Source organism: Tribolium castaneum, chromosome 9 (genome assembly GCF_031307605.1).
Source record: "Tribolium castaneum strain GA2 chromosome 9, icTriCast1.1, whole genome shotgun sequence".
Lineage (NCBI taxonomy): Eukaryota > Metazoa > Arthropoda > Insecta > Coleoptera > Tenebrionidae > Tribolium > Tribolium castaneum.
Window position 1 is genome coordinate 3643902 of NC_087402.1, and position 123005 is coordinate 3766906.

The window sequence follows — 123005 nt, forward strand, 5'->3', positions numbered from 1 at the left end:
ACAAACGGTAGCCAACGTGGAAGCGAAACACAGGTACGTCCATTTTATTGTTGTGTCGTATTTATTTATTTCACAAACCAATAATTTCATAAAACTTAAATGCAATAAAAATCTTTAAATGCGGTGTTGAAAAGTGATATTTTGAGTGACACATTTTAAATACAGAAACTATAAATAAAATAAAACACTCAAATAATTTACTGCCACGTAATTTTGTCTTTAATTTCAATGAATGAAAGTGGCTTGCTCAAAATTTAATGCAAAGAAACATTTTTTTTGGTTTATTTTTTATTATTATAATTTTTTATGCTACAAACGGTAGCCAACGTGGAAGCGAAACACAGGTACGTCCATTTTATTGTTGTGTCGTATTTATTTATTTATTTCACAAACCAATAATTTCATAAAATTTAATTGCAATTACAATGTCGTATACACCGGCTCTAAATACGGTGTTGAAAAGTCATAGTTTGAGTGACTCATTTTAAATACAGAAACTATAAATAAAATAAAACACTCAAATAATTTACTGCCACGTAATTTTGTCTTTAATTTCAATGAATGAAAGTGGCTTGCTCAAAATTTAATGCAAAGAAACATTTTTTTTGGTTTCTTTTTTATTATTATTATTTTTTTATGCTACAAACGGTAGCCAACGTGGAAGCGAAACACAGGTACGTCCATTTTATTGTTGTGTCGTATTTATTTATTTATTTCACAAACCAATAATTTCATAAAATTTAATTGCAATTACAATGTCGTATACACCGGCTCTAAATACGGTGTTGAAAAGTCATAGTTTGAGTGACTCATTTTAAATACAGAAACTATAAATAAAATAAAACACTCAAATAATTTACTGCCACGTAATTTTGTCTTTAATTTCAATGAATGAAAGTGGCTTGCTCAAAATTTAATGCAAAGAAACATTTTTTTTGGTTTATTTTTTATTATTATAATTTTTTATGCTACAAACGGTAGCCAACGTGGAAGCGAAACACAGGTACGTCCATTTTATTGTTGTGTCGTATTTATTTATTTATTTCACAAACCAATAATTTCATAAAATTTAATTGCAATTACAATGTCGTATACACCGGCTCTAAATACGGTGTTGAAAAGTCATAGTTTGAGTGACTCATTTTAAATACAGAAACTATAAATAAAATAAAACACTCAAATAATTTACTGCCACGTAATTTTGTCTTTAATTTCAATGAATGAAAGTGGCTTGCTCAAAATTTAATGCAAAGAAACATTTTTTTTTGGTTTCTTTTTTATTATTATTATTTTTTTATGCTACAAACGGTAGCCAACGTGGAAGCGAAACACAGGTACGTCCATTTTATTGTTGTGTCGTATTTATTTATTTCACAAACCAATAATTTCATAAAACTTAAATGCAATAAAAATCTTTAAATGCGGTGTTGAAAAGTGATATTTTGAGTGACACATTTTAAATACAGAAACTATAAATAAAATAAAACACTCAAATAATTTACTGCCACGTAATTTTGTCTTTAATTTCAATGAATGAAAGTGGCTTGCTCAAAATTTAATGCAAAGAAACATTTTTTTTGGTTTATTTTTTATTATTATAATTTTTTATGCTACAAACGGTAGCCAACGTGGAAGCGAAACACAGGTACGTCCATTTTATTGTTGTGTCGTATTTATTTATTTATTTCACAAACCAATAATTTCATAAAATTTAATTGCAATTACAATGTCGTATACACCGGCTCTAAATACGGTGTTGAAAAGTCATAGTTTGAGTGACTCATTTTAAATACAGAAACTATAAATAAAATAAAACACTCAAATAATTTACTGCCACGTAATTTTGTCTTTAATTTCAATGAATGAAAGTGGCTTGCTCAAAATTTAATGCAAAGAAACATTTTTTTTTGGTTTCTTTTTTATTATTATTATTTTTTTATGCTACAAACGGTAGCCAACGTGGAAGCGAAACACAGGTACGTCCATTTTATTGTTGTGTCGTATTTATTTATTTCACAAACCAATAATTTCATAAAACTTAAATGCAATAAAAATCTTTAAATGCGGTGTTGAAAAGTGATATTTTGAGTGACACATTTTAAATACAGAAACTATAAATAAAATAAAACACTCAAATAATTTACTGCCACGTAATTTTGTCTTTAATTTCAATGAATGAAAGTGGCTTGCTCAAAATTTAATGCAAAGAAACATTTTTTTTGGTTTATTTTTTATTATTATAATTTTTTATGCTACAAACGGTAGCCAACGTGGAAGCGAAACACAGGTACGTCCATTTTATTGTTGTGTCGTATTTATTTATTTATTTCACAAACCAATAATTTCATAAAATTTAATTGCAATTACAATGTCGTATACACCGGCTCTAAATACGGTGTTGAAAAGTCAGTTTGAGTGACTCATTTTAAATTCAGTAACTATTAATAAAATCAAACACTCAAACAATTTATTGCCACGTAATAATTTTGTCTTTAATTTCAATGAATGAAAGTGGCTTGCTCAAAATTTAATGCAAAGAAACATTTTTTTTTGGTTTCTTTTTTATTATTATTATTTTTTTATGCTACAAACGGTAGCCAACGTGGAAGCGAAACACAGGTACGTCCATTTTATTGTTGTGTCGTATTTATTTATTTATTTCACAAACCAATAATTTCATAAAATTTAATTGCAATTACAATGTCGTATACACCGGCTCTAAATACGGTGTTGAAAAGTCATAGTTTGAGTGACTCATTTTAAATTCAGTAACTATTAATAAAATAAAACACTCAAACAATTTATTGCCACGTAATAATTTTGTCTTTAATTTCAATGAATGAAAGTGGCTTGCTCAAAATTTAATGCAAAGAAACATTTTTTTTTGGTTTATTTTTTATTATTATAATTTTTTATGCTACAAACGGTAGCCAACGTGGAAGCGAAACACAGGTACGTCCATTTTATTGTTGTGTCGTATTTATTTATTTATTTCACAAACCAATAATTTCATAAAATTTAATTGCAATTACAATGTCGTATACACCGGCTCTAAATACGGTGTTGAAAAGTCAGTTTGAGTGACTCATTTTAAATTCAGTAACTATTAATAAAATAAAACACTCAAACAATTTATTGCCACGTAATAATTTTGTCTTTAATTTCAATGAATGAAAGTGGCTTGCTCAAAATTTAATGCAAAGAAACATTTTTTTTTGGGTTCTTTTTTATTATTATTTTTTATGCTACAAACGGTAGCCAACGTGGAAGCGAAACACAGGTACGTCCATTTTATTGTTGTGTCGTATTTATTTATTTCACAAACCAATAATTTCATAAAACTTAAATGCAATAAAAATCTTTAAATGCGGTGTTGAAAAGTGATATTTTGAGTGACACATTTTAAATACAGAAACTATAAATAAAATAAAACACTCAAATAATTTACTGCCACGTAATTTTGTCTTTAATTTCAATGAATGAAAGTGGCTTGCTCAAAATTTAATGCAAAGAAACATTTTTTTTGGTTTATTTTTTATTATTATAATTTTTTATGCTACAAACGGTAGCCAACGTGGAAGCGAAACACAGGTACGTCCATTTTATTGTTGTGTCGTATTTATTTATTTATTTCACAAACCAATAATTTCATAAAATTTAATTGCAATTACAATGTCGTATACACCGGCTCTAAATACGGTGTTGAAAAGTCATAGTTTGAGTGACTCATTTTAAATACAGAAACTATAAATAAAATAAAACACTCAAATAATTTACTGCCACGTAATTTTGTCTTTAATTTCAATGAATGAAAGTGGCTTGCTCAAAATTTAATGCAAAGAAACATTTTTTTTTGGTTTCTTTTTTATTATTATTATTTTTTTATGCTACAAACGGTAGCCAACGTGGAAGCGAAACACAGGTACGTCCATTTTATTGTTGTGTCGTATTTATTTATTTCACAAACCAATAATTTCATAAAACTTAAATGCAATAAAAATCTTTAAATGCGGTGTTGAAAAGTGATATTTTGAGTGACACATTTTAAATACAGAAACTATAAATAAAATAAAACACTCAAATAATTTACTGCCACGTAATTTTGTCTTTAATTTCAATGAATGAAAGTGGCTTGCTCAAAATTTAATGCAAAGAAACATTTTTTTTGGTTTATTTTTTATTATTATAATTTTTTATGCTACAAACGGTAGCCAACGTGGAAGCGAAACACAGGTACGTCCATTTTATTGTTGTGTCGTATTTATTTATTTATTTCACAAACCAATAATTTCATAAAATTTAATTGCAATTACAATGTCGTATACACCGGCTCTAAATACGGTGTTGAAAAGTCAGTTTGAGTGACTCATTTTAAATTCAGTAACTATTAATAAAATCAAACACTCAAACAATTTATTGCCACGTAATAATTTTGTCTTTAATTTCAATGAATGAAAGTGGCTTGCTCAAAATTTAATGCAAAGAAACATTTTTTTTTGGTTTATTTTTTATTATTATAATTTTTTATGCTACAAACGGTAGCCAACGTGGAAGCGAAACACAGGTACGTCCATTTTATTGTTGTGTCGTATTTATTTATTTATTTCACAAACCAATAATTTCATAAAATTTAATTGCAATTACAATGTCGTATACACCGGCTCTAAATACGGTGTTGAAAAGTCAGTTTGAGTGACTCATTTTAAATTCAGTAACTATTAATAAAATCAAACACTCAAACAATTTATTGCCACGTAATAATTTTGTCTTTAATTTCAATGAATGAAAGTGGCTTGCTCAAAATTTAATGCAAAGAAACATTTTTTTTGGTTTATTTTTTATTATTATAATTTTTTATGCTACAAACGGTAGCCAACGTGGAAGCGAACCACAGGTACGTCCATTTTATTGTTGTGTCGTATTTATTTATTTATTTCACAAACCAATAATTTCATAAAATTTAATTGCAATTACAATGTCGTATACACCGGCTCTAAATACGGTGTTGAAAAGTCATAGTTTGAGTGACTCATTTTAAATTCAGTAACTATTAATAAAATCAAACACTCAAACAATTTATTGCCACGTAATAATTTTGTCTTTAATTTCAATGAATGAAAGTGGCTTGCTCAAAATTTAATGCAAAGAAACATTTTTTTTGGTTTCTTTTTTATTATTATTATTTTTTATGCTACAAACGGTAGCCAACGTGGAAGCGAAACACAGGTACGTCCATTTTATTGTTGTGTCGTATTTATTTATTTATTTCACAAACCAATAATTTCAAACGTATTGTGAATTTTTTATTATGTTTAATATTGACAAACGTTGCTTGTTGTAACTTTCATGCAAATAAAGATTTTTATTGGTGTTGTTTTAATTTTTTAAATGTCTTGCTACAAACAGTAGCCAACGCAGAAGCCATATGAAGGTAGGTGCATTTTTTTGCGTTTTATCTTGTGATGTGTTGATTTAATAGCTTGTGTGCCATATATTATACCGTATTGTGTATCCTTTATTCTGTATAATATTTATTAAAGTCGCTTGTTGTAACTTTCCTACAAATTAATTTTTTTGTTGGTTGTGTTTTTAATTTATTTTTTCGGTTTTGCTACAAATGGTAGCAAATGCAGTACAAAAGGTAAGAGCCAAGTGAAAAAGCTTTGATTTTTGTGTACTATTTTTTCATTTCACAAATCAATAATTCCTTTATTTCCTTCATTTGAAATAATCATTGTTTACCTCATCCTTATATCCTTTTTTCCTGGCAAGAATGCTCTAAACCTCCACGTGGTTCTTGCTGGACAAATTAGTTATTAGCTAATTTGACCAATTAGAGCAATCCTTAAATATAATAAGTATTCTTGATTGTTTTTTACAGCCTTTAAATTATGTCGCTTGTTGTAATTTTCATGCAAATAAAGATTTTTTAATGGTGTTGTTTTTAATTTCTTTTTATTGTTTTGCTACAAACAGTAGCCAACGTGGAAGCCATAAAGGTAGGTGCATTTTTTCCCTTCAATTTATCTGTGGTATTGAATTTCTTATAGTTTGAGTGCCACATATTATGTTGTATTGTGTGTTTTTTATTTTGTATAATATTGATAACATGTAACTTTTATGCAAATAAAGATTTTTTAATGGTGTTGTTTTTAATTTCTTTTTATTGTTTTGCTACAAATAGTAGCCAACGCAGAAGCCATAAAGGTAGGTGCATTTTATTTTTGTCACGTATTTTTTTTATTTCCAATAATTACCAATAATTCTTTTATTTCCCTCATTTTCTAATAATCATTGTTTACCTCATCCTTATATCCTTTTTTCCTGGCAAGAATGCTCTAAACCTCCACGTGGTTCTTGCTGGACAAGTTAGTTATTAATTTGACTAATTAGAGCAATCCTTAAATACGATTTTTTTTTAAATTCGTTAAGATCCTAAGGGTCGTTTGTCCGAACATGATTTTCATACAGTCGAAGGCCCTATTAGAGGGCTTGATTTCCTACAAAAATAAAGAAAATTGCAGTATATAAAAGGGATGAAAAAAAATAAAGTTTTCGAAATAGGAGAATTTTAAAGAATCTTTAAAAATTCATTAAGGTCTCAAGGGGTGTTTGTCCGAACATGATTTTTTTACAGTCGAAGGCGCAATCAGAGGGCTTAATCTCTTGCAAAAATAAAGAAAATTGCGGGATATAAAAGGGGTGAAAAAAAAATAAAGCTTGCAAAATAGAAAAATCTTAAAGAATCTTAAAAAATTCATAAGGTCCCAAAGGGTGTTTGTTCGAACATGATTTTTTCACAATCGAAGGCCCTATCGAAGGGCTTAATCTCCTGCAAAAATAAAGAAAATTGCAGGATTTAAAGAGTGTGAAAAAAATCGGTTTGCAATGCTTGAATATGAAAATAAAAAATTCAGAAATTAAATGCAGTCAAGTTTAATTTTTAATAGAATCACATTACAATGGTCAAAAGATGATTTACGATTATTTTGATAATTTTCTTGGTGCAAGCTCCATGCGCGCAGAGATTGTCTGGTCGACTGTAATGTTCATAGTGGCGGCACCATTTTTGGTGCTATTTTCACCGATATGTCATCGTGACGAACTGTCATCGAAGTGACAACAAAAAACTAGAAAGTTGGTTATTAAACCAAATCCCCTTAATTTAACTCACGTTTCGTGCAAATAATTTAATAATCAAAGTGGGTGACTAGCAATGGAGTGCCCCAATCAGTAATTTCCCCACTTTGTTGACTTCAACATAACCCTACTTTCGCCATGTCTGTGCCCAACTTGACCAACAACCTAATCCAGCCACAGAACATCGTAATCAACCAAGTGCCCATCCCTCACACCATCATGACGAACGTCAATGCAAACAACGGAATTCCGCTCACTGCCCTATCGCACGCCCCTGCTTCAGTCGACCAGTCAAGCGACATGAAGCCTGGCATAGTCGTGGAGACGATCCCCATGGCGGGGGCAAGCCTCGTCGGCGTCCAGACCATGCAAACCCCAATCAAGACCATCCAGGGTTCGGACCATGCCCAAATCTTGACAAAACAGCGACTCCAAGACCTGGTGCGCGACACCGACTCCACTCTCAACCTCGAGGACGAGGTCGAGGAAATTATTCTGAACTACGTGGACGAGTTTGTGGACCGGTGCCTCAACGGGGCCGCCCTCATTGCGAAAAACCGGCGCGTCAACACGATCGAAGTCAAGGATGTTCAGCAGTTTTTGAATAGGAATTACAATATGTGGACCCCCGGGTTCGGAACGGACGAGCTGAGGCCGTACAAGAGGAGTCTGACGACGGAGGCGCACAAGCAGCGCCTGGCGTTGATCAGAAAGACGTTGAAGAAATATTAAGATTGTTTATTTTTTTTTTGTAAATAAAAGACGGTTCACAGTCAGAATATTTATTGCTATATTTAACCAATAGTATAATACAAATAGTAAAAATACAGCCCGTGAAATTCTCGCACTCCTTACGCTAATTACGTTCGCCATTTCCTTGGGAAAAAGGATTTCTTGAGATTGTTCCCAAAAACCATTGCTGTTGCCCCATAAACACTAACAAATATAAAATTTATGTAACCGCAACGTAATATAAATGTTATATTACGCAAAACAAGTTTTATTGTGTTTGATGGAACCACAGCTTCCTTAGTTTTTGCCACGTTAGACACAACGGGTGAAGGGACACTTCGTTCATTGGCCAAGGAAGCTGCGGATGGAACATTCCGTTCTTACAATAACCGTCAAATATTCAAAAAAATCACCCCTTAGAGAGTTATAACAATTACAATATTTTTTATGAATCCTGGTCATATTCAGGATGTGTCGCAATAACTACATCTAACAATATTCACTTTAACATTATTACATTATATGTGCATGAGTTAAAATATCGTGCCCTGGCCCCATTACTGCTTGCCCAGCTTGTGTTTGCAAGGGTTGGGGTCGGGGTAGGCCTCCCTTGGAGGTATGAAGCTCAGCATCATAATGTGCCGTACGTAGGCCCTCGATGACCGGAAGTTGGTATCGGTACCATGAAGCCGGTCCAACACACCCAACACCCCGAAACAATTGTTGAATCTATAGAAAAAAAAAATATTTTGGGTTTTGGTCAATTGGACTAATTACTTCATGTGGTGGAAATCATGGGCTTCCGGTGATGGGAAGAACGGTAGGTGGTACCCAGAGTGGGCATTTAGCGTCGATAGGAGGGCTAAAGTGAACCATAACCACGCCGTGGCCACGTGAGACCCCATAATAAAAACCCCCAAAAATGGGGGAATCAAATTGGAGAAGAGATGCTCAATCGGGTGGCTGTAAATTGCAGTGACGGCAATAGGGGCTGTCCATTCGTGGTGTTGCTTGTGGATGATTTTGTAGAGGGAGCGGTGGTGGAGGAGTCTGCAAAATTGAGTTACGTGGGGGTTTTCGGGAGGAGTTATTGTACCTGTGGGAGTAATAAAAGGCTGCTTCTTCGACTAGAATGTGCACCGCCAATTCGTACAAAACCCAATGGAAAGTGGGCAGCTCGCGCAATGGGGGGAACCCCCGCCAGGACATGATCCAATACATGAGGATCGTGGAGGGCAAGCCGACTATGATTTGATTGAAAATCACGCACCAAATGACCTAAACTCAATCAATTATTAAAAAAAAAAAATAGTGAAAATCTTACATGGAGCAGTTTTTTATTGTCGACGGGTTCGTTCGTCCCCGGCTGGATTTTGTACCGTCGGAGGGCCGCCGGTTTGTTTGTCATATCTAAAATCGTGTAAATCCCCCCAAACAGCCAATACACCCCAAAGGTCAAGACCGTTGTCCCATAAACCCATAAACTGAAGGGATCCTCGCCCACCGTATCCAAGAACTTGTCCCATTGGGCCTGCCAGAAGTCGCCCGACGCCCCCCAGAATCTCTGGCAGTGCCTTTAAAAAACCAAAGTTTCGATAGTTTTACTAAAATTCGTATAATATACCAAGTGATTGAATTTCTCGCCGCTGCGAAACAAATCAGCGCCGAACTTATAACAATTAAGACGCTCCGTAAGGAGGAGAGGATCGATGGGTTTTGCTGGGCGCTATTTTGGGCCGCCGCTCCAGGGCCGGACTTGCGAGTCGGGGTGAGCTCGCCACTCGAAGACGACGACTCATCTTCATAATCGCCCAACATTTTCAAGTCTGCAAAAAATTCAGATAAACACGTCAATAACCGGTCGGATTATGCAAAAATCGCGGACTTTGAACGTTGTCATTTTGACAACAATTTTCAAAAATTGGCTACGACGCACGTCCCAGTTTGCAAAACAATCCGCAACGTACGTTTAATTCTCCAGGTTTTCCTTTTCCTGTGCCGTTTTTGAGCGCTTTTGTCGTACATTTTCACACCCGATGTGACCACTTTATTGTTTCACTAATTATTAAAGATAACACTCGATGAATAGCAATTTATATGTAAAACATTGCCAAGATAAGGAAATCGAGAAATACCGATGAGAAAGTTCCACTCTTGTTGCGCTGAGTGCTCGCTCAGCGACTGGTTTTCAAGAGTGGTCAACTTTTGCTGAGTTACTGTTACTCGTATGAATGTGTGAATAATAAACAAACAACGAACAAAATTGTTACGTATTAAAAGGAGCGGACTCGCTAATGACAAAATTGGGCCCGCATCGCGCGGGGGACCTCTGGGGGGAGGACAGCGCGCGAAAGGGCATACTTTGAATTTTTACATTTGGCGCCAAAAAGGGTCACGTGACACGGCTATTTTTACTTTATTTATTATTTTTGTTAAAAATTAAAGTAATTGCAACAGATAAAAATATTGATACATATCTTTATTACACAATATATCATTGTGAAATTGTTTATGCTGGTGAGTGGTGATAATAAAACAAAAAACATGAATAACCATCGCTTTTGTGTTTTTTTTGTTTCTTGATGAACTCTGGACTAATGACCGCATAATTATAACTTCTTTTTCGATATAACCTCCCATTAAAAACGCAGTTTGGAAGATAATATCAAAAAATGATGGAAAACAGCAAACATCATCTATTTTAATAATTACAAATGCAAAATATAACACGGTGACCTTTTACATTTCGATTGGTGTCCCCGTATTTACCCACAAATCAATTATCTACAGATTGGTATCTTGTTATCTTTACAAGAAAATAAGAGTCAAGATAATAAGATAATCAGACTCGTGCTTATTATCTTTTTAAACAAACACAAATCTAGAGGCCTTTGTCTCGCAAAATGTCAACAAAAAAATTGAACATCAATCCATTGTATGATTGATTTGCCATGCGAAAAAGCAAAAAATCCACATGACAGTCATCAGGACGTGCATACAATCAATCAATCCAACAATTTACTTACATTATGACAAAAAATACTTAAACAGAATTAACAAATACGCAAAAATCCACTTTTGATAATCATTATATCAATAATACATCCGAGAGACAAACCAAATTTGCAAATGGCGCGTCATCTGGCGGAAGCTTGGTGGCACTAGTGCAAATTTCCAATCGCGGGAATGCTTTTTGTGGAAGTAATCATATTAAAACTAATAGTTACTCAGCCACACTTTGCGTCTTTTCTCAAATAAAAAGGTATCAATTAATTGCATGCTTAAAAATGGTAATGGAAATGTCACGTTGAAGTTGGGCATGCTTTAGGTTATGTGGTTTATTTACTAAAATTAAACCATGGGTAGACCAAGAAAAACCGCACGACAGCGGTTCAAGGCGCCGGCTGGGAGCAAATGGCCTCCTACGTTCAAGCTGGGGTGGTTTACAGCCGGTAAAATTTGTCTGGAGGAGGTGGCAATCAACGACGTTGTTTTGAGGGTGCCCCTGAAGGTCCACACTGGTCGAGAACCGAAGAGAAAGCGGGGGCGGCGGCCGCTGCTTGGGAAACGTACAGAAAAAAGTGCTACAAAGTCGATTGTTAAAAGAGATACTCAAAGACCGCGCGAAAGAGCTATAAAGGTGCTCCGGAAACGAAGGCGGCGACCCCTGCTTAAGAAACGCCTAGTACAAAGTGTTGGACGAAGAAGGCGGCCAAAGCAGGTTCAGGAATTTCCTGTTAATGGAAAGAAAGATCTCATAGTCAGCGAAGTTGGTATTCTTGACTGGAAGCAGCAACCTGTGGGTTTAAGGCGTTTGGTGACGAATCTCAAGTCTAGTGAAAGGAGAAATAGTGAGTCTGTGTTTCGAAACGGGGAAAGACGAACGTATTTGCCAGCGGTTAAAAAACTGGGCAGTGCAAAGTTGAAAAATGTGGAGTTTAGTTTTAGTGAACTGGCTCATAGTTTGGATCAAATTAAGTTTCCGTCGTTTGATTGGAAAGTCTCAATGATTAGCAATCGCGACGTCCAGACTGAGCTTAGATTTTACAATACAGTGAAACCAAAAAGTGTTAGTTTTTCCCAACAAAACCTCGACTTTAAGATTGCAATAGATAAAGTACCCGTTGCGTTACTAGGCTGCCCTGAAACTGTTGAATCTCAAAGAGATATCGAAATTTTATTAGAAATCGTTAATAGATTAGGCCTACATGACTGCATGGTTGCAAAGATGTGATTTTATTTAATTTCTTACTTTTATATTTCGAATTTTGGTTGCGAGTTTTTCCCTTACCATATTTTTATAACCAACATTAAAAAAAATAAGTTCCGACTAGTTTTTGTTTCAATAATGTCACCCAAGTGTCATGTCATGTACGTCACTTCTTAGCCTAATCCCGCCAACCCTCATTTTAGGTCTAACAATTTTTTCCTACTACTCGTACGTCCTCCACTTTTGCGTCCACATCATAGACAGTGTAATCAAAAAAACAAGTTACCTCTTCGTCTATCACGTGACTATCCTCATGTTCCTGTGGTCTTTCCTTGCAACGGCGCTCAAAAAACACCACTCGATCCCAGACGAGTACCGCCTGAGTCTGTCCGAACATTCCCGACTTCTCAACTACACCGAAGACGAAGCTAACGCTATTTTGAAAAAGTTGGTGCGCTTGCGCAATCTAGAACTGTACACTTGTGGCCCCCACGGCCGACCTCGTTACTGCAAGACTTGTATGCTTATCAAGCCCGACAGAGCCCATCATTGTACAAATTGCCAGAGATGTATTCTCAAGATGGACCATCATTGCCCATGGGTGGATAACTGTATTGGGTTTAGTAATTACAAACAGTTCATTTTGATGCTGTTTTACACAACTCTATGGTGCGCTTTTTATGCTGGAACCGTGGCTGAATACATTATAGATCTCTGGAAAGACATTCACACAAATGTCAGCAAGCTCATTGTCGGAATCGGGTGAGTTGAGGTTTTTGGGTCACGCGTGGCAACGCCGCGTGACGTAAAGTGTCTAAAATTCGGCCTTTGATTGGGTTGTGGATGTGACGCGACGTTGTCACGTGTAATATTTCTCATCGATTTGTAGATTTTTATGTGCGGCATTTTTGGGGATGGTGATTTTGTTCTTGTTTGTTTATCACTTGAAGTTAGTTTTTAAAAACGAGACTACGCTTGAAGCGCTACGTGATACAACATACTATCAAGACAATACGACTTTTGACTTGGGTCAATGGTCGAATTTTACGGAAGTTTTCGGCGATAATGTGTGTTGTTGGTTGTTTCCGGTGACAAGTGGGAAAGGAAATGGTTACGAGTTTCGGGTGAACAGCCTGATTTAAAGAAGTGGCGGTGATGCTTTAAATTTTATTCACATTTAAACAATAATAAAATCGTAAAACCCACGGATACAGCTCGATATTTGACATGGGAAATATGGAAACCTATCTATATAACTATAATAGTAATTATAATAAAATCCTTTATATAACATCTCATATAATATTGTGAAAAGAAAAACACTTGAATGAAACCTTAGAAATGATACAATCAATCAATTTATTCGTGAATGGAAGTTTTGTTACATTAATGTCGGGTACCAGAAAACAGTTTCGTAACTATCTGATAACAAAATGTGTTCAAACTTTACTTGCTAAACATACAACCATTTGATGATAAAAATAATGCGAATCATTTTTGAGACAAAAAAGCCGAGTGCGTGAACCCGAACCAAAAAAAATTACACTCGGCACCCTGTTATCGGGATAAGAACTCTTTAAATGGCATCAATGTCGACGTCATCCTCTCCATCATCTTCGACACGTTCCGTCTTATTGTTTGTAGTGGATGTCGGTTTCAATGGAACGACTTGAGCTCGGTCGTTGTATTCAATTTCGACATCATCATCACTTTCTTCTTCGCTTTCGGACTCTTCCGTTTCGGCTTCCTTCAACCACTTGACAAACGGCGCGGCCTTATCATGAATCTCCTGACTGACTTCCTTTGACACATACTTCTTCGACACCTTCTCCGCCCATGCGATAATCGTAGCTTCGCTCAAAACATCCAAATCGTAGAGCGTTTTGAGCAAAACCGGTACCTTATTGAGCAAAGTATCGCGATGCAAGGCAATCACTTGCTCGAACCCTCCCATTAAATATCTCTGTGCCTTTTTATCATCATGGCAGAAACGCAAAAGCAACAACCTATAATCGGACAACTGGTTTTTCATATTCTGATCGAAGAGAACCTCGGCCAAGACCAGAGGGGCCTTAGTCTTGATTTCCAAACGATCGGCTTCATTGTACAACTCCTTATACACCTGTGGGTTGTCTAACTGACCAGCGTCGCGCTTCGACTTGACCAACTCGTAGAAAATATCCATTCGGTCCTTTTCGCTCTTTTCTAAATCATCATTGATGGTCATATTTTTTGCACCTTCGGTCAAATCCTGCATTCGGGCGCGAACGGCTTCTTCCGACACGTCAGCTTGCCATTCGTGTGCGTCGTCATCATCGCCGTTCTGCCAAACGTTTCAATTTCAAACTGTTTAGTCTGCGGTCCGCGTCACTTACCTTGGAATTTTCATTAACTGATGCCTCCAAGCTTTCGTTTTGATCGTCGACTTGACTGGTGTCTCCATTGGTGTCTCCGTTGGCGCGTTTGCTCCTCTTTGATCTCTTACCTTCAGTCAATGACGAGCCCTGAACGGCAGGATTTAAATTTGGCGGATTTTTCAAAATAAAAGTGACCAATTTATGGTTGGATTCTAGCGGGCCGTGGTAGCCACATGCCTTGCAACCTTGAGAAATGGTGCTGCGTTTGGTGGAGACAAGCAGCTCGGTTTCAGGGTTCTCACATTCGGGACACAAAACGAATCTATTTTTTTTATTTTTTGAATTAAAGATATTTTTTCGAGTTTGGTTTACTTACTTCCGGATGAAGCCATCGAGTAGGTCTTGTAGTTTGCCCGCATCGTGCGATCCATTGACGATAAATCTTTCGTTTTTGAAATCGAATTGAGTCTGAGCGCCCAACTCGCAGCCAAAGTACTTCGTCGGATAGGTGGGGGGTCGGCCTAGGGCCTTGGCCACTTCGGCCATATTAACAATGACCGTTTTGATGCCGTTACCTTTGCCCTCCACTTTGGCCATCAGCCGGGGCATCTTGTAGCGATAAAAGACATCGCTGACGCTGCGATTGACGTTGACGCTGCCCATGGTTGTGGTGCCAGTGGCGTACCAACGACGATTTTAATGTCAATGGTTGCGGTGATTTTATTATTTTGATTACTGGTGGTGAAAGAATTTTTGCTGCTGTTTTTCGCAATTCGGACGTCAGTCACGTTTCTCTGAAGGGCTGGAGTTTCCGATGCCTATTTGTCGATGAAAATTTTGTCGTCCTATAACAGGTGGGCTCACGTCGCTGCGAAGTCATACACCTCGCTGGCTCGGGCCCTAAACTCCCAACTATGCTTTTGGTTAATAATGTCTCTGGAAGAAACAATTCGTGTTAATTTCACTCATGCAACGAGATTCAGAATAAGCAACTTCGTTATCAATCTTGTTTTACGCTTAATGATATAAAATAAACCGAAATTGCTAAATTAATCGGCCATGCCGTGCTGAATTTTAAGCCATAAATTTCAAAGATACATAAAAAATTCCATTAAAAAACGTAAAATCATTGTAAATGGTAAATATTAACAGCGTTATCTTTTTGCTTTTAAAATATTTCTATTTAATTTTAGCTATAAAGTTGTAACTCAGAATAAAATGGCCCTAAAAAAACATTTTTAGATCCGACACCGTTAAAGATAGCGACACGGCCTTAATCCCGTACAACTGTTTCTTTACACTTTTTTATTCTCAGCGTTTTGAAGAATTTTTTCCACCGCACTAAATTTTTTGTCTCGTTTCGCCTTCTAGTTTTAGTTCCCCGTAAGTGCATAAAAGCAAAAAAAACGTACTTAGTAAATCTGCAATATTCTGTTTTCCAACTGCATTAAGGGTAAAATCAGCATACGTACGAGAAATTTGACAATCGGCTTGAATTTTTGTACCTAATTTCGTGCGCAACTTAATCGTTTTATGCAAATGTTGTTATCTAACCGGCGTTAGCGTGCTTTCGAGTGAATAAAACGGCACAAATTGTGTAATAAAACTCACATTATGGGGCAGAGCGGCAGCGAACCCGTCAGCAAATTCATGAATTTTTTTCTAAATGACACTGGGTCACTTTAAAAACAGTTAACAAGGAAATAAATCGAGAGACGTGGTGACGTCACGCGCCGGCGCATCCCTATCCCGGAGCCCCGGCTCCGGAAAGGCCCCCATCTTACCTTTAACGCAAAATTCGCATCGAATCTGCCTGTTTTCCGGTTACCATATGGTCTGTTTGTAATCACAACTTGCGGTAATAAACTGGTTGCGTGACCATTGAAAATGCGACAAAACCGTCCGTTTCGTGATAATTAAGTACCATAATAGGTCGGTGGTACATCGAGACGATGAAAAATTTCGAACGGAACTACATTTGACGAAAATTTTTTGACATGTGCCAGACCATCATTGCCTACTTAACTTACGGGTCTCACCATCGTGGAAAGGCGACAGCATGGGCATGGGGGAGGCCGTTTGCCCCTCGGTCGTGGCTTGGAGAGCAGTTATGTTGAGGTTTTTCAGGGCGCGCACCGAGACTGAGGCCACGTAAGCGTCGCGGCGCGAATCGATGTCGTCGAACCGGCGCAATGCCACGGCCATATCGATCACCACAATGCGACACGATTATTTTTATAGCGCACGCCACTGCTCGCCCGGAAAATTACAAACCCCGCAAACACGCCTCCACTGGTTTATTTGAACAGACCGCGCAGTCACGTGACACCAGCGCTGCCTTCGTACAAAAAAAAATAAAAAGCGTGCTCGATTGTTTATGGAAATTGGATGTTACGTCATGCTTTTACTGCAAAAATCGAACTGATAACGCTATCACCTACCTTTGTGGCTTACTAAAGTCATATAAAATGGTAGCGCCCTTCTGGACGATGACTCCCACAGAAGCAAAAACTAAAGAAAAAGGTCCGTTCAAGGGTCGATCAAGGAAAGTGTCCGGCTGGAGTTTGCTGCAAAAACACCGAGTTTGATTTATTTTTAGGCAGAAAAAATAAGCAAAAAGTATGCATGTAACGTGATCTCACCTTTTATTTGTAGCACCTTCCACGGACCATCTATGACCGAATTAACGCTCAAACAATTAGACGACACGTCAGACAAAGTACTAAACTAATTAAAATGCCAGTTTGAAGGCACAATTGGGGGAAAAACCAACAACACAGCTAAATTGCTGCTACTTTACTGAATCGCCATATGCAGATAGTCGCCTGACTTTTCGACGAACTCACAGGTGCGCACCCGCAACCGGACAAAACTTAAATCCCTAAATTGACACGAAAAAATCGGCTAAAACGGGCTTTGCCCTCTAAATTTGTCCACAGTCGTTTCGGCAAAGTGTTTAATTAATTACTGGGGTGTGTTTTGCAAGCCAGAACCCTGATTTGTGTTACTTTAACCCGGCTTAGTGGCACCCGGTAGGTGGCGCCCCTGATTTGGCAATCATCTGTCACTCTTCTAACACTGAGAGAAAAAGGAATGAGAAGAGAGTTATCAAAAGCGCAGCCATTAATGTCAGAAGAAAGTGATTGCAGTGTCAAAAATAGCCCAATTTGAGTGTTTTAACGCTTGGCTGCCAAATAAAGGTGAGTAAGCGTCCCCCCGATCGTTTGGGGGCACAGTTCAAGTGTCGGTGTCCTTCCTTCCGTTGGTCAATTTTTGTGATTTATTTATGTCGCAGGTTACGCTATGGTCTACTGATTGCCATAGCAGGTGAGCAGTGCATTCCCGTGGCATGGATGATAGCAACACGTAAGTATTTTTCAATCGTCACGCTTGGCAAAGTAACGAGGAAGCGCCCCTGTAAAAATCGGGCGTGAGTCACGGCTCGGAGTGTACGCCCCCGCCGTCACACGTGTATTGGTTTCCGATCGAAAGGGGTGCAAATTTCTGATGGGGTTCGTCGGGCTATGGGGCGCAGGCGCGGCGTCGCGACGCAGTACGTTTGATGCACCGACGTCAGTTTTCGCGTTTTTACCGAAAGTGGCACACCCTTTTTCGAGCTATGGGGTGGAAAGGGAAGGCGGCGTGATGTTCTAGGGGGCCTTATTATTGATTGCGGGGGTGATCGTTGACCAAAAATATATTTTTGCATTGTCTCATATTCCGTCTTGTGATAACGCCTTGCACTTTTACAATAATCAAAAATATAAATAAGGTTTTTGTATAGACGCTCAATTTAAACGATCGTGAGGTGATGAACGAGGTGCTCATTGGAATTAAGAGGACGCATTCGAAAAAACATGTCTAAAACGATCAACGCGTATAGGATGTAAGTTGGTTTTGTTTTCAGTTCAAGCTTTTGTGTTCTTGTGGCGGTCTTGCTTGCCTTTCGTTTGTGCTACTTGAAATCCGGCGTTTTTTCTACAAATTTCTAACCTAATTGTGGCATAATTCCGCCGCCACTTCCTTGAAGTTGTCGTTTATTTCCAGTAAGAAAATTGAAAGTTTGGGAAAAATGACGGCGATGTCGCAGGAAGAGATCGTCTCAGCTGTGCGAACGGTGGCTCAGGGGTTGGAGGCGCTCCGCTCAGAGCACGCCGGCATCCTCCATGGCCTCCACGAAGCCCCCGATCCGGTGGCCAATGAACGCGCCGGTCTGGTGCAACAAAGTGCAGAAATGATCGAATTGGGACTGGGAGAAGCGCAAGTATGTTCTATTTTTCTTTCTAATCAGATAAAATCGTCGGTGTGTGAGAGACGAAAGGGGCACCCGATTGCATCGATCGGGGAGCACCGATGACTCATACTAAGGCGAGTGGGGAGGGAAGGAAAAGGAAGGAGAGTGTCGAAGCCAATTGATGACTTTCTAAAATTGGATTTAATTTATTTTGTCGCGGTTCTATTATTTTCGACGGGATTTCAGATGCCAATCGATTATAATTGGAGGATTAAGATAAGAGATTGGGTTGTAATAAACCATGAAATGATTGTTTGTTTGTTTTGAATGAGAGATAAAAAAGAAATGGCGGCCTAATTCCGGGTTTAATTTGTTTTATTTGAAAAAAAAAATAAATAAATAATTAAAAATTGTGAAAGTCGTACTTGGATTACGAGTTGTAGAAACTAACAATTATTTAACTGTAACAAACCATGCAATTTAAAAGTTAAATGGTAAATTTGACCTAGAACTTGAAGTTTTCTTCTATAATTACAGATAAAAATACCTGATTAAAACTGAAAAAAATCTTCTTATAAGTCAGTTTATACCGGTCTTGAGTAAATTACATATGATATTATTTCACAACCTACCCAAAAATTATATTGTCATTAGATTGTGTACCCACGATTTTAATTAAAAAATTTAAAAAATAATTATTGAGACCAAAGTACAATATTCAGTTTTATTGTTGATTGTTCATAAAAATCTCATTTGCTTGTAATAACGTCATCACTGTCATTACATGCATAAGAATAATAAGTTTGGTGATGAGTTTATTCATGAATTTGCTTCAATAATATTCACAATACTTCCAAGTGTCTTAAATATCTTTTGAATGATACTTTTGAAGGTGACGAAACAACAATTATTATTGTTAAATCATTATACTTTTACCATATTTCTTAACAAAAATTGGGTGTTTACAAATTAAAATCTGTATCAATTAGACTTTCTTTCTGCTCATCGAGCTTTAAATCTCGTGGGATGATTATTGATGATGTTTATTGCGGTTTTTATGTCCTCACCCTATCCTTTTGTTTTTCTATTTCCACGTTTTTTATTCAAACGTTGTTTTTCGTTCTTGGTTTCCAGGAAAAACAAGTTTTTATGGCTTTGGTTATAGGGCTGTAAAAAACTTGGTGCCTCAAGTATGTTCGATATTTTTTGTATAACATGATGGCCTGTTTCGGTAAATAATTGTTAAATTAACACTAAAAAGTTCTTCGTTTGGCAGCCTGTAATCAAATTAATTTAAGCCGATCGTAAAATTGAGATAATTTCATCGTCTTATTGTAGCAAGTGTCATAAAAATAATTCGCTTTTGTTTGTTAATTTACTTATTAAACTGAATTTTTTCTTTCTGACATAATTAACTCCTGCTGATGCCTGATTTTAAAAATGAAACCACTGACCACAAAAATACAATAATTATAGTCTCTTGTAACGAAAAAAAGTCGCGTGTTCGAACTGTCCTTGGACAAGTCTCCTCACTGATTTTTTAAATTGTTACTCAAAATCAATGAAAGTAATTAAATTTGTGAATTTAAACACCGTGAAAGGGATTTTGCTTCCAGGGAAACGCATTAATTGGTAGAAATGTCGCATTTTAAGGCAAGTAAATTTCTCCTTCAGGTGATAATGGCCTTGGCCAACCACCTCCAATTAATCGAGGCCGAAAAACAAAAACTGCGAACTCAAGTGCGTCGCTTATGCCAAGAAAACGCATGGTTAAGAGACGAATTGGCCTCCACCCAACAAAGACTCCAAGCAAGCGAACAGACCGTGGCCCAATTAGAAGAAGAAAAACGTCATTTGGAATTTATGAGCTCCGTTAGTAAATACGATCAGGACGTCAACGACGACAACACTAGCGAGCACTCACGAAGCGAAAAACCAGATCCGGTCGTCGATCTTTTCCCAGACGATGATAACGAGGATCGAAATAGTAGGTTTACGAAATTGTAAAGGGTGGAAAAAAATGACAATCTTTTGTGTTCTTTTAAAGATATGTCACCAACGCCACCCAATCAATTGCAACTTTCACAACAAGTGAATGCCGGATATGAAATTCCGGCACGACTTCGCACGCTGCATAACTTGGTGATTCAATACGCCTCTCAAGGACGGTACGAAGTGGCTGTGCCGTTATGCAAGCAGGCACTGGAGGATTTGGAAAAAACAAGCGGACATGACCATCCAGACGTCGCCACGATGCTGAATATCCTAGCTTTGGTCTATCGGGATCAAAATAAGTACAAAGAGGCGGCGAATTTGTTAAACGATGCTTTGGCAATTCGCGAGAAAACTTTGGGGGAGAACCATCCGGCCGTCGCTGCCACTCTTAACAATTTGGCTGTTTTGTACGGGAAAAGGGGCAAGTACAAGGAGGCCGAGCCTCTGTGCAAACGCGCCTTAGACATACGAGAGAAAGTGCTAGGGCGCGACCATCCCGACGTCGCCAAACAGCTGAACAACCTCGCTTTGCTCTGCCAGAATCAGGTAAAGGAAACTTTGCATAACGCACGATAAATCATGTTTGAACGACTTGTCCAAAAAAAAAAGCTTTGATCAATTTATTTTATGTTGGTCATAGGGCAAATACGAGGAGGTGGAGAAGTATTACCAGCGCGCGCTGGAGATTTACGAGAAGCGGCTGGGCCCCGACGACCCCAACGTCAGCAAAACAATGAACAATCTGGCTTCTTGCTATTTGAAGCAGGGCAAGTACAAAGAAGCCGAAGTCCTATACAAGCAAATCCTGAACCGGGCACACGAGCGCGAGTTCGGAACAATCGATGGTGAGCGCAAATCTTAATTCTAGCGGGCATTCCTCCAGTATTTGTACAGTTATCTGAATATAATAATCTTGCATGAATAGTCGTTTTATTGCGTTTTCCTGAATCCTTTGTTTGTTGTCAGGTGATAACAAACCGATTTGGCAAGTGGCGGAGGAACGCGAAGAGAATAAAGCCAAGAACAGGGAGAACGCTCCATATGGGGAGTATGGTGGGTGGCATAAGGCGGCCAAAGTTGATTCGCCAACGGTGACGACCACTTTGAAAAATCTAGGGGCGCTGTACCGCAGACAGGGGAAGTACGAAGCTGCGGAAACTTTGGAGGATTGTGCGTTGCGAAGCAGGAAAGAGGTGCGTATATTCGGGGGTTGAGTCATGAGGGGATTTACCGGTTTTTCTTTGTTTATGCTGCAGCATGTGCAACAAGTAAGTGCTTAGATTTTGCCACTGCTTGCTTTTCGTTTTCAAAAAATTCCAAGGCAAGTGCAGAAATTACCAACAAATTAAAATGCATTAAACATTTATTATGTTCAACGGAATTTTGTACACATCGCTTGTCCGTAATCTAAAAATAAATACGACACGGGAAATTGTTATTATATCAAATGTTTTCGTTGTGATTATTCCATATTTTTAGATACCTTTGACAATTTTGCCTAAATAAAATTACATCATTTTGTTTTTTTTTTATTATTAATTATCATTACGTTAGACAAATCGTCAAATTGCGGTGTTGTTACGTAAATTATTGTAATTAATTAATAATTACACGCTCTTGTAGTTTAATGGCTTTTCTATGTTATTAAAAATGTATTTTTTTAACAACTGGATGCAAGAAATGTCGAAAAATTGTTTCAATATCTTGGCAAGGAAATAAGACGTACTTAATCGAATACGGCTTTTTAAGCTGGGCTTTTAGGCGAAGGAATTGGCTTTTTGTTAATTTTTCGTTGTCCACGATAATGTCTTGGAATTGTTTTGATGATGGTGATTTTTGGGGGTTGCCCCGACTGATTTCGTGTGTTAGCAGGCTTTGGACATCGTGAAACACTCCAAAGTGGCCAACATCCTTGGCGATATGGACCGCCGTAAGGCTGGGAGCGTAAAAGACAAAACCTCGCGTCGTGGTTCCCGGGAATCGCTTGACATGTCGTACGACGGTGAGGAGGTAGGTATAATAGAGCACTCAGATTAAGTCCGTTCGAACCGAATCGCTTGTTTAACCGTTCGCTTTGTCCGCTTAAGGTAAGTCGTGTCCGAAGCTTCTCATCACTTTTAGTTGGCGTGTATACACCACTTATCAACTCCATGATAAAAGTCGGTTTTCTAAATTGAATGTGCCGCGAACGTAGTTGTAGTGTAATCAACAGCTCTGACATGTGTTGTTGTTTTTGGCAGCCAAACACTGCAAGGACCCCCGACATGGAAAAGGGCGGATTGAAAACGAAACTGTTTAACGCCCTGGGCATTAATTCACCCGTCAACAAGCCGCCTAGCTCCTAAACATCTCCGATACATTTTAAGCTTTGCCGAAATTTTAAATAACATTCCACCGATTTATCTAAGCCTTTTCTAGAGTTATTACCGTGCATGGCGCAGTGTCTAGGCAAGTACAAGCTTAAAATGTCAAACTTACTGTAGATAAATAACTTAAAATGAAATGAAAAAGTATTTAATTATTAATTGATAGTATTATTTTATTCTTTTTTGTTACGCATTATTTTTTAATTGTAACGAAAGTGATAAAAGTGGGTGGTCTTATTGTACACGACGCTTCCTCAGGTACTAATGCACTGGGTTGACGATTTTTAATTGCAAAATCCGCCTAATAAATACGTAAAGCATTTTTTGTCTTCCCTTCACGTTCCTGATTTTCGGATCTTCCAGAATTTGTCAATTATTACGTTAGTGAATCTCTTTTTGTGAAATTCTTTTTTGTATAATTTTGCACATAGTTTATTGTACTATAAAACGAGCTAAATTGTGTTAATTTAATTGAATTCTAGTGTTTGTTAACATTGTTTATAAAATAAATTCATATGTTTATCGACCGGAATAGTCTTTATTTACCCCACCACTAACGCATGTTCCAATTATGTTCTTATTTAATGGAGTTGATAAAGCTTGGCACTAATTTGTTTCGCTGGTGCTTTTGTTGTCGCTTTTTACCCTTAGTTCCTCGTTTTTCCTTCACTTTTATTGAGTTAATTCTTTTGCACTGTAAATGTGAGTCTAGTGGCGACACCAACGGTCCGAATCGCTGGGATTGGTCAAATCCTTGAGCAGATCCATCACTTCTTTGACCAAAATATTGACCTCGGATGTAAGTATGGCCCTGTTTGAGTCTAATCATTTCGCAGCTAACTGGGAATAACTATTACATGTAACAATTTTTTTGCAGAGCGACTCGAAACGGAATAAACCGCTGTGAAGGCCGCTTTTCAACATGTAACATCATTATTAACACTTTTGCTTCAGAATATTAGGCTCGCATGAAGTGTTAATAAACCACTTTCCGTGCATGTGCAATAACCGAAACATTCCATAATCAAATTAAGACTTTCCGTTCATTATCACTAGTTGTAGGGTTTATTGTCGGGTGATTTGCTAAGCTATTTTTACTGTGCTTTTGCTACACATGTAATGTGACAAATGACCAATAAATAATCAATAACTGTTTAATCCTTTATTTAAATAAAAAATATCACAAACAAAATTTGGCTGCTTAAAGCGGAGTCGTTGATAATACTGATAAGGTGTAAATACACCCAGCGCACCCTAAAAGTAGGGTCACAATTGACACCAAAGGATAATCGTCGAGGTCCCCCACAGGGACAAGCAACTCGACTTCATCAAACAAAGCCTGATAACTGACATTTCTCCAACTGCACAAAACCCCATTACTTATATCACAGGGGGCTTTAATTTCGCTTTGGGGGCTCAACGCCAAAACGCTTGGTTTATTCACAATAACTTTGCCATAGCCCCCTGAAATTTGCGCCCGCTGGTACCGCAAATGAAACGGGACGTTTAGAGACACTCTTTCTGCAAAAGGGGGCACGTAAATGTAAGTAATGTGCCCCTTGGATAAATGAGCAGGTGCCTCAACATCCACATCGCCGACTATAAGCACCGACAAGTGGCCCAAACGATTCAAATCGGCGATTTGATCCGGATTTAAGTACATTTCGGGCCCCACATCGAGTCGAATTGCTAGTTTGCACTGAAGGGAGGTGGGGCCCCGCTCAAGGAGCCACTTGAGCTCCCGGTGGAAGCCCTCATTATCGATCTTTTGGGTTAGAGAGACGTTCAGGCTTTGGCAAGGGGAGTCTTTTGATGAATTTGGGCTGATTAGTAGTAAAATAATGAGCTGAAATGACAGGGGTTAACACGGAAGGGAGGTTAGGACGTGTTACCATTTGAAACGGCCTTGGAGCCAATGCGAACTGCTTTAAATGCATAATAACTGGGTTTTTTAAATGTCAGTCACTTCATTATCATAGTTCTGGAAATTTGGGGCCAGTTATTCAATTGTATTGAAATTTCGAGTTGACATTGACATTTGGCACGTTCGACACTTGCTCACAAATGAATTAAAAATATCGAGAAATTATTGCTAAAATTGATGCCAGAATCCGGATTTGGGCCTTAGTTAGCCGGATAAGTCACTTTTGCATCGAAATTTTGCCTGAAAGTATCAAAAATCGTGATTAAAAGTGTGGCGGTAACGTAGATTTCTGTAATTTTGACAGTGACAGTTCCCAACTGACGTGTATCGTGCTTGTGAGATTTTTGAATAATGTTGGACTTATTTACTATTTTTAGTAAAGGAGGCATTGTTTTGTGGTGCTTCCAAAGCACGAGTCAAGCGTTTACATCCTCGGTAAACGCTTTGATCCGCAATGTGATCCTCCAGGTAACCAAAACCGTCTCCCTCGACATATGCTAAGTGCCCCCCTTGCAGGAACGTACAGGGGTCCACAATTTCGACCACGACGGTCTGACCCTCCAATACAAACTAGACAACGAGTTCGATTTAGTTTTCGTTGTCGCGTATCAAAAAATCCTGCAGCTGTCGTACGTGGACAAGTTTTTAAACGACGTCCATTTGGAGTTTAGGGATAAGTACAAAAATGACCTCGCGGATGGAAGATATTTCCAGGAGTTTGATTTCGTGGATAGGTTTAACGCGACGCTACAGGCGGCCGAGCAATGGGGCAAAACCCAAGCCAAGGCCCCTAAAGCTATGCGTACTTTTGAGCAGTCGAATAAGTCGAAAAAAACCGTAGCTTCTATGATTGAGCGGAAGGGAGAGGAGAAAAAACAGAAGAAAAAAGAAGTCAATTTCAGCGAGGAACCCCCGAAAACGCCGCCCTCGCCCAAAGAAAATAACCACGTGATTGAGGAGGACGTAATTGCGGCTAACAGGGCCAAGTTCGCACAAAAAATGAACAAGAAGAAAAGCGAACCAAAGTAATTATAATTTTATTAAATGACCATTTTCCACAATTTGTTGTTTGTAGAAAGAGTCCGAAACCCGCCGCCGAAAAAGCGGGTAAGAAACCCAGAATTTGGGATTTGGGGGGCACTAACAAAGATCTGGAAACTCTGGAACGGACAACTGATAAACCGGAAGACATCAAAAGCCACTTTACGCCAGACACTGAAGTAAAATTCAATTAAAATTTGGTTTCATTTGATTTGATTTTTCTGTTAGATTGTAGGGAAAATGAAGGGCGTAATTAAAGATCTAGAAGTGGAGTCCTCTTCGGACGAGGAATACGAAGAAGAGGAGGCCCCAAGTCAACAAACCAAGCCCGCATCCAGAGGCGGCATGTTCTCAATTTTCAAGGGTCTTGTTGGCTCTAAAAACCTGACCGCTGCGGACATGCAGCCGGCCCTGGACAAAATGAAAGACCACTTAATCGCAAAGAACGTTGCTGCTGACATTGCCATCAAACTCTGCGAATCCGTGGCTTTAAAACTCGAAGGTAAAGTCTTGGGTACTTTTGAAAGTGTCGCCTCCACGGTCAAATCCACCCTGACGGAATCACTGGTCCAGATTTTGAGTCCGAAACGTCGTGTCGACATCCTTCGGGATTGTATGGAAGCCCAACGTTCGGGACGTCCGTACGTCATGACTTTCTGTGGCGTAAACGGCGTCGGAAAGTCCACGAATTTGGCAAAAATATGCTTCTGGCTTATTGAGAATAATATGAGAGTGCTGATCGCAGCTTGTGATACGTTCCGTGCCGGAGCAGTTGAACAATTGCGCACGCATATGCGACATTTGAACGCTCTGCATCCACCGGAACGGCACGGAGGACGTCAGATGGTCCAGTTGTATGAAAAAGGGTACGGGAAGGATGCGGCAGGGATTGCCATGGAGGCGATCAAGTATGCCACGGATTCGAGATTTGATGTTGTTTTGATTGATACGGCGGGGCGTATGCAGGATAATGAGCCCCTGATGAGGGCTCTAACTAAGTTGATTAAGGTTAATGAGCCCGATCTTGTTTTGTTCGTGGGGGAAGCACTGGTTGGGAATGAAGCTGTGGACCAACTTGTCAAATTTAACCAAGCTCTGGCCGATTACTCGTCGAGTAGTAACCCGCATATCATCGACGGGATTGTCTTGACGAAATTCGACACTATCGACGATAAGGTCAGTCGAATTTTTTTTTTGATTATTTCATTTGCGACTTTGAAATTAAGTTGATTTTGTTGCAACTTAATTTCAGTCACAGGCCACTTGCGTGGATGTTTGCGGGGTGAAAAAAAATCCAGCGAAACGTAAAAAATGCATTTATTTCAGGTTGGGGCTGCCATTTCCATGACTTACATAACGGGCCAGCCGATCGTGTTCGTGGGCACCGGCCAGACATACACCGACCTTAAAGCATTGAACGCAAAGGCCGTCGTACATTCTCTTATGAAATAAGCCTCTTCCGCAAAACGCAATTGTAAATAATTTACCTGAAACTGTATATTTATTTAATAACGGAGGTTTAACACAGATTTTGTAATTCTAAGGTGAAAAGTGAATAAATTTTTGTCTGTTGAATTACTTTTTTATGTACAAGAGGAAAGAACTACTCAACTATTGACTCCTTTTGAGCGCTTTTCTGATTGTCGTCCAGTCTTCCATGATATCCTGAGGTTTAAGCATGTAGACGATGTATGGCCCTGACACCGTAACGGCCTTCCGCCGCGATCGGGACCGAGACCGCGACCCCCATTCGCCCCCTTCACCCCACGTGATCTCACTATTGTGTCTATCTTCCTCCAACTTCCGAATCGTGTCCATCAACTCACTGTAATAGTAGTCCCAAGCGAGTTTTTTCTCACTTTCGAGGTTTTGTAACGCGGCTTGTTCCTCCGCCTCGAAGTGATTATTAATATTATTGAGCCGTAACTGTCTCAAAATCCCCGCAACTTCCGTCCGAATCCTCATATTCTCCTGGAGCTCCTGCAGGGGCCCCAAATAATCCGGCGACCGGCCGGCCTTCACCTCAGCCAACTGGTGCTCCACCTACAACCACACGTCTCACCCTCTGTCCCCCAAAAAAGTCTTTTAGGTCTTGGACCAAATTTATGGCTAGACCAAAAAGATACGCCAGGGGGCTCACCTGAGCCATCCGCTCTTTAAATAGCTGCTCCCGCAAGTGTCCGAATTGGTTTTCAAGGTCTTGGACGTGCTGGAGCAGTTCGTTGCGTCTGTTTTCGCATTCGCCTTCGTCCATTTCGGACGAATCGTCCGAATCGGCCTCATCTTCGCTCGAATCGCGCCCTGCGTCATTTTCGCGGCTTGTGTTGGAGTGGTCGGACTCCGCCCCCGAAACGTTGCCATCGCTCACGTCGCCGCCGCCCCCGTTGTTCTGCAGCTTCATGGGTGGCATTTTTGCCACTTGAACACGGGTTTTAACTCACAATGCGAAAATAGCGTCACACAAACAAACACAAAAAGTGAGGTTACGCTCCAGAAAATTAAGTGACGTTACTAAAGGCGGGTTTAGATGGCTGATTACGAAATTAAGGTTGCATCACACGTGTGTCCGTAATATTGGTTGCATAACATCTCGTATTTTGAAATCGTTTACATTTTATTTTATTATTTTTATTTTAAAATCGTTTTATTTTATTATTGCAATCCTTGCTTTAAAATTTTCCCTGTGGGAGACCTAGGAATTGCTTGAACAAACTCGACCCTTTTCAGTCTTTTATACTTTGAAACTTTCTTGGCGACAAAATTCTTTAATTCTTTCTCCGAAACCGGCGATTTGGCCACAACGAAAGCCTTGGGTGCTTCCCCTGAAACACTATCCGGGATTCCCACAACTGCACAATCCACCACTAGGGGATGTTGCTTCAAAACCTCCTCCAGCTCAGTCGGTGCCACTTGAAACCCTTTTACTTTAATAATGTCTTTCAAACGTCCGATGATAAAAAAATGCTGGTGCTCATCGTAATAAGCTAAATCGCCAGTTCGGAGCCAGCCGTCGATGAAAACACTTTTGGTGGCATCGGGGTTGTTGTGGTAGCCTTTGGTCACATGAGGGCCCTTGAGGATGAGTTCTCCTGCTTGGTTTTGTGGAAGACCTTGCATTGTTGAGCCGTCTTTTGGGATTATTTTGACTTGGCTGTTGGGGAGTACAAGGCCGCTGCCACCAATTTTAACACCATTTTCGAGAAACGAAGTTTGGATTATGGCAGCAGCGGAAGTTTCGGTCATGCCGTAGCCTTCCAAAAATTTTACTTTATTGTTGGTTTTTGTGCGGAGTTGGTGGATGGTTGCTGGGGCTAAGGGCGCGGCTGCTGAGGTTATCAAATAGAGTGGAAGCAAATCTTCGGTTGTAATGTTTGGATGTTGGCCAAGTAATTGTACTAGAAATAAAAATTTGTAAAAACTAGGCCACAAATTGTCTTAAAGAGATACCAATAGGAGGTACGCCAAAAATTACGTCGGCTTGCCGTTTTTTCAATATTCTGACTAAATGATTTGGTGAAAATTTTGGCATTGCTATGACTGTAGCACCTCGTAAAAATGTGTATAAAAGAGTGACTACAAGACCGTAAATGTGGCAAAATGGCAAATAACCAGGAATTTTTAAAGGTTCTAGAAAAATTGAACAAAAAAAAATAAAATAAAAAAATTGTTAGTTTTGTTTTCTACCTTGAGGTATTAAGGTAAATTCGGGTGACGCTAGTTGCATTAGATTCGTTATGATACTAGAATGGGTCAGTTCGACCCCTTTAGGAAGACCAGTGGTTCCGCTAGAATACGGAAGAAAAGCAATTTCGTCGGCTCCCACCTTTTCAATAAAGTTACCACCTTGTTTTGACACAATTTCTTGAAAATTAATACCACTGGTACCACTCTAAAAAGATTTCTTTTGGTTTAAATTTATCGTATAACGTATTTACTCTGGTTCCAAGTGCTACAATTGGAATGGAAGTGGTCTCGCGTACCAGTGGTACCAGCTCAGCTAAGGTAAAAACAAGCTTGGATTTAGAGTTTATCAACTGTCTTCTAATTTCGTCTAAAATATTTTTTGCATTATGTGGGAGCTAATATTTAGGAAGTTTTACCCGACGTGTATTGGGCATTGACTGTTGTTACCCTAAAACCGCCCTGCAGAGCTCCTAACACAATTATCGGGTATTCTGCAACGTTGGGTAACACTATTCCTATAGTATCTTGCCTTGTCAATTTAAAGACATCTCGAAGGGAGTGAGCTACTGATAAACTTTTTTTAAAAAGTTGTTCGTAAGTGTAACTTTTTCCAGATTCGAAACACGTCTAAAATTGAATGTTTTTTGACGAAAAGTAATTTTTATCATCTATATTTTACTTACAATTGCCGTTCGATTAGGCCATTTATCTAAATTTTGCCAAATAAATTCTGGTATATTCAGATTGGGAATGTTAATTGGTTTGGCTTTTGAAGTGACCACATTGTCTACGTGATTACAAAACCTTCTGAGTGGTAGTTTGAGTTGTAAACAAAACATGTTCAAGATTTGTCATTGTGACATAAACACATGGTTCATTACAATAAAACAACAAAACGTTTGGAAGAAATTTATTTTAAATTAAATTAAATAAGACAGACTAGACGCGTGTGTTCCACAAATCTCTCTTTTAGAAAAGCAGAAAATAACTCTTAAATTTTGGTAATTGGTTGTCTTGAAGTAAACACTCTGCCTACATTTTTTTCAACTCGCGCCTCAAAATCTTCCCAGAGGGGTTTTTCGGTATCGCCCCCACAAAAACCACGCCCCCCTTCAACTGTTTATGCTTTGCTACTTTACTAGCGACGAACTCCTCCAAATGTCTCGCTTTCACTTCTTGCCCTGACTTAGCCACAACGAAAGCTTTAGGGACTTCCCCTAAAACTGGATCAGCTACGCCTACAACCCCCACATCCTCAACACTCGGATGTTCCCTTAAAATGGCCTCGAGTTCGGCCGGCGCTACTTGAAATCCCTTCACTTTGATCAACTCTTTCAATCTATCAGTGATGAAAAAATGATTGTCATCGTCGTAATGGGCGATGTCTCCGGTTCGGAGCCACCCATCTTCCAGGAAAATGTCCTGGTTGGCTTGGGGGTTGTTGTAATACCCGGGCATCACTTGGGGGCCTTTGACTATGAGTTCTCCCGACTTGTTCGGGGGGAGATTTTCGGGAGGGGAGTCAATTGGGATGATTCGGGCTTCAGTGTTGGGGACCAAAAAACCACTGCCCCCGATTTTAACTCCATTAGGAAGACTCTCGCTTTGGATTATGGTGACAGGGCCGGTTTCGGTCATACCATAACCCTGAATCAGAGACACTTTATTGTCGGTTTTGGCCCGAAAACGCTCGACGTCGGAGCCCCCTAAGGGAGCAGCTCCCGACATTATTGTGCGAGTGTTCAATAGATCGTCTTTGGTTATATTTGGGTGATTTATGGCCATTATTACTGGAATTTCAACTTATAAGTCAAAAACCCTAAAATTATAATCGGGGAATTACCGACTAGAGGCACGGCAAATATAACGTCATTCTTGTAATTTTTCAAAAGTTTGACAAAATTGTCGGATGAGAATTTAGGGATTGTCACTAGTTTAGCCCCCTGAAGGAGAGTTTCAAGCAACACGACAACAAGCCCGTAAATGTGGAAAAAAGGCAAAAAAGCCGGGATTACGTCCTGACCTAAAAAACTTCATAACTCTGGTCAAACAAAAATGAACAATTACGTTCATCCCCATAACTTCGTATAAGGGCAAATTCTGGTGAACAAATCTGGGATAAGTTGGCCACAATGTTATAGTGACTCAACTGTACTCCTTTGGGTAACCCAGTGGTGCCACTCGAATAAGGCAAAAAAATGATATCATCGCAGTTAATATCAGTGACTGGTTGGCAACCCTCTCCTGAGGAAATTTCGTGGAAACTGATGGCGCCACTAGAGACACTTCTCTAGAATCCAAGTTTCCGTAAAATCGCCAATTTTTGTAAAACACTTACATCATTAGCAATTTCCACCACCGGTAAATTCGTCGCTTGACGCACCAATGGGAGCAGCTCACGTGACGTAAAAACTAGCCGTGATTGGGAGTCACTCAACTGTCTCCTAAGCTCTTCTGCAATAACAACGTGACAAATGGGAAGCTACGATTGGGTGATTTACCCGATGTGTAGTTGGGGTTGCAGGTTGTTACCCTCAAACCGGCCTGAATCGCCCCTAAGAGAACAATAGGGTATTCAGGCGTGTTGGGTAAAACAACCCCGACCGTGTCCCGTCTATTGAATTTTAAGGAATTTTTCAAAAAATTGGTAATTGAGAGACTTTTTTTGTAGATTTGGTGGTAAGTGTAGCTACGTTGTGTTTCGAAACAAACCTACAGTGAATTAAGGGATGGCTGCGGTTTACTTTGATTGAGTACTCACTGTTGCGGTTTTATCGGGCCATTTTTCCAAGTTTTGCCATAAATATTCATGAAGGGTGGTTTTTGGTATTTGGATTTCTTTGCCTATTGATTTAATTAGACTGTCTGAAGCGAAGCGTCTCAGTGTTTGTTTTAGCGGATGTAAATATCGTGAAAGTATCATTGTGACTGGTCTACAGTGTACTATAAAATTGTTATCTTTGTTGTTCTTTAACTGCTCTGATAATGTGGTGTATTATCTGGTAGAACCATGACTGTCACTTAATGATAATTACAGTTTTATTGTAAGTGAAAATTTCCATTTAATTGGATTAAATATGGATTAAGTGGCCTTCGACTTTGCTTAATTCAGTGTCGTACCTTGGTCGCGAGCGTGATTTTCTTTTCAGAAAAACGCCTTTAAATATGAATTTATGATTAAAGTGTTGATGTTCTGTCATTTTTATTAAAAGCCGTCCTCTTGTTTCGAAATAATGAGCGCGTTGCATGTCGCCCCTTCCGTTTAAAAACACACATTACAAACAGAAATAATTTATTATTTTCTAAACATTTCACATTAGGCTCGATCTAGCTGTAAATAAATAGAAAACTTAACCGAACCGTCCTATACCCAGACCCTATTCATATACAAAATATGTACAATATGAACAATTTGGCGCTTTTTATACAGTCTATGTACACGGTGTGTCGGCCCGATTACCGGCAGATTCTGTCGTCTTCCTCTGCGGCACAGTGCAGGTGAGACGGGACGAGGAACAGGCGGCCGTTGTTGCACACACACACTTGGAAAATTTGGTTTTTGTTGGGGGCGGGCTTGGAGGTGGGGATGGCGGTGGGCAGCATCGGCATAAGGATCGAGCTGGCGTCCAGGTGGATGGAGCCCACCTCCGATTTGAACGAGATGTCGTTCAAGGACACGATCTTCATTTTGCCGCCGCGGGACTCCATGTGCACCCCCTGGGGGCCGTGGATCTCCAGCGAGCGGGTCGGCGACTCCAAGCTACAAAACATTATTTCCATCAGAATTAAAAAGTGCGAGTACCGACAAGCATATTTAGTAAAATATTTGCGGGACGTGCCGTGTCCACGTCCGCCGGTTTTAACTTTATTTAAAATTTAAAAACTTTTAAATGTAGTTTTCAGCGTAAATTCGTTTGAATCGAGTTTGTAACTCATTTTGTCACCCGTCGGACTTGGTAAAAAATTAATCCTAGGAATAGCGAACTCAAAAGATATCTATTCGCGCGCCGTTTTTAATTAAACCCGATGTCAAATAAATGAGTAATATTTTGAACTGTGGCGTTGCGCCTCCTTTCCGTGTAACAGATTGTATCATTCGCCGTAAAATTTCTAAGAAAGCTGAATTAATATGCACGGGAGTTTGAGTGAGCAGATGGCGTCTTAATTATTAGTTATAGCGTCGAGGATATCATAAAAGTTAACCGGAAGAGAGGCTCCCTGCCTCATAAAAGTTAACCAACCGCAAGTCGTTGCCGGGCTCGGCCCGCACCAGCGTCGTCTGCACCGAGCCGCTGAAAGAGGCGCCCCCTTCGCCCGTCACCCGCAGACTTTCCGCCCCCACGACCACTTCGCGCGGGTCCGCCGCAAACAGCACCACTCCTCGGTCGTCCATCACCTTGAAGGTGCTCGTCAGGCACTCGAAGCGGTCGTCCCCTGCAACAAAACAACAACACTAGTTTACAGCGTTTTTTACCAACAGAAAAAAAATTGGAACGTCAAGTTTTTAAATATTCATTATAAAGTATCAGTATTTGACAATTAAGCAAAGTATTTGTGAATAACCGGTTTTTAAAATACTTGCTGTTTCGAGCACTCCGGCCGTCGTGCTCGAAAAGTCGCGCGAAAAAACCTCAATATCCACTTAAATTCACCTAGGAATATCATGTTGCTGAGCAGTCCGTTCTTGCTCCTGGACGCCAGCGTCAGGTTTCTGCTCGACTCGACAATTATCGGCTGTCCGGTCCTGGATTTGATGCTGCTGGCGATCAGAGTGTCCAAGACGAAAGCTTTGCCCTCGAGTCGTAATCCTCCGCTTACGATTTTGAGTTGACCCATGCCTTCCTGAAATAGCATTACGAGCAATTAAATTATGTCAGACGGGCGCATCCACCATATTCCGGCTAATAAAGCTCGAGTCAAGTTTGGCGAGGTCTCTCGTCGGGTCATTCGACGAATTAAATTGCAATTTACCCAAACATTTTCACGTTTCATATGAAAAGTGTCAACTTTCTTCCGCAAAACGATGAATAGATGAATTGAATGATATTCGATGCTGCAAATATTGGAATTCTGATTCTATTATCCCGACTTCAAAGAGGCGACGCCGACGGTTTATTATTCATAATCTGATTACGAGTCCGCGAACGCCGGCGACACCACATTCTTCGCACAGCAAAACATAAGCCCAATGAATTCGAGTGATTTTCAAGTCAAATACGAGTAAATTCTTTTTTTATTTTTGGAGAATCGGAAACTAGATTCTAAATATTTTGTTTTTTGTTGTGGCGTTTGGGTATCGGTTTCGTGCTTTGTTATGATTTTTTGGAGCCTCTTTCGTATTCATTGTTGTGTTTGGTGTAGCATCTTGTGATTAAAGCTCCCATTCAGTTTTCGAACGGTGGCAATATGCAAATTGAAATGTCGCGGGGATTTACCGGTCTAAGTTCGTGCTCCGCTTTGTGTTCTGTCCGATTTTCTTTTTTGCTTCCCCCGACTGCGCCGTAATTTTATTTCGATAGATTTGATCTCGTTAGCACAGCATTAATTAAAATCGCACACAATAACCCGGAGCACTTATCTTTTATAAAAAGCTATTTTTTGCCGCCCCGATTGTGGAAAAACCAACAAGTAAACGAATAACATTATATTCTGTATCAAAGAGAATCCGAAACAACTGTTGCATCTCAATTAAAGAAGTTTTAATTACGAAAATTTAAAAAGCCGGAGACTTTCTGTTTTATATTTAACATCCTTATCTCGAGACCTCAGGACATAATTACCAACTGGAATTTTACTGAACATCTCAAGGAGTCATTATCGCGAGCATTTTATTCCCAACTAAGGAAAAAGATTTTTTCAAATTAATTCTAGGACCGGATAGACGGAAACGTGCTCCCGTCACGGAACACTTGCCTGGTTTCAAGGGGTCGAGCATCCTTCAGCGTAATGCCAGACAAGGGCCCCGGAACACCAACAAAAATTAGAACAAATAACAGCGCCTTGTTGCAAATAGCAAAGAAAATAGCAAGTACTAAGTATTAAAAAAAATTGAAATGCACTGAGATGGCAACTTTATTTTAATTAAAAGTTACAAACAAATACTCGTACACTGAAAAAGTTTATCGAAACTAACTTAAAAACAAAAAATTGTTTTGATTTACGTTGTCTAGTTAACACAAAACAACTATTACATTACTAACCCGGCGCATCCACCATTTTTGAAACAACCAATTTTCGAGCCAGGTCATTATTTTTTTTCGATTGTAAATTACATTTGATTTCCAACATTTTCCTTCAATATTTTTTGGTTTTAGGCTGAAAATTTGTTATTTTCTTGGCTTAAATATTAATGATGGGTAAGTGAAATTTTGCTGGGCATATTAAGTGTGTGATTGGCAAAGTTGTGCGTTTTTGTGCTCACCGAGGAGAATTCCATAACTTTGAGGACCCACAGCGTGAGGGCCAAATTGACAATCACCATCACGAGCAGCACAAGGATGAGGATATAAAGACATCGCTTCCTCCATCCATAAATTCCAATCCTGAAGTTATATCTGGCTCGGAAGCCGTCGTTGGGGTCCGAAGGGTGCGCCCCCGCGTCGGGTTGTGGCGCCGCTTCACTTGTCTTCATTCTGGAAACCAGTTAAAGTGTCAACGATGGCCGAATTTATCGCTGCACCACGTGCATTATTAAGAAAACAATAACATGCAGAATGACGCCGTCAGGAATATGATGCGGCGGTGCCCCATCACTATCCGTCTTCCTCCGGGAAAATGGGGTATTAATCATGCTGTCTCTGTCGCCTCGGCTCGGTTACTCGACTCCACCGGGAAATGCCAAATTTACCATCTCGCACCGGCGATATTTCAAAGTCCGAAACACTTTCGTACGGAGACGCGCTCACCTAGACTCGGCCGTGGAAATGCACGGCCCGAAACGAATATTTATCGGAGCAAGGGGGCACATACGAATTTTTTTTGTTCTGATTTTGGTCAACAAACACTACATATAAACAAGGAATAAATAAAATGTAGTTTTAAAGACGTAAAACAATAAAATAATAACAATAATACAAGTCTTTTGTCTTTTCCCTCTCTAAACAATACAAAACTAAACATAAACTATAAAATATTTACCTAAAAATATCTAAAAGTAGATTAAATACAAAGAGAAAATCTTTCAATGTAAAAGAAAAAAGTAGCATTCTTAGCGAGTTAGAAAGAAAGTAAAAAATAATAACGTTATAAAAATAATTATACAAAAATGAAAAAACGAAACAGCAAGAGCACAGTGACTAAAGTAATAAATTTTTCAAAGCATTTTTTCTACTGATTACTTTATGGTAAAACAAAATTTTAAATATTTCGACTAGTTAACACAAAACAAACAAAAATAATAATAACCTGGCGCATCCACCATTTTTGCACCGGTGTGTTTTTTAAGAAATAGATTAATATTCAAAGCAATTCACTGTAGATATATTTTTTTTGTTTTAACTTCTTTTTCGGAAGTAACTAACATATGATTGCCAACATATGTCGGATTTTGATTAACAAACATCAAAGATATTAAACATCAAAGATCAAGAAAAAACCAAAATGTAGACTTTTAGACGTAAAATAATAATAACATTAATAAAAGCCTTTATTAAAAAACAAATGTGAGGAGGCCAAGTCTAGCAACTGCTTTTCAACTTAACGTCTCTCAAAACAATACAAAACAAAACATAAACTATGAAATATAAACTTAAAAATAACTAAAACTTAAATATTAATAAATAAAGAATTATAAGATTTTTTAAAGTAATATGAAAAGAAAAAAGTATTCTTAGTAATATAGAAGCAAAGTAAAAAATAATAATAGAAATAATAATACAAAAATAAAATACAAAACAGCAAACAATTGCTAAAGTAATAAATATTTCAAAGCATTTTATCTACTGATTACTTTATGGTAAAACAAAGCTTTATCGTCTAGACGGTCTAGATTTCAAGCGCAATATGTTCACAACCATTGTAGTTTGTTTTTTTTTGACATTTGTTTCATTGTTTTTTTTACGTTTATTTTTGTAAACGACGATAAAATTCGCTATTATCTTCTGAAGCGTTTTAGCTCTCGCTCTTGAAGATAAAATTAAATTTTATATAAATAACTATTATTGAATTGAATGCTTTTATTAGCTGTGTTTAACAACCTCTTCGGTCAAATTCAGAAGGAGCTCTTAACTGTTATAATTTGTTAAAAAAACACACTTTAAAGCATAATGAGGTCACTAAGTTAAGAACAAATGTGACAACAGTATATTAAATAAATGTTTCGGTTAGTTAACACAAAAATATTAAAAACAAAAATTCCCAATAATCTAGTAATTATTTTTATTAATGCAGTCTAGCTGCTAGAATTATTATTTTGCACTAACCCGGCGCATCCACCATTTTTGCACATTTTTTTTTTTAAGAGATAGAACAATATTCGAAGCAAAGCACTGTAAATATATTTTTTTATTTTAACTTCTTTGTTGAATTTCTTCTGCTTAAGCCACTTAATCTATAAATTCTACAGTGGAAAACAAATAATTTATATAAATAACTATTATTGAAGGGTTTTACAAATGTTTTTATTAGCTGTGTTTAACAACCTCTTCGGTCAAATTCAGAAGGAACTCTTAACTGTTATAATTTGTTAAAAAAATACATTTTAAAGCATAATGAGATCGTTAAGTTAAGAACAAATGTGACAACAGTATATTAAATAAATGTTTCGGTTAGTTAACACAAAATATACAAAAATATTGAAATATTCCCAATAATCTAGTGATTATTTTTATTAATGCAGTCTTGCTGCTAGGATTATTATTTTGCACTAACCCGGCGCATCCACCATTTTTGCACTATATATATTTTTTTAAAAGAGATAGAACAATATTCGAAGCAAAGCACTGTAAATATATTTTTTTATTTTAACTTCTTTGTAGAATTTCTCCTGCTTAAGCCACTTAATCTATAAATTCTACAGAAGAAAACAAATAATTTATATAAATAACTATTATTGAAGGGTTTTACAAATGTTTTTATTAGCTGTGTTTAACAACCTCTACGGTCAAATTCAGAAGGAACTCTTAACTGTTATGATTTGTTAAAAAAATACATTTTAAAGCATAATGAGGTCGCTAAGTAAATGTGACAACAGTATATTAAATAAATGTTTCGGTTAGTTAACACAAAATATACAAAAATATTAAAAAATTCCCAATAATCTAGTGATTATTTTTATTAATGCAGTCTCGCTGCTAGGATTATTATTTTGCACTAACCCGGCGCTTCCACCATTTTTGCACTTTTTTTTTAAAGAGATAGAACAATATTCGAAGCAAAGCACTGTAAATATATTTTTATATTTTAACTTCTTTGTAGAATTTCTCCTGCTTAAGCCACTTAATCTATAAATTCTACAGTAGAAAACAAATAATTTATATAAATAACTATTATTGAAGGGTTTTACAAATGTTTTTATTAGCTGTGTTTAACAACCTCTTCGGTCAATTTCAGAAGGAACTCTTAACTGTTATAATTTGTTAAAAAAATACATTTTAAAGCATAATGAGGTCGTTAAGTTAAGAACAAATGTGACAACAGTATATTAAATAAATGTTTCGGTTAGTTAACACAAAATATACAAAAATATTAAAAAATTCCCAATAATCTAGTGATTATTTTTATTAATGCAGTCTCGCTGCTAGGATTATTATTTTGTACTAACCCGGCGCATCCACCATTTTTGCACTACTATTTTTTTAAGAAATAGTGCAATATTCGAAGCAAAACACTATAAATATATTTTTTCATTTTAACTTCTTTGTAGAATTTTTCCTGTTTAAGCCACTTAATCTATAAATTCTACACTAGAAAACAAATAAGTTATAAAATCAAAAAAAAAAAAACTATAAATTCTAAAAAGTTTAAAATATGTTCACGTTTAACAACGTAACTCAAAGGTAGTGGTTATGATATTACTGTCCAAATAACACTGGTCTGTGACTAAAAATAATAAAAATAAATAAATTTTAACAGCGCTTTTTTTGTAGTTTTTTATTTTTCTATTTTTCCTTAAAATTTTAACCAACAAAAATGTGTACTCTTCTGACTATTTGCCGTTGTATCGTCTCGTATCTATGTGTAGTAAATAATATTTTTTTCTGAAATCTTTCTTCATGTTCCTAATATTATCGATAAAGAAATCTAAGTCAGAGTCTTGAAAGCACGTGTCGCAAAGTTCGGACCTTATAAGAAGAAATAAAACGCAGAATGCAATTTATTCAAAAAAAAAACACATACATTTTTTTCACCAAAAAATGGATGTACAAAAAATTTTAGTAAACTAAAAAAATTCAAAAACTTTTAATTTACAAAATTATCACATTTTTAATAAACTTGATACTGCACTAGTTATTCTTTTCGTAAAGTGAACAGTTCTCGCAAAAAACGTTCGTTTTCTCAGTGGGTTAATAGTAATGGTTGAGGAGCTCCTGTTGTCCAGTCCGGTCCTGTGCGTGAACCATACGGTTATTCATAGATATCAGGGAAAATGGTTAAAACTCGCTCAAGTTTGAGCACTTTTGAGGAGAAATGTGGATCGAGTGTTTTGTTTATTTTCTCAAGCGAGTTATTCATTGATATGAAACAGCGTGCATGCTGTCGGGAAGTTCTAACGAGTGTTAGCCGTCAATCACGCTAATAATAACTAATAGATTCTGACGTGTATTCATTAGCGATGTGGAAGTTGCGAGACACCGCACAACAAGTTGTAAACAGTTCATCCGTATCTGCACAACCCCAGCCTCAGCACTCGCGGTCATTGATTTACGCCGCTTGTTCATTTTTCGCTCGCGATCCGGTCCAAACTTATAAATCCCTTGAAGTTCCTCCGGATAATTTAGTGTCTATTTTATAACATCATTACGGCGCTACGTTCCGTGGACGTGATAAAGCAGAGGAATTTATCGCAGGTTAAGTGAAATATGAGCGGGATGGGGGCGCTAGGTCCGGACACTTGACACGGGACTAATAGTGGGTACACACGGCCTGTTTGTCACGCCGCCCCCTGTCAGCGGGGATCAGCGTTCCGAAAAATTACGTACTCGCCGCCAGCCACAGGTGGCCCCCGAAGGTCAATATTTAACCGGCGGCCACTCCGGGGAAATCTGGCGATCAGACGACGCCTTTTTGAATTTTTGACGACGCTCAAACAGGAACCAATTAGAACGCCGGACGGGAGACGCGGCCTGCTAAAGGCCGGAAGGAAACACCTAGACCGACAAGCCAAAACGGCGAAAGCCAGGAAGCAAGTGTCACACGAGTAATTATACACAAACGAGGGTCGGCGCCTAATGGCAGGTCAAAAAGACGCAAATTCTTAGCGGGCTGCACGACGTGCACACATTAAAGCGTTTTCAGGGGTTTTAAGCAAGAAAACACAAATTGCTACAGTTTTTTAAATTAATTTTGATCATGCCGTATGACAAAAAATCGAATTGAATGATTTTTTTTTGTGTTTCAAAGCTGTTAAAGCTACTTTGTCAATTTTTGGACTTTTAATTTTTGAAAATACTCTAGTTGTAGATTAAATATTTTTTTGATTTTTAACAATTTTTGTATTTTATAAAAGTTTTGTATAAGCCTTGGTTTTAAAAGTTTAAATATTTACATCAGCTTTTTAGTTTTTTGTTTCCCCATATTTCGTATTCATTTCTATTTTTTTTTTTGGCTTCACTGTCTTATAATTTTAGTTTTCCACTTTTTTAATGTCCTTGGTTTGCAGTTCTATATTTTTTCACTTTTTCATTCTTCTAGTTACTTTCGATCTTACTATTCTTTAGTTTTGTAGCTTTTCGGTCTCTTACTGTACTGGTTTTTTATTCTGAATTTAATGTTTTAATTTATTTAAGTTTTCCTTTTTCAGTTTTATAGTTTTTTCTTTGACCTTAAAAACAATTGTTAACATTTCTTTTCTAATGAATGAGGGTTATTGGGACAATAGCTGATTTTGTTCTGTCATTTGATTGGCGAAAATTCTGGAACGCTCTCCGGCACTTTTGTAGTTGTGTGTATGAAGCTCTGAAATATTTAATTTTTATTTGTTTCTTGCTGAAGCTGGAACGGCCAGACGTGTGCAATTCGCGTTTGGCCTTTGCATCGTTCCATTCTCCAGATTAAATTAAACGTCGAATTTTATTTACTGATTATAGTAAAATAAAATTTTAAATATTTCGACACAAAACAAACAAAAATAATAATAACCTGGCGCATCCACCATTTTTGCATCGGTGTGTTTATTAAGAAATAGATTAATATTCGAAGCAAGTCACTGTAGATATTTGTTTTGTTTTACCTTCTTTTTCAGAAGTAACGTACATATGATTTCCAACATATGTCAAATTTTGATTAACAAACATCAAACATATTAAACAACAAAGATCAAGAAAAAAGCAAAATGTAGATTTTTAGACGTAAAATAATGAAATAACAACATTAATAGAAGCCTTTATTATAGAAAAAAATGTGAGGAGGCTAAGTCTACCTACTGCTTTTCAACTTAACGTCTCTCAAAACAATACAAAATAAAAACTATGAAATATAAACCTAAAAATAACTAAAACTTGAAAAAATCTTACAAAATATAAATAAAATATTATATCATTTTTAAGGTAATATAAAAAGAAAAAAGTTTTCTTAGTAATATAGAATCAAAGTAAAAAATAATAATACAAAAATAATATTTTTTTCAAATATTTTTTCACTTTTTCATTCTTCTAGTTACTTTCGGTCTTACTATTCTTTAGTTTTGTAGCTTTTCGGTCTCTTACTGTATTGGTTTTTTATTCTGAATTTTATCTTTTAATTTATTAAAGTTTTTCTTTTTCAGTTTTATAGTTTTTTCTTTTCTTCAAAATTACCAAATTTCAATACCTAATTTCTGTTTTTTTTAAACCTTTTTGACCTTAAAAACAATTTTTAACTTTTCTTTTCTAATGAATGAGGGTTATTGGGGCAATAGCTGATTTTGTTCTTTCATTTAATTGGCGAAAAATCTGGAACGCTCTCCGGCACTTTTGTAGTTGTGTGTATGAAGCTCTGAAATATTTAATTTTTATTTGTTTCTTGCTGAAGCTGAAACGGCCAGACGTGTGCAATTCGCGTTTGGCCTTTGCATCGTTCCATTCTCCAGATTAAATTAAACGTCGAATTTTATTTACTGATTATGGTAAAACCAAATTTTAAATATTTTGACACAAAACAAAAAAAAATAATAATAACCTGGCGCATCCACCATTTTTGCATCGGTGTGTTTATTAAGAAATAGATTAATATTCGAAGCAAGTCACTGTAGATATTTTTTTTTGTTTTAAATTCTTTTTCAGAAGTAACGTACATATAATTTCCAACATATGTCGAATTCTGATTGACAAACATCAAACATATTAAACAACAAAGATCAAGAAAAAAACACAATGTAGATTTTTAGACGTAAAATAATAAAGTAATAACATTAATAGAAGCCTTTATTAAAGAAAAAAATGTGAGGAGGCTAAGTCTAGCTACTGCTTTTCAACTTAACGTCTCTCAAAACAATACAAAACAAAAACTATGAAATATAAACCTAAAAATAACTAAAACTTGAAAAAATCTTACAAAAAATAAATAAAATATTATATAATTTTTTAAGGTAATATAAAAAGAAAAAAGTGTTCTTAGTAATATAGAAGCAAAGTAAAAAATAATAATACAAAAATAATATTTTTTTCAAATATTTTTTCACTTTTTCATTCTTCTAGTTACTTTCGGTCTTACTATTCTTTAGTTTTGTAGCTTTTCGGTCTCTTACTGTACTGGTTTGTTATTTTGAATTTAATCTTTTAATTTATTAAAGTTTTTCTTTTTCAGTTTTATAGTTTTTTCTTTTCTCCAAAATTACCAGATTTCAATACTTAATTTCTGTTTTTTTTAAACCTTTTTGACCTTAAAAACAATTTTTAACTTTTCTTTTCTAATGAATGAGGGCTATTGAGGCAATAGCTGATTTTGTTCTTTCATTTGATTGGCGAAAAATCTGGAACGCTCTCGGGCACTTTTGTAGTTGTGTGTATGGAGCTCTGAAATATTTAATTTTTATTTGTTTCTTGCTGAAGCTGGAACGGCCAGACGTGTGCAATTCGCGTTTGGCCTTTGCATCGTTCCATTCTCCAGATTAAATTAAACGTCGAATTTTATTTACTGATTATGGTAAAACAAAATTTTAAATATTTTGACACAAAACAAACAAAAATAATAATAACCTGGCGCATCCACCATTTTTGCACCAGTGTGTTTATTAAGAAATAGATTAATATTCGAAGCAAGTCACTGTAGATATTTGTTTTGTTTTAACTTCTTTTTCAGAAGTAACTTACATATGATTTCCAACATATCTCGAATTTTGATTAACAAACATCAAACATACTCGTATTAAACAACAAAGATCAAGAAAAAAGCAAAATGTAGATTTTTAGACGTAAAATAATGAAATAACAACATTAATAGAAGCCTTTATTATAGAAAAAAATGTGAGGAGGCTAAGTCTAGCTACTGCTTTTCAACTTAACGTCTCTCAAAACAATACAAAATAAAAACTATGAAATATAAACCTAAAAATAACTAAAACTTGAAAAAATCTTACAAAAAATAAATAAAATATTATATAATTTTTTAAGGTAATATAAAAAGAAAAAAGTTTTCTTAGTAATATAGAAGCAAAGTAAAAAATAATAATACAAAAATAATATTTTTTTCAAATATTTTTTCACTTTTTCATTCTTCTAGTTACTTTCGGTCTTACTATTCTTTAGTTTTGTAGCTTTTCGGTCTCTTACTGTACTGGTTTTTTATTCTGAATTTAATCTTTTAATTTATTAAAGTTTTTCTTTTTTAGTTTTATAGTTTTTTTCTTTTCTCCAAAATTACGATATTTCAATACCTAATTTCTGTTTTTTTTTAATCCTTTTTGACCTTAAAAACAATTTTTAACTTTTCTTTTCTAATGAATGAGGGTTTTTGGGGCAATAGCTGATTTTGTTCTTTCATTTGTTTGGCGAAAAATCTGGAACGCTCTCCGGCACCTTTGTAGTTGTGTGTATGAAGCTCTGAAATATTTAATTTTTATTTGTTTCTTGCTGAAGCTGGAACGGCCAGACGTGTGCAATTCGCGTTTGGCCTTTGCATCGTTCTATTCTCCAGATTAAATTAAACGTCGAATTCGTCGTCGTCTATTGAATTAAAAACAAACTAGCAACTGCTTTCCAACAACATATCCCGAATAATTCCAATCATCCCTTTGTGATGGCGCAAATATTGTTTGAAATAACATAAAACGTCGACGCAAATCAATTGTTTTAAACCAATAACAAATTCATTATCCAGGGCGTGCAAATTTATTTTGCCGTTCCTCGGAGCCGCTCGTCTGAATTTTTTATAAGTCCTTTCGCCGCACGACTCAATAATGTCATTTCTTTTTTCTCCGTTTCGATTTCTAGCACTCAGCATGTATGTCGACGTTAATTTAATAAAATCCAAAGGAATTTTTAAATTTATTGCAACCGCAAAGTGGCTTTCGTCTCGAATTCATTAAAAATTCGGTCGTTCGGTTTGAGGTACGGCAAATTTAAATAACTCTAAGTAAATACGGAGGGATGCCGCACTTACGGACGTGTTTACAGGAGGGATTACACAACGTTTCGGACAAATGAGACTGATGGAGTTGCGGCCGGTTTCGTTTGCTCAAATCGGACGAGGAAATTACTACTGAATTTCGAGGAAAAGTGGCTGCGGTCTCGTTCACTAACACAACTAACGATTTTACGAATTTAAGGCGATTTACTCCCGTTTTTCTCTTTAACAGAAATTCGCAAATTACGAGACGCTCATGATTATTACTTCGCAATTAAGTCAGCCGAATTTAATTGAATTAATTTGTTTCGTCTTGGTGGTTCCTAATGTATTTGCCCGCCGATTCTCTCGTGCACAAGTGAAATAAAATTGGAAATAATTTGCTGAATTATAAATAGACAACAAGGGACTTTGGAGACGGCTCGCAGGTAAAAACTTCCCTAGCCTTACAAGCCCAGGCTGAAAAATATATGACACACCGAAAGGACTTGTTAAGCACAACTGAACACAATACAACTAAAAGGTGTTGCCTTCAAAATTTTAAATTGGTTAAGTAGGATTTTTGGATCGTTAATAGCTCTCAAGAAACATTTTAACAATTGTGATACTGCAACTAAAATGTACATAAAGCCGGTTTACTTTCATAAAAACCATGTCCTAGTGTAAGTTCTTTATATCTGGCCTGTGTAAGTCGGTCTTTAAACGAGCGCTATTGTTTCTAGTAATATCTAGTGAGAAATTTGTCAGAATTGACAGTGTCCACAAATATAGAAACTCGAAATTTTTTAAAATCTGTTAATTATTCACTTAAATTAAATCTGTGAAGTTATGAAACTGGTCCAAAAACACGGTATTAGGACTTTGTTTTAATAAAAATTTAAAGTTCGCGTGGAGGGAGAAAAGTTTCCCCGTCCATGGTATTGCGTTAAAATTTTTTGAACTTGGAATTTTGAGCGCTGATAGGTGAAAAACGTTTAGCAGGAGTTAGATAAAGGACAAGTATGGTAGGTAAAAAAAGGAAAATGGAAAATTACCGAGAATTTTTTTTTACTGTTATCTCCAATGTTCTTTTCAAAACGCCTCGGCAAAGTTGCTCGATTTTTGCGTGGCACTTTATAATTGCCTGTTTTACATAAACATTTAGTGTTGCTTGCTTCTTTATAGACTTTTGGCTGCTTATTTTTAAGATTTCAGTGTGACATTACAATTTTCCTTTCTGCGCTTGTGCCAAGTGTCAAATTTTGACAATTAATTAGTACTGCCAATCGGTATACTAAAAAAACTAGGCATGGCGTACCAACCTAACAACTTCACAGCTGTGAAAATACAGTACATGAAGGCTATTTTCAACTTTTAAGAATTATAAGAATGGTTTTTTGCAATTGAAATTGCTGTTAAGCCTGTAAATTGGTCCAATTCGATTAAAAAATGATGCTGATTTTTTCGATTTTGGCTTTGTGGCGGTGAAGTTCTTTGCGTTTGTGCCCCACCTTGGCGTTAATCCGTCATTGGTTTGATTATGACCGTGTCAGTCATAATCCGGCGTTTAATTGCTGCCGCTCCAAGACGAGTAATCTAGGCGATTACAGCCCGCTTTCTCCGCCGCCCCCACGCGTGCCGAAAGCAAATCAAGCCAAAACTGTAGGTGTCGCCGGGGGCGGCAGCCCGCGGGGGGCCTTTGCCATTACGGAAACTGTGTAAAACAACCACTTTACATCCATCGGATACTCCGCACAGACACGAACATGAATATTTCAGTGTAATAGCTCTCACTTCGAATGGCATTTTTCTCCTTTTGTAAATATTGATTCGCAAATACTCGCCGAGGCATGTCTCCGCTTTAATCCCTGCTCCGAGTGCTTGTTTTTCCTTTTGTCGCCGCCAACATACACGGAAATGACACCAGTGGCGACTAACAACGTCGGGGGTGGGATAATGTGTTGATCGGCGCTAAACATCGCTCGAAAAAATTCGTAATTCGGGTTTTTTCCAAGCACCTCGAGCGTCTTTAATTTCCTGATATTACTTTTTGAAATATTACTTATTTTAAAGGATCGGCTCTTTCGATTCCCATCAGACTTGTCAAAAGGCATTATTTGTTTGTTCTTTGTATTTAGAACTTTGGGTCTTATTTCTCTCGGGAAATGTGCCCTCAAAAATGTGGCAAAAAAGAAAAAGAGCTCTTTTCTCATCTCCAAAAGCCCCCGGTCCCAATTTAATAAAACCGCACTCAATAAATAAATAAATCAACCATCAAACACACCCCCACCGCTCGTGACAGCGATTTTTATTTTCCACTCACCTAGCGCCGGTATCTGCGTTATTATTGGAATTTCTGTGATTGCTCCGCGTCTGAAACAAACAAATTGTTATCACAATATTAGAGAAAACGAGATTTACCCCTCAATTAGCACGATGACAACGGTCATGACAACTTTTTCGGCATCATATGAGCACGACAGCTGTCATCGTGCTCAAAAATTCAATTTGTTTTGATGCAATCAAACTTTCAACGGAAGGATTACAGCCGACGAAGGTAGCGCAGCGACTTAATTAATTTTCGATGATTTTCGCCAAAAAATACAATTTTTCGCTTTGTCTCCCATCGATTGTGATACACCCAATATAAAATAAAAATATTACAAGCGGCTTTTAGCACAAATCGGATAACTAAAAAGTACTTGAAAGTCGGCAAAGTGTAGTCTCAACTTTGAAGAATTAGAAGCTCGCCGAGCGGATCGCTGATTTTTTCCATTGGCCTTATACTTAATTTACCGACTTTGTTCGAGGACGACCCCAGCCATTGTCAAAAAAACATCTACGTTTAACAATATTAAAACTTTATTTTAGTTTTTTTGCATTATTTTATTTTGTTTACACCCGTGTTTGGAAGGTTCAGGTCTTAAATCTGATCAAGTCTCGGCGTGGGGTAGGCGTGAAAAGTGGTAAAAACTTCCCCTGTTTGGCGAAATCGGCTTGCGTCTCGCATTTGCACATTTCCGAGTCCTTTATTTTTAGTTCGGTGTTTAATCAGGGCAACACTTTGTATACTCCAGTCTCCGTTTGTTTTCCTTGGCCTCGATGCCACCGATCGATTAAATAATTATTTATCCAAAGCGCGGCAGACGCAAAAAAGCCCACCGAAAAATTGCCTCGAGAAGCGAACCTGCGACCGTCATAATTTAATATGAAACACTTCCAAATTGGCCATTAGCGGTCATTGTGTGTCTATACCGTCAAGAGTGCGCGACACATACGTTACAATTACTGTTGTCAACGTCAGTTTGAAATTTAAATTGAGCATTTGTGTTGTAGCTTTGTTTTTGTGGGGCTTTTTGCGCACATATCTGTTTTAAAATTAAACGGCTCCAACTTCCCGCCCCTGGGAAGTCGGCGTGTTGTTTGACAAAACCTTTGTCGGTTAATTGCGTTTGGTTTTGAATTCATATCGACTTTTTCGGGCTCGTTTTTCGGGATAAACCTCATTACTCTACCTAAAACAATACAGCTAGCTCTCTTAAGAACACTCGAGGAGGCCGCATCTCGGCTAATTTGGGCACTTCTCATCTGTGTTGTCTTTAACACAACGCAAATACCGAACGCTGTATTTCAACGAGAGTGCTAATACAGCTCCTTAACACCACCAGAAATAATAACAGCTGCGTTTAGGGCGTTTTTCTGAAATGTGCGATGGCTTGTTTGGAAGTTCTTTGGCCGAATGGACTATAAAGTTTACAGCACGGCGAGGGATAATAAAGGCAACTATCGTATGAAGCTTGTTGTGCCCGTTTATGGAGCTTATTGCAATTCCTCGGAATTAAAGTTCATAATTGTTGGATGTAATGCACTACCTAAAGCGGAAATGAGAGATTTTCTAATTACAGCCCACAAAAAGTTTACTTTGCTCAAATGACCAAACCTTATTTAAAACATAAATTTAATTCATTTAACGAAAAACATTTTTTACGTGAGTTGAACGCGAAAAATTGTTTGTCAGATTTTGCCGATGAGGAAGCTGGGGATCCTTGAAATGCACACAAAATCAAAAATCCGAGCAAACAAAACATGTAGCATTCGCACGAAACAAAAACAAACAGTTAAAAATAGAAAACTGGATCCCAAGTGGGGTCGCCACTTCACATCTAAATTCAAAACTGGTGTTTTTTCACGCGAACCTAATTAATCCCAAAACTTAATCAACGAGGTCGGGATAATGAGCAAAATTAAAAAAATCGTCACGTGTGCCTCTCATCGATCGCGGAAGCGATCCACCATAAAGGCGCGAAGAGAGTCGTAAAAAGGGAAAATAAACAGAAATATGAGTCGGAATGCATAAAATTGGACCACTTACAGTCTATAAATATCCGGCAGCAGACAGACATTGCATCGTCGAGATTTGAGTGTTTGTTTATGGAACGCGTGTTACACCCACGAAACAATTGACTTTGTTTGAAAAAATCGGGAGGACCGAAAAGTGGAACGGTTGGAGGACAACTCGTGGATTTTCCGCCGAAACTTGGATATAAATAATTTTCGGGAGCGCAGAGGAGGGATTCCATGAATGGTGCGTCAAAAATGACCGGACTTCATTCTCGCAATATTTCTAGCTTTGGTGCTAGTTCTTGTATTTAAATTAAATAATATGTTATAGTTTATAATTTATTACGTCAGGATTATAGGATAATTAAACGATGATTTTTTCAACAGGACCTTTTAATTTCACTTTACTCTACAAAAGCCAGTTACAGACTAACTTATTTTCTAAGAATCCAGACATTCGGCATTCATCTTTTTGTTATTTCCTTATTTTGTAGGGCGCAATTATCTTTCATATTTTTTTAAGTAAGTAGCATGAGAACGCTTAATATGAAGCTTAGACACAAAAAAAAACAATAAAAAACAATCGTCCATTATAAAATAAGCCCAGAACAATAAAAGAACATTGAAAAATAAAACATTATTCATAACAAAAAAAATATTTGATTGCATTTTTTGTGAGTTTTTTTTACTTTATTTTTCATTTTTTTTATAATTACCAGTTGCTATCAAAAACAAAAATGTCAGTTTTCATGAAAAAAATTAAAATATTGTCATTTCTCAAAAAATGACTCATAAATTTTGAAATAATATCAAAATACAGTATGTATTTATAAAAACAAAACCTACCTGTACGAAGATTTTTTTCAAAAATGAGACTACAAAATATGAAATACGTGCGTTACTTTAAACTCAGTCCGTATTAACGTCAGTTTTAAATAGAATTTTTAGAAATTTCTTTCAGTTTTCATTTTATGCACGTTTTTATGATACCCTATTGACGACATTTTGGTTCAAGATTATGCTCTAACTTCAAAGATATTGTTTTTAAACAAGTCTTTTTAAGTATATTTTGGTTTTTTCCCAAAAATGTCGCGGAAACTGGCTAAAAAAACACATCGAAATTGATGTTATCTCAGATTGATTTTGTCGATTTTGCCTGATTTAAGTTATTTTTGAGCGATTTTTCTTTACAAATAAGCCAACAGCCACGAAATTTGATCGAAGATGATGTCTTTTTTAATTTTTCACGCTAAAAAAATTAATATCAGCGTACTCGAACATTCAAGGGTTTCCAAAAATAAAATAAATGTTTTTCCAAAAAATAACTGTAACTTTTTATATTTGCGTGTATACATTGTAGGCAGACCTGGTAAAATTTTATGAAGCACGCTGTATTTTTCAATGTAACACACTTGAACAGAACTACTTCAAAACAAAAAAAAGATCAACACTTTTGGAAATTTTGAAAGTTTGTTACTCAGAATTCTGGTAATTCTGGTAATTCTGGTAATCTTTGTACCCATAATAATCCAGATTCAAAATTCGTAATTCTGTAAAGTAAAAAAATAAAAACGTTTTTTGTGTACAGAGTGCTTCTGAAAAAATCTAAAGTTTTAATCATTCCTCGTCTGAGTTTCTATTTTAAAAACTTCAATTTTTGAAATTTGAAGTTAAAACGTTTGTGGATTCTCAAATTTTTAGGACTACCTACTACAAGAAATCTCAATATTTCTCAAATGCCTACCTTTTAGCAAATTTTAAAACAGATACTTTTCTAGAAATTTGACTGAATTCCGTCCAAAACTGTAGAGTAAAGTGAAATTAAAAGGTCCTGTTGAGAAAATCATCGTTTAATTATTTTATAATCCTGACGTAATAAATTATAAACTATAACAAATAGATTAATAAGGTTTGGGGGTGTTTAATTTTTCCGGCGATTGGTTAATTGGTCCGGAAGCGATCGTCGAGGTATCGTGTTTGCCTTCTTGTTTAAGTTCTTGGTCGAATTTGTAAGGGCTTCCGCAACAGGTGGTTCTCCCGACTACTTTTTATACGACTCGAGTGTGTGCTTTCAGCATACGTTGTCGCGTTCCGATGAAAATCGCCGTGGAATCTTGGCGCCGTTTCGGCTAATTAGATGTCGTGTGCGGGCGCTTTATTGTCACATTTTATGCGACGTTTGTATCGATTACAAGTGCGAGAGGGCCCAGGAATGCAGCAGGTATTATTTACCTGGCGTTTTTAATGCAGTAGCTAGAGCAATTCCCCATCTATGCATACTAATTATAGAACAAAGGTAGAACGAGCTTTTGTACAACATTATTACATCAAACACGTATTGATCTAATTATCCTTGCCGTACCAACCGCTATAATAATGCATCGACTTTGTATTGGGTTGAAAAGTGCTTCAAAGGAACCAAGGAAAAGGCGGACTTTCAACGGAAAAACGATAAGGAGGGTCGATAATGAATGACTGATATAAGGCCATCCAGATACGGGGTTTTACAATTAGGGGATAACTGATTTCGCTGAAAGGAGGAGCTTTTGGTTTAGACTATTTCAACGACCACTCCAAGAAATCAAAGTGAAACTTATTGGAATAATACTATTGTGATGCTAGTGCCATAAAGCCATAATCACGAGAGCTTTTAATGAAATGAGATATCAAGTATATTAAACGCTCTGTATGACTATAACAATAGTTAAATTGTTACTATGCAGCATGTAGATGGTTAATTTATAGCGAAAAAAAAAATAATAAAAATAATTTGTTTTTTCTCCATAAAACATGCATTATGGTGTGCATTGTAATGATAATACATTTACTAAAAGTAGGGTATGATGAGCTAAAACATTTTTTTGTGATACAGTATATGCAGTATAAAACTTTAAAATACAGCTTATTAAAATCTAATTTACAATAAAAGATCTATGCCGGTGACCACTAAAAAATAAATACACAAGTTGAGTCACAAAATGACCATTTAATATTACTTTTGCCTCTCTTAAAAGTTACTTACAACTACTGAAAAGATTGTAGTACATTAGTACATTAAATGTGCAAAACGCAAAAAAGTCATAAATAAAAAAATATTTTTTGTCTGTAATTTTTGTGAAATAATGTTTTTCTATGTACGAATGCGTGTATGCGTTAGGTACATGTTTTATCAAATTTTAATAATTATGGTACGATACCACAAACGTCGAATACAATGAAATCTCTCAACAACGGACACCGAAGAGGAATTGAGTGTCCGTTGTAGAGAGATGTCCACTAATAGGAGATGGAAATTTTAATATAGGTTTTGTTACGTTTCTACAAAAAATGTCCGTTGTGAAGAAGTGTCCGTTATTTAAAGGTGTCTATTAAGGGAGGTTTCACTGTATAACAAAATTCGAAAAAATATACAAATAGATCCACTGCAATATTTATGAATATCATTAATGTCTTGGACAACATATTGTTGTAGAAGTATTTTCTGTGAGCTACAAAGTCTAAATTGTCCAAATTATCTTCTAAGTTAGCTCAAAAATTGTCTGAAAAAAATTGTTCGTCAACAAGAAGTACTCCAAATATTACACTCAACACTACTTCCAACAATAAAACAAAAATGCCAACCAACGAACAGCAATTATTTTGGTTTAAACCAACATTTTTTAGGTTTCTTGCTACTTAAAATTCGGACTTTATTTCTTAGAAGATGACTTTATGAATTATTTAAAAAATGAATAACTGGATAGAGTTTGTGTCTGGTCTTAGCAATCGAAATTCCAGTCATGTATAAGAAATGAGTGATATGTTCAACAATGCTATCTGAATTATGTAATAAATTTGTTGACAAATTTGGAATATCATGTTTAATACAAATAAATTTGGCAGCGAGTTAATTTTAGTTGTTCTCGTCATTAATTATTCGTGTAAACATTCTGAAACATTGATTTAAATTTTTGCGATGAGCGTAGTAATAATGTTGGTGTTCTTTACTGTTGGCTTAAACCCGCTAATTAATTAATAAAGTATTCGCGTATGTGAAATCGTAATTTAATTAGGATTTAGTCTGCAGCTTGTTCATCTTGCTCAATTGCAATTCCACTAATTGATATTTGTCCCATCAAACGCGTCCGCAGCGATCATGTTCGTCGAAGCTTTGTCAGTAAATTGGTAGCGGACTCGATTTATATCCGAGAGGAAGTAGTAAAAACATGTTTATATGAGTGTAACAGATTCATTTAACGCTTGGAATGATTACGGCGCCATAACAATCGGGTGAATTTTTCACGCTAGCGTGAAACTTTTCCTGTTAGCTGCGGGATTAACAGCTCTGATTATCAGCGGCTATAATGGGGTTAAGGTTTGCGAAAGAACAGAGGAAAAAAGCGGGATTAGGCCCGGAAAGTCGGAGTTATTAGCCAATACCGTCCGGTCTCGGCCTATAACTTAATCTGCGGAATCTCCGGACGACAGTTATTGGGATGGGAGGGCCGCGGGACATAAAGTAGAAATAATAGAGACCGGTAGATGGATGAAGTCACGATAACGTGATTAAAGACACGACCACTTTATTAACCTGGCCACTGAATTATCGCGCCGCACCTGTTTCGATTTTCCTGTAAATAAGACGACGATTAGGCGAATCCTCGGCTCGTAAATCGGAGCGTTCGCCTGTTTACGGCCGGTGAGGGATAACCGATTAGCGAATTTCCGGAGAGATAAATTTTAAATATGGGGAAGGCGGTTAATAACAGAAAAAGACGGGTCGCTAGGGACGCATCGGAGTTCTGCAGGTAGACGGGCTTCATTATTTTATTAATTCCAGCGAGTTTGAGCGCTCGACATGATAGTGTACTAAATGAAATTATGACACTTTCACAGAACACTCGTAAAGTTTTTAATTATAATGGGGTTTCAGGCGGCGCTAGACCGGCGCATCCGCCAAATTTGCGACATAAACGACAATTTCCAACCAAATACGTCAAACTTTCTGCAAAGGTTCTGGACGCATTTTTGTTGTTCTTTTCGTGTAATTGGATTAAGTTTCATGTGAGCCATAAATCACCGGCTGTTGTTATTTCATTTTCTTCGTGGCCTAAATCACGATAAGCGCGATTGGAGTGATTATGCAGAAGGCATTTATTACTTTATTATGACGCATAATGTCCCGATCTCCCGCCTCCTCCAATCAAACACTCCCACGTGTTAGTCCTGTAAAATTAGATAAAGAATGTTATTTGGTTAATAGTGCGGCTAGAGCGGCGCTCCTAACTTCCGCCCTCCGGCCCCGTGTTGTAATTTTCCCTTCCACTTTGAGCACGAGAGAGGCTGACGCGTCCACGTGTTTCTCCCATCATCAGAGTTACGATTCCGGGCGCCCCTCGCTCAAATATTGAATTTTTATGAGCGTCGTTATAAATATGGATCGGCAAACAAACAGTTTATTGGTATCGGATTTTGGCAAAAAGAGCCGCCAAATTGACCAATTTCGCGTCGATTAAAGTCGAATCAGTACAAGCGGCGAGAAAACGGTCTCTATACATCATCCGGCGCTTAACTGATATGCAAATGCTGCGGCTGTCATAAAGGCACAAAGCTCGGAGCGACATTAAATATGACTGGAAGCATAATACGTTGCAGATAATCGGAATGAAGAGTTTACAAATCATGGCTCCGCTAAAGCAAACGTCGGAAAAGCGAGACGAGATCGAAATAATGTCGAAGTCATGACGTTGTGCATGTGCGATCTTATCGAATTCAAACTCCCGGATTACTCCGGTTTAAACCACCTCGGCGCGATTAGCATACTTGTCCAATTGAATTCGTTAGTGAGACGAAAAAAGCGGGATATTTTAATCAGCTGCAAGCGTTTCGCGAAATTAGGCTTACGTCCGCTGCCATTATTCCGGAGGATCCGGCTTAGCGGCGCAGCTTAACTGCAGTTGGATAAACAAAGCGTGCGCACACCACACACGGAGACAATGGCTCGGTCCGTTTGCATTTGCTCGCACATAATAATCGAATCAGAGGAACACACGGAGCTTAGGAAAACTCCGGACAAGAAGCGAGCGCTAAGCCGCCGGTGACCGGATTCGAGCACAATGCATAAACAAGTAGCTTAAAGGCGAGCCTTGCGGCTGCTAAAGTGAATCGGGACGCGATTTGTGGCTGATTGACGCAGGATCACAGCCAATTGCCGGACGCAGGTGGATTCCGACGGAGGGACAGCGTCTAGGGACGTTTCACATTGTGCAACACGCGGTACGATAAATAAACATAAACAGACAAGAGGCGCTTGGATAAATATTGCCAATAGCAGGATTGAACAATTGGTTCAAGGGAACCACAATTATTTTAGCAAACTCTAACAAAATACCAAGATACAGTTTTGTGCCTATTTACATTTTACGAAAGCGCTGAAGGGTCACACACAAAAATCTTTTTAGACTAAATTGCCAGATACTAAGTCGGAATTGCCAGTTAGTAAGTCGGAATTGCCAGATACTAAGTTGGAATTGCCAGTTACTAAGTCGGAATTGCCAGATATTAAGTCGGAATTGCCAGTTAGTAAGTCGCAAAATTGCGCATTAGCTAATACATCATACAGATCGGAGAAGTAGTAAAGATAGCAAGGGTACCTACATGCTAGCATATATACAATTATAGCGGACCTGTTGAATATTGCTAATTTATACTGGCTGTTTCGCTAAAACTCCGCATTAGAAGTGTTGGAAATTCTGATAATTATTTATTTGAAAATTAGTATTCAACTATCATCGGTTAGGTCCTGCGCATTTATTTTCATGATGACGACGCTTCCGGTTGTTCCGGAAATCGGAATAATTAACTTTTTGTATTATGTGTGTGAAGTACTGTTCAGCAAAATAAACTCTTTACCATATAATAATACAGAAGATCTAAGCACTCTAATAATGCCTTGATATAAATGTTTTTAAATTGAGCATAGGAGTACCTAATGTGTTATGTAATATTCAGTAAAATAAAAACCTCGATGTATATGTCTTACTAATCAATAAATGACAAGTTTTCTTCAAGATTTTGTTATAGTACTTTCCGTGAAAATAAAATAAATTATATACAAGTTAAAATTACGATTGTTATAGCAGCGGCGCAATATATTAATACACAGGGTGTTAGGAAATGGCTATTTTGTACATGAGTGTGTTATGATCAGACGAGTTAAATACTCTTATGTCATTTTCTCAAAAAGTGTACACTTTCTTCAAGAATTTTTATTTACCCACCTGTTGAGAGTCATTGACTTAATAACTGGCAATTCCGACTTAGTATCTAGCAATTGCGACTTATTAACTGGCAATTCCAACTTAGTAATTGGCAATTCCGACTTAGTATCTGGCAATTCCGACTTAGTACTTGGCAATTCCGACTTAGTATCTAGCAATTGCGACTTATTAACTGGCAATTTCGACTTAGTAATTGGCAATTTCGACTTAGTATCTGGCAATTCCAACTTAGTAACTGGCAATTCCGACTTAGTATCTAGCAATTGCGACTTATTAACTGGCAATTCCGAATTAGTAATTGGCAATTCCGATTTAGTATCTGGCAATTCCGGCTTAGTAACTGGCAATTCCGACTTAGTATCTAGCAATTGCGACTTATTAACTGGCAATTCCGACTTAGTATCTGGCAATTCCGACTTTCTAACTGGCAATTCCGACTTTCTAACTGGCAATTCCGACTTAATAACTGGCAATTCCGACTTAGTATCTAGCAATTGCGACTTATTAACTGGCAATTCCAACTTAGTAATTGGCATTTCCGACTTAGTATCTGGCAATTTCGACTTACTAACTGGCAATTCCGACTTAGTAATTGGCAATTCCGACTTAGTATCTAGCAATTGCGACTTATTAACTGGCAATTCCGACTTAGTAATTGGCAATTTCGACTTAGTATCTGGCAATTCCGACTTAGTAACTGGCAATTCCGACTTAGTATCTAGCAATTGCGACTTATTAACTGGCAATTCCAACTTAGTAATTGGCAAATCCGACTTAGTATCTGGCAATTCCGGCTTAGTAACTGGCAATTCCGACTTAGTATCTAGCAATTGCGACTTATTAACTGGCAATTCTCACTTAGTAATTGGCAATTTCGACTTAGTATCTGGCAATTCCGACTTAGTATCTAGCAATTGCGACTTATTAACTGGCAATTCCGACTTAGTAATTGGCAATTTCGACTTAGTATCTGGCAATTCCGACTTATTATCTAGCAATTGCGACTTATTAACTGGCAATTCCGACTTAGTATCTGGCAATTTAGTCTAAAAAGATTTTTGTGTGTGACCCTTCAGCGCTTTCGTACTTTCGTAACATTTTCATCTTATTTTTGCGTTGGAAAAGTTGCTGATTGCATGCGACTTGGTTGAAAATTGATTCTTCCCCTAGTTAGCAAGTTGGGATAAAACGCTCCGTTGTGTTGTGTCTGAATATGCAGCCGCAAGAGTGCGGTTTGGAAAGGAAAACGCGTATCTAATTAGATCGTGTCGTTTGATCAAATGTGTCGCTTTAGGGTGTTCTGTCGTTGAAAGGGCGTCAAGAAACAGTTTGAAGTCGTCGCTGCAGCCTCATATTCCCTCGCTGGCGTCGCATTCGTCCCGCCACACAACCAACTTAACAATGTATCACAAACTTGGCTAGTTTATAGCTTCCTTGAATTATTTGACATGTGCGAAATAAACCGCTCGCGGTCGCGCATATATCACAACAAGTCAGAGCGTTTAGATTAAGTTTTCCGATTTAGAAGGCGAAGCTTTCAAATCGAGCTGATTGATTCGCATACGTGCCACGCGTTATACGTGTTCGGGGAAAATTCCGGGGCATTTAATTGCAGAAGCCTTAAAGCTAGTGCGAAAAAGAATGATGATTTTGACTCGAATCTTAACCTAATTAATTGTGGATTGGGCTCCGTGTGTTCTCTTCAACGCGGCGCTACTTAAAGCCAGTCCTCGAGTCTCTAATTTAGTGCACAAACGGCCTTAGCAATCTGCATACATATGGAAGCCGGGAAGAAACCGCAGACATTAGCCTGAATTGAAAATCACCGTTAATGAGGATCGTCCAAGTTTTTCTTCTTAATTTAGTTCGGCAGTTTCGCTGTGAAATTGTCTGATGTCTAATTCAACTTCAAAGATACAACGTTAAAAGCAGAAGGAACGTCGAACCGTTCCCGGGAATTAAGAAAACAGACTTGCCACTCGAGATGACTTCAATGGGCCTTTGCCTAGATAAACTTTGATACAAACCGCTGCCTTATCGATTCAAAACAGTAATTTCCAAAATATTGCGAATTTTATTTTGACTCGATTGGAGGAAATCATGACAAAGTGCCGCAGTGCGGAAGTTGGTCTCCACGTGTCGGACGATTAGCGAAATAACACCACTCGCTTTAATTCCCTCTTCTTTGCACATTTCTTGGGTGCGTGTTACTGCTGTCCAAATTGGCCGCGCTTTGCTCTTGCTGTGGCAAATTTTAATGGGACTAGAACCCTTACGACTCTCCGCATACAAGCCAAGAGTCACTCAACCAACCCCGGAATACTAACACGAAAGGAAAACTACAGCACCAACGAGATTTTACTCGATTCTCTTCGATAACAAACTCCAGCCGGTTCCCAAAAAATCGGACTGGTTTAAAATTGAATATATCAGAAGCCGTTTCAGTCTCGGAAGTTATTTAATTGTTTTAAATTGGACAATTATTAGAAAAATAGGTACATAATAAAGATGTAAAAATCATTTGTTATAAAAAATCGGTAATTAAATGTGTCGATGTTTTAATTTGTCGTCCGTCGGGCTGCGCTGATATTTTTGACGTAGTTATTAATTAGGCGTTTTCATTAAAACGGCGACTATTAAGTGTGGAAATTGTTGGTGTAATAAGTTAAGCAATTAAATGAAGAGTCTCTGAAGTTTGTGAAAGGCTGGAAAGTAGTATTTTAGTGTTGGATGGAACGTGGTGTTTTTGCGGTTTGGAAATGAAACAGCGTTGTAGCGTTGAAACGAAACAAAAGTGTGAGTTAAGTTTGATTCGCATCGGACGTATAAATAATGGAGGTCTTTTGAAATTTGTAAAGTAGACGTCTGAGTTGCTTAATAAGTTATTAAGTTAACATTGACAAGTTGCAGGCAGAAACTTAAGAAATCAATTAAATTGAGGGGTCTCGAGTTGAAACATGAGAAGTTTAAGCTTGTAGTCTGCGTAATAAAATATTTAAATCAGGAAAATGAGATAAACAGAGTGAAGCGGAGGGCGTCGCTTGCCATTCCTTGGCCGACTTCTTAAACATTTGTTATGAGTGCACTTTAATTCGAGTAAAATCCTGAAGACCGGGTAATAACACTAAAACCTTCATTAAATAAGCATAATAAGAACGCCGGGATATAATAATCTCAGTAAAGAAAGAACGTGTTTATGCGTCCCGCTTTAATTTCGTTTATTCGCGGCGCCCGAGTCGACCTCCTCAATTAATTAAAAACGCCGCAATAAACATCGGCTCCTGAGGGAGCGCCCGGATTGACCGGCGCGCGACTCCCTCGTTATCCCATTAGGACTAAGATCCTGCGGCGGAAACTCTCGGCGTGAGCAAGGATATCATCAAAAATTGAAAAGAAACAAGAACGGATTGGGTCGCCCCACATGACTCTCCAGATCGTTGGGATTCAGGACCAGGTCGTCACGTCGGACGCAGTTCCTGCACCTTCAGGACTTGCTACAAGCGAACCGTGTCCCTCACGCCCGCGTGATATACGTTTCATCCAGGAGTGGATTCGATTATGTACTCTTATCGCGACCGACCATCGACATAAACTTACATCCAGCACAAAAACACCCGCATTCAATCGCTACTTCCTACTCATTTTCCTAACATTATTTATTCGGCTATTTAGGGAATATGTCGATCGGAAAAATTGACTCCGTGTCAATCAAAACAGACGCAGATAAGCGCGTTAATGCCTAATCGATAATCTACGCCAGGAGTGATTAGTTTTGCCTAATCGCTGCCTCATATCTACACGAGCATCGGATTACTTTACCGCCATTGCTTCAAATAAAGACGTTAAAAATAAACGCATTACGTATTTTCTATAATAGGAACTTCGTGGCGGAAGGCACTAAAAATACAACAATAAAACCATGAGATTAATGCAACGAGCGCACTTGCTAATGATTATTTAGCTATCAAGGGAATCAAGTAATCTCTTACAGGAACCAGGACCAGACGATTTTTTTCCGACATTTTTACAAACAATTCTATTTTGTTTCTCCTGAATCGCTTTTATTATAATTTTTAAACTTTGATAAGAAGCAATATGATTTGATTAAATTTTATCGTTTCGTTAAAGTGTTACCACAAAGTGGGCGTAAAAGTAGTAGATGAGTTTGTTATTATAAATTATTTTTTTATTACTTTGCGTTAGCTCTACAGTGGTCAGTGAAGGGTTGGAATAATTATTGGGTGATTTCCTTGGGGGTGTTCGGGGATGCCTCAGGCGAGTGGTTGCCCGTGGGTCGGGAGTTAAGTGCGAGTGGAATAATCAATTGGAATGTGGGGTATTGTGGTCCGATATTATAATATAGCCGGCATATGTCACGTTTATTCCGTCACATAAAGCTTGTGACGTACGAGTCATATCGGCCATCAATACACAACAATGACGTAAATTCCGGCAGTAAAAACAAATAAATAAAGGCGCCACCGTCTAACCAAACATTTTTATTAACACAGTTCGAGATCGGTAAACCGCGTTTTATATTCAATTACAGAAAGCTTCCGACATAAAAATGATATAACGTGGACGTGTATAAAAATAACAAACAGAAAACTATATGAATCGGATGGCCGTAAATTCGCGTCGAATTTCCCTCTGTTTGCGGCACGCTCGCTCTAACCTAATAACCCAGCCCTGATCGGTCTTGTTATAACTAAACTAGCGTAAATATTGGTTTTCACAAACGTGCGCCACGATAAAAGTGACGTATGTTAGGATTGTAATCGTATTGACTCGGCTGCCGCAATTGTTTTTTACCATATATATGAAAAATTCGGACCGGTAATAACTTGTTCCTATATTTAATTTAAAACGGAACACACATTTAATTAAATTTGAGGGAAAACGCAGGATGGCTGAGACGTGAATCACATTTTAGATCAGGTGGAATTCGCGCATCGATTTACCATTTTCCACTTGATACTAGTTTAGAACGTATTTAAATTTGCCAAGAACATTTATGAACATCGAGTTTTGATTTATCGACCAAATGTGATCTTTTACACTTAAATTTCAAGATATATCGCCTTTTTACTACGCCTTTATTGTAATTATGCCACCTGAGCAAACTACACCTCAATTTATTGTTATTGGAGCTAATGAATTTTGCACCTTGTTTGCTCATCACGTGCATCAACAATAATCGACAAAAATTTAATGCATTTTGCACACAAAGCACACACATGCGGACCATCCATTCGCCTATAAGTTCAAATTGCAACCGCATTTAGACGCAACTTTTCCCGCGTTTTTCAGCACACTGCTTACACAATTTGGTCGCCAGTTATAATCCTGACTGGTTTTGAAATAATAAGTAAAACTTTTAGACCATAATTCAGAAATAAAATTAACTAGACGCCCTCTGGTGATGACTTTTGAACTATGTCGAAAACAGTAAAAATTCCACATTTAACTGACATTTAATGAATCGTTCAACAATTTTGCGTGTATAGTGTTAATTACTTACATTAGAAAGAATCACTTTAAAAGTACGTGGTGGTAAATACTAGCTTTGACTTTGATTCTGTGGTTTTTCATGGTATAAAGTGTTTATTTTTGGAACTTGAAAGTGAATAAAATGTTAAAAAATAGTAATTTTTGTATTAAGTGCGCGAAATGAGTGTTTTTTTAATGGCGCCTGAGAATGTTATTTTAGTCGAGACCGCCAGGTCGAGACCTAAAAGACATTCGAAGGCGCCATTAAAACATGAATTTCGCCACGAAATACAAACAACGTTTTTTCTACAGCCTCCAGATGAAGAAAAAAGTAACAGAAATTAGTTGGAACAAAATGGTCTGATAAATCGAGTTGCTTGCATGGTTACGATGATAAATAAAAGTGATAGTTGCGAAAAATTTGTCACAATAGGTATTTTTGTTGAAGAAGTGTGATGGATTTTAGCAGCGAAAACGAAATAGATGCAATTGCAAGCGCGGCAGTGTCGAATCTTTTGCCTGCTAAATCAAGACCGCAGTACGAAAAAACGTATCTTCAGTTTCGGCAGTGGTGTTCTATGAAAAAGATTGATCAAGTAACGGAAAATGTTTTGTTGGCGTATTTGGAAGAAAAGTCTACCACCTTAAAGCCACCAACACTCTGGGCCCTTTATGCGATGTTGAAAGCCACCTTAAACGTTAAAGAGAATATCGATACACGTAAGTTTCCGAAGTTAGTGCCCTACCTGAAAAGCAAAAGCGTAGGTTACAGAAGCAAGAAGTCGCAAATTTTAGACAAAGAAGACATTAGCAAGTTTATTAATGAAGCAGATGACAAGATATATTTACTGATGAAGGTAAACTTATCATATTAGTGTAATACAAATCAAAACAACTCGTTTTATTTATAGACTGTGCTAATTTTGGGTATATCGGGAGCCCTTCGACGTGAAGAATTAGTTAAAATGAAGCTAACTGACATAGAAGATAAACAGTCTGTCTTAATTGTGAAGGTGCCTGATACAAAAACCCACTGCGAACGAATATTTACTGTTTCAAATTTAGAAAATATAGAAATTGTCAGAAAATATAGAGCTTTGCGGCCTCCACGGGCGACTAGTGACCGTTTATTTTTAAAGTATACCAACGGAAAATGTGTGAATCAAAATGTTGGAATTAACAAAATCGGAGAGATACCAAGTTTGATTGCAAAGTGGCTTAACAAAGACGAACCTAAAAAATATACTGGTCACTGCTTCAGAAGAAGCTCTGCCACTCTTTTGGCGAATGCTGGAGGTGATCTAATTTCAATTAAACGTCATGGGGGCTGGAGAAGCAGCACAGTGGCAGAAAGTTACATCGAGGACTCTTTGAATAATAAAATTGAAATTGCCAATAAAATTCAACCTTCTTCCTCCACAGAAGAAAACAAAATCACTCAACCTTCTACATCGGCTTCTTTTAATGGCGAAAATAACTTTCATTTACAAGCGTCTTCACTCAGGCCTCTGGGGATAAACGGGGGCACGTTTTCGTCATGCACATTTAATTTTCATATGTCAAAGTAAATATCTATTATTATTGTTTTGTAATATTGTTCTGTATAATTATAAAACCTTTAAAACTACCTCTCATTATCGATCCGTCTCTTCATTTCGGTTGCTGTTGATGTCTTTTCGTGTTACTAAAATTGTAACAGAAATAAGTTGGAACAAAATGATCTGAAAAATCGAGTTGCCTGCACAGTTAAAAAATATTATTTTTTCACTGTGAAACCGTGAAAAAATAATATTTTTTCACAGTGAAAAAACGTCAAACTTCGCGCATAGGTAACCATGCATAAATGTCACGATTTTTTGACGGCTGTAGAAAAATTTAAATTTTGATTACAAAGTGTTAATCAAACCCTTGTCTAATTAAAGACCATAAGTAATGGATCACAACGAACACATGTTGGGCTCAAGAAACCAATAAATTAGTGAAGTGTATGAATTTTAGGTTAGAATTTTTCCACTGAAATATTCATGAAATGTTTCGGTAAATCTACAAAACTACAATAAAGATTAACAACTCCTGATACATTTAAACGTAAATTATGCCAAAAGGTAGGCTTTTCAATGTCTTTGTAATAATTTTCCAATAAAGAAAGTGAACCAAACAGTCATTCGTTATTCGTGTTTTTCTCGTCATCTCTAATTTGTCAACATTCGTTTCTTGCACCAAAGATACAATTGTCATTCCGCATAGACAATGTAATAATTTTGAAGCCTCAAAATTGGTACAACGCTCAAAATATCCGAATAAAAATTTTCTCGCCATTTATGGTTACTGTTTTCGACCTAGTCCGGTGGCGCCCCCAACGGTAATTTTACTTCCGAATTATAATTTTATGAATACATACGCTTTTTGAAGTTTTTTATTTTTTTTACATTATTGTTACACACTTACTTGTATTTGCAATAGCTAGTTGTATATTAAAAAAAAAAGAAAAAACAGGAAAAAGCTTTAATACCATAATAAACAGTAACAAACAAAAAATTACAATTGTTCAATTTTGGTGGATGCGCCGGGTTAGAAAAATACTGCGAGCTATTACTATCATTGCACTAATAATACAGCAATGTGTAGGTACCAGCTTAGCAAAAAATCATAAAACTAGTTTGTTAATTAAAATGGGAGCTCTGAACATTTTATTAAAGAGTAGAAAACAGCCACCGATGCCATTTGTTATGTAATTTTGTAAAAAATTGATTGCCACATTGAAAAAGGCTGAACAAGCACAAACTCGTTTAAAAACTAGTGAACCAATTCAAATGTCCGTTAATCCGCTGTGTGAAATAAATGTTGTAAACAGGGGATTAGCGGTTTAAGTCTTGATTAGGTCCGTTCGGTGTGAAAAATCCTCTGTAAATTTCATTAAGTCTCTTGGTGTGTCTGTTACGTGCCCTGGCTCGGTCCTTTCGGGCATCTGTTGTCTATTAATGTAGAGTGTTGGTGGTAAATTGAAAGGGACATTCTGGTGCATAATTCACTGTGTATTCCTGTGTTGGTAGAGTGCAAATGCATTGAGGTCGATGACAAAACCCAAGGACATTTATGAAATATGAAATGACATTTGAATACGTAAAGTTGTTATATTTGCGACATTACAATTCAAAGTGAGACGAATAACATTTCGGGACGAATCCATTAATCAAAGGGCGCGTATCGAAGTGACTTTAAATGGCAAAGAGGAACGTTTTTAGCATAAAGATCAATCAAACCCGCATTAATACCGGGTCAAAGTCGGGCGATTCTTCTTATTACCGCGTAATATTAGTGAAAAATCGTCGGGATCCGCTCACAAGGGGAACGTTTCGAGCGTAAAACTCAATTTGTGACGTATTGTTCGGTGACAACTTTATAAACACGCTTAAAGCCATATCTGCGAGGGAAAAACCGGGCCCAATTAGTACTGTATCATTAAACATGCGCGAGTCGCTCTCTCGAATAATTACGGACGTATTGTGTGGTAAAAAGTTAACCGGAGGAAGTGACGGAGATTACGGTTTTGAGACCCGGCAGTAGTTTGATGCGGAATAATCCCGGATCACCAACTTGAATGAAGTCCGCCACGGATACGCTCCCCACCGCAAAAAGGACGTTAATTGTGTTATTTCGGTGCATTCGCCGGCTTTATAACGCACAGTCACGAAACTAGCGCTAATTGCCGGATAAAGCGGCCTAGAGGCCACCTGGGAACACGACCAAGATCGCAAATATTTTTGTTGTTTCATCGTTAGATAATTTCACTGCTCCTGGAGCACGGAAACTGAATCAAGCCGTCACCGACCGAGAGTAATAACACGAGTCAAGTGCGGAATTAATCACAGTGGATAATAATCGCCCCCGCATATTTAAACAAAATCCGTGATGGATTAGATATTCCGCGCTGGAGAGGCTGCGGTTTCGCCGCCTTCCGCTAATCCGATCCGATTCACGCAGTTATTGGAAATCAACAAAAGGGGAAAAAGTCGATTGCATTTGTAACCTGTCACATAACTATAAATTTTCGGTCACTTAACCTATTGCATCGCTCTTCGGAGAGATATGGACTAATCCATTTGCGGTGTTCTCGCAGATAATGCCCCGATTACTTATCGCTTGATTTAGCGCCACCCCCGATTACACACTCTCGATATAACAATTATTGTATTTATTACGTCACATAAACAAAACTGCTGCCAGTTGAACGATACGATCATGCCTCATCAATATGGAAGAATCGTAAAATCCGGATCTGGATATGCGTAAATAACGGGCCGGCGGACGTTTCCGCTCAAAAGTGACAGCTCCAATAAAGCGCCAAATATACTTTCGGTTTTTGTGGCGTGCTTTGAGAAATGCTACAGCGGACGTGATATACACGAACGATACAATACCTAAGTGGCTTTAAATAAATTCGATCGAACAGACTCCAATTTGCAATAACAATAATAATGCATTTATCAGAAACCTAGTGGCAAAAGTTATCACAAATTGCGCCAAAATGCCGAAAACCCAATCAGCGTTTTGACCCCAAAAAATTAATAAATGTACAGAAAAACCTCTCAACAACGGACACCGGTGAAGAGTCTTTAATTGTCCGTTGTGGAGAGATGTCTACTAATAATTTCAAGCACTATTCAATAAACTGCCCACTAAACATAATCAAATTTAAACAGCAGCAAAAATATTACATTTTTTAAATTTTTTTTCGGGACTAAACGTGATACTTTAACCCCTGTTTACAGGAGTTAAAGTGGGTCATTTATTTTCTACGGAATAGGAGATTCAGTTTATATTTATTGTGGTTCTAAGACAAGTTTTTCCTTAACTTTTTACCACCTATTTTCAATTTTTGCACTCATGAATATTTAATTGTAAATTTCGAAATAAAATATTGTCTCCATTTTTACAAAGCCTTTGAAACAAATGTTCGTTCTTTGAACCACCACTTTTTTGGTCTGTCTGTTGTAAGAAATTAGTTTATATAACATTATATAACTTCGCTGACGACACAAACATATTAATTTGGGGTGAAAATATGACAGATACAATGAAAGAAGCAAAGATATGCATGAATAAGGTAATAAACTGGACTAAAGAAAATAAATTAGTGTTAAATTTTGAAAAAACTTACGGCATTCATTTTGCAATATGTAATCACAAGAATACAGAGAAACCGAATAAAATTGTAATATCATCTAAAGAAATTGAATTAATAGAGAAAACTAATTTTCTGGGAATATGCATTAACCATAAGTTAAGCTGGACTAATCATATGGATAATTTATTAAAAAAATTAAACTCAGTACATTTTACAATACGTGTTTTAAAAAATACATTAACATTGAACAACTAAGAATAATATACTTTGCAAATTTTCAATCATTATTAAGCTACGGTATAATATTTTGGGGGCAAAGTGGAAAGATGTCACACTTAAAATATAATGAAACTTGTAGGAACATCTTTAAAAGCACTAACTTTTTGACAGTAACTGGTTTATACATATATAGATTACTTTTATTTTTCTCTAAACAGAATCTACTATAATGTCACTAACGACCATAAGTACAACACTCGCAAAGTAGACCTAGAGTATCCAAGACACAAACTCACGCTGACGGAAAAAAATTCTCATTATGCAGGAATAAAACTATACAATAGTTTACCTGTGCATCTACGCACACCTTGCAATTTAAATTTATTTAAAAAGAAAATATTTGGCTACATTTTGGATCTGGAACCATATACTTTAAATGAATTCTATAATAGACAGGTTTTTTGACTTATGTCTTAAAATTATTTTTATGTTATTGTTATTTCTGTGTATAATACTGACGTTTTTCGTATCAATTTTGTTACTACATATGTATAAATTGATAGAAATAAATTATTATTATAATAACTGGGATTTTTTTTTGTCTGTGTCCGCTATACAGAAAGTCCGTTGTAAAGAGTGTTCATTAAGGAAGGTTTTGCTCTAATAATGTAACTCTGCTAAAATAAGCAAACACTTTTTTAAGTAACTTGAGACTTTTGGCATATTTTCTATAAACATAATGCTACAGTGCTTGAAAAATGTAAAAAATGTTTTTTTGGCTTCATTTAGCAAGTTCTCGTTTTGTTTACGGAAAACATCTAAGAATCTGAATTTGTATTTTATTTAATTCGGCGATAATTGTGTGTTTGGCTAAACAACGTGATTAAACTCTTGAAAAGAGCAAACTTCGTTACATTTTTGGTTATACTCGGTAATTTTTCGTTTTTACTTTAGACGAAATTTTGTTCATATTTTTGTTTAAAAGTGCAATTAACTAAAACTACATTAAAACCTACCTAAAAACGTGCCTAAACTCAGAAATTAATGACCGAAATATACTTTTGTTCCTAGTTAATTAAATCGCGGTTGTTTAAGTTTTCTTCTGCGGAAAATGAAGAAGTGGTTAAAGGCGCTAGGTATTAGGACTATTAGGTAGGGCTCTGGAGCATTTAGCGTAGGGTAGATAGTTTTAATGGGCTTGTTCTTATCGGCACGTTTGCGTTCCCGTCGCGATGAGTCTTATCTCTAGCTGTTCGACAGTGGAAATTAGGAAAATTGTCGATAAAACGGCACAATTATGAAAAATTATCTCTGGGAAGTTTGTTGGAAGTTTCGTTACGTGAGTGTCCCGTTTTAAGATGTAATTACTTCTAAATATAATTATCAACAACAACGGCACGTGCTTCGAAATATTCGAAGTTGGCAAGTTATTGGGAAGTGAGTTTGGGTGTGGAGACGGCGCGTGTTTCTTTTATTTTTTCCTTTTACGTTTTTCTCGTTATCTTGACAATTATTAAGTTGTTAATGTTCGAGTCGGGTCGGAAGTCTTAGTATGAAGTTACAGACACGCAAACTAAACACCAGATTAAAGTTTGCGACGACCCGGCCTAGAGTTATAGCAAACATAATCAGCTCACGTTTTGAATATTAACATATTTACAGCAGATTATTAGCGTACTCGTGTCTAGAAATTTGAATTTGGGGCCGAGTTTTTCCAAAGGACTTGGATGTGGACGAGGGCAAAGCCAATAAGTTACATGTCATTGTAAACAAGGGTGTACGCCGAGATTATGCAGTCAAATGAGATTGTGGAATATGCATGGATTCGGCCTGGGACCTTCCATACACCTGTACTTGGCGCAAAGCTCCGTTTCGGGTCTTGTCTTGTTGCCGGTTGCGGTGCCGTTCGACCACTGACGTGACTCGCTCCTAATCTTGTTACTTGGATTAATATTGAATTTGTAACGAGACGTCAAACTTCCTTAACTCACTTAACACATCTATCGATTGATGACGTCGGGCCAACCAGCCAAGAACATGTTTTGCTGCAATTTTGGACGCTCTTTCTCCCAAACCTCTCACCAACACCCAAATATTAGCTCGTCCTTTAGGACAGTACGTTTTCACCACTTATGAAACTACCAGCAGAACAAAATTGTATTTTTTTGCTTAAAAATTAAGAAATAAAGCCGATAATATTAAGAACATGTTTTGCTACAATTTTGGACGCTCTTTCTCCCAAACCTCTCACCAACACCCAAATATTAGCTCGTCCTTTAGGACAGTACGTTTTCACCACTCAAGAAACTACCAGCAGAACAAAATTGTATTTTTTTGCTTAAAAATTAAGAAATAAAGCCGATAATATTAAGAACATGTTTTGCTGCAATTTTGGACGCTCTTTCTCCCAAACCTCTCACCAACACCCAAATATTAGCTCGTCTTTTAGGACAATACGTTTTCACCACTTAAGAAACCACCAGCAGAACAAAATTGTATTTTTTTGCTTGAAAATTAAGAAATAAAGCCGATAATATTAAGAACATGTTTTGCTACAATTTTGGACGCTTTTTCTCCCAAACCTCTCACCAACACCCAAATATTAGCTCGTTCTTTAGGACAGTACGTTTTCACCACTTAAGAAACTACCAGCAGAACAAAATTGTATTTTTTTGCTTAAAAATTAAGAAATAAAGCCCATAATATTAAGAATTACGTCAGCGTAAAAGATAAAAATTGTAACAACAAACTTTCCAGTAAATTCTTATTATTAATGTCTATGGACTTACAATTAACTCTACCCACAAACAAATTTTTTATTCTAAAAGCTACACAAAAAATTTCAAACATTTCCGAGTCTATTTCTTTAATAATGATCTAAGACCGAATTTCTAAGTTAAAAACTGTATCTAGGTGTTAAAAGTTGAAAAAAAAAAAGAGAAATTCGATATTAAAATCTAGTAATTTAAGATACAACTACAGGAAAAATAAAACCAACATTTTTATTGCAATAAATTCCACTAAAAAAACAAATACTTCGTACATTTTTGAGTTTTGTTAAAAAATCAATGGTCCATTTATGCACGATTTTTAAACTCAAGTGTAATAGAAAACTTGAAATTTTCTTAGAAAACAGCGAAAATAATAAAACAACAACTTTTCGTTCAGTTTTAATAACATACTGCTATATTTTTATGTATGATGCTGTGTTTTTGTGATTTTTCTGGATTTTATGGCTCCGCTGTAGAGTATGTTTTGTTGGAATTTAGCGATTTTTTTCCCGCATCTCCGGAGTATGTAATGGATGGTCTAATTAATTTTTTTGGGTATTGCAAGGTATCCGGAACTTAGTAATTACCGGCACTACCCGAGCGAGCTTTATTGTTAAAGGAGTCGTCTCGGTGCTTATGTATCGGGCGTCCTTTTCAAGTTTATTATTAATGCAGGAGTAGGTAGAGACAATGATCTATTAATGTACTAATAAATATTAATTGCAGTCATTATTAAGTAAGAAATGCTGGAGTGAAATTTGCATTGTAAATAAGTTTGAAATATAAGTGGCTGCTCCTATAAAGCGGATTAATAGTCTTGTAATTTACCTTTGTCCCAATCTAATCACCCGCCCGACCACCAACTGGCCCCAATCAAAGAAAATTTTAATATTAATAAAGTTCGTGTTGATTCGTTTGTACAGCTACAGCTTTAAGGGGCTTGAAACATTATTAAACCTAGAGCTTCGATAATGAGTAATTCGATTGGATAATCCTCCAGTCAAACTTAATTAGGCAGACTTAAGTGCAGGGAGGCCCGACTTAACCCAATAATAAAGTGCGCTTAAATCGCACCCTTTGCCACACACACGCACACTAAACGCTTTATCATTTATGTAAGGACAGTCTCCACACACAAAAGACACGTGACTTTTATTCTTTGCCGGACTTATTATTTTAAGCTTTCTGTTCACAAGACGCTTTTTGCTCGCGTGCTCTTTCCTTAAATTGAGTTACGACTTTGCTATGTCTAGGTTTTATAATCGGGGATCGCGTGATGATGACCAAACTACTCCAACCTTCGACTTTAATTTGGAGATATTTGGCGCCCGCGGCCCCCTTTTAATATTTCATTGCATGTTGATGGAGGAAGCTAGTTTATGGTCGGGTTGAAGCTACTTATCTCCGTTTTGGACTTTTCGTTAAAATTGCATTAAAGGGAGACCTAAATTTGGCCCGGGAGGATGGGCCGCTTTTTGACATTGTGCGCGGAAGGTTTATTTTCTAACGCATGACAAGCCAAAGTATATTTCGGGCTTTATTGGAGCTGTCGGACTTGACCGGAAACGGACGCCAGGACATTATTTGGGACTTGAGGATCCGGTGATTTAATTTAGAAACTCAGCGAACATTTCGCAAAACTGCTAGTCTCTAGCAAAAAATGATTTGTCGTAGCGTACTTTAGTGTTGAACAACGAAGCCATAAATATTTAATGCAAATTTTGCCACAGCATTAAGGATTAACAGTTTCGGTAAAATAAGAAACTGTTTGAACGTAACTCTATTTATTAGCCATCGTCATGCGATAGACTTCTCCGTAGTCACAGGAATATTTGACTAAAGCTGTCTAAAAAAGCCGGAATAATTAACCAAATTAAGAGGAAATATTTTGGACAGACTTTGATAAGTTAAACTAAACAAAAACAAACAACAAAAATATAAGATAAGACTTAATTGTGGCACTCATTTTATTAGGGCACTTTTTTGTCGTGCTCTAAAACCATTCGTGCCACAATAGAACTCGTATAATTTTATATTATTTTGACCAAACTTGGCTGAAGCCTGTTAGAAAACGATGAACAGTTACGTTTTAAATTCGTATGATTTAACGAACTTCTTTAATAATTTTAATAATATAGATAATTTCAATAAATAAAATAATAATATTTTAGATGACTAAAAAAGCCGGAATAATTAACAAAATTAAGAGAAAATATTTTGGACAGACTTTGATAAGTTAAACTAAACAAAAACAAACAACAAAAATAAAAGACAAGACTTAAATGTGACACTCATTTTATTGGAGAATTCTTTTGTCGTGCTCCAAAACCATTCGTGCCACAATAGAACTCGTATAATATTATATTATTTTGACCAAACTTGGCTAAAGCCTGTTAGAAAACGATAAACATTTACGTTTTAAATTCATATGATTTAACGAACTTCTTTATTAATTTCAATAATATAAATAATTTCAATAAATAAAATAATAATATTTTAGATGTCTAAAAAAGCCGGAATAATTAACAAAATTAAGAGAAAATATTTTGGACAGACTTTGATAAGTTAAACTAAACAAAAACAATCAACAAAAATAAAAGATAAGACTTAATTGTGGCACTCATTTTATTGGAGCACTCTTTTGTCGTGCTCCAAAACCATTCGTGCCACAATAGAACTCGTATAATAATATATTATTTTGACCAAACTTTGCTGAAACCTGTTAGAAAACGATGAACATTTACGTTTTAAATTCGTATGATTTAACGAGCTTCTTTAATAATTTCAATAATATAAATAATAAATAAAATAATAATATTTTAGATGTCTAAAAAGGCCGGAATATTTAACAAAATTAAGAGAAAATATTTTGATAAGTTAAACTAAACAAAAATAAAAGATAAGACTTAATTGTGACACTCATTTTATTGGAGCACTCTTTTGTCGTGCTCCAAAACCATTCGTGCCACAATAGAACTCGTATAATATTATATTATTTTGACCAAACTTGGCTGAAGCCTGTTAGAAAACGATGAACATTTACGTTTTAAATTCGTATTATATAACGAGCTTCTTTAATAATTTCAATAATATAAATAATTTCAATAAATAAAATAATAATATTTTAGATGTCTAAAAAAGTCGGAATAATTAACAAAATTAAGAGAAAATATTTTGGACAGACTTTGATAAGTTAAACTAAACAAAAACAATCAACAAAAATAAAAGATAAGACTTAATTGTGACACTCATTTTATTGGAGCACTCTTTTGTCGGGCTCTAAAACCTTTCGTGCCACAATAGAACTCGTATAATATTATATTATTTTGACCAAACTTGGCTGAAGCCTGTTAGAAAACGATGAACATTTACGTTTTAAATTCGTATGATTTAACGAGCTTCTTTAATAATTTCAATAATATAAATAATTTCAATAAATATAATAATAATATTTTAGATGTCTAAAAAAGTTGGAATAATTAACAAAAGTAAGAGAAAATATTTTGGACAAACTTTGATAAGTTAAACTAAACAAAAATAAAAGATATGACTAAATTGTGACACTCATTTTATTGGAGCACTCTTTTGTCGTGCTCCAAAACCATTCGTGCCACAATAGAACTCGTATAATATTATATTATTTTGACCAAACTTGGCTGAAGCCTGTTAGAAAACGATGAACATTTACGTTTTAAATTCGTATGATTTAACGAGCTTCTTTAATAATTTCAATAATATAAATAATTTCAATAAATAAAATAATAATATTTTAGATGTCTAAAAAAGTCGGAATAATTAACAAAATTAAGAGAAAATATTTTGGACAGACTTTGATAAGTTAAACTAAACAAAAATAAAAGATAAGACTTAATTGTGACACTCATTTTATTGGAGCACTCTTTTGTCTTGCTCCAAAACTATTCGTGCCACAATAGAACTCGTATAATATTATATTATTTTGACCAAACTTGGCTGAAGCCTGTTAGAAAGCGATGAACATTTACGTTTTAAGTTCGTATGATTTAACGAAGTTCTTTAATAATTTCAATAATATAACATCAATTTTTTATCACGTAGTTAATGCATAAGTGCTATTTTGGTGGAGAATTTTTTTTCTGTGTTGTGTTTAAGAATAGGATTCCTCCATTTCCTTGTGCTCATTTGAAATAGTGATACTTTTGGCGCGCGTTCGCAGGTATCCTTTGATCTCGGTGGAGTTTTAATTGAAATTTTATTTGTAGCGCGCTTTTTCTTGACGATAATTATAAATAGCCTTTGGGTTTGTTGAAAGCGTTTCAGGTCGACATGCTTTGGCGGTTCTAACATATGAATATATTGTGTAAAAGCTGTGTTTGAAAGCTCATTCGAGCTATTCTAATTTTTGCATAATAACCCGACTAGGTTTCGGTTTTCGTTTTGTTTTATTGCTCGCTTGCCCGATGAAAGATAGTTTAGTGAACGAAACAGTTGTAATTGTCGTCAGATGTAAAATTAATGTGTTAGTAAGTGCGATATTCTGTTAGAATTGCATTAACACGTCAGTTTTTCTCACTGCACTTGGAATTAGCTAAATGAGTCTTGCTGCATGTCAGTTTGGCAAATTGATCGCATAAATTACTCACGACGGTATAGAGGGACTCCAAATTTGGCGTTTACAGACGTTCGATGGCTTCTTGTCGGCTAACAGCCGATGAATTATTAATATCAATGGTAGATAACGTGTAGGAAGCAATTAAACGCGTCAGTTTCTGGTACATAAATGCGATGGTGATTGATGGACAGTGGAGAAGCTCGATTTGTATCGCAGAATGGGACTGGGCTAGAGATAACCATTGACCATTGACATATTAGACACGCTGGATTGTTACCACAATTAGCGGCCATCATGGTTGGTCGCCTGGACGGAACGATTAGCTTCGGAACCGATCGACTAAAACGCGATTACCGCAAGAAAAATTCATAATCAATTGAGATTATTTTGCACGAGAGCTGGCAATTAAAGACGTTACGTGGCTCGCGACACGATTATCGACTAATGAATTATTTACAAACCCACAATAACTGTGTTTACCCCGAGCTAATTATTTAAAACACCGGCCAGACATTATTGGCAGCTTCAAACTTCAATAATTATGAATTATTTGGCTCCTCTTGACCCAAAGTTTTAAGAAAAAAAATAAATGTTATAAAATCCAGTTTATTAAAAAATGTGCAGTCCGGAAATGCAAATTACTTATGCATTTTGCAATAGACAAAGCGGCCGTTATTGTGAGAGCGCTGCGGCCGGTGCCCCCTGACGCTATAGCAGAAGCTTATTATTTCATGAGTTCATTTGGAACCGCAGTTCCTCGCGGAATACATTACGAGGTGAGAGTTGAAAGCTGTTTACCATCCATTTGAAACCGCGATGACACCGAGCGCTTTCAACTCTTTGTGTGAAGAATTTTCGGTAAAAGACGCCGTCGCCCGAAATCCCTTAGTCCAATTTCCGGCCGAGGTGTCGCCACGATTTCTATCTCGATGGACGACTTTGATACATTCGCCATAATTAGCCTAATTGGGATAATTGCGCGACTTTAATCTCGCTTTTTCCCGACATTTTTAATGCGAGGCAACTTTTCCCGGACATGGAATAATGTCACGCACTTTTCATTCGATCTAAGCCCACCGACTTTAAAACGAAACAAAGTATACAACAAGCTTTTAAGCGATCGTGATTTTTTCCCGTTGGTGAACGGTTACGATTGCGACACGTTCGCACCAAATACACATTAAACTCGTTGCAAAGACGAGATGCTCTTTCAAATATGGAAAAAGTGCCAATAAGGGCTCTCGACACTCATACCGGATTCGAAAGGTCGCTCCGGGGACATGTTGTTTCTTCATATTCTTCCCAAGGCGAGACTTGAACGTTTTTTATTTTTTACACTACGGTTCAAAAGTCGATTGGATTATCGCACCTGGAAGAGTATCAGCGGTGCAAAGCTCTAACGGTAAAAAACGACCAAAATTTATTACAACTTTGTAGACGGGAAATAGACACAGAATTTAGCTCGGCTTTCATTCATCTTTAATAAGGTTTCATTTACAATTGCTGCCGGTTTTTAACACGTTACGTTTAATGCACTTTGAAACAAAACAAATTTCTGCCATTCAATAATATATAACAGTATTGCCAATTAAAAAGTAATGTTACAAATGTGAAACAAAATACGAGTGAAGAAGTTACTTATGAAAACAGAACAAAAGTTTATAGTTAAAAGACTTAGCGCCTCCGTCATATTTAAGAGATATTTTACTAATAAATAATTAATAAATAACTGCAGTGGAGTAAAAAAAGGAAACTTGAGCAGAAAAAATAGATATTCAGACTGAATAATTATTTTATTAAATAAAGATATAAGTTTTTAGTAAATATTTTTACAAAGAAAAACTAAGGTTTACTAACAAACAATAGAACTCGTATAATAGTATATTATTTTGACCAAACTTTGCTGAAGCCTGTTAGAAAACGATGAACATTTACGTTTTAAATTCGTACGATTTAACGAACTTCTCTAATAATTTCAATAATATAAATAATTTCAATAAATAAAATAATAATATTTTAGATGTCTAAAAAAGCCGGAATAATTAACAAAATTAAGAGAAAATATTTTGGACAGACTTTGATAAGTTAAACTAAACAAAAACAATCAACAAAAATAAAAGATAAGACTTAATTGTGGCACTCATTTTATTGGAGCACTCTTTTGTCGTGCTCCAAAACCATTCGTGCCACAATAGAACTCGTATAATATTATATTATTTTGACCAAACTTGGCTAAAGCCTATTAGAAAACGATGAACATTTACGTTTTAAATTTGTATGATTTAACGAACTTCTCTAATAATTTCAATAAATAAAATAATAATATTTTAGATGTCTAAAAAAGCCGGAATAATTAACAAAATTAAGAGAAAATATTTTGGACAGACTTTGATAAGTTAAACTAAACAAAAACAATCAACAAAAATAAAAGATAAGACTTAATTGTGGCACTCATTTTATTGGAGCACTCTTTTGTCGTGCTCCAAAACCATTCGTGCCACAATAGAACTCGTATAATATTATATTATTTTGACCAAACTTGGCTAAAGCCTATTAGAAAACGATGAACATTTACGTTTTAAATTAGTATGATTTAACGAACTTCTCTAATAATTTCAATAAATAAAATAATAATATTTTAGATGTCTAAAAAAGCCGGAATAATTAACAAAATTAAGAGAAAATATTTTGGACAGACTTTGATAAGTTAAACTAAACAAAAACAATCAACAAAAATAAAAGATAAGACTTAATTGTGGCACTCATTTTATTGGAGCACTCTTTTGTCGGGCTCCAAAACCATTCGTGCCACAATAGAACTCGTATAATAATATATTATTTTGACCAAACTTTGCTGAAACCCTTTAGAAAACGATGAACATTTACGTTTTATATTCGTATGATTTAACGAACATCTTTAATTATTTCAATAATATAAATAATTTCAGTAAATAAAATAATAATATTTTAGATGTCTAAAAATGCCGGAATAATTAACAAAATTAAGAGAAAATATTTTGGACTAAAAGACTTAGCGCCTCCGTCATATTTAAGTGATATTTTACTAATAAAATAATAATAATAATAATATTAATAATAAGAATAATAAATAAATAAAAAATAAAATATTCATTCTCTTTGAGGTGAAGTTTGACCGTAAGCTACTCGACATAACCCCAAAGTAATAAAAAACAAAAATTAAACAATAAAAAAAAATTAATAAATAACTGCAGTGAAGTAAAAAAAGGAAACGTGAGCAGAAAAAATAGATATTCAGACTGAATAATTATTTTATTAAATAAAGATACAAGTTTTTAGTAAATATTTTTACAAAGAAAAATTAAGTTTTACAACAAATACTTAGTTTAAAGTCCTGACTAATTAACTCTAGTATAAATTAGATGCAGTAATATTTTGCATAAATTCGAAGAATGATTTAGATGCAGTTATTTTTGACTACACCCCGTATTTGTGTAAAATAATTTGTTATTGAAGTATATTAATTAAAAATAAAATTAAAAAAGTGCATCATCTATTTATGCCTCACTATGTGTACGAAATACTATCCCGGCGCATCCACCAAAAATGATCCAACTTAATTCTGTTTCTGTGATAAAAATTATAATTTTGTTGTTATTTAAAACGATTAAGTTATTATTTTAAAACAATTTTGAAACGTTTTTAACTTATTAGTCTTTACTGATACTAAATTACTAGCAATCATAAGTGTCATCATAAATGTAAAATTATAACTAAATATTCTCAAAACTGTGGGCATGCTAAAATCCGTCGCGCACTTTCTCTCAAAGTTAATTACTAGAAATTATTATTATTTTTGCACTTCAAAAATTAATAGCTAATGTAATTCATACTTTCAATGATTGATCTTTTATCAAACTAATTTAAAAAAAAATATTTGGTAAAATGTGACGTTGGCATTTACGTAGTTTTCAGAGCATTATAATGTGATTAGAACGTTAATGTGACAGTTATTTAATAATAACTTTTTTGTGATTTTTTCTAAATATAGATAAATCAATGGAATAGATATAAGTAGGTGGTGGCACTGGTGCTCGGGCCTTGTTCGAGCCTCTGAAAATAGCTGCACCGCAAAGCAATATTTTTTCGCCGATGAATTCAATTCGTCGTATTAGAGAAATAATGAATATGCAAAGCCCTGAGCGTATTAAATTCAAATGCAAATTTCTCGCAAATGTAATAAAACGAAAATAATTCACATTTGCACTAGTTTCCGTTTGAACGCTTTGAAATCTGTGTCTATTTTGCGCATTTTCGTGTGATTACACTGCCGATTTATAATCGTCTGCATGCGGATGTGTGTTCGACCCATGCAACAGCATAAAAACTACGGCGAGAAGTTGCGGATTAGTCGTAATCAGCGCAGACAAGCCGCCAGTACACACCAACTCAATAAAATGCATACAAAATCTTTGCTCTTTAACCGGAAAATGTGCGTTTTTCTGTGACACCGAGCGCTTGCCGTTCGAAAATCTTTCTGCAATTATGCGATAATTGCGTGATAAATACGCTTTGGCCGGTTCTTCGCGTTTGAAAAGGGGCGAGATATCCGGCCTGCGCCCGGACCCTTATCTCAACGACACTGTATGTGTGTGTAAACACAAATTCCAAGTTTGCTCTGCGTGTAATGTCCCTCGGTTTACTGATAAAATTTCAGGAAGTCAGCCACTTGATACTTCTATTTCCTGTTATGGTCTATTCAATTTTTAATATCGCTTTTAAACTTCCACGGATTACATATTGAACTTTGCAACTTTTCTGCTCGACGACGATCTCACAGACTTCTTAATAACGGCTCCCTTTCCGCTCAGACCGTTTCCGACTAAATTAATTCGGTTAAGCTGTTTTTTCAGATTGCCACAATTTGTATTGTGCCCCTGATGTAATTTGCTTAAAGCAATGCAAATCATTTGTATAAATAAAGCTTTTAATTAAACAATTTATTGCATTCGAATGCATAAATTCTGGCTAATTTCGCTAAAATACGCCGATTTAATTAACAAATTGTTCATATTATTTTGCGTTAGTTGGGCCCTAGTTTGGCTCAATTAGGCCGCAAAGCTCACACGTAAACCCTGATTTTTTTAACTGAACACGTTACACACCACAAAACTCAGTTATGCAGCTTTGGATTGTCATTCAAAATTCCACACGTTTTCGAAATTTTCATCATAGAGAATTTATTACAACATTAATAACGTTACTAACTCTTACTTTTTATATTTTGAAAAGAATGTCAAATATTAAAGAAAAAAACAGCCGGTTTTTGTGATTGTTTGAAAAATGAAACCGGAAAGAATTATTTTGTTTTTCAATTTTTTTAATATAAAGTACACGTTTAGGTGTATTTTCTTTTGGTTTCTCAAACCATTGGTTCTACATGGTGCATTTACTGCATTTTTTTTTGTTTTATTAAATGAGTACAAAACCAAAAAAACCTAATTAAATTAAACTCGACTGTGCAAATATTTGCATTGTCATTTCAACAAAGGATTAATTATTTTAGCCATCACATAATTAATTAATACTAAAATTAATGCCGGGATTAAAACTACTCGTACCAATTTTTTAGTAAATAAATATTTTGTTTGGTGTTTGCGCAATAGCTGTGAAATTTCCGCACTTTTGGAATAAATCCTGTGCGAAAAAGCGGCGATGAGTTGCCAAAAGTTAACGCTGATAGATTTATCGACTTGTTGTTCGTAACTTGTTGATTTTGGAACGCGGCTGGATTACCATTCTGGTTTATGTATTTCCCCGAAAAGCGTCAACGATCAGATGACATTCCGTGAATATTTAACTATTTGATTATTGCAGTCTCGCCCCAGCTCCATATAAATAGCTCCGTAAAAAATTATCCAATTTAGTGGCATAACATTTTTCTCCTCTCGGCCTAATTTATTACACCTCAGCGGTCCTAATTGAATTCAAAAGAATTCCTTTCTTGGAGATGCGTATAAGAGATGGTCGATTTTTGCGGTCTCTTCGCCGTTAAGGTTTCCGCTCACGTCCCGTATTATATAGCGCGCGTTCCTTTGCACTGCCTTTCATCTTTCCACATTACAACATTACACACGAAACCAATTATGTACACCTTTGTGTATTGCCTCCATTAGCAATTCGCGGCATCGCTTGCGATGCTCTTCGATGTCGCTTCGGCCGCCGGCTTCGCTAAACGGTCCACTTTCGAGTAATTCAATCATCGGCAAAAAGCCGACGCGAAAAACTTGATTTGCGCCCTCCACCTGCAATAGCAAAGTTTCGCGCGACCATTAATCATCCCGCTCGAGGAACGGATAGGTTTTAATTCGATTCGCAACTAGTCGCCGACGAATTATTAATATTAATGTCCCAGAAAGGCGACATTTTTAAGCGCCGAGACATAATTACGGAGACTCAATCAAGAGAAGACCGTATTTGCGAGAGGCTCTTTGATGTTTATTATTAAATAGACTGGATTTATTGAAAGATTGCTTTTATATACGGAATTAATTTAGCGTTTTGAGGAGGCGAAAATTCGAAAAGAATTAAATCAACGCGCTTCGTATATTTTCTTACCACTCTTGTCTCGGCCGATTCTTTGTAAATATCACAAAGAATGGCACTTGAAATGATTCGGTTCTGGCATTTTTTTTGCCCAGCTAACAATAAACTACAAAATAATAAATACATATTGGAAAAAAATTAATGTAATCAAGATTAAATTTATTCTTAGTTTACTATTAAAAATTAAAATGTTCAAGAATCATTCGCGCGAATTGTACAGGGTTATTCGCACCTGACTAGCTACAAAAAGCAGCCAAAAATACAAATTATAAAACAAACTGTATTTTTATTTTCATGTGATAGCACAATTAATAAATGTAAACAGATAGTTTGTGAGACGTCAGATTGTGAACCATGAAATTGACAAAATGTGCATTTAAAATTAACACGATGAATAACACATTTTTGGTCCTCTGACATGTAAACGTCAAATTAACTCTCAAAACAATGTATTTCTAGTTCCCAGTACGGTAAAAATGTACGAATGCACAAAAAAATTTAGTACATAATTATTTAATTGCTTCTCTACTAAAAATAAATAAAATGACAAAAAATAAAATAAATGCGATCAAAGCCACAAGCACAAGAAAATAGTAAATATTATTATTTAAAAGAACAAATACTTCACAACAATCAAAAAAAAAACAAAGACTACAGAAAATATACTACTATAGTCAAAAGAATAATAAAATAAATATTAATAATAAAACAACAAAAAGCAGAAATCACTCAAAATCGATATTAAAATTATAAAAAGTAATTTTATAATCCAAACTAATTATTGTAAAAGATTTTCTAGAACACACTTTATATTTTTATTAAAAAATTAAACATACAGAGTGTGTCTATTAAAAGTTTGCTTCAACCTTATACCTACAGACTGTTTAGAAATTTAGAGTTATTTAGAGAATTAAAAAGTGATGCCGCACAGTTTGTGTTGTCATAAAGTAAAAGATCCATAAAAATGTGAAACATAAATCAGTACAAATTCCACGTTAGAAACAACTTTACTGGATAATTTATACAGAAAAAAAGAAAAAAACAAAAAAATTTTTTTTGTGTAATTAAATGATTAACAATTAATACATCTTTTAATAAGATAAAAAATGCGAAAAAAAATACAACAATCGTAATTGACTATAGATAAATTTTTCGAACAATTACCACAATTCTAATTTTAAATATATTTATTGCTTTAGATTTCTTTGCTGTTGTTAAGTAATTCTTAGACGCTGATTTTAAAACTGCCAACAGATTTTTTCAGTTAGCTCTAGTTGGTGAGATATAGGCAACTTAACTTAGTATTATTGAAAAAGATACACTACTTTTAGTCGTTAGCTTCTCTGTTGCTTCAGATTATTTTGCTGTTGTTGGAAAAATGTTAGACGCTGATTTTAAAATTTATCGAAATTTATCCTGCCAGCTCTGTTTTTTGAAATATAGGTAACACATATTATCACTTTCCGCACTTTAAAATAGAAATTTCAGCTGACGGCCAAATTTAACTTTTAAAATCTACACTCCAACCATGTACTTTTTTAAATTTTGACCAATTTGTTGTCAAAAATTACGAAATAATTTTATGGTCATTGATATTTTGACAATTGGCAGCATTCCAAAAAAAAATAAACAGCAAGAGGAGAATGAAAAATGCAGCTTTTTTTCAATTTTAAACGATTTTTTATCACTAGTTTATTTTTGTCTTACTTAGATACGTAAAAATATAGTACAGATAAGAAAGCATTTTTTAGTCTATCCATACCAAAAAACTTTCTCAAAATTTAAACGAGAGTATAATTTGCAAAATTTCAGTGAAACATAAACAATTAAAAATTCTTAACAAAAAACCGTTCAAAATTATAAAAATGCAGGATGAAAGACATCGAAACCAGCTTTAAAGTGGTTAATTACTCGGTTTCTCTTGCCATTTAAATTTTTTGAAGAGGTAGCTTTAAACTCAAGAGGAATTCAGAAATAACTTTGAAACCAATATAAAATTTGGTTTCCCTTTAAATTAAAATTGACCTGTTTCTGCATTTTCTCCAATCTTGGACAAGATTGAAAATTTTAGGAGATCCAAATTTTACTTGGAACACCCTATATAGAATCAACTGTTAAATTTGCAGCAACAGATAAAAAACCAGTATCTGATGTAAGAGTTTTACACGCAAAGTGATTATTTTATGTTAATTGTAGAAAAGAAAAAAATAAAACACAAAATCGTCCAAAAATTTTATTTAACGTCTGAAGGGACAAATAGTATGACAAGCAACATTTTCAAAGCTAATAAATTTTGGAGTAAGTCAAGCTATTGAGTGGCCGCCTTCTTCCGTGTGGTATCGTCGTGACCTGTGTCGTTATCGCGGGCCGCATCGGCGGTCATGTCAATATTGCGACAGTAAGTTTGTGTGTGGGGGCTGCGGAAGCCGCCCCATTAAACTAATGAAAGCTGGGAGAGACTGTAGGCGACCCGATAATTAGCCAACAAACCGCCGCCACGGCCAATGAAATTACTTACTCTACTTAACCGCGTAATCTGGCCGCTTAAGGCCGCCGGCCGTTCAATACCGCGAATAATAGTTAAGCAAAAGGATACTCAACCACCGCCACCGCCGCCACCGCCACCGTCGTGATAACTTTCCCGGGGATTTACAACCGGCTTATTCCCAAACGACTCAGATTTTCGGATAGTTATAATGGATCTCGGGCCCGTTTCCTCAGATTTTATCCTCCTGCCGCCTTTTATTTGCCAGAAATTATGTCATTTATTTTATGGCGGGGGCCACTTTTCATCCGCTCTATTGTGAAATATCGCCGAGCGCTTTCAACAGGAATATGCATTTTTTCAGACACTGCATGACCCAAAAGCAAACAATGCGCACATTAAATATAAAATCAATTTTTTGGTAATCATATTGAATGTGCTATCTAATGCCATCATTACGGGAAAATCCACTTTTTCAACACATCGATCGACCACACAGTTGAGGAAAATGTGAGTATGTGTTGACGTTTTAAAGTAAACTTTTACACGTCTTTAACTTTTTTTAGTACTTTATCTCTTATAAAACCCTAGAAGGATAAAATCTCTATCTTTAATAATTCCCCTAGAAGCACAAGAGATGATCTTTATTATTTATTGTGCGAGACTTTTTCCAAAGACAAGCGCACAGTCAAATCAATACGGTTTGTTTACAAAACTACCGAAAAAATCAAAATAATTAATGCAGACACGAACAATTTAATTAATTTTTAACATGATTTGAATATTAATTTTCAAAGTTTGCTTTATAATTTCAATAATACAGTAGCCTTGTTAAATGGCAAAAATATTTAATAAGCGCGCTTTTGTTCAAAAATCCCCATACAATACAGATAGTTAATAAACAAAAATTGAAAAATTAAATCAATTCCGCTGGATAAACAGAGTACGACCTCCCAACGCACTCGCTAGATCCTAGCGCCGGAATTTTTAAAACGCAAATCACGTAAACCGCACCAAATTAATTCGATTACAAAAAATGAAAAAAAAAAAAAAACAATTTGTATTCGCCTGCTTGTAAATGAGGTTATAAGTCACCTTCCGCGGTACTTGGAAACATCATAGATATCCGTCTGAATTTATCGATGCAATAAAAACAAATCCGCAACAAAACATTACGCCGTGAAATTTTTCGACAGATAAAAATGGAACCGGGGTGCACCCTTGCGTGCAGGTGGAATCGATACCGGTGGACCGACAGCTTAAATAACATATTAAATTTGCATTATGTGAGCAAAGCCGGACGGTCTGTAATGCGAGGTATTACGGGCCTGAATGCTTATAATATAGTAATTGAATGTTTAATTGCAGAAAGCTGAATTTGTGAGCAGTTAAGTGGCGCTGCTCAAAAATTCACGCAAATAATGCAACTCTGACCTGATTTCGACCTAAAAAAGGATTCACACTGGTTAAAATTTAGAGAATTTGGTGGCATTTCACTTCCAAAAAATTTTTTTGAAGCACAAAGTGCTTCAAAATTTTCACCTTTATTATGAAATTGAACAGTTTATTGCTAAAGATTTCTGCAAGTATTCTACAGATCCATAAAATGTTATTTTAAATATAGATTGTTTTACAATTTTTTCTACAAAATCGTAGATTTACACTGCAGAATTTAAAACACTGTAAGTACTTACACAAGTTAAGATCTTTCTCAAGATTTAAATTCTACCGTGTGATAATCATAATAATAATAATAATTAATAATAATAATAATAATAATAATAAAAATAATAAATAAGAAATAAAATATTCAGACTCTTTGAGGTGAAGTTTGACCGAAAGCTACTCAGCTTAACCCCAAAGTAATAAAAAACAAAAATTAAACAATAAAAAAAATAAATAACCGCAGTGAAGTTAAAAAAGAAAACGTGAGCAGAAAAAACAGATATTCAGACTAAAGAATTATTTTATTAAATAAAGATAGAGGTTTCTAGTAAATTTTTTTACAAAGAAAAACTAAAATACACTAACAAATACTTAGTTTAAAATTCTGATTAATTAACCCTAGTATAAATTAGATGCAGTAATATTTTGAATAAATTCGAAAAATGATTTAGATGCAGTTATTTTTTGGCTCCACTCTGTATTTTTGTAAAATAATTTGTTATTGAAGTATATTAATTAAAAATAAAATTAAAAAAGTGCATCTATTTATGACTCACTTTGTGTACGAAATACTATCCCGGCGCATCCACCAAAAATAATCTAACTTAATTTTATTTTTGTGATGAAAATTGTAATTTTGTTGTTATTTAAAACGATCAAGGTATTATTTTAAAACAATTTTGAAACGTTTTTAACTTATTAGTCTTTACTAATACTAAAATACTAGCAATCATAAGTGACCTCATAAATATAAAATTATAACTAAATATTCTCAAAACCAAAAATGATCTAACTTAATTCTGTTTTTGTGATGAAAATTATAATTTTGTTGTTATTTAATACGATCAAGATATTATTTTAAAACAATTTTAATAAAAATAATTTAATAATAATAATAGTAATAATAAAAATAATAATAATAATAATAATAATAGTAATAATGGGGTTTTATTAAATAAAATCAAACAAAAATAAACAGATGGAAACACGAAGTCTAGCTTGAAGCTATTCAGCTTACACGTATAATCTCAAAAAAAATTGAAAAAATCTAATAATAAAAATCAAATCATAACCAATATCTATAAAACTAAAAATAAATTTAGAAATTAAAAAAAACTACAAAAAAAATCATTAAAAGAAAAATCATTATTGCGGCTCTGTCAAGAAACGAGAAATAAGAAAGAATTTTTTAAGATAAAAGTTAAAAAAAAAACACAAAAAAATTCTGTAGCACTTATTATCAACACCAAATGGTTAAAGAAATTCTTAATTTTACTCTTGAGTGTAAACGCACTGAATTTCTAAAATGATGTACAATGTGTACATTACTTCTGAAACTTACTCCTTAGATAAAGAGGTGTCGATGTTAAGAAGAAGCGATAAATAAATACAAACAAATGACATAAAAAAACTTAGCAATTTTTAACTATATCAGGTTTTTAATTTTTTTCTAATTGATTATCGTGCTTCTTCAAACAAAAAATAAAACGTCAGCGATTTTTTAATTTTTTTGCGGGCGATATTTGTTTAGATTTTTAAGCAAGAATATTGAGTCTATAATCTATAAACGAAACACAAGAGTTTCACAAAGTTTAAGTTTAACCTTAAGAGCGACATTACATTTTTTAATAGCAGATGACACAAAATTAGTAAATCTTACCGTATTCATAATCTATAAAATTAAAAATTAGAAATTTAAACTTGGAATTATAAGCCGCAGTTAATAAAAATCTGATCCAGTTTTGTGCATAGAAAGTCCAAAAACCAGCGTTCCGAAACATCCAGACAGGAAAATTACGAATTAAATCTGAGCTTAAGATTATAGAAATTCCTTATCCTTTAAATCTAGAATTAAGAAAATTGCAGCTACCTTACAGGATTAAGGATTAAGTGGACTTAAAATGGACTTTAAGTGGACCTAAAAGATCAAATTAAATAGTTAAGCACTGATGGGCAGTCTTAAAAAAGTTTAAATAATGTTAGTTTGCAACTTAAAAGAATATTTCTTGTATGTTAGTGAGTACATGGTAGGCATGGCCGCTGTTGATCGTAGGACTCCAAAAATCATAAAATCTGCGGTAGTAAAAGTGGACGTGTTTCCGGCGCCCATAAACCGTCTTAACATCATCAAATCCCCAAAGATGCTGTTAAAAACGATCACTTTAACGAATTTATGGCCGGTTGTTCCAACTTGAAGTTTTTTAATTTTGATACTTGGCTTTTATTGCCGGCGAAACTGAAAGTGAATTATCTCGAGCAAGTTTGTTGGTTGCCGTCACTCCTAATAGATTAGAGGGGGGTCCATATCCCGTTTCGTTCCAAAATGTGTGGCATGTAAGGTACCACACGACAGCAGTACACACTTCATCACGACGCCGACAACCGGAACAAATGGAATCCGGGCGCATCTCACAGGTCATACGCACATTTGACATGCTGAAATATGACAACTGTGACAGGGAGGGATTCCAGGCTTTCTTTAACGCGGATCGTACATCATCCGCGTCCAATTTTTGATCCTCATTTGCGTCTTTAATTTCGCGATCCATTTCGCTGATTCGGAGATAATCGAGATGCGTGTCGTGTAATTTCCGCGCGAAAGAAACCACTTCGCGGCCTTATAGAGACGTAATAAATAAATCCAGGACGTTAAGGTGACATATACCGCACTCCTCGAAGTAATTTCGGGACGACGACGACGGTAACCCTCGCTGTATAAATCAAGCGCCTCTTCGTGTTGTTAATTTCATATCTTTTATAAAGCCAGTCGACGTGTGAATAAGTTAAGTGTCGGCTCGTTACGTCTGCTTGTCGCCCTTATATTTCACCGCTTCGCGTTAATTATTTCATTAGCATCAAGTGGTGGAGTGGGTTTCGCGCCCGCGGAGAGATATACAGGTGCGAATATTTTCATATTTGATTAACAAACGAATTTACACCCTAGACTTAGAAGTAATAAGTGGGTGATAAATTTCGCCATCGGCATTTACGGCTAAACTATTCTAAAAAGTGGAACTGTTTTAATCCATATTTATGCAAAATGATTCGGGGAATCGATTGGCATCGAGAAAATTGCCGAATTCCCAATAGTTTTTTAGTTATGAATTTTTTAAAATTTTACCAATTTTTGCATTTAGCAGCAATTTGCTCGAAAACTATTAGTCGGAAAACAATAATCTTTTTTGAAAAAAAATAGATAATTTAAAGAGCTTTCCAACGATAATACACTTCATGGGGTTATCTCTAATAGTTTCGGAGCTATTGCTCGACAAATGTTCCGGGTACCCAAAATCGACAAAAACTGCGACGAAAATTGAAAAAATCAAACATCAAAAAATCGAACATTTGGACTTTTTGTGGACTTTTAACAACTTTAGTGGGTTGTTAAGACGTGTAGAAGTCCATAAAAAATTTGCTGGAGTTAGTTTTAAAAAATTTTTTTTTTACCTCTTTGAAAGTAAGTAAGTATTACTCAGGAAATTTGAGCAAAACTGAAATTTTAAATCTCGTGTAAAGTTGGTATAATACAGAAAATGAACCGCTGAATTCATTGGAACAAACCGCATTGCTCTACGACTTTTAGGTTTTGAGTTATGAATTTTTTTAATGAATAAAATTTTTCACAATGACAAATGGCTACCCTAAATTTAGAAAAAAATTTTAAATTTTTAATTCTTGTAAAAAATTGATATAATATGTAAAATGAGCCGTAGAATTTAATGGAACAAACCGCAATTCTCTACGACTTTTAGTTTTTTTTTATGAATTTTTTTAGTGAAAAACTTTGATCGCCTCTGTAGCCGGAGCGGCTCCGGGTTTAGACGAAAAAATATATAAAATTAAGCGCTATCAGATGGTTTTTTGTTCGTTGCTCTAAGTCTTACAATTTCCGAAAAATACGCAAAAAAAGTTTCCAATTTCACTTTTTTTCAATTTTCAATCGCCAATTACGGCGAAACTATTAAAGATATCAAAAAACGGAAAATAACCGAAATCATTTGAAAAGCGAAATTAAATTTGGGGGTGTTGGAGGAATTCCGACAGCTTTGGTGTTATTCCTAGGCCCATGTCCCGGAGCCTCATTAAGGCATAACAAAAGAATCGGTTGTTTTGGCGTGCGTTGACTTCAAACGCGCTTCTGAACGCCGAGGACGAGTAAAAACATTTATTGCGCGACACCTAAATCAAATATCAAAAGAATTTCGTTCCAGATCAAAGAATAAATAGGAAGATTTCGCAACTTCTTTCAGGAGTTTTCCCGATTCGGGTCTTTATGTCCTTTTTGTTGGGCGTTTGTTTAAAGCGTCGCGCGCCAACCTGGAGGAGAAAAATGACAATGAATGATGTAAAAGGCAGCCGCGGACGTAATTTCGGGCCAGATTAGTACGAGATGTCCCGGTGCATATTTTTTTAATGAATGGGAAAGTAAAATTTGATGTAAGTCGGTGTAAATTACGGCGGGGTATTAGGGCGTTGTGTTTGTGATAATATTCGAAGAAAAGATGGCAGATCGCGGCATAATAGAGTTTAAAATTAAATCTTGGTTCTCACCTTTGACTTCCCACGATGATTTACGAGTTGGCAAAGTTGGGAAAATATATCGTCGTCGACAAAACATTTTGCATTCGCCATAACCCCAGAGAGGTGGGATCTTATTTGCGGCGCGCGAATGTTATATCTTTGGAAAAACATGTCGAAAACTTAAAACGTTATAAATTTAAATACGGCACGGGTCCCGCGGGCGTTGGAAAATCTCAAAACGCTCGATTTTGAACTTGGACGTGGAGCATCGCTCATCGCGTCTTATCATCGCCTCGCGACCGTAATTTTATGTTAAGCGATCTACCGGGAAATTATACACAATCCGACTCACACGTTAAATATAAATAAAATTACGAATGCGCCTCCGCCGACGTGAATTATGTTAAAAGTTAATTTGATTATATTGTAATTTGCAAATTTAATCTGGCCCTCGTGACCTCTCGCGGCGGTAATTTACCGCCTCCGTTTCATCCCAACGTATTTACACCGGAGCTGCTGCTGATAACGCGATAAAAGCTTCACGCTTTCGGCCCCAATAACCAAAAGAGACACGATTTACATCCGCAACAAAAATTTCTAATAAACATAACTTCACGACGAATACCGTCTGCGAACATTAATTCCATATTACGTGCAAACGACCGAATTATAAAACAAAACAAAATTCCACAACCCTCCAAACGACATAAACACAAACGTTTTGCCACTCGCAAGTCCAACGCTAGGAACATTTAAATTTGGATAAAATCACCAATTACAACCAGATTTTTAAACATTTAAAGCGTTTAGGGTAAGGGAAAATTTCTTAGAGTTATTCACACAAGACCCTAAACCGCCTAAGTTATGAATGCTCTAGCGAAGTTTTATTAACTTTTATAAAAGATTATTGTTCTCCGACTAGTACTTTTTGAGAAAAATGCAAATAAGTGCACTAGTTTGGCCGTAATCGGCGTTTGAAAATTGAAAAACATTTTGCGAGATATCGGCTTGAGGTCCTAAGCCATTTTGTAGAGTTTTTTATTCCGGTTATCCTCCATTTTTTCGTTTTTCGATATCTTTAATAGTTTCGCCGTAATTGGCGATTGAAAATTGAAAAAAAGTGAAAATGGAAATATTTTCTTGCGTTTTTCTCGGAAACTGTAAGACTTAGAGCAACAAACAAAAACCATCAGATAGCGCTTAATTTTATCTATTTTTTCGACTAAACCCGGAGCCGCTCCGGGCAACGGTTCCGGTTACAGAGGCGATCAAAGTTTTTCATTGAAAAAATTTATAAAAAAAAACTAAAAGTCGTAGATATCAATTTTTTACAAGAATTAAAAATTTAAAATTTTTTGCCTAAATTTAGGGTAGCCATTTGTCATAGTGAAAAATTTTATTCATTAAAAAAATTCATAACTCAAAAACTAAAAGTCGTAGAGCAATGTGGTTTGTTCCATTGAATTCAGCGGTTCATTTTCTGTATTATACCAACATTTCATGAGATTTAAAATTTTAAATTTTTTTGCTCAGATTTCCTGAGTAATACTTACTTACCTTCAAAGAGGTGAAAAAAAATTTTTTTTAAAACTAACTCCAGCAAATTTTTATGGACTTCTACATGTCTTAACAACCCACTAAAGTTGTTAAAAGTCCACAAAAAGTCCGAATGTTCGATTTTTTGATGTTGATTTCTTCAATTTTCGTCGCAGTTTTTGTCGATTTTGGCTACCCGGAACTTTTGTCGAGCAATAGCTCCGGAATTATCAGAGATAACCCCATGAAGTGTATTATTGTTGGAAAGCTCTTTAAATTATCTATTTTTTTTAAAAAAAATTATTGTTTTCTGACTAATAGTTTTCGAGCAAATTGCTGCTAAATGCAAAAATTGGTAAAATATTTAAAAATTCATAACTAGAAAACTATTGGGAATTTGGCAATTTTCTCGATGCCAATCGATTCCCCGGATCATTTTGCATAGGTTTGGATCAAAACAGTTCCACTTTTTAGAATAGTTTACTCGTAAATAGAAAAATAAAAAAAATTAAAAAAAAATTAACACCCCCCCCTTAAAATCGGTCAATTTTTAAAGTGTCTTAAAATCAAATGAAACCTACTCTATCTTATAGATTTTGATGTGCTCTTTACGATGGAACAAACCGTTTTCTTCTAGCTCTTTTAGTTTGGCCGTAATCGGCGTTTGAAAATTAAAATTTTTTTTGCGAGATATCGCCTTGAGTCCTATGCCATTTTGTAGAGTTTTTTGTTCCGGTTATTCTCCATTTTTCCGTTTTTCGATATCTTTAATAGTTTCGCCGTAATTGGCGATTGAAAATTGAAAAAAAGTGAAAATGGAAACATTTTTTTGTGTTTTTCTCGGAAACTGTAAGACTTAGAGCAACAAACAAAAAACCATCTGATAGCGCTTAATTTTATCTATTTTTTCGACTAAACCCGGAGCCGCTCCGGGCAACGGTTCCGGCTACAGAAGCGATCAAAGTTTTTCACTAAAAAAATTTATAAAAAAAAACTAAAAGTCGTAGAGAATTGCGGTTTGTTCTATTGAATTCTACGGCTCATTTTACATATTATATCAATTTTTTACAAGAATTAAAAATTTAAAAATTTTTGCCTAAATTTAGGGTAGCCATTTGTCATAGTGAAAAATTTTATTCATTAAAAAAATTCATAACTCAAAAACTAAAAGTCGTAGAACAATGCGGTTTGTTCCATTGAATTCAGCGGTTCATTGTCTGTATTATACCAACTTTTCATGAGATTTAAAATTTTAAATTTTTTTGCTCAGATTTCCTGAGTAATACTTACTTACCTTCAAAGAGGTGAAAAAATATTTTTTTTTAAAACTAATTCCAGCAAATTTTTATGGACTTCTACATGTCTTAGCAACCCACTAAAGTTGTTAAAAGTCCACAAAAAATCCAAATGTTCGATTTTTTGATGTTGATTTTTTCAATTTTTGTCGCAGTTTTTGTCGATTTTGGGTACCCGGAACATTTCTCGAGCAATAGCTCCGGAACTATTAGAGATAACCTTATGAAGTGTATTATCGTTGGAAAGCTCTTTAAATTATCTATTTTTTTCAAAAAAGATTATTGTTCTCTGACTAATTGTTTTCGAGCAAATTGCTGCTAAATGCAAAAATTGGTAAAATATTTAAAAATTCATAACTAGAAAACTATTGGGAATTTGGCAATTTTCTCGATGCCAATTGATTCCCCGGATCATTTTGCATAAGTATGGATTAAAATAGTTCCACTTTTTAGAATAGTTTACTCGTAAATAAGAAAATTTAAAAAATTAAAAAAAAGTTAACACCCCCCCCTTAAAATCGGTCAATTTTTAAAGTGTCTTAAAATCAAATGAAACCTACTCTATCATATAGATTTTGATGTGCTCTTTACGATGAAACAAACCGTTTTCTTCTAGCTCTTTTAGTTTGGCCGTAATCGGCGTTTAAAAATTGAAAAATTTTGTGCGAGATATCGCCTTGAATCTTATGCCATTTTGTAGAGTTTTTTGTTCCGGTTATCCTCCATTTTTCCGTTTTTCGATATCTTTAATAGTTTCGCCGTAATTGGCGATTGAAAATTGAAAAAAAGTGAAAATGGAAACCTTTTTTTGTGTTTTTCTCGGAAACTGTAAGACTTAGAGCAACAAACAAAAAACCATCTGATAGCGCTTAATTTTATCTATTTTTTCGACCAAACCCGGAGCCGCTCCGGGCAACGGTTCCGGCTACAGAAGCGATCAAACTTTTTCACTAAAAAAATTTATAAAAAAAAAACTAAAAGTCGTAGAGAATTGCGGTTTGTTCTATTGAATTCTACGGCTCATTTTACATATTATATCAATTTTTTACAAGAATTAAAAATTTAAAATTTTTTGCCTAAATTTAGGGTAGCCATTTGTCATAGTGAAAAATTTTATTCATTAAAAAAATTCATAACTCAAAAACTAAAAGTCGTAGAGCAATGCGGTTTGTTCCATTGAATTCAGCGGTTCATTTTCTGTATTATACCAACATTTCATGAGATTTAAAATTTTAAATTTTTTTGCTCAGATTTCCTGAGTAATACTTACTTACCTTCAAAGAGGTGAAAAAATATTTTTTTTAAAACTAATTCCAGCAAATTTTTATGGACTTCTACATGTCTTAGCAACCCACTAAAGTTGTTAAAAGTCCACAAAAAGTCCAAATGTTCGATTTTTTGATGTTGATTTTTTCAATTTTTGTCGCAGTTTTTGTCGATTTTGGGTACCCGGAACATTTCTCGAGCAATAGCTCCGGAACTATTAGAGATAACCTTATGAAGTGTATTATCGTTGGAAAGCTCTTTAAATTATCTATTTTTTTCAAAAAAGATTATTGATCTCTGACTAATTGTTTTCGAGCAAATTGCTGCTAAATGCAAAAATTGGTAAAATATTTAAAAATTCATAACTAGAAAACTATTGAGAATTTGGCAATTTTCTCGACGCCAATCGATTCCCCGGATCATTTTGCATAGATACGGATTAAAATAGTTCCACTTTTTAGAATAGTTTACTCGTAAATAAAAAAATTTAAAAAATTAAAAAAAAGTTAACACCCCCTCCTTAAAATCGGTCAATTTTTAAAGTGTCTTAAAATCAAATGAAACCTACTCTATCTTATAGATTTTGATGTGCTCTTTACGATGGAACAAACCGTTTTCTTCTAGCTCTTTTAGTTTGGCCGTAATCGGCGTTTGAAAATTAAAATTTTTTTTGCGAGATATCGCCTTGAGTCCTATGCCATTTTGTAGAGTTTTTTGTTCCGGTTATTCTCCATTTTTCCGTTTTTCGATATCTTTAATAGTTTCGCCGTAATTGGCGATTGAAAATTGAAAAAAAGTGAAAATGGAAACCTTTTTTTGTGTTTTTCTCGGAAACTGTAAGACTTAGAGCAACAAACAAAAAACCATCTGATAGCGCTTAATTTTATCTATTTTTTCGACTAAACCCGGAGCCGCTCCGGGCAACGGTTCCGGCTACAGAAGCGATCAAACTTTTTCACTAAAAAAATTTATAAAAAAAAAACTAAAAGTCGTAGAGAATTGCGGTTTGTTCTATTGAATTCTACGGCTCATTTTACATATTATATCAATTTTTTACAAGAATTAAAAATTTAAAAATTTTTGCCTAAATTTAGGGTAGCCATTTGTCATTGTGAAAAATTTTATTCATTAAAAAAATTCATAACTCAAAAACTAAAAGTCGTAGAGCAATGCGGTTTGTTCCATTGAATTCAGCGGTTCATTTTCTGTATTATACCAACATTTCATGAGATTTAAAATTTTAAATTTTTTTGCTCAGATTTCCTGAGTAATACTTACTTACCTTCAAAGAGGTGAAAAAAAATTTTTTTTAAAACTAACTCCAGCAAATTTTTATGGACTTCTACATGTCTTAACAACCCACTAAAGTTGTTAAAAGTCCACAAAAAGTCCGAATGTTCGATTTTTTGATGTTGATTTCTTCAATTTTCGTCGCAGTTTTTGTCGATTTTGGCTACCCGGAACTTTTGTCGAGCAATAGCTCCGGAATTATCAGAGATAACCCCATGAAGTGTATTATTGTTGGAAAGCTCTTTAAATTATCTATTTTTTTCAAAAAAAATTATTGTTTTCTGACTAATAGTTTTCGAGCAAATTGCTGCTAAATGCAAAAATTGGTAAAATATTTAAAAATTCATAACTAGAAAACTATTGGGAATTTGGCAATTTTCTCGATGCCAATCGATTCCCCGAATCATTTTGCATAGGTTTGGATCAAAACAGTTCCACTTTTTAGAATAGTTTACTCGTAAATAGGAAAATAAAAAAAATTAAAAAAAAATTAACACCCCCCCCCCTTAAAATCGGTCAATTTTTAAAGTGTCTTAAAATCAAATGAAACCTACTCTATCTTATAGATTTTGATGTGCTCTTTACGATGGAACAAACCGTTTTCTTCTAGCTCTTTTAGTTTGGCCGTAATCGGCGTTTGAAAATTAAAATTTTTTTTGCGAGATATCGCCTTGAGTCCTATGCCATTTTGTAGAGTTTTTTGTTCCGGTTATTCTCCATTTTTCCGTTTTTCGATATCTTTAATAGTTTCGCCGTAATTGGCGATTGAAAATTGAAAAAAAGTGAAAATGGAAACATTTTTTTGTGTTTTTCTCGGAAACTGTAAGACTTAGAGCAACAAACAAAAAACCATCTGATAGCGCTTAATTTTATCTATTTTTTCGACTAAACCCGGAGCCGCTCCGGGCAACGGTTCCGGCTACAGAAGCGATCAAAGTTTTTCACTAAAAAAATTTATAAAAAAAAACTAAAAGTCGTAGAGAATTGCGGTTTGTTCTATTGAATTCTACGGCTCATTTTACATATTATATCAATTTTTTACAAGAATTAAAAATTTAAAATTTTTTGCCTAAATTTAGGGTAGCCATTTGTCATAGTGAAAAATTTTATTCATTAAAAAAATTCATAACTCAAAAACTAAAAGTCGTAGAGCAATGCGGTTTGTTCCATTGAATTCAGCGGTTCATTTTCTGTATTATACCAACATTTCATGAGATTTAAAATTTTAAATTTTTTTGCTCAGATTTCCTGAGTAATACTTACTTACCTTCAAAGAGGTGAAAAAAAATTTTTTTTAAAACTAACTCCAGCAAATTTTTATGGACTTCTACATGTCTTAACAACCCACTAAAGTTGTTAAAAGTCCACAAAAAGTCTGAATGTTCGATTTTTTGATGTTGATTTCTTCAATTTTCGTCGCAGTTTTTGTCGATTTTGGCTACCCGGAACTTTTGTCGAGCAATAGCTCCGGAATTATCAGAGATAACCCCATGAAGTGTATTATTGTTGGAAAGCTCTTTAAATTATCTATTTTTTTCAAAAAAAATTATTGTTTTCTGACTAATAGTTTTCGAGCAAATTGCTGCTAAATGCAAAAATTGGTAAAATATTTAAAAATTCATAACTAGAAAACTATTGGGAATTTGGCAATTTTCTCGATGCCAATTGATTCCCCGGATCATTTTGCATAAATATGGATTAAAATAGTTCCACTTTTTAGAATAGTTTACTCGTAAATAAGAAAATTTAAAAAATTAAAAAAAAGTTAACACCCCCCCCTTAAAATCGGTCAATTTTTAAAGTGTCTTAAAATCAAATGAAACCTACTCTATCATATAGATTTTGATGTGCTCTTTACGATGAAACAAACCGTTTTCTTCTAGCTCTTTTAGTTTGGCCGTAATCGGCGTTTAAAAATTGAAAAATTTTGTGCGAGATATCGCCTTGAATCTTATGCCATTTTGTAGAGTTTTTTGTTCCGGTTATCCTCCATTTTTCCGTTTTTCGATATCTTTAATAGTTTCGCCGTAATTGGCGATTGAAAATTGAAAAAAAGTGAAAATGGAAACCTTTTTTTGTGTTTTTCTCGGAAACTGTAAGACTTAGAGCAACAAACAAAAAACCATCTGATAGCGCTTAATTTTATCTATTTTTTCGACCAAACCCGGAGCCGCTCCGGGCAACGGTTCCGGCTACAGAAGCGATCAAACTTTTTCACTAAAAAAATTTATAAAAAAAAAACTAAAAGTCGTAGAGAATTGCGGTTTGTTCTATTGAATTCTACGGCTCATTTTACATATTATATCAATTTTTTACAAGAATTAAAAATTTAAAATTTTTTGCCTAAATTTAGGGTAGCCATTTGTCATAGTGAAAAATTTTATTCATTAAAAAAATTCATAACTCAAAAACTAAAAGTCGTAGAGCAATGCGGTTTGTTCCATTGAATTCAGCGGTTCATTTTCTGTATTATACCAACATTTCATGAGATTTAAAATTTTAAATTTTTTTGCTCAGATTTCCTGAGTAATACTTACCTTCAAAGAGGTGAAAAAAAATTTTTTTTAAAACTAACTCCAGCAAATTTTTATGGACTTCTACATGTCTTAACAACCCACTAAAGTTGTTAAAAGTCCACAAAAAGTCCGAATGTTCGATTTTTTGATGTTGATTTTTTCAATTTTCGTCGCAGTTTTTGTCGATTTTGGGTACCCGGAACATTTGTCGAGCAATAGCTCCGGAACTATTAGAGATAATCTTATGAAGTGTATTATCGTTGGAAAGCTCTTTAAATTATCTATTTTTTTAAAAAAAGATTATTGTTCTCTGACTAATAGTTTTCGAGCAAATTGCTGCTAAATGCAAAAATTGGTAAAATATTTAAAAATTCATAACTAGAAAACTATTGGGAATTTGGCAATTTTCTCGATGCCAATCGATTTCCCGGATCATTTTGCATAGATATGGATTAAAATAGTTCCACATTGTAGAATAGTTTACTCGTAAATAGGAAAATAAAAAAAAAATTAAAAAAAATTAACACCCCCCCTTAAAATCGGTCAATTTTTAAAGTGTCTTAAAATCAAATGAAACCTACTCTATCATATAGATTTTGATGTGCTCTTTACGATGGAACAAACCGTTTTCTTCTAGCTCTTTTAGTTTGGCCGTAATCGGCGTTTGAAAATTGAAAAATTTTGTGCAAGATATCGCCTTGAGTCCTATGCCATTTTGTAGAGTTTTTTGTTCCGGTTATCCTCCATTTTTCCGTTTTTCGATATCTTTAATAGTTTCGCCGTAATTGGCGATTGAAAATTGAAAAAAAGTGAAAATGGAAACCTTTTTTTGTCTTTTTCTCGGAAACTGTAAGACTTAGACCAACAAACAAAAAACCATCTGATAGCGCTTAATTTTATCTATTTTTTCGACCAAACCCGGAGCCGCTCCGGGCAACGGTTCCGGCTACAGAAGCGATCAAACTTTTTCACTAAAAAAAATTATAAAAAAAAAACTAAAAGTCGTAGAGAATTGCGGTTTGTTCTATTGAATTCTACGGCTCATTTTACATATTATATCAATTTTTTACAAGAATTAAAAATTTAAAATTTTTTGCCTAAATTTAGGGTAGCCATTTGTCATAGTGAAAAATTTTATTCATTAAAAAAATTCATAACTCAAAAACTAAAAGTCGTAGAGCAATGCGGTTTGTTCCATTGAATTCAGCGGTTCATTTTCTGTATTATACCAACATTTCATGAGATTTAAAATTTTAAATTTTTTTGCTCAGATTTCCTGAGTAATACTTACTTACCTTCAAAGAGGTGAAAAAAAATTTTTTTTAAAACTAACTCCAGCAAATTTTTATGGACTTCTACATGTCTTAACAACCCACTAAAGTTGTTAAAAGTCCACAAAAAGTCCGAATGTTCGATTTTTTGATGTTGATTTCTTCAATTTTCGTCGCAGTTTTTGTCGATTTTGGCTACCCGGAACTTTTGTCGAGCAATAGCTCCGGAATTATCAGAGATAACCCCATGAAGTGTATTATTGTTGGAAAGCTCTTTAAATTATCTATTTTTTTCAAAAAAGATTATTGTTTTCTGGCTAATAGTTTTCGAGCAAATTGCTGCTAAATGCAAAAATTGGTAAAATATTTAAAAATTCATAACTAGAAAACTATTGGGAATTTGGCAATTTTCTCGATGCCAATCGATTCCCCGGATCATTTTGCATAGGTTTGGATCAAAACAGTTCCACTTTTTAGAATAGTTTACTCGTAAATAGAAAAATAAAAAAAATTAAAAAAAAATTAACACCCCCCCCTTAAAATCGGTCAATTTTTAAAGTGTCTTAAAATCAAATGAAACCTACTCTATCTTATAGATTTTGATGTGCTCTTTACGATGGAACAAACCGTTTTCTTCTAGCTCTTTTAGTTTGGCCGTAATCGGCGTTTGAAAATTAAAAATTTTTTTGCGAGATATCGCCTTGAGTCCTATGCCATTTTGTAAAGTTTTTTGTTCCGGTTATTCTCCATTTTTCCGTTTTTCGATATCTTTAATAGTTTCGCCGTAATTGGCGATTGAAAATTGAAAAAAAGTGAAAATGGAAACCTTTTTTGTGTTTTTCTCGGAAACTGTAAGACTTAGAGCAACAAACAAAAAACCATCTGATAGCGCTTAATTTTATCTATTTTTTCGACTAAACCCGGAGCCGCTCCGGGCAACGGTTCCGGCTACAGAAGCGATCAAAGTTTTTCACTAAAAAAATTTATAAAAAAAAACTAAAAGTCGTAGAGAATTGCGGTTTGTTCTATTGAATTCTACAGCTCATTTTACATATTATATCAATTTTTTACAAGAATTAAAAATTTAAATTTTTTTTTCTAAATTTAGAGTAGCCATTTGTCATAGTGAAATTTTATTCATTAAAAAAATTCATAACTCAAAAACTAAAAGTCGTAGAGCAATGCGGTTTGTTCCATTGAATTCAGCAGTTCTTTTTCTGTATTATACCAACTTTTCACGAGATTTAAAATTTTAAATTTTTTTGCTCAGATTTCCTGAGTAATACTTACTTACCTTCAAAGAGGTGAAAAAATATTTTTTTTTAAAACTAACTCCAGCAAATTTTTATGGACTTCTACATGTCTTAAGAACCCACAAAAGTTGTTAAAAGTCCACAAAAAATCCGAATGTTTGATTTTTTGATGTTGATTTTTTCAATTTTCGTCGCAGTTTTTGTCGATTTTGGGTACCCGGAATATTTGTCGAGCAATAGCTTCGGAACTATTAGAGATAACCTCATAAAGTGTATAATCGTTGGAAAGCTCTTTTAATTATCTATTTTTTTCAAAAAAGATTATTGTTCTCCGACTTATAGTTTTCGAGCAAATTGCTGACAAATGCATTAAAAAATTGAGTGAACGTTGGTATCTGAGGCAGTCTAAATTTATTTGGGAGCCTAATCGTCGCCACGGGTTCGGCAGTTCCCAACCCCCATAAATAAAAACCTTCTCCGCCGTCGGCACCTCCGCCCCTATAAAACCCTCTGGTCTCAATAATTGAAAGATGAAGTCCCTTTTGCGAAAACTCACTCGTCCGATATTTGAGTTGCCGTCAGGCTCACATTTACGACAGCACCTGTTGTAGTGCAACTTAACCGGATTACATTAAAGTTCATTTAGCTGTGCACATTCCACTCTCGCTAGATTAGAGCGAAATAAGCCGCGGTTGCTTAAATGAGTTCGCGTTCTCTCTTACCTCCGCCACTATTTCATCTCGTATTTTCGCCTAGTGTTCCTGTCGGACACTCCTAATTACGTTTACATCGGATTTCACCTCGACAATTGTTATTGCATTATCGTAAGAAAAACCGGCTTGAGAATATTAAATTGCGACTTCTCTCATTAACGTCGGAGTAATTGTAAAAGTTGGAACAGGAGCAATTACCAGTCTTAATATTACATCAGTTTGTTATCCGGATTGCTCCGGAGACTCCGGCGAATGAATCACATTTTTTTTCTTCCGGCTCCGCCTCCCGAAACCCGGACTTTGTCGGAATCAAGACTAATTAAAAAAGTGACGATAAATAAAACCAATCGATTATTTATAGCGAAACGAAAATGAAAGTCTACTCAAGCAAAAGTTATTGCCGAGGCTAATCTAATGGGGCAACGGTGCAACCGAACCGATCAGGAAAGACATTAATTCTTGGATTATAGACGGGGAGGATCCTGTTACACAGTCCGGACTGCTGTAAATCCGGGACGTGTGGTTGGATATCTATTACGCTTTTGATAGTTGTAATTGTTTCGGTCAAAAAGCATTTGTTATTCGCGATTTAACTTTGCAAATTTTACGACGCAAGCTGACGGTATATCGTGTCTCTCAGTTTTTTGTTCAAAATGAATTCAGGTACGTGAACTAAAATTGATAATTCAACTTGTGTTAACGTTTAATAAAAGCTAAGCCGAACAGAAAAAGAACGTGACGCCTGGCTTCAATTTTCATGTCAAAAAGTGGCACAAAGGCAGCGCTCTTAAACAGTCGCACGAAATGCTCAAACAATTTTTTATACCCAGCTACAAATTTTCATTTTTAATTATCGAGCTTTAATTGTCCACTTTTGATAAATTTTTATTCAAAAACAATATGGCAGGTTTTACCTGAATTTTGTTGGTACAATTACGAGAGTATTCTTATGCAAATGTTATGAGTAATTATGTATTTTTGATTTGCGTGTATAATTTAGATTTTCCGCTTAATTGGAGTGGCTGAAAGTTCGATCAGCGCGGCGCATTAAAGTTTGAACCGTTTTGAATTTATAAAATAATCGATCGATTTGTAATAGTGTTGTTTTATTGTATTGTTATGTTGGTGTCGTGCGCGATTAGTGAGTGGAAATGGTGCGTCTTTGGATGGTGGTAAATCCGTGTAAAGCCGTCTTATATAAATTCATGAATAGAGTTTCGAAAATGCATTGGAGGACTAGCGCATTATTGTGTTTTGTGTTCTCGAACGTAATCGCATGTATGAATATATCCCATCGTCTTTGTCGAAATTAGATTATAACAAGTAACAATGTGCCCGAATAGATATAATTATCAGAACAAAGCCGTTTTCTACCGACGCTTCGTAAACTTTTAAGTGTTTTCGTTTCCGAGTCTTTTGTGTTGAAGACTTTAATAACTGTCAAACAGCTCAATTTTTACCCGAAACGCAATTTTCCATAATTCCAGCTCACTTTCGGAGCATTAAATTAATTTTAAGCCGAGAGGCGATATACATGCAATTTAGATTAGAAAATCGCGAAATCTCCACTTTGGATATGGAACTTTCATAAAGTTACCATCACGCGATATTATGATTTGTCACGTGATACCTATCGCTGATACGAACACTCGACTTGAAAGAATTTTGCTCTTTCATAGTTTCGCCCAAACGCGGCTTTGTACACAAACGCTCCTGCTTTCTGAAACGACTTACAAAACGGACAAAATGACGCCCTCTGCGATAATTAACAGTTTGTGTTCTTGCAACCTAAACTCTGTGAAAAAACCAGATCGATAGGTAATTGAAAAAGCGTGTAAAAGGGCGATTGATGTGTGCTACACTTCAAAAACCTCGGCACATTTTCTGCCAAACTCTCGCTCCCAAAGACCGAGACACTTTAATTAGTCACAATTTGGCGACACACGACCCACCATCGCATACTCTCAGTCAAACAATTTCGCACATTCAACCCAAAAAATGCACCAAAATTTTTCTATTTTGGCGAAAATAAATATTTTGATTTGAAATTTAGATTTATTTGGTTTGGTTTCAAGGTTTCAAATTAAAACGTTTATTTAAAAATGAGTAAAGATGGCCAAAACCACACTTTTTACTTTTTATTTTTTGAGAAGCTAAGGTTTATTACAAATTTTTTTTATCACAGTGTATCATTGTCTATAACTTTTGAATTGAAATTATTTTAACCAACAACTGCTACTTTATTTCTAATTGATTGTTGTGATTGTTTTTATAATTTTTTATTTTTTTAATATTTCTATTGTTTATTTAAATTTAAGATTGGCTAATTCAACTTTGTATAATTTTTATTTTTAGATTAAAGTGTAAAAATAGCAAAAATTGCCACTGCAAACGTGTAAATGGACAAACTTTCCCGGCGCCTTCACCAAAATTTTTTTCTTTCGGCGAAAATAGATACTTTGGTTTGAAATTTAAATTTATTTGGTTTGGTTTCAAGTTAAAACGTTTATTTAAAAATGAGTAAAGATGGACAAAACCACACTTTTTACTTTTTATTTTTGAGAAGCTAAGATTTACAGATTCTTTTTTTATCACAGTGTATCATTGACTATAACTTTTAAATTTAATTTATTTTAACCAACAACTGCAACTTTATTTCTGATTGATTATTGTGATTGTTTTTATAATTTTTTATTTTTTAAATTTTTCTATTGTTTATTTAAATTTAAGATTAGCTAATTCAACTTTGTATAATTTTTATTTTTAGATTAAAGTGTAAAAATAGCAAAAATTGCCACTGCAAACGTGTAAATGAGCAAACTTTCTCGGCGCCTCCACCAAAATTTTTCTGTTTTGGCGATAATAAATACTTTGGTTTGAAATTTAAATTTATTTGGTTTGGTTTCAAGTTAAAACGTTTATTTAAAAATGAGTAAAAATGGCCAAAACCACACTTTTTACTTTTTATTTTTGAGAAGCTAGGGTTTACAGATTCTTTTTTCATCACAGTGTATCACTAACTATAACTTTTGAATTTAAATTATTTTAACCAACAACTGCTACTTTATTTCTGATTGATTATTGTGATTGTTTTTATAATTTTTTATTTTTTAAATTTTTCTATTTTTTATTTAAATTTAAGATTGGCTAATTCAACTTTGTATAATTTTTATTTTTAGATTAAAGTGTAAAAATAGCAAAAATTGCCACTGCAAACGTGTAAATGGACAAACTTTTCCGGCGCCTCCACCAAAATTTTTTTGTTTTGGCGGAAATAAATACTTTGGTTTGAAATTTAAATTTATTTGTTTTGGTTTCAAGTTAAAACGTTCATTTAAAAATGAGTAAAGATGGCCAAAACCACACTTTTTACTTTTTATTTTTGAGAAGCTAAGGTTTACAGATTCTTTTTTTATCACAGTGTATCATTGACTATAACTTTTAAATTTAATTTATTTTAACCAACAACTGCTACTTTATTTCTGAATGATTATTGTGATTGTTTTTATAATTTTTTATTTTTTAAATTTTTCTATTGTTTATTTAAATTTAAGATTGGTTAATTCAACTTTGTATAATTTTTATTTTTAGATTAAAGTGTAAAAATAGCAAAAATTGCCACTGCAAACGTGTAAATGAGCAAACTTTCCCGGCGCCTCCACCAAAATTTTTTCTGTTTTGGCGAAAATAAATACTTTGGTTTGAAATTTAGATTTATTTGGTTTGGTTTCAAGTTAAAACGTTTATTTAAAAATAAGTAAAGATGGCCAAAACCACACTTTTTACTTTTTATTTTTGTGAAGCTAGGGTTTACAGATTCTTTTTTAATCACAGTGTATCACTGACTATAACTTTTGAATTTAAATTATTTTAACCAACAACTGCTACTTTATTTCTGATTGATTATTGTGATTGTTTTTATAATTTTTTATTTTTTAAATTTATCTATTGTTTATTTAAATTTAAGATTGGCTAATTCAACTTTGTATAATTTTTATTTTTAGATTAAAGTGTAAAAATGCCAAAAATTGCCACTGCAAACGTGTAAATGGACAAACTTTCCCGGCGCCTCCACCAAAATTTTTTTGTTTTGGCGAAAATAAATACTTTGGTTTGAAAATTAGATTTATTAGGTTTGGTTTCAAGTTAAAACATTTATTTAAAAATGAGTAAAGATGGCCAAAACCACACTTTTTACTTTTTATTTTTGAGAAGCTAAGGTTTACAGATTCTTTTTTTATCACAGTGTATTATTGACTATAAGTTTTGAATTTAAATTATTTTAACCAACAACTGCTACTTTATTTCTGATTGATTATTGTGATTGTTTTTATAATTTTTTATTTTTTAAATTTTTCTATTTTTTGTTTAAGTTTAAGATTGGCTAATTCAACTTTGTATAATTTTTATTTTTAGTTAAATAGTAAAAATAGCAAAAATTGCCACTGCAAACGTGTAAATGGACAAACTTTCCCGGCGCCTTCACCAAAATTTTTCTGTTTTGGCGAAAATAAATACTTTGGTTTGAAATTTAAATTTATTTGGTTTGGTTTCAAGTTAAAACGTTTATTTAAAAATGAGTAAAGATGGCCAAAACCACACTTTTTACTTTTTATTTTTTGAGAAGCTAGGGTTTACAAATTCTTTTTTTATCACAGTGTATCATTGACTATAACTTTTGAATTTAAATTATTTTAACCAACAACTGCTATTTTATTTCTGATTGATTATTGTGATTGTTTTTATAATTTTTTATTTTTTAGATTTTTCTATTTTTTTATTTAAATTTAAGATTGGCTAATTCAACTTTGTATAATTTTTATTTTTAAATTAAAGTGTAAAAATAGCAAAAATTGCCACTGCAAACGTGTAAATGAGCAAACTTTTCCGGCGCCTCCACCAAAATTTTTCTGTTTTGGCGAAAATAAATACTTTGGTTTGAAATTTAGATTTATTTGGTTTGGTTTTAAGTTAAAACGTTTATTTAAAAATAAGTAAAGATGGCCAAATCCACACTTTTTACTTTTTATTTTTGAGAAGCTAGGGTTTACAGATTCATTTTTTATCACAGTGTATCACTAACTATAACTTTTGAATTTAAATTATTTTAACCAACAACTGCTACTTTATTTCTGATTGATTATTGTGATTGTTTTTATAATTTTTTATTTTTTAAATTTTTCTATTTTTTATTTAAATTTAAGATTGGCTAATTTAACTTTGTATAATTTTTATTTTTAGATTAAAGTGTAAAAATAGCAAAAATTGCCACTGCAAACGTGTAAATGAGCAAACTTTTCCGGCGCCTCCACCAAAATTTTTCTGTTTTGGCGAAAATAAATACTTTGGTTTGAAATTTAGATTTATTTGGTTTGGTTTTAAGTTAAAACGTTTATTTAAAAATAAGTAAAGATGGCCAAATCCACACTTTTTACTTTTTATTTTTGAGAAGCTAGGGTTTACAGATTCTTTTTTTATCACAGTGTATCACTAACTATAACTTTTGAATTTAAATTATTTTAACCAACAACTGCTACTTTATTTCTGATTGATTATTGTGATTGTTTTTATAATTTTTTATTTTTTAAATTTTTCTATTTTTTATTTAAATTTAAGATTGGCTAATTTAACTTTGTATAATTTTTATTTTTAGATTAAAGTGTAAAAATGCCAAAAATTGCCACTGCAAACGTGTAAATGGACAAACTTTCCCGGCGCCTCCACCAAAATTTTTTTGTTTTGGCGAAAATAAATACTTTGGTTTGAAAATTAGATTTATTAGGTTTGGTTTCAAGTTAAAACATTTATTTAAAAATGAGTAAAGATGGCCAAAACCACACTTTTTACTTTTTATTTTTGAGAAGCTAAGGTTTACAGATTCTTTTTTTATCACAGTGTATTATTGACTATAAGTTTTGAATTTAAATTATTTTAACCAACAACTGCTACTTTATTTCTGATTGATTATTGTGATTGTTTTTATAATTTTTTATTTTTTAAATTTTTCTATTTTTTATTTAAATTTAAGATTGGCTAATTTAACTTTGTATAATTTTTATTTTTAGATTAAAGTGTAAAAATAGCAAAAATTGCCACTGCAAACGTGTAAATGAGCAAACTTTTCCGGCGCCTCCACCAAAATTTTTCTGTTTTGGCGAAAATAAATACTTTGGTTTAAAATTTAGATTTATTAGGTTTGGTTTCAAGTTAAAACATTTATTTAAAAATGAGTAAAGATGGCCAAAACCACACTTTTTACTTTTTATTTTTGAGAAGCTAAGGTTTACAGATTCTTTTTTTATCACAGTGTATCATTAACTATAACTTTTGAATTTAAATTATTTTAACCAACAACTGCTACTTTATTTTTGATTGATTATTGTGATTGTTTTTATAATTTTTTATTTTTTAAATTTTTCTATTTTTTATTTAAATTTAAGATTGGCTAATTCCACTTTGTATAATTTTTATTTTTAGATTAAAGTGTAAAAATAGCAAAAATTGCCACTGCAAACGTGTAAATGGACAAACTTTCCCGGCGCCTCCACCAAAATTTTTCTGTTTTGGCGAAAATAAATACTTTGGTTTGAAATTTAGATTTATTTGGTTTGGTTTCAAGTCAAAACATTTATTTAAAAATGAGTAAAGATGGCCTAAACCACACTTTTTACTTTTTATTTTTGAGAAGCTAGGGTTTACAGATTCATTTTTTATCACAGTGTATCACTAACTATAACTTTTGAATTTAAATTATTTTAACCAACAACTGCTACTTTATTTCTGATTGATTATTGTGATTGTTTTTATAATTTTTTATTTTTTAAATTTTTCTATTTTTTATTTAAATTTAAGATTGGCTAATTTAACTTTGTATAATTTTTATTTTTAGATTAAAGTGTAAAAATAGCAAAAATTGCCACTGCAAACGTGTAAATGAGCAAACTTTTCCGGCGCCTCCACCAAAATTTTTCTGTTTTGGCGAAAATAAATACTTTGGTTTGAAATTTAGATTTATTTGGTTTGGTTTTAAGTTAAAACGTTTATTTAAAAATAAGTAAAGATGGCCAAATCCACACTTTTTACTTTTTATTTTTGAGAAGCTAGGGTTTACAGATTCTTTTTTTGTCACAGTGTATCACTAACTATAACTTTTGAATTTAAATTATTTTAACCAACAACTGCTACTTTATTTCTGATTGATTATTGTGATTGTTTTTATAATTTTTTATTTTTTAAATTTTTCTATTTTTTATTTAAATTTAAGATTGGCTAATTTAACTTTGTATAATTTTTATTTTTAGATTAAAGTGTAAAAATAGCAAAAATTGCCACTGCAAACGTGTAAATGAGCAAACTTTTCCGGCGCCTCCACCAAAATTTTTCTGATTTGGCGAAAATAAATACTTTGGTTTAAAATTTAGATTTATTTGGTTTGGTTTCAAGTTAAAACGTTTATTTAAAAATGAATAAAGATGGCCAAAACCACACTTTATACTTTTTATTTTTTGAGAAGCTAGGGTTTACAAATTCTTTTTTTATCACAGTGTATCATTGACTATAACTTTTGAATTTAAATTATTTTAACCAACAACTGCTACTTTATTTCTGATTGATTATTGGGATTGTTTTAATAGTTTTTAAATTTTTAATTTTTCTATTTTTTATTTAAATTTAAGACTGGCTAATTCAACTTTGTATAATTTTTATTTTTAGATTAAAGTGTAAAAATAGCAAAAATTGCCACTGCAAACGTGTAAATGGACAAACTTTCCCGGCGCCTCCACCAAAATTTTTCTGTTTTGGCGAAAATAAATACTTTGGTTTGAAATTTAAATTTATTTGGTTTGGTTTCAAGTTAAAACGTTTATTTAAAAATGAGTAAAGATGGCCAAAACCACACTTTTTACTTTTTATTTTTTGAGAAGCTAAGATTTACAGATTCTTTTTTTATCACAGTGTATCACTGACTATAACTTCTGAATTTAAATTACTTTAACCAACAACTGCTACTTTATTTCTGATTGATTATTGTGATTGTTTTTATAATTTTTATTTTTTTAATTTTTCTATTTTTTATTTAAATTTAAGATTGGTTAATTCAACTTTGTATAATTTTTATTTTTAGAGTAAAGCGTAAAAGTAGCAAAAATTGCCACTGCAAACGTGTAAACGGACAAACTTGCCCGGCGCCTCCACCAAAATTTTACTTGAGTGAAATAATTACGAGTGAAATTGTTCCGACTATAGAAATTTTTGTCTAAATGAGAGAAGCAACGTTCGAGTGAGTAAATCACTGCGAGAAATGATTTAAAATTTCTTGTGTATTCTGTGCAGGCCTCCCTCGGCGCAAAGTGTTCTTTTGGCCGTCCATTAAAATGTTTTGTTGTAATTACGCGATACAAGTGTTATCCCATTATTCTTTTTTGTGATTTTCCGGGTCATCCCCAAGCGCCGTGCTAAAAATTCAGCGGGAGTGTTGCGGTGCCGACAATGTCGGTGTTAAACAGTTGTAATTCGTTGTTTGTGCGAATAATCGTCGACGTCGACACCTCCCATAAATAAGCTTTGCAACTTTTCATCTCGTCGCTGTGATTGCGGCGGCTTCTCGTCCATAACTTTGCATAAATTATCGCAAAGTTAATAAAAGATTCTCACGATTTTTGCCGTTGTTATTTACGTTTGTATCGCGACGAGTGAGGAGTCCCGTATGATTTATGTAGTGGTTGTAAGGCGAGTTTTCCGCCATAAATCGCCGCACTCCGGCCGAGGCCGAGACGTTAATGAGACATTATTTTTGAAACATCCCACACATTAATCACGCCGACAGTTCGAATACGTGATGGAGGAACGGCCCGGATTTTTCCGGTGGGTGTTGTTGCGGCGATCCGTCTCCTTTTGACGGATAAATTTACTCCGGCGACACACGAATTTCCCTCCTATTTATACGAAAGTTTCCCGAGACTCCTCTCCTTCATATTCACTTTAGCGCGACTTTTTACTCTTGATCCGGCCATTTATATACTTTCCGTTTTTTGCAGTTTGCTACTCAAAGCTTTCAATTTATTAAAAAAGTTTTCAACACCAACCACCATTAGAAATTCCATCATTACGCGCACAACACGCCCCGGATTAACGCAATAATTTTTAACTCCGCTCCTCGAGACCACACTATAAACAATCTTAATCAAAAACTAAGACCACCTCCCAGCAAGTTACGCAAAATAACATTTTTATTTTTGTTTCCGGTCGAAAATTCCAACGTAGACAAATGTCGCCTAATAACTTGTGATAATAGAATTCGAGAGCGGGTTTGTCTGTGCCACCGCAAGTTCGATAAACCGAAACAACGGACCTGAAAATGGACATTGTCGTCGTTTCCCGAATTCAGTCCCGTGACCCAAAGCATTGATTGGTTTAATTATGGCAATGCAACAGATCACTTAATTATTTCCGGGGTCCTAGGCCAGACCACAGTCAAGGGTCACCGAAACAGTAATTCCTTGAATGATTCAAGTTTGAATTAAAAACGAACTGCGGTAGAGCGAGCATTGTTAGATATTTATCGCGGCTCTAACATGTAGTGTTTTCGTCAAAGAGTGGCTAATTAACGTTGACACAGCCCGGAGTGAATTGTGTTCCTTGATGCACGATTTGCGTCCGCATTCGCCTTTTAGTAAAGTTATCGCGTCCATAAATCCTGGCACATAAACAGTGCACAGTAACAATTCGGGAATGCACCGGCGGATCCCTCGGGAGGCCGGGAATGTGTGCTTGTCATGCGATGAATTCATGAAGAATTAAAGATATGATCTTCCCTTCGTTCTTCCTTAATTAAAACCAAGCACCCTCTTATTAGATAAACACCGGCAGTTTTGTGTGAATTAAACCGTCGTAATCCGAGGTTTACCGCAAAAACGCGCCGGTAATTATGGCCGTGTTTGGTCGACACGTCATAAGAAGCGTTCATTTCGCGGATCATTAGCTGATTTAGTTTAATTAATCCGGCGGTAAAAATGTGCGCCGAGTGGTTTTTTCGGATACCCGGGTGGAACAGACTCCCAATTAATTTATGACCGGTCCGAATCCCGGGTGGCGCTCGACGGCCGGCCCATATATCAGAGGGAACACATACCTGCCAGGTTTCCGGACTCGCACCTTACACAGGAAACGTATTCCGGACGTACCTGTTCCTGAGGGTGCCACTAGCGTGAATTGGCGCTCTTAACTTATAGGAAAAGTTGTACGCGGCCACTTCCAGATGCGCTAATGGAAATTAATGGACAAGGGGAACGAGATGCGAGCGACAAGCCGAACGAATTAGACAGTAATAAGAAAAAAATCGCACAAAGGCTGATGTAACAACGAAACACCACAGACAGATGCACAAAGCTGATACGGAATATTTTGTCTCGTCGTTACTCCTTTCAGTATCTTCAAGTCCATGTCTTCAAGAGCACGTTTTTTGGTGTTTGATTTGCACAAATGTCAGTACAACGTGGTGATACTTTTCAAAAGCAGCATACAATTTTAACTAGCGCCTCCTAAAGAGAAATAGGCGTAGATATTACAGGTGAAGATGCCTATTAGAAAACACCTTTTTTTTTAAATTTCTAGTTTTTTTTATTTAAATATTTTTCATATGAAATAAACGTTTTCTGAAAGAGGCATACAGAGTGCTCAAAAACTGGCGCACCAACTCAGTGGTACGTTATTGAGAAGCAAGTGCAGATTACGAGAAAAATGTTGAAAAAATTCCTAAAGTCATGTTTTGAAAAATCTGGAGCTACAAACTTGTTGTGTTAACTTCTTTAGTTTTTATTATTTTTTATGTTTTCATGTTTCATACCAGGTAATCGTTCCGTAACAAAACGATGGATAATTATTTTTAAATTTACTATCAGATTTTAGCAGTTTTTTTTAATTAAAAAAATAAAATAAAATTTATTCAAAAAATCACAATGTGTAGATGTGCCAACACTGGGAATTATTTCCTAGGAAACCGTTTCAAAAATAATTTATTTTTATTGTTGATCAAATTCTATTGCGATCATGACTCTTAGACAACGCTGCCACATATCATTTATCTAAAATCCGTTATTTATCAATAACATTAATACAAAGAATTTTTTTACTATTTTTACCTTCATATGTAACTAGTTCTCTACCACACACCATTGAGTAGGTGCGCCAGTTTTTGAGCACGCTGTATGTCTATTTTCGTCAACAAAACGCAGTAAAAACCCGAATTTGTATTTCAGTTTAAAAGTTTGATTTTGTCAGATATGTAAATTTTGCTTGTTTAAAAAAAAGTTCCCAAAATAAAACAGTATGCCTTCTCAGTATAAGACTTCTCATAGCAGAAAACGAAGTCAAAATACCAACAGATTTACTGAAACATTTTTTTTAATTACATAAAATAAAACATAAGAAACTTCTTTAAACAAAATAACAGTTTTTTCTTAAACAAATTAACATTATCTGACAAAATAAAAAATAACTTTTTCGGTTTTATGTTCACAACAAATGTCACAAAAAACTTTTTTGATTGAATTTTCCCGCATTACGTCTAAATATCTGTGTCTATTTCAGCCAGTTTTCAAGTGTCTCAATTTTTTTTATTTTGAATTAATCGGGAGAAGTATAAAATATACCAAACAAACGGCATGATAAATAAATACTTCAAAACGTTAGTTTTTTATTAATAACAATCAACACTGTCTTGTTATTTTGCATCTTTTTATTCACTTGTACCACAAAAGCTGCAAAAATTTCGGCAACTGGAGTATAGAAATTTAAGGCACAGCAAACTAATTTTCACTTTCACCCTCGTTGTTTATGATATTTCATAGGAAACTATTGGCTAAATAAAACAAGTGCCTTAAGCCTTAACTCAAAAAAAAACAGTATCTAATGTTAGGAATAGTCTGATAGTAGACCCTTTACAAATTGTTTCAGTATTTTTTTTTAATTTTGGATTAATCAGAAGTATAAAATATACCAAAGAAACGGCATGATAAATAAATACTTCAAAACGTTAGTTTTATGTTAATAACAATCAACACTGTCTTGTTATTATTTTGCATCTTTTTATTCACTTGTACCACAAGAGCTGCAAAAATTTCGGCAACTGGAGTACAGAAATTTAAGGCACAGCAAACTGATTTCCACTTTCACTCTCGTTGTATATAATATTTCATAGGAAACTATTGGCTAAATAAAACAAGTGCCTTAAGCCTTAACTCAAAAAAACAGTATCTAATATTAGGAATAGTTTGATTGTAGACCCTTTACAGATTGTTTCAGTACGCTTGACGCTAGATTAGACGTTAATAAAAAAATAAAACATTTTACTTTTTAATATCAAATTAATCGTAGTTAAACGTGAATACAAACATCAAATTTCAGAATGTTTCCAAACACGGATGTGTTTTTTTGTTGGGCAAATTGTTTGAACAGCACTTGAATGGATTTTAAACAATTCAATTGCATTTAAACAAAAACTTGTATTAAATAATTTCTAGGCAGTTGTGAACAATCGAATATGCAACATTTATATTAATTTTTTGTTAATTAGAAGAAGCAATCCAGTGTTTTATTAAAGATTTCTAAAATCTGACTTTGGATTTTTTCAAAGCGAAGTAACTAATAGTCGCAAGATTAGAATAGAAATTGTAACTGTACAATAAGCGATTTTTCGTGTCAGTGGGGGTCCGTGCGATGTGGCAGCGGCCCTCGTCGAGATTGCACATTTATCCAGGTAGTTACACGCCAGCGTAATGTTCTTTTCGTTTATTGCCATTTTTATTATGTATACACGAACGCCGGATTAATAAAACCGGTTGTTGCGTTCCATACCGGCAGGTTTGCTTCTTTACGCGTTAAAATCTAATATTTCTTTATGACAGAAGCGCTCGTGCTTTCTCTCCTCATCCGCAAAGAAAAATTCCGTAATTGCGCCGGAGCTCAGGTGGTGGTGTTTCTGGTAATTCCCCACTTTCTATTGATGTTGGGTGATTTGTTCGGTTGTCGAAATTTTATATTTGCGTTTATACACGACAATAATGCCGCAGATGTTTGCAGAGGAACGGATGGGGTTAGGTCAGACGCGAACAATTGGAGAAATGCGCGATTTGCGACGTGTCGAATTAATAATTTAGGATTCGAACGTATGAACCATTTTCTTCTCGACGAAATCATGAATAAATTCGAGGCGGACGATTGGTAATGCCTTTTAAATGGTGCTTTTTCCGCGCGGACAAAAACTGCGACTACATTAAAGGAAAATTAAACTAACCCCCAGAAAAAATATTTAGCTAAATATTTCAGCCAACAAAAGGCACACTCGTAAATATTCCCACCGCTTGTTTGATGTTTTATTCAGTTGAAATGAATTAAGGTCAAAGAGTGTTTTCTTAACACGTCCGATGATACGAAAATAAAACAACGATTTCAATGCAAAAAATCACAAAGCTAATCGATGTGACCGTTACAACCATTACCAAAAATAATATATCATCACACAGCAATTGCTCGTTGAACATTTTTCTGTTGATTTAACAACAAATTCTGTTAGCGTCGATGCTGTTATGTTCAAAAGTAATAAAGAGCTCCCTCCGGAATTTATATATTTTCTCGTTGATTATAGCCACTCAAAATGCATAGAGAATTGAAAAAATTATTCAAACGCGACGTAAATCAAACACAGAATTTACAAAAATGGAACTGTGACAAATATCATACAGTTTATTTCAGTTTAACGGACCTGGCCTCATAAATTTTAAGGACTGGCAGATTGTGAATCAGTTTTGGCCAGATTTAGAAACAGAGAAGACAATAAATTGAGTTTAAGGAAACTGGAAATTGATAAACTAGTGAAAAAAATATTTACTTGAAATTTTTATTATCATTTAAACAAGGCTGTTGATACAATTTTTCGACTAATCTAAAATTTGTGGGGCTTTAATAAAAAAATGTGTCAAAGTACGTAACTCATTGTTGTTTCCCTCATTAATAAATAATAAATTTCCACATTTATTAATAGTTAATAAACGCATGTCTCGAAAATGGATAATGGTCTAGGAAAGTTGATATAAATTGTGAGTTTTCCGGTTTCAAGAATAGAATTTTAATACCTGTTTTCAATCGGTACATAATTGGAAATCAAGTTTTAACATTTATCATTTGATTAAAGTTTAATAAATGAAATTAAAATTTATAATCGCTGGGGCAGCTATTGAAAAATGTTTAAAAGTTAAATGTCCAAACCGTTGATGTTTATTTTATATTCCCTTGGTTTAGAGAGAGTAGAAATTTAAATTTTAATTAAAATATTCTACACTATTGACGTATCGACATAAACTTTTGTAACTACGAGTACGCAACAAGTTCGCCCGCTAAACTTAATTTTTCCCAATTAAATTCCATATTTAATTAAAGTAAATAATTGGCCGGTGTTTATCTCCCACATAAACTAACCCACAACGAAAATGTTTGTGAATCATCGAACCCGCATTACTGTCTAAAATGCGGAATTAAAGCGAGCTGAGATAAAAAGCCCAAGTTTAATTCAGTCCAACTCGCCGATATTGTTTTACGACTCAAAGATAATTTCAATGAGCGGTGTTTAAAAATGCACTCACTTGAGTGGCTAGGGAGGACGAGGCCTGCGACCAGCTCCTCCTCTCGTCCGAATTGACCGACGGCGCCGGACTTGTGGGGTAGAACAAGACGTGCTTTTCCCCCGTGGAGGGCTGGTAGATTTGGGTCCGGCCGACGCCGTTGAGGTGCAGCTCTTCTTCGCCCGGCATCGCGCGACTGTTATTGCGATCGCGACATTGCGTCTGGAGACGACGCCGGCGACGCTCTCCACGTCCGCGTCGGACTGAGCGCGATTCACGTGAGCGGCGGCATCGCGACGCCGCGCAAGCGCCGCGAGCCGCAAGAAATCGCGCTATTGCCAAAAATTGCAAAAACCCAGGACCAGGGCGCTAATTGGCGACAGGAGTAATCGCCGATCGAAAACACTTGTTTATTATAAAAAATATAAACTTTACAACGCTTAAATCTACACTAATAACAATTTTAATTACACAAAAGTGAATTCTAATCTAATTAAAACAATTTTTTTTATGTTTGGGTTTATTGTCGTTCACTGTCGTTCAGCAGAAATAATTCAATGCTGCGGCAACATTTTTTACATAATTTTGCTGACTCGTCAGTGGATATAGACTTCCATTTGCCTTATTTTTCCTTTAACGTGTATAAATACTTTATTGTGTCTTGCAGTGCAAATAAACTTGTAATGGTAATTGCTTAATAAGGAAGATGGTTTTGGGTTTTTTCTGACCTAGAAGAGCGGTCTGATAAAGATCAAAGGCGGGCATGCGATCTTTAGGCAAAAATAACAAATGTGCACAAAGAGATTGGTTGAATTAAAGTTGTGCTCGCGAGATAAACGTTAAAAATAAAGGCACAAAAGGGAAAAAATAACGTGCTCGAGTCTAATATTATTAAGGGAACTAAAGGTAATGACATTTTAAGTGCTTGAGAAAGGCTGGGCTTTCGTACGGTTTGTCAATGTTTATTCATTTAGTGTCATTAGAGCAATAGAGAGACAAACAGATCGACAAAAGATAGATTCTTCAATTTAACGATCAGATCGCGTGTCTGAATTTGTCATGTCTCTAGCGAATTTATTAATTAAGCATGAGAAATTTGAAGAAAAAGCTAGATTTGTAGTAAATCTTCATTTGGCTCGATTAAATGCATGCACGTGATTGAATTATGCAAGCACTCTATCGCTTAATTAGGATGTTTGAATGTAGAGTAACAGAATATTCGGGGAATGATCTGAAAGCATCCCTTTTAAGTGTTTTGAATATTTAATAGTGTTCAGGAAAGTGGTTCGGCGACGTTCATCACCGATACATCAACCTTCTTCATTACATAATGCGCCCGCATTTCTTCAACGCAATTAACTATTCCTTCTGATACAAAGAAAGCAAAGAACCACTCGCGAGGCTTAGAGTAAGCCGATACGAGCGCTGCTCTCCCGGATAAGGCCCCGGAAGGGCGCAGCACCTGGACTGACCCCCAACCAGTTTATAACCATCAGTTTGAGCTACAGATTCAAGAAATAAGCGAATTTTGCTTAAAACTGAGGGTTGGGGGTGTTTCCCGTTTTAAAAACAGCGCTCATGTCTTGTGGGTAGAACATGGCATTGATTCCGGAGCTTGCCCAAGGTTATACACGCCGAATTCTAATTAAGCTATAAATATGTAAGACAAAATTTGTAGCTTGTATAAACATGAGCCGGCGATGGCGTGCCGTTTAAAATATTGTCACAAGTGAAAATTAGCTCGGCGGTCATTCGTCAACCGCACAATTCGATAATCCCGCCTGGGAATTTTTAATAAAGTCGCTTTTTGCTCATATTTTCGTTCGGAAACGTCGTTACGCGTCTTGCAAAGTGTCGGTTCGTGTCGCGATAAGCCCTGTAAATATCTCTGTAATGTATTCGGCGGATGAATGAGCGGTGTCCAGTTTTCTGGAGAGAGCTCCGCCAGTAGAAGGTATTATCATTCAGGCAGCTCCTGAATATTTCAGCACGTCGGAGATTTTTGTTCGTGATAATACATATTTTATGAGCGTTGCATCTCTTTACACTCTCGGCGCGCCGCAATATTACCGGGTCGACGACGGAACGAGGGCCTTGCCGATTAGTTACTCCGGATGTTTTTCAATCTACTGATATAAGAGGGTTACGGCTAAAGCGATTGTGGCCCCCTTTACAGATTATCCGTGTTAAATAAACCCCCAAAGTGTGATGCTGCGGGCTGGGAGTTTGCGACACGACCTCGATGCCTAATATCGTCACCAGGATCGGAGATCATTGCAACTTTGTTTTCGCAGACGACGGCATGTTCTACACGCCTTTTTGCAAGAACTGCACAAAATTTATGAACAAAACGAATTAATTATTCCCTCCTACGAGATTTTTTATACTAAGTAATGACAAAACAATTCTTTACTCTTCTATTGTTGGCATTATTGTTCGAAACTGTTTTTTATTCTTCTATTTTTACTCTCTGCTCTAGTCCCATCTGACTCAGATTAGTCAGTCGCCAAAAATCAATCATAAAGTAGTACTTTTCAGTACTGTTAGGGTTCGTCAAGTTTTACACTCAGGCATTTTTCACCTCTTTGTAATTTATCTAAAATGCAAAAAAAGTCGTATGTGATTTTATTGTATAGAAGAACGATTTGACCAATTTTTAAAATGATTACTTGTATGGTGTGTTTTTTCACTTTCGCTTAGTTAACTATAGTCTAATGTTAACGATCTTTGGTCCATAGGTGTATTTTGAGGTAGTGCATCGAAGTGCCTAATTAAATTTTTGAGAAAATGTGTCGTTGATTTTTAATTTCTGTTTTGATATTAGGGCAGCTTTTTTCCCATGAATTTTGGTAAAACTGTAAATCACTTCCACAAAAGGTCTCCATCAGGGTGGTGGTTTTCAAAAATTTATTACATTTGTCGTAAAATTGGCACGCGATCATTGGTGGGTTTGAAGGTTGAGGCAGCTGGTAAGAATTTTTCAGGCCCGGATTACCATTTATTTTATCTGTTTACTGTAAATGGAATGTTAATCCTTAAATCTTACGGCAAGAGTTCATGCGAATTGTAAACGAAGAATTCGTTTGTGCTTAGACCAAAATAGTCATCAATTTGAATTTTTGATGTAAGTTTTTAATAAAAACATTTTTAACACGTTAGTGTGCTTATTCCGGTCCTGGCTTTAAAACCGCCCGATGGGACCGTGCCGCTAGTTGTAAAATTTCTGCAGTCATTACTGTTATTGGGGTAGGTAGTGGGTCCTTTTGTAGCGGAAATTTATCACTACTCAGTCTTGTCCCTCATAAATTATACTGAAATTTCCGATGAATAATATCAAAACGGCTTTTAATCCAATTCTAACGATTTTTTTCAAGTCAAATTTTTGCAGAATAGTTTTATTTCGCATTTCCGATCCACTGATGTAAAAAACAGCTAATGTGATTCTTTGGGCAAATGTTTTTTTTTCTTTTTTATTGGACAAATGAATCAATAGAAAAAAAATTTTCCCTAGCGAGATTGGATATCAGTGCAGTGGAATATATTTAATTCATATTTTTTTTTCTCTCTTCTAAGAGGTGTAAAGTGCCTGAGTGTAAAACTTGACGAACGTATATCACTGTTGAGTTTTCAGAAATTGTTTAAATTATCTAAACGCCACATGTTATTTAACTGAAGTGCAATCACGACAAAATTGTTTCAGAACAACATCTGAAAAACTCTAGATACACTGCTGGTTAAATTCTCTTCAAAACATTACATTTTTAAGTTGAGGTCATTTTTTTGTTGCTAATTGAAAAACCACCTCCTAAAATATGAGTATTCTATATTTCATAACAATCTGTTGACAAATAGCTGAGATATTAAGCTCGAAGATCTTAGGTGAGACACGCTGTATATAATAAATTAACAGTACAAGTGAAACATTTTGAAAAAATAGCGCTGTTGCTTTGGGGATAAACAGTGGATTGAGCGAAAGTTTGAGTCTTGGAAGCCGAGTATTATGCGGTAAGAAGTAATTTAGCAAATATGTCATTATATCTTGCGTTTTAGTTGTGACAGCTTAAGATTGATGTTTTCGGGAGGCCTTTTCGACTTTGTCTCGACGAGTAGATCACGTGCAAATGCAAATTAGCCGGTCAGGGATCTTCCTGGGGCAATTATCAGGCCGAAACATTCGTATTTTCCCATAGTTAGCGAAAATTATCGTCACGAAAAGCTTTCATTACGTGAACGTGTTATTTTTCGGTAGGTATGTATGAAAGATGTCGTGCTTCTAGCCTAGCGATCGTTATTAGGACTTTATATGAATTTAGAGATAGTGCTCTCTGAGGATCCCGTCCTGATTTGCATCGATACAAGCTGTATATTCCAGCTGCCAATTCCACACGAAGCTCGCTCCACCTGTCTTCATTAAAGCTTGCATTAGGGGAACGTCTAGAGCGACACCTCGCACCCTACCACCGACCCGTCACAATTTACACAACCTCAAACATCCCAGGACAGGATTACGACGAGATCCTAACGGTTATTAGAGTGACGGGTGCGAGCCAGTCTGTTTAATTAATCGAAAAATCTGGCCACTCGACGAAGTAAATTACGGTTTGAAAAAATAATCGCGCAATTACGTGCATACTTGGCGGCGTTTCAATTTTAAAAAAGTCGGATGAAAACAGGAATTATTTGATTAGGCGCCCGAAGCAATCATTTTTTCCGTCGCGAAACGAGGGCAAAGACTCTGAAATATGATGTGAACCTGCGGACATATGTGTCTGATTAGCTCGACTATTCCCACGAGGCAATGCACACACAAAACTAATCTCGTGCTCTATAGTGGACAGAAATTTAGGTGTAATGTGTTTTTAACTTCATTACATCGCGTTATACGTGTTCGCATGGAAATTCGCCCCGGTTTTCACAAATCTCTGCAATAAAATTACGATTTTTTTTCGCGTTGTTTCTGTTAGGGGGTGGATTATTTCCGGCCGTGATGATGTATTTGGATAGAGGCGCACGAAAGTCGTGATCGTAATCAAGGATGGTAGTTTAGAATGACACGGCATGTCACTCACAGCCGTGCTTTTGTACTTTCGCTAATGAAAAGGTCGCAGAATCAAAACGCACCCCTCGACTCGATTTCAGAACGATCGTGACACTTTTCTCGGGTCTGAAAAAAAACCCAGACACCTGTCCCACTTTGTCGGTACTCAGCGCCGAAACTCCTGCAAGAGAGGAATCACAACAGAATTTGACAGCCGGCACGCTTAACAAGCTTGCGAACTGCGAGCCAAAACCTGAAAACAAAAACATTTTTTCTACACCAAAAAATAATTTCAGAAAAACAGAATAAATATTAGTCCAGTCTCCAGGCCAGTGTTAGTCATTTGGGCTCATTGTTTCAATTGCAATTCAGGTTAAAGTTAAAAAAAAACATATTTCCAACTTTTCCTAATTTAGACCTAAGGTAGAAATTAATTCTTTCAACACTTTATAAATATTAATACAAACTTCTTCTTCATTGTTTCTTTAACTTTATTTATTCTTATTTTATTTTTCTTTCTTTTATCACTATGTACCTATTAGAAGCAGCTTCAAATTTTCTATCCCCGAATCACCATTTCGTCTTATTAATTACACTGTTAATCAAATTTTTAAACATTTGTTTTTTATCTACATCTTTATCTAACTTCGCCTTCGTTCTCTCTGTTCTCATACTTATCTTACATGTTGTTCACCATCTGAGTATTTCTTCATTTTTATTCTTTCTTCATTATTTCGATTTTTTTCTTAATTTTTTTTGTAACATTAATTTTAACTGGAGTGATTTTATACGTTGAAAAATAGAATCAGTAAGAATTAACTGATTCGCTGTGAAGATTCCCACATTTGCTGTGGATTTTGGCTTGTTGATGTTTGAAAAGGCGAGATTGCAGTCACGTGCGTCGTGTTTTGGCCAAGATTAGAAAAGAAACGAATCGTTTTAGTTATTGTAGGTAGTGCGGGTTGTGCAGCGGCAGCGAATGAATTAAAAATGGCGTTACGGTAAGGAAATACTAAGTATTCTGCAGGTAGGTGCATATAAACTAGGAAACGTGTAATATCCTTTCCGACGTAGGTAAAATAGAGTTGGGAGTGTTCCTGTGTGGAAAATCATTACTCGGGCAAAGAAAGCATCGTGGCAGTTGTAGTTTTCGTGTAAATGATTTGACACCATTTGGGGCAGCTGTTATGTTCCGGAACGGCGGGGGATGTTCCGGTTAATTTTTAAACCTGTCACATTTCGTCGATTGTTCGATCGGAATTCGTCTAGGGCACGACCGTGAAGCGCTATTAGTAATTCTGAAATATTCATAAAGCGTTAGTTGGGCCGTAAGTGTGGAGAGTAGATTAGAGGACCGCTCAATAAGTCGTTAAAGTCATCACGGGAAATTTACCGGAAGAGAAGTATATAATCGACAAAACGTTCTCATGTGTCTGGGAACAAGTTCCCCGCCATTTCCGTGATTGATGAACTAATATAAGCTTTTATATCGCGAATTTGATAAGTTTAAAAGTTCGGAAACTCACGCCAGGAAGTAATTCGGATCTTTTAAATAAATCGTCAGATTTGGCGACGTGGTGGTTTTGTTGTGCGCGATGTCATTTTCCGGTCGTTTTGCCCCTGACGTAAATTGGAAAAACCCGGATAATTATCGAGACATTTTCGAAACAGTCCGCTTCTAATTGCTCCCTTGTGGCTTATCTGGATTTGGTCGCGGAGGCGCAAAATTATGAAAGAGAGCCATCTCGTCGTCGAAATGAAGCGCCGAACCAAGGATTTGTGATTGCAAAGCA

General features: G+C 35.3%; 12 protein-coding genes across 25 annotated transcripts; 5 read left to right on the forward strand and 7 right to left on the reverse strand.

The window, feature by feature from the left end:
* Window positions 1-7044: 7044 nt before the first annotated feature.
* On the forward strand, window positions 7045-7919 carry Taf12 (TBP-associated factor 12). The gene has a single exon (XM_961281.4). It carries the CDS (start codon window positions 7279-7281, stop codon window positions 7870-7872), a length of 594 nt encoding a protein of 197 aa, XP_966374.1. The 5' UTR covers window positions 7045-7278; the 3' UTR covers window positions 7873-7919.
* On the reverse strand, window positions 7907-11012 carry LOC654920 (uncharacterized protein). Of its 2 annotated transcripts, none has more exons than XM_008193782.3 (6): window positions 10899-11012; window positions 9497-9698; window positions 9197-9446; window positions 8969-9150; window positions 8650-8922; window positions 7907-8601 (listed from the first exon to the last, which is right to left on the reverse strand). In XM_008193782.3, exons 2-6 carry the CDS (start codon window positions 9688-9690, stop codon window positions 8430-8432), a joined length of 1071 nt encoding a protein of 356 aa, XP_008192004.1. In that variant the 5' UTR covers window positions 9691-9698; window positions 10899-11012; the 3' UTR covers window positions 7907-8429. The 2 variants fall into 2 exon arrangements, with proteins under 2 accessions (XP_008192004.1, XP_966455.1); XM_961362.5 differs by lacking the exon at window positions 10899-11012 and adding an exon at window positions 9840-10083.
* On the forward strand, window positions 11000-13287 carry LOC103312647 (hypothetical protein). The gene is made up of 3 exons (XM_008193783.3): window positions 11000-11134; window positions 11201-12844; window positions 12972-13287. Exons 2-3 carry the CDS (start codon window positions 12237-12239, stop codon window positions 13222-13224), a joined length of 861 nt encoding a protein of 286 aa, XP_008192005.2. The 5' UTR covers window positions 11000-11134; window positions 11201-12236; the 3' UTR covers window positions 13225-13287.
* eIF5 (eukaryotic translation initiation factor 5) lies at window positions 13236-17199 on the reverse strand. 5 transcript variants are annotated; one of them, NM_001114372.1, is made up of 5 exons: window positions 17082-17199; window positions 16881-17006; window positions 14816-15375; window positions 14458-14761; window positions 13236-14405 (listed from the first exon to the last, which is right to left on the reverse strand). In NM_001114372.1, exons 3-5 carry the CDS (start codon window positions 15100-15102, stop codon window positions 13659-13661), a joined length of 1338 nt encoding a protein of 445 aa, NP_001107844.1. In that variant the 5' UTR covers window positions 15103-15375; window positions 16881-17006; window positions 17082-17199; the 3' UTR covers window positions 13236-13658. The 5 variants fall into 5 exon arrangements, with proteins under 5 accessions (NP_001107844.1, XP_015834293.1, XP_015834294.1 ...); XM_015978807.2 differs by lacking the exons at window positions 16881-17006; window positions 17082-17199 and adding an exon at window positions 16479-16662; XM_015978808.2 differs by lacking the exons at window positions 16881-17006; window positions 17082-17199 and adding an exon at window positions 16470-16662.
* A 286-nt stretch (window positions 17200-17485) lies between these two features.
* On the forward strand, window positions 17486-24192 carry Klc (Kinesin light chain). Of its 3 annotated transcripts, none has more exons than XM_015979118.2 (11): window positions 17486-17639; window positions 17735-17805; window positions 18487-18703; window positions 20348-20660; window positions 20721-21214; window positions 21309-21513; window positions 21635-21861; window positions 21925-21936; window positions 22538-22678; window positions 23747-23833; window positions 23912-24192. In XM_015979118.2, exons 2-11 carry the CDS (start codon window positions 17789-17791, stop codon window positions 23939-23941), a joined length of 1743 nt encoding a protein of 580 aa, XP_015834604.1. In that variant the 5' UTR covers window positions 17486-17639; window positions 17735-17788; the 3' UTR covers window positions 23942-24192. The 3 variants fall into 3 exon arrangements, with proteins under 3 accessions (XP_015834604.1, XP_064214833.1, XP_015834607.1); XM_064358763.1 differs by lacking the exon at window positions 17486-17639 and adding an exon at window positions 18224-18325 and having other exon boundaries at window positions 17763-17805; XM_015979121.2 differs by lacking the exons at window positions 17486-17639; window positions 21925-21936 and adding an exon at window positions 18224-18325 and having other exon boundaries at window positions 17787-17805; window positions 22541-22678.
* LOC100142102 (phosphatidylinositol-glycan biosynthesis class X protein) lies at window positions 24182-112914 on the reverse strand. The gene is made up of 3 exons (XM_001810834.4): window positions 112903-112914; window positions 24927-25086; window positions 24182-24880 (listed from the first exon to the last, which is right to left on the reverse strand). The coding sequence occupies exons 2-3, from the start codon at window positions 24969-24971 to the stop codon at window positions 24236-24238; spliced, it is 690 nt and encodes a 229-aa protein (XP_001810886.1). The 5' UTR covers window positions 24972-25086; window positions 112903-112914; the 3' UTR covers window positions 24182-24235.
* Window positions 25115-27574, forward strand: SrpRalpha (Signal recognition particle receptor alpha). Its single transcript, XM_001807077.3, has 5 exons — window positions 25115-25426; window positions 25475-25983; window positions 26034-26178; window positions 26228-27175; window positions 27326-27574. The coding sequence occupies exons 1-5, from the start codon at window positions 25310-25312 to the stop codon at window positions 27449-27451; spliced, it is 1845 nt and encodes a 614-aa protein (XP_001807129.1). The 5' UTR covers window positions 25115-25309; the 3' UTR covers window positions 27452-27574.
* Window positions 27300-28529, reverse strand: Brms1 (BRMS1 transcriptional repressor). Of its 2 annotated transcripts, none has more exons than XM_008193784.3 (3): window positions 28140-28529; window positions 27612-28042; window positions 27300-27492 (listed from the first exon to the last, which is right to left on the reverse strand). In XM_008193784.3, the coding sequence occupies exons 1-3, from the start codon at window positions 28407-28409 to the stop codon at window positions 27483-27485; spliced, it is 711 nt and encodes a 236-aa protein (XP_008192006.1). In that variant the 5' UTR covers window positions 28410-28529; the 3' UTR covers window positions 27300-27482. The 2 variants fall into 2 exon arrangements, with proteins under 2 accessions (XP_008192006.1, XP_008192007.1); XM_008193785.3 differs by having other exon boundaries at window positions 27579-28042.
* On the reverse strand, window positions 28530-30522 carry LOC655436 (uncharacterized). Its single transcript, XM_015978836.2, has 6 exons — window positions 30367-30522; window positions 30100-30310; window positions 29935-30050; window positions 29684-29888; window positions 29447-29626; window positions 28530-29394 (listed from the first exon to the last, which is right to left on the reverse strand). Exons 1-6 carry the CDS (start codon window positions 30520-30522, stop codon window positions 28652-28654), a joined length of 1611 nt encoding a protein of 536 aa, XP_015834322.1. The 3' UTR covers window positions 28530-28651.
* LOC655519 (uncharacterized) lies at window positions 30579-32698 on the reverse strand. Its single transcript, XM_001810933.4, has 6 exons — window positions 32445-32698; window positions 32185-32395; window positions 32022-32137; window positions 31751-31973; window positions 31527-31706; window positions 30579-31473 (listed from the first exon to the last, which is right to left on the reverse strand). The coding sequence occupies exons 1-6, from the start codon at window positions 32604-32606 to the stop codon at window positions 30716-30718; spliced, it is 1650 nt and encodes a 549-aa protein (XP_001810985.1). The 5' UTR covers window positions 32607-32698; the 3' UTR covers window positions 30579-30715.
* Scgdelta (Sarcoglycan delta) lies at window positions 32959-116450 on the reverse strand. Of its 4 annotated transcripts, none has more exons than XM_015979509.2 (6): window positions 116196-116450; window positions 47685-47734; window positions 36105-36315; window positions 34336-34525; window positions 33925-34117; window positions 32959-33443 (listed from the first exon to the last, which is right to left on the reverse strand). In XM_015979509.2, exons 1-6 carry the CDS (start codon window positions 116361-116363, stop codon window positions 33140-33142), a joined length of 1116 nt encoding a protein of 371 aa, XP_015834995.1. In that variant the 5' UTR covers window positions 116364-116450; the 3' UTR covers window positions 32959-33139. The 4 variants fall into 4 exon arrangements, with proteins under 4 accessions (XP_015834995.1, XP_008192013.1, XP_064214839.1 ...); XM_008193791.3 differs by lacking the exon at window positions 116196-116450 and adding an exon at window positions 49734-49893; XM_064358769.1 differs by lacking the exon at window positions 116196-116450 and adding an exon at window positions 47783-47882.
* LOC107397399 (uncharacterized) lies at window positions 62593-64043 on the forward strand. 3 transcript variants are annotated; one of them, XM_015977715.2, is made up of 3 exons: window positions 62593-63171; window positions 63217-63308; window positions 63363-64043. In XM_015977715.2, exons 1-3 carry the CDS (start codon window positions 62907-62909, stop codon window positions 64017-64019), a joined length of 1014 nt encoding a protein of 337 aa, XP_015833201.1. In that variant the 5' UTR covers window positions 62593-62906; the 3' UTR covers window positions 64020-64043. The 3 variants fall into 3 exon arrangements, 2 of the variants coding, with proteins under 2 accessions (XP_015833201.1, XP_015833200.1); XR_010335490.1 differs by having other exon boundaries at window positions 62608-63171; window positions 63224-63308; XM_015977714.2 differs by having other exon boundaries at window positions 62595-63308.
* Window positions 116451-123005: the final 6555 nt, after the last annotated feature.

What these genes read in the sequence shown, in the direction of transcription:
- LOC655519 (XM_001810933.4), bottom strand. Translation starts at nt 32,606, where the DNA reads ATGATACTTTCACGATATTTACATCCGCTAAAACAAACACTGAGACGC. An exon ending in GGCCCGATAAAACCGCAACA is followed by an intron (nt 32,396 to 32,444) that starts GTGAGTACTCAA and finishes AATTCACTGTAG; the next exon opens with GTTTGTTTCGAAACACAACG. An exon ending in TGGTGGAAATTGCTAATGAT is followed by an intron (nt 31,974 to 32,021) that starts GTAAGTGTTTTA and finishes CTTGGATTCTAG; the next exon opens with AGAAGTGTCTCTAGTGGCGC.
- eIF5 (NM_001114372.1), bottom strand. Translation starts at nt 15,102, where the DNA reads ATGGGCAGCGTCAACGTCAATCGCAGCGTCAGCGATGTCTTTTATCGC. An exon ending in CTCGATGGCTTCATCCGGAA is followed by an intron (nt 14,762 to 14,815) that starts GTAAGTAAACCA and finishes TAAAAAAAATAG; the next exon opens with ATTCGTTTTGTGTCCCGAAT. An exon ending in CAGTTAATGAAAATTCCAAG is followed by an intron (nt 14,406 to 14,457) that starts GTAAGTGACGCG and finishes AACGTTTGGCAG; the next exon opens with AACGGCGATGATGACGACGC.
- LOC655436 (XM_015978836.2), bottom strand. Translation starts at nt 30,522, where the DNA reads ATGTTTTGTTTACAACTCAAACTACCACTCAGAAGGTTTTGTAATCAC. An exon ending in CAATGCCCAATACACGTCGG is followed by an intron (nt 30,051 to 30,099) that starts GTAAAACTTCCT and finishes AAAATATTTTAG; the next exon opens with ACGAAATTAGAAGACAGTTG. An exon ending in TTTTGGCGTACCTCCTATTG is followed by an intron (nt 29,395 to 29,446) that starts GTATCTCTTTAA and finishes TTTTATTTCTAG; the next exon opens with TACAATTACTTGGCCAACAT.
- Klc (XM_064358763.1), top strand. Translation starts at nt 18,297, where the DNA reads ATGTCTAAAACGATCAACGCGTATAGGAT. An exon ending in TGATAACGAGGATCGAAATA is followed by an intron (nt 20,661 to 20,720) that starts GTAGGTTTACGA and finishes GTTCTTTTAAAG; the next exon opens with ATATGTCACCAACGCCACCC. An exon ending in TGTCGTACGACGGTGAGGAG is followed by an intron (nt 22,679 to 23,746) that starts GTAGGTATAATA and finishes ATGTGAGTCTAG; the next exon opens with TGGCGACACCAACGGTCCGA.
- SrpRalpha (XM_001807077.3), top strand. Translation starts at nt 25,310, where the DNA reads ATGTTGGACTTATTTACTATTTTTAGTAAAGGAGGCATTGTTTTGTGG. An exon ending in TCCGCAATGTGATCCTCCAG is followed by an intron (nt 25,427 to 25,474) that starts GTAACCAAAACC and finishes CCCCCCTTGCAG; the next exon opens with GAACGTACAGGGGTCCACAA. An exon ending in AAGAAGAAAAGCGAACCAAA is followed by an intron (nt 25,984 to 26,033) that starts GTAATTATAATT and finishes TGTTGTTTGTAG; the next exon opens with AAAGAGTCCGAAACCCGCCG.
- Scgdelta (XM_015979509.2), bottom strand. Translation starts at nt 116,363, where the DNA reads ATGCCGGGCGAAGAAGAGCTGCACCTCAACGGCGTCGGCCGGACCCAA. An exon ending in AACGCAGATACCGGCGCTAG is followed by an intron (nt 36,316 to 47,684) that starts GTGAGTGGAAAA and finishes ACTGGTTTCCAG; the next exon opens with AATGAAGACAAGTGAAGCGG. An exon ending in AAGTTATGGAATTCTCCTCG is followed by an intron (nt 34,526 to 36,104) that starts GTGAGCACAAAA and finishes ATGCTATTTCAG; the next exon opens with GAAGGCATGGGTCAACTCAA.
- LOC103312647 (XM_008193783.3), top strand. Translation starts at nt 12,237, where the DNA reads ATGTCATGTACGTCACTTCTTAGCCTAATCCCGCCAACCCTCATTTTA. An exon ending in AAGCTCATTGTCGGAATCGG is followed by an intron (nt 12,845 to 12,971) that starts GTGAGTTGAGGT and finishes ATCGATTTGTAG; the next exon opens with ATTTTTATGTGCGGCATTTT.
- Brms1 (XM_008193784.3), bottom strand. Translation starts at nt 28,409, where the DNA reads ATGCCACCCATGAAGCTGCAGAACAACGGGGGCGGCGGCGACGTGAGC. An exon ending in TTAAAGAGCGGATGGCTCAG is followed by an intron (nt 28,043 to 28,139) that starts GTGAGCCCCCTG and finishes GTGTGGTTGTAG; the next exon opens with GTGGAGCACCAGTTGGCTGA.
- LOC100142102 (XM_001810834.4), bottom strand. Translation starts at nt 24,971, where the DNA reads ATGCATTTAAAGCAGTTCGCATTGGCTCCAAGGCCGTTTCAAATG. An exon ending in CTCCAAGGCCGTTTCAAATG is followed by an intron (nt 24,881 to 24,926) that starts GTAACACGTCCT and finishes CTGTCATTTCAG; the next exon opens with CTCATTATTTTACTACTAAT.
- LOC107397399 (XM_015977714.2), top strand. Translation starts at nt 62,907, where the DNA reads ATGGATTTTAGCAGCGAAAACGAAATAGATGCAATTGCAAGCGCGGCA. An exon ending in AGATATATTTACTGATGAAG is followed by an intron (nt 63,309 to 63,362) that starts GTAAACTTATCA and finishes TTTTATTTATAG; the next exon opens with ACTGTGCTAATTTTGGGTAT.
- Taf12 (XM_961281.4), top strand. Translation starts at nt 7,279, where the DNA reads ATGTCTGTGCCCAACTTGACCAACAACCTAATCCAGCCACAGAACATC.
- LOC654920 (XM_961362.5), bottom strand. Translation starts at nt 9,897, where the DNA reads ATGTACGACAAAAGCGCTCAAAAACGGCACAGGAAAAGGAAAACCTGG. An exon ending in GCGAGAAATTCAATCACTTG is followed by an intron (nt 9,447 to 9,496) that starts GTATATTATACG and finishes GGTTTTTTAAAG; the next exon opens with GCACTGCCAGAGATTCTGGG. An exon ending in CATGATTTCCACCACATGAA is followed by an intron (nt 8,602 to 8,649) that starts GTAATTAGTCCA and finishes TTTTTTCTATAG; the next exon opens with ATTCAACAATTGTTTCGGGG.